This window comes from Chroicocephalus ridibundus, chromosome 15 (assembly GCF_963924245.1).
Source record: "Chroicocephalus ridibundus chromosome 15, bChrRid1.1, whole genome shotgun sequence".
Lineage (NCBI taxonomy): Eukaryota > Metazoa > Chordata > Aves > Charadriiformes > Laridae > Chroicocephalus > Chroicocephalus ridibundus.
In genome coordinates this window covers 12,691,378-12,828,159 of record NC_086298.1, presented here as the reverse complement: position 1 = coordinate 12,828,159, position 136,782 = coordinate 12,691,378, and the positions used below count along the sequence as shown (strand labels likewise).

Genomic DNA, 136,782 nt, shown 5'->3' with positions numbered 1-136,782 from the left:
AGCAGCAATGGGGCTGGGACAAGGACGGGGGTTGTACCCTGGTCAGGGGGGGATAATGGCGCGTTTTATAGAGGGTCCCGGCAGTGGTGATGTTGGCAGCAAGCGTGTCTGCGTCGGTCCTTGCTGGCTGGGACCACTGGCCACGCGTACAAGAATCCAGTGCCTATTTGATGCCGTCCCTTTGGGTGCCGGCTCGCACAACGGGCCGTGGTGCTGGTGCTCCAGGCAGGTTGCCCTGCCTTGTCTGTGTGGCCATGCCGAAATGAATCCGGCTCATTACGGTTCACCGTGTGGGTGGGCTCCGAGCTTTCCAGCTCTCAAAGGTGTTGGGTGTCTGGGTGTCCCTCCAGGAGCTGCCCCACAAAGGGACCTGGGAGGGGGCGTAGGTTCCCATGGGAGCTGGACGGGAGACACCATGTCCAGCGCACAGGGATGGGCTTCCCAGCCTCCTGGGGTTGCTGCTGGTGTGTTCCCCGCTCCTTCCTCCCAGACAACACCCCCAGACTCCAGGCAATTATTTTCCATTCACTTTTATCTCCTCCTCCCCCCTCCCAGCCTCAATCACCAAGGAGCAATAACGAAGAGCCTGGAGCGCTGCCTTTTCCCAAGCACATCAGCCGTTTTAATGCCTGCCGAGGGCTGCTCCCGGGGTGCCACGACCCCTTGCCTGCCCCATGCCGCAGCCCCTTTCCTCCCTGCGGGCGAGGAGGGTGATGGCATCGTCCCTGTGGCACAGAGCTGCCCATCAAGGAGCCCCCCAGGCACACCGGCTGAGCCCAGCTCTGTCCCACCCGCAGGTAAGCACTGTGGGAAGCGCTGGCTTTCACTTTTAAATAAGTTATACAAAGGGTTATTGCACTTCAATCAAAGCCTCGTTATACGTGGGGCTTTATCACGCTGCTCTGACCCTGTTCTTCTCCTGGACTTGAGAGCGGGAGCCCAGGCATCCCGCCGGCCCCAGCATCGCCCAGCAGGTTTCCTTTCCCTTCCCGCAGCAGACGGTGCCACTTCTCCCTGCAGCGATCCATCATGGCAAAGCCAGGGATTTACCGGCCCTCACTAACCCAGCCTTGCTCCGAAACTCCTTCCCCTTCCTCCCTCCCATCCCTCCCCCCGACTCCAGTGCAGGGTAAAATTGATCAGTGCATATTTATTGATGATTTGAACACTCAAAAGAAAGGGTGGGAAAAAAAAAAGAGACGTTGCCATAGAAACATTGATAAAGCTCCCGTGTCTGCTGGGTAATGCGAGCGCTGCGCCTGCGTCCCCCAAACTGGCGGCCTTCGGTGGGGTGGGAGTCGAGGGGGATCGAAGGTGGGTTTGGGGGTGCCTGGATGGGGGGGGCTGCGTGGGCTCAGCCCCCCCGAGTGCCACCGGGTTTGTTGGTCGCTGGCGTGGTCCCCGCAGCGTGAAATGGTTACGGCAGCAGAGACGCAGGGGAAGGGAGATGCCCTTCCTCTCCTTCGCCATCGCAGCTGGTGCCGTCCTCGTGCCAGGGCCAAATCCCGGCGTCATCTGTATCCCTGCAAATCCAGAGTCCCTCCCGTTCCACACCCATGGGGTTGTGACCCGCACGTAGCTCCCCCCCGGAGGAGCCTTCTCTTGTGCCCCCATCGCTCCTCCCTGGACCTGGCTGCTCCACGGCTGGCGTTCGCCTGCAGGTTCCTGCTCACCTCCGTCCAGCCTTCGCTTACGCACCGCTCCTGCTGCGAGAACAGCTCGCACCAGCCCTGGCAGCGCTGCATTCAGTGGTCTGTCTGCTTGATGGATATTACAATGCACCTCTTGGAGACTGATTTTGATTTCCCCCCCTCCCAACGAAGTACTGCCACGGTCTTTGATTTTGAGGGTGCAATTTAGCGCTTGCAAATAATTGCCCTGCTTCATTTTTGTGCCTGCAATGAAATATTAGCAGTCATTAGGCGCCTGACTTGCCGTTAGTGCCTGCAAGCCAGGTAGTTAGATCGCTGATTACTAATACCTCTGCCTGCAGCGGTAGGCACAAAGGCAAACGTTGTCGTTGGCATTGGCAGAGCTAAATGTGCCCAACGGAGGAGAAGGCAGTCGCTGCAGCAGGGCTTGTTCTTCACAGCCGTGGCTGTGCTGGGTTTCGGGGCTAGCGATTCCCCAAGCTGCACCCTTGGCAGCAGAGGGGACCAAAGAGCAGGACACCGAGCACCCATTGATGGCCCCGGGCAGGTGCCGGGGTCCTTGTTTCAGCCCCTCTGCACCCAAATTTCTGCAGCGGCTGCAGCTGGGAATAGGTGGCAATGGGGCCGGGAGGGGGTTAGGAAGGGCCAGGCTTTCAGGCCAGCGCTGGGGTGATGGGACAAGAATGCTGAAGGTCGGTCATCGCTTTCTCACCCTCGCAAGGACTCTGGTGGCACCTGAGGATGGGTCTCGGGGTCGGGGCGTGAGCGGGGCGGTGGGACTGCAGCAGGACTGGTGATGCCAGGGCAGGTTTCCGTGCTCACGCCAGGGATTTCTAAGGACAAGATTTTCTCGAACCCGGCTGCTCTGTCCTGGTTTGCACACAGGAGCCAACTCAAACTGTCCTGGTTTGCTTGCAGGAGCTGGCTCTTGTAAGTGGCATCTTGACACTAAGCAGAATTTGCTGCCAGAGGGTCTATTCCCTAATAGGCAGGAGAGCAGTGACTCCGCGGAGAGCTCTGAGGGACCTGCTCCTCCCGACAGCCCTGCTCTGGCAGCTACAGCAGCGCCCAGGGGACCGTCACCCCCGGGACTATCCTGCTGCAACCCTCCAGCCCTCCTCCCTCCGGCCTCGACGCTTGGCCCTGCCACCTCTGCCTGTCCTGGGGTGGCATCCCTGCCCTCTGCCAGCACCGTGCCACTGGAGACCCAGCACAGGGTCCTTGCCCCGTGCCCCAGCAAAGACCACATCTGATCGGGGAAGGGATGCGGTGGCTTCTTTTTAAGGCGCCCTCCTCTTCTTCCATTGCACTGGCTGGGAACAGGGATGGGAGACTTGGAGCAGGGCTGCAAGTGGAGCAGATGCGGTGTCCCCCCCTCCCCAAGGCAATGCCAGCAGCAAAACCCCGCAATACCCTTTTGTCTGAGCAAATCGAGGCGAGATGGAAAGGAAGGATGGGGCGGGGTGACCCGCAGGAGGTGTGGGGGGGTCCAGTCCAGGCCCTCATCTCCCAAAGCGGAAGGTGAAGCCCCCTTTTTTCCTGTTGTAGCCGTTGAGCTCCTCAGCCAGGTTGCCCAGCGTGCTGCTGCGCTTCTCCCCTCCCGCCGGCAGCAGCTCGGAGCCCCCCTGCCTGCCCAGCCGCTGCCCGTTGCCCTCCTTGCCGTAGCCCTGCAGCTCCCGGGCGATGCCCAGCAGCACGTTCAGCTCCTCGCTGCGCCTCCGCCTCCCTCCTGCCCTCCAGCAGCTACCCGGGTCCTCAGCCCCCGCCGGCCAGCTGGGCTTGAGCGGGGTCCCTTCCCCGGGGTCTCCGGGCTCCTGCCGCTCGCTGGGAGGGAAGCAGGCCCCCAGGCTCAGGAGGAAGAGGCAGGACAGCGAGTAGGGTGCTCTCATCTGGGGGAAGCAGAGGAAGGGAGAGACGTGTGGGTAAACGGCAGAGCATCCTTGGGCAGCGGGTAAAGCAGCGGCCAGGACGCGAGGCTGCAGAAGGGCTGCCCTTGGCGAGCACGCGTTCCCCATCCCTGCCGCAGCACCCGCAAACCAGCCCTGCCACCCCGCCACCCTGCGAGAAAACCCCTCCAGCACCCGCCGCTCCTCCCGCAGCCCCCACGCCAGCACCCGGCTGCAGTGGGGGTGCTGGGGGACCGGGGGCTCTGCCTCTGCCCTCTCGCCTTAGACCTGCTCCCCTTGCTCTTCAGCAGCTCCGTGCTCACAATTTACAGCCTTGCAGCTACTCCCCTTGTTCGCAGCCGAGAGCCGGGCTCTGCTGGGGTGGGGGTGGCTGAGTGGGCTATTAGCCAGGCTGATGGGCTCCGGAGCCGCCCGCTCCTCTTAGAGGCTCCGCGGGGAGGACTTAAGTGTGTTCGCCTGAGCCAGCCTCATCTTCCCCGTGCGCAGGTCCTGCCTGCGGTGCCCGGCTAATGCGGGTGTGGAGGAAGGTGCTGGACATCCCTCTGCTTCATGGGGCTCGGAGGTGCCCCCCCGGCAGCAGGGTTTGCTCAGCAGAGCGGGACGGAGCTTGGTCCGGGGCCACAGGCGGCCCCAGGAGTGACCTTGAGTGCAGGCAGGACTGCTCTGCCTCCCCTTCCTCCTCCTGAAAAGGCTCAGAAAGGGCAAATGGATTTTTTTATTTATTATTTATTATTATTATTATTATCATTATCACTATTATTATCATTATTATTATTATCATTATTATTATTTTGCTGGAGGTGTTGCCTTAAAAGTCACCGCTGGTGATGGTGGCCAGGGTGTCTGCCCTGGTGGGGGGCTGCTGTGGGTGCTCCTGCGCCCGACCCAGACGAGCCCAAGCCTTCCCCAGCACCCCCCTGGCCCGTGGGCTTCGCTTTGGGGTGCTCCCCCCCTCATTCGCACCTTGCCGTTCTTCTGTCCTCTCCCCTTTTGCACCCAGTTGCCCGTCATGGAGCCAAATTGCTGGGTGCAGCCAGAGCCAGGGGCACCTTCCCAGCACCAGCAATGGGGGCTGCTGAGACCCCTCCTGAGTGCCGGGGGGTGCCGGTGGGTGCCCTGCCTGGCTCTGCCTGTTACCCTCAGCTGCCTCCCACCATCCTTTCCCTCCCTGCCGGCTGTGCTGCCCATTGAGGCAAGGGCAGAAAGCAGGGGTGGGCAGACAGACAGACAGACAGACGGCCGGCCGATGGCCACTCACCTCTCCGTCTTGAGCGATGCCCCAGTGCCACCTGCCCTGGCCCTGCTCCGTGCCGCCCTGTGCCCAGACTGAGCCGGCCAGCCCGCCCTACCTGCCATTAAATACGCGCCGGCGCTAATTGCCGTGTCGCCCCCGGAGCGCGTGGCCGGCTGGCAGGGCTGTGGCCGCTCAGAGCAGAGGCTGGGATCCCGGCGGGGAGGGGGACAGGGGGGACGGCCGAGCCGCCACAATGGGAGCGCGCCACCACCGCTGATTAACGCGCCTCCTTCGTTTGCTGCCTCATTTGGAGGAGAGGCTGGGTGTGCGCCGTGCGGGAGCTGGCCTTGTCACCGGCGGCTGGTGGGGACAGGAGGGTCTCGTGTCCCCCACCCCCTCGGTGCGTGCGGCTGTCGGGGGTCCCAGCCATGCGTGGCAGTGTGGTGGGTGCGCAGGCCCCGGCAGAGACCACTGCACCCCCAGACCCACTCTGGGGCTGGCCCCGCATGGACAAGCCCGAGTGTGTCCCCCGTCCTTGGCCAGTGCACGCAGCCACCGGTGCCAAAGCGTGTCCCCCAACGCCTGGCGCTCGGCTGTCCCCTCCCAGGTCCCTCCTGCCCGGGGCAGAGCGGGGTGTGGGGTGGGCAGCACCCGCTGCGCAGCAGGAAGGGGCCGGGGGCTCCACTCAGCGCTCTGCCCATCGCCGCAGGCAGCGGGTCCCCTTGGCACCGAGGCCTGCCACCACCCTCTGTCCTGGCCCCAGGGCCACCCCTGGGTTTGGGCTGCAGCCCCTGGGGAGCCTCCACTGCCCCACCCCTGTCCCCCCTGGGTCTCCCCAGCAGTTTTGCAGAGCAGTTTGGGCAGGTGAAGCTAATGATGTGCCGGTTTCTGGGGAAGCTATGCCGTGAGCCTGGCACAGGGAAGGATCCGTCACCTGCAGCCCGTCAGGAGCTGCGATAATCCAGTGCATCCCTTTGCCATCACCATGGCAGGTTCCTCTGGGGATGTCCCTGCACCGCACGGTGGGCACAGCTGCCGACACGCTAGCTAACGATGAGTTCCTTTTATTAAGGAGTTTAGAAAGTCCACATGTACAGCGCGGGACACCACTCACACACGACCTAGACTTCACGGCACTGCTACACACCACCGCCCGCCCCAGGGCTTCGCCGAGAAGGTACGTGACCAGGTCCCAGGCCCCTGGCCCACCCCTCTCCAGGGAGGGGTCACCACGGGCGGGTTGAGCCTAATCCGGGGCCGCGGAGCAACGCGTGCACTCTTGGGAATAATCCTGGGAGATCCTGGGTCTCAGCGTGGATTAAATACCTCTCGCGCAAGTCAAAGCATAGTCATTAGGGGGCCCTGGGTGACACAGGCAGTTACACGGGGGTGTGCTACCCACAGACCGCACACACAACGTCCCCTCCCCGCCATGGAAAAACACCGGTGGAGGCATCCAGGGAGGGGACAAGCCTTCCCGGCAGGGCCCATGGCTCCCTGTGCCGCCTTGTCCTGAAGGCAAGCGCTAGAAAACCCGGCTACAGCTAATCACTGAAAGAAACGAACAGAAACTGTGCTCCCCGCCCGTGCGGGACCCTTTCCCGAGGGGTCCAGCGGGGTGCAGGGAGCCCCTCGGAAGCTGCCGGTGGCTCCTGCTCTCCTGCTGGCTGGGAAAAGCCAGCACTAAACTCCCCCAAATCCCATCGCTGGAGGAGGCCAGCGGCGGCTGCTCCGGGCAGGGCTGGTGGGGACGGAGCCGGGGGCTGTGCTCGGAGCTCGCCCTCACCCGAGGGACCTGAGGAATGTCTCTGGCAGAGAGGAAAGCTGCGATGATCCCTGTGCATCATTTGTCCCTATTTCCCGGCAGGATAGACAGACAGAGACATGCCCGGCACAGGATCTGAGGTGGGGAAGGCTTAAAAAAAAGGAGAAGCACGGAGGGAAATGCAAATCAGCCACAGCCGGGAAGATGAGCCTTTGATCTCCCAGGGCTTTAAGCCCCGCTGGAAACAGGGATGGCGGGAGCTTCCCTCCTCTCCTTGGGCTGTCTGTCCATCTGATGGTGTTCGTTGGGGCCAGGGCCCGGCGCGGGGGCTCTGCTCCCCATCGCTGCTGTAGCACCAGCACAAAATCACGTAAAGGGTGGCAGGGCCCCAGCTGTCCCCCTCCCCTCCTTTTTTTTGGACGTTAAACCCCCAATTAGAGTCCTTCCAGGGATCCAGAGGGAGAAGTCACCCCACACCCTGTGGCAGCCCCTCTTTGGGTCGGCCGGCACGAGGCATCGCCTGCCGCCCGGTTATCAGGGCCCTGCAGATGCTAAGCCCCACTCGGGGCTTCTTTTTGCAAAACCTTAATGGGATTTGAAGAAATGAAAGGCTTTGAATATCTGCAGGTGCCGAGCCAGAGCGCGGCTCATCCTGGGTGAAAACGAATGCACGTCCCCGGGCTCAGAGCGAGCGGAGGGGGCTGGCGCGGGGGCACGTGGGCATGCTGTCCAAAGTCCAGGGTTTCGGGAAAGGTCACCGCTTTGGGATGGTGAAAGTCCGACGTGAGTCCGAGCAGGTCTGGTTGGGAGGCAGGAGCTGTGAAACGCAGGCAGAGCCGTGCCCGGAAGCGAGCCTTCCTCGCCTCCTCTTCCTCCTCGCCATGCTCCCTCTTCCCCCAGCACTGGCAAAACAGCTCCGTGCCACGCTCGGGTGTGGGTGCGCGTCCTCGCAGCACCGTGCTGGCTTGCTTTGGGGTGCTCCAGGAGCCGGGACGGGGACGAAGGAGTTCATAGCTGTCCCTTTCCGTCTGCGTTGCTCTTGCAGGGGGAGAGGCGAGCGTTGTGCAGAACGGAGAAGGAATCACTGGCACGGTCCGGCTGCAACCTGGCCGAGCACCCCCCGTCCCCCGTAGCCCCACGGGGTGAGCCTTTGCCCCGGAGCAGCAGCCCCATCCCTGTCCCAGGGGCTCTGCAGGGCTCGGGGGCTCCCCAGGGCGAGTGTCTGCCAGTCCCTCGCCAGCTCGGCCAGGCCACGGCCAGGTGTCTGTGCCCAAAATGGAGATGAGCGGAGATGCCCAGCCTGCCCGGGCTGCTGCATCCCTCCCTCCCTCCCTCCCTCCCTCCCTCCAGGCAGCCCTTTCCCTTCCTTGCCAAATCCCTGCACGCCGCTGCCCTCTGTCGCAGCCGTGAGCACCGGCCGTGGGTCACGCTCTGGCCAGGAGACCTGTTTTGGCTGCAGGGGAGCCATGGCAGTAGGAAGCAACGGTCCAGTGATGTCCGTGGATGCCCGGGAGCTAAAGCCACCCTTGCTGGGGACAGGTGCTCCCCCGGGGCACCTTGAAGATGGGCCAGCCCTTGGTGAGGATGGGGAGGGTGGCAGCTGGGGGGACGGGGCTGTGGGGTGATGGGGAAGGGCAGGGGGCTGGGCACGGGGTGGGGGGGCTCATGCCATCCAGCTAATTCTCCTCCCGGACAGGCCGGATCTTCATCTCGGTGAACTTGAGGGAGTACTGCCAGCCGGTCCAGGAGGACCACTCGATGCCGTCGGCGTAGGAGCTGTGGTGGCCCTTGAGGTACTGCCCATTGAGGTTGGAGGTGTGGCAGTTGCGGTACCACCAGGCCCCATGGTAGAAAGACGCACAGTTGTTCTCCGAGTGATCGTTGTCCAGGTCCTTGGTGGTGAACTTCATCCCGTTGTGCTTCAGGAAGGAGTCGCCTGCCGTGGGGGAACGGGAGCCACGATGGGCCCTTCCTGCCCCTCACCCTGCCCTTGGGCTGTCTCCCCCCCACGGGGGGGTCCCCTGGGCACCCCGAAGGGGCACCTTCAGTGATGTACAGGGCACTCGGGGTCACCCACCCTGCAAACATCCAACCGCAGCCCCTCTCCTGCCTCCAGCTCCCTGTGGCTGCAGGGATGCAGCCAGGAGTGCAGGAGGAGACAGCCAAGACCCCAGTGAGGGGGTTTGGTGTCCGTGGGCTCCCCCTGCCCCATGGGACGATGTGTGCCCCCCAAGTTCTGCCACCCTACCTGCTGTCCCCGAGTAGTCGGCGATGGAGACAGGGTACCCGTCCTCCTCAGGGTCGACGGAGAAGAGCCCCACGCCGAAGCTGCCGTAATGGGCGAAGGCGGTGCCGTTGTCGAAGTCCTCCAGGTCGATGCGGAGCTCGTAGCTGCCCTGCACCGTCAGCACGTGGATCCGCTTCAGCCCTGCGGCGGAGGGACCGGGTGAGCGCGGGGACCCTGGCAGGGACGGGAGGGCTGGGGGTCCCTGGGGAGGGGGCCGGGGTGGGATGGGGAGCGGTTCCCCCCCCGGCTCTCGCTCTGTTATTGCAGCACGGCCACGGGCTTGTGCTCAGCTCGCGGGCAAACAGCCCCATTGCTTCCCTGTGCAGCCACCCCGTCCCCTCCCGCCTGCCCGGGCTGTCACTCCTAGGATGTGAGTGCTGGCCAGGGGGGTCCCGTGTCCCCAAGGAAACCCAGATCCCCTGGGAGGCCCCCAGGCTTTGCCAGCCCACTCAGGAGCAGGCACTGCCAGCCCCACGCACCTAACCAGTGCTCTCCCGTCAGCTTCCCGAAGCCGTCCCGGTAGGCTTCCCAGCCGCGGAAAAAGTTGACGGAGCCATCCTCCCGCCGCTGAAACACCTGGGGAGGGAGACACCTCAGTCGTGGGGCTGTCCCGAGCCCGTGCACCCCGAGCAGCCCCCCCTGCTCCTGCCCACAGTGCTGCCCACTCCTCCCCGCCGCCGGCTTAGTAGATGTGGGCGCAAATTAAACCCTTTCTAATCAGTAATTACATAGGGATGCTGGTGAGTAGGTCCCCAGGGAAAAGCCAGATCAGGCTCCTGGGGATGGATGAATTGGTTCAGATAAAACACTTCACTGGATCCTCTGCCTGGAAATGGGAGCGGAGCTCGGGAAACCCACAGTGTGTTCCTGCGGGAAGGGGGCGGATGCCCTGGGAGGGGTGGGCACCCTGCACCCGGCTGCGCGCAGGAAACCGCCTGGGCTCTGCCATTGCAGGCAGGAGCGGAGGGAGGGAGGGAGGGACAGACACACGGCTGTCCCCGCAGCATGTGCTGCCCAGGTCAGTCCAAGCCATCCTGCAAGTTATGGAATGGTTTGGGTGGGAAGGGACCTCAAAGATCATCTAGTTCCACCCCCTGCCCTGGGCAGGGACACCTCCCACCAGCCCAGGTTGCTCCAAGCCCCGTCCAACCTGGCCTTGAACCCCTCCAGGGATGGGGCAGCCACAGCTTCTCTGGGCACCCTGGGCCAGGGGCTCACCGCCCTCACAGCAAAGAATTTCTTCCTGATATCCAAACTAATCTGTGTCTAATCTAAACCTACCCTAACGGCAGGATGCTCAGTGCCCTGGAAAACTCCCAGGTCTCTGCTCTCTCCTGGGCAGCCACCCCGTTATCAGGCATCGTTCCCGTGACAGCCTCATTAGTTTCCCACAGAAATTAACTGTGGGGCACTGACCGCCCCGACTCCTGCAGAGCCCCCAGATCCCAGACAGATCCCCGGGGCTCAGCACGGCTTTTCTCCTTGGAGCCTTTCCCTTTTCCTCCCCCATCTGCTCATCGGCATGTCATGCCCTTGTGTGTTTCATCCCCTTTTATCCGTAGTTTCGGGTTTGATTTATTGACAACGATCCAGAAAACGCTGCTGCGCGTCTGACCATTTGAACTTAATTAAGCCTCCAGCCCTGGATTAATTGCATTAAACTTGGCTGAGCCAGCCTGCCCGTTTGCCACCAAGCACTGCGCTCCCGTGGCCATGGCGGGGGGGGACGAGGTGCTGGGTGATTTAGGACCAGCCGCCCCACGTGCCGGTAGCCAAGGGGTCAGAGCACCCTGTCCTTGGGGCTGTGCTGTGCCGACGAGCCCGTTCACCCACATCCAGCATCCCAGGCTCGGGCAATGCTGCCGTGCTGGCCGGGAAGCCGCCGTGCTTTGCTCCACTGCGGGGATGCTCCTTCGCAGCCTCCCCCTGGCTGCTCCTGCCCACGCAGGGTTTCATCCTGGCATGTGAGAAGACCCAGCTCATGAATTTCACACCCATTTCATCACCAGACGGGCACTTTTGGGGCCGGGGTTGCCCGGCGCAGGCTGCGGCGCGCTCCTTAGCACGGCACAGCTCTGATCCTGCTGTACTTACCTTCTAGAATTAGAGCCTTAATTTTTATCCCTGCGTTGAGCACTTGAGAAGCTGCGGTTAAGCCCGTTTAAAGGGGCTTTCTTCAGGCTTGCTGGGAGCGGGGGATGGCGTGGCTGGACAGGGGCCCGAAGCTGATTTTCCCTGGACAAAGTCGGCTCCGGCGCTGCCGGACGTGGAAGGCGGCAGAGGCAGCACCGATGCTTCCTCTTAATCAGCTTTGACCCACAGTTGTAAATAGGCCAATTGCCTGAGCGGTGCCCAGGGAAGCGTGTGGGGCATGTCTCCGTTGGCTGAGCCCCGGCACGGCTTGGCAACCACCCTGGGTGCCGGAGGAGCCCTCGGTGCCCTGCAGCCTGCCTGGCTTGCCCCAGGGGGCTGGAAACCAGGTTGAAAGGGCTGGAGGGCACTGGAGGTCCCGTGTCCTCCTGAGTCTCCTGCTCCATCCTCATCAGCTCTTGTGCACAGTCCCTCCTTGTGCTTCACTTACGGGAGCCTCCTCCTCACCCCCGCACCGTGATGCTGCGTGTACGGGGATGCTGCATGTACGGGGATGCTGCATGTACGGGGATGCTGCCTGCACCCGTGACCCACAGCCTCGCCATGCTCCCAGCCCTGCCTTGCTGCTCTTTTCCTCCTCATCAAATATGCATCACCCCCTCTTAAGCAAAAAGGATTTCCTTCCCTTCTTTAAAGGCAAGGCTGAAATATTTATCTCCCCCGCTCTCTGCCTCCCCCGGTCGTGCTGAGCTCGCAGGGCAGGGACGGGATGCTGCAAAAGCACCAACCCAGAAAAATGTGTTAAAACCAGAGAAAAGCGGGAGCGCCAGCCTGTGCTTGCCGTGGTGTTGTGGCGAGGGAGGGCTCTGCTCCCTCTGCCCGCAGCCCCCTGATGCCAGCCCCCACCAAACCCCCAGTGGGCTCAAAACCCCACCACAGCCACAGCCTGGGGAGATGCTCAGCCATCGTCTTGCTGCCACCGCTGTGCTCCAGCTCTCAGGTCATGTTTTCAGCAGCCACGGCACAGCCCCCACATCCCCGGCCCCACAGCATTCCTCTGAGCCCCGACACAGCAGGGAGACCATCTTCGGGTTCAGCCATGGAGAAGACAAACTGGGAGCAACGCAGGAGCCGGTCTCCGGGAAGTGCCGATCCCGTGTGACAGCCTGCACCCATCGCCGCCGGCAGCGCTGCCCATCCCGGGGACCCGGCGGCCTCTGCCTGTCCCCGCCAGCAGAAGTGTCTCGTCCCCCTTCGTGGCGACACATAAATCACATCTTTTGTAAACAGTACGCATTTCCCCGGGCTCGTCTCACCCGCTGCCTTTGGCTTACCCCTGCCCGTGTGTAAACGCATCAGTGTCTGCTCAACCCCCCCAGCCCGTGCCGGGACCCCTCCGGGGGGTGATGAGCAGCCTGGGCGAAGCCGTCCCCGTGAGCATCCCCAGCGCGGCAGGTGCCCGTGAAGCTGGAAGCTGTCACTTAACATCACCACAGCCCTCTTCCTGCCAGCACAGCGTTTTCTTCCACATCCTTTGGCTTTCCCACCACTTCCCACTACATGCTGTACATGGAAAATGATGCTGATGCAGCCGGAGCCATCATGGCACCATCGCTTACAGGATGGAGATGCTGATCCCAGGGAGGCTTTGCCCTGGCTGGGCAGTGATGGAGGCTCGGGGGCACTGGGAGGAACGTGGGGCATTTGCAAAGACTTCCCAAGACAGAAAAGGCAACTTTTCCAGGCCTCCCAGGATGCCGATCCTCCCCCACCCTCCATCACCCCATTATTACTTTAATAAAGTGCCGGAGGTGAGCGTCAAAGGGGGAGTCGGGGTCAGGCTGGGCAATTACACGGCTGCAGCCCGGCGCTGCCGTGAGGCTGGGGTCACCCGGGGCAGTCACTGCAATTAAAGCTGGCGCTGAGCACAAGGCGAGGATGCTGCCGGTGATGCCAGCGGGCACCGACCCGGACCCACGTCCCAGCCGGCTGCAAACATGGCCCCGCTGCTGGCAGGCAGGGCCAAGGGGGGCACAGAGCAGCCTGGGGGGGTGTGCTGGGGGCTCTCCAGCTCTTCCCTCCCACGTTTCTTCACTTCGTACCACCCTGCCCTGCATGGATGCGGCTGCTGGCTGCCTTCTCTGCCAGATTTCTGCTTTTTGACTATGCAAAACAGGCAGCAAATGGCCCCAGAGCTGCAATCGCTCGCTCAGCACAGGGGCCTTCAGCTGCCCGGGGCTGGATGCGGCCGTCGTGAGGACGAGAGCGGTGCCTTGCTCAGCCTGCCCGAGGAAGGGGACAGGGAACAACCAGGGACCCTGCCTCCGGCAAGGGGACAGGGTGACACCACAGATCACGCCATGGGGATGGGGAGGTGCTGAGCAGCCCCGGCCGGGCTTCCCCCCGACGGGGCATCGGGGAGGCTCTTCCCTCTGCCCCGCTGCCCGTGGTCTCTAAGCCATCCATGCAGGCTCAGGCTCAGCTCAGCAGCTCCCGAGTCAAAATTGATTCAGCTGCTGCTATCACTTCCACCCACCCACCCACATGCAAATAAGCCCAAATGTCAGGAGTAATTGCTCCAGAGGAGGAGGAGGGGAGGGAAACCTCCCGGGCTCTCCACCATGGTGCTATGGCTCACCTGGAGCCCCAGGGAGACCCCCCCAGCCCCATGGGAGATGGCTGAGACACCCTGAAGGACTGGAGGTATGTTTGGGAGCCGGTGCTGCAGAGCAGCCCCAAGGAATGGGAGCCTGGGGCGAGCACCCTCGGCCCTGCTCTGGACGCACCCGTCTCCAGACGCCGGGATTCGGCCAGTTCGGCCCCTCTGCCCGGGCCGAGGCAGGGCAGAACCGTGGAGCTGCGGGCAGCCCCGGGCCAGCCCTGCTGCCGGATCCCACCGTGCTGCCGGATCCCACCGTGCTGCCGGCTGTAAAATCATTTGCTTCGCCCCCTCCCCAGCCCAGCCTGAGCCCTCCCAGCTGCAGCAGCTTTAAATAAGCCCCTGCGTGTCTTGCTAATCACCTTGGGCTGCTCTTCAGGCAGCGCTGGAGCAGGGCTGGGGCTGGTGGAGGCTGTGCAGACTGTGCGCGGGGTTTGCAAGGACCCTCCTCGCCCTGGGGAGCAAGCGGGGTCCCTCCTTTTCCCTCTGTGAGCCCCCCCAGGAGCTGGGGTCCCCGGGACTGTGCTGTGCCTCAGTTTCCCCGCGGGGGCTGCTGGTACCAACCTGTGCATGACAGGTTGCTCCTGCCTGGGGTGGGCTCCGGGCAGCCCGAGGCCAAAGGCTCATCAGCCCCCCAAGGGCAGGGGGGCTAAGCTCCCTCCTGGCAGCGCTCAAAGCTGCTTAGGGGAATCAGATCGTGGGGATTTGTCTCCTGGAGCACCCAGCTGGAGGGGCACTGACCGTCTCGGCTCACCCAGCGTGTCCTCGGGGGGAGGCTGCCTGCCCCTCCCCGTCCCGACGAGCCCCCAACCACCTCCCCGGGGACACCCTCGCTGCCCTGCTGGCACCCTGAGCGATGCCCTCCTGGCTTGGGGCCACTTGCACCCAAGGAGCCCCTGAGGTTGGGGGGGGTCTCTGGGCTTGGGGCTGCCAGTGCTGTGTCCCCTCACTCCCCTGCTCCCTGCCCCCATTACTGTGATTACGGGCTGTTGCAGCCGCCACGGCAAAGCAAATCGGACAGGGCAGCCGGGGAGCGAGTGAATCAGCATGGCATCGGAGCCGCCCCGGGCACCCCTGCGTTAGATGAGGCGAAACACTCTGGGTTCAGGGTCCGTCCTGAGCCCCAGCCCCGGCTCATCGGGACCACGAGGACGGGGCAAAGCTCAGCCATTTGCCCCATGGCACAACTGCAGTTATGCCATGCCCCAGCCCGGCACCAGCCCTGCCGAGAAGGATGAACTCCAGCCATGGCATCCAGCTCCCGGCATGAAACCACCCTCCAGCTCCAGCCAAGCTTCCCGAACCCTGCTGGGCTCCGGCCGGCAGCGCCGGGCAGCTCTGCCGATGCTGCCAGCACGGGTAACACTGACAAGCCCGTTTGGCCGCTTCCCTGCAGGACCCGGCACCCTGTGCACCGCCAGACCCCATTGGCATTTATCCCCCATCCCGATGACACATCCAGGCGCCAAGAGTAATGTCTCCCGCCCCTGGCATCCCAGCGTGGGGACAGCCCGTGGCTGGCGGTGGCATCACCCAGTGGCCCCCAACACAGCAGCAGCTCACCGTCCAGCCGCCCCCGTCGGTTGTCATGTCACAGTAGACCTGGAAGCCAGAGGGATAGTGCGTGGGGAAGATGGAGTAAACCCCGTCTTCTTGCTGTCCGCTCATGTAGATGTCAAAGCAGTCTCGGGGCCGGGAGCCTGCAGCGGGGCATTGGGATGGGGTGGGACAAGAGGAAAGCTGGTTAATTAATGATCTAATTTAATGTCTTGCCATTTCTTTCAGGCTCTCAACCTTGCTGCCAGCTCTAGTTGGCGGCTCAGTGCTGCCTTGTTCTTTCCCTCCTTTCTCCTCCGATGCTCAGGGTGAGCGGTGCCCGGGGGCCTGGGCGGCCAGCGGGGACTGACCCCATGTCCCCGAGTGACGGTAAGGACAGGCTGGGACCCAGCTGGGGAGGAGGGAGCCCATGTCCAGAGGCAGCTGCAGGCAGAGTGCGGGCATGTGCTCGCAGCCCCAGGACAGTCTTACTCAGCTTCATCTTAACCAAATGATGATGGATGTGACTGTTTATTCCGAGTCCCGTGCAGCGCTGCCCTCTGCACCCGAATGAAGGCGAACGGTCACCTCTTGCTCTGCTTTTACCCCAGCCATGTCTGCGTGGGTCTGCAGGGGTGTGAGGTGGCTTTTGTGTTGGCTTTGCAGGCTGCTTTATGGACAACTAGGGGACACCCGGTGAGAAACACCCCTTCTAGGACACAACTATCCATCTCCCCCATCTTCTTGCCAGCCCCCCTCACTGTATTAAAGCCCTTTCCCCCATCTCAGGTGGTTTTCTCCCTCCCCTCCTCTTAGGCAGAGACCTGCCGAGAGCATCCCCAGGCATATCCCTCTCCCAGGGATGCCATCTCACCGTTGGAGCAGCCCCGTGGCCGCACTCCCCTGGCCGGCGCTCGCTGCAGGTCGGCCTTGGGCCGGGGCCGGGCACCACCACGGTCCTTCTGCAGCGTGTCGAGGACGTCGCTGACGGAGCTCACCAGCCGAGCCATGTTGGTCTGGCTCTCTGAGAGCAGCTGTGGGCAGGGGACACACAGAGGGGACAAGGTTAAACCCCTTCCAGCCACTTGACCACCCCGCCACGAGGATGCTCTGCCCATTCCCACAGCTCCCCAGGTGTTTGCCTGGGTATGGGCTGGTGGGGACCAGGTGGGGACATAAAAGCCACAGCAGATCCCATATGCATCCCTGGTGCTTTCTGACCCCGGGTCAGGGTCCAGATAGCACCTATTGCCACCGGGGCTGAGAAACCCCCCAACTTGGGTGCATCAGTGCCGCCACCCCGTGGGATAAAGAGCATCTCTGGGCAAGGGACAGGATTGCGGAGGCGGCAGGAATAGCTGTGTCCTGAGACAGCCGCCGGCTCTCCAATGTCCCCCGAGGTGACCCGGGCCCGGCAAGTGACATGGGGTGGCGGCGGCAGAGCAGCAGGATGGGGAGCGAAGCGCAGCAGTGGGGATGGAGCAGCTCCAGCTGGAGGGCGATGAGCACCAGGAGGGATGGGCACGGAGCTGAGCATCCAGCCATGCCCTGGGTCTTGGTACAACACTCGGCAGACCCCCGGCAGACCCAGGTGAGCACTTCAACACAGCTCATCGGCTGAGAAATTTTTGGGACTGTAAATAAGGGGGGGGGGGTTGGTTGCTGCATGAACCGCCCTTGGGATGGTCCTGTGCTGTGCTCGGCTCAGCTCGGAGCCCCCAGACTGGACCTGGCAACGGGAACCCCCCCATATGGGAGGCTGCACGGCCGGCTCGCTGGCACTGGGGCCATTTGGCATCGAGACGCAGACGGCTGATGAGCTGGAGCTGAAGTTTTGCTTCCTAACTTGCGATTCCCAGGCACCCGCCTTAAACCTCAGCTCCTTCTGCTGGAGGTCCCCCCTGGACACCGTGTGCAGGGGCTACGAGCAGCTATGCCCTTGGGGACGTGACAGGGGGGTTCTGTCCCCAGGGAGCCCCATGTGGCTCTCCCAGCCCTGTCTCACCTGGATGAGCCTGCCCTGCTCTCCCTGCAGGGCGCTGAGCTCCTGCCCCATGGCGCTGTGCCCCTTCTTGAGGCCGTCGCAGTCGGCGCGCAGCTGCACGGCATGTGTCAGCAGCTTGGCCACCTCGTCCGCCACCGTGACCAGCAGGGCCTTCTGCTGGTTCTTGGTGGCCTTGGCCTCGGCGTCGTGGTCGGTGATGGCGCGCAGCAGGGACGTCTGCAGCCCCTCCAGGCGCCCGAAGGTGCCTGCCGCGTCGGGGCAGTTGGGGTCGATGAAGATGTTGATGCGGGAGCTGTCGGCTTTCTCGATGGTGACCAGCGCGTTGGCTTCCTCGGGGTTGGTGCTGATGACGGGGGGCGACTCGGTGACGGGTGTGTGGTAGTGGTTCATGAAGAGGATGGCCCCTGTCACCGTCACCGCCAGGAGGACAGCCACCGAGAGCAGGACGGTGCACAGGATGTACCCGCAGCTCATCCTCTGCAGACAGAGACGGACACTGTTGGGACCCATTCGGACGGACCCATCCCGCTCCCCTTCATCCGAGAGGTGTGTTCAAACCCTCATGAGCTTTGGGGGGGTCCAGCAATGAGGGAGGCGATGTTGGACACGGGGGTGGTGGCAGAGGAGGGGATGCGGGGACTCCGGGAGCCCTGTGGTTCTGCCAGGGATGCAGAGGCCATGGGCGAGCGCTCAGCAAGCAAAGCAGCTAAACCCGCCTGGGAGCTGGAGGTATGAAATAATAAAGAGAGTGAACGCGCGGCGGCCGCCTGCTCCCGCTGGCATGTTTTATTTAAGGCGGTGATACTCAGGCGGAGCAGCCCCGGCTCCCTGGGAGGTGTGTGCGGGGCTCCCTGCTGCCCTGGGCTCAAATACGGGGAGAAAAAGGGAAAAAGGGACATCCCCTGTGTTCCCTGGAGCGGGGACCGTGGGGAAAGCAGGGAGGGGAGGGAAGGCAGGGGCTCTTCCCAGCAGCAAGGGGAGGCTGTGGATCAGTGCTGGGACCATGTCACCCTGAGCACCGTGGGGACCTGCCCCGCACAGGGCATCTCCCAGCTGCGGGGGGCCACACGTCCCCGTCCCCCTTGCGCCCTCGCTGCCTGCCGGAGGGGAGCAGAGCTGCTCCCAAAGCCCTCGGACCCGTCCCAGAGCCTTCCGGCGAGGGGGAGTTGCTGTGGGAAAGGTCTCTGACCCCCCTGAGCCCCTCCGGCAGCTCTGCCGCAAGAGGGACGCGTTGGCTCAGCCTGCAGGACCTGCTCCCTGCGCACCAGGAGCCTTTTCTCCTTGCAAAGCAAGAAGCGCCAGCGCCGTCAGCGTGGATGGAGCGAGCTGTCACCCAGCCCCATCAGCCCCCCGTCCCACCCCCCTCCTTCTCATTACACCTGCGGGACAGAGGCTGTGATTTTCCCCTGACCCCGTCCACGGCTGTCACAAGGAATTGCAGGGCTGCCAGAAAACTGCAGATTCGGAGAGACAAAGACTACTTTCCCCAGAAACGAGGGGAAAATTGCTGCATCTGCAAAGATTTCCCAGGCCCTGTCCCCTCCTGTGCACATCTATCTGGAGTGACACCTTCCTTCAAGCACCCTTCATTTCATTCACGCTCCCGCAACCATTTGCATTAAGGTGACCCCGGCTGCGGCAGGGCTGGCCGGCCGGGGGGCCACGGATGCCCCATCAGCCACGGGGGATGCTCCGGGTTTCTTCCCCAGCCCACAGAGCGAGGCTGGAGATGCAACGGCGCGGGGCTGAATGGGAAGCCACCCTGCGGGGACCTCCGTAATGAGGCAGCCCCAGGCCCAGCCCTGCGGTGTGCATTAACAGGAGACGTCCAAGGCAATAAGGGGAGCTTTCATCAAGCAGACGGTCGAGGACTTTACCCAGCATTTGTGGACACGGAGCCCCGGCTCGGGGGCACAAGCGGCACCCGGCAGCAGCAGGACAGTGGCAGATGGAGGTGGGAGATGCCCATCACTGACACCCTCATGCGGACACCCAGGACCTGCGCTCGACCCGGCCCCTCGGCACCCTGCGAGCGGAGAAGTGACAGGAGGGACGGCTGCTGACCGGAGGCCAGCCTCGAGTGGTTTGGGATGCGTGGGGTGAGCAGGGAGCGTGTCCCCGTGGCTGTCCTGGCTGTCGCAGCACCTTCGGCTCCCTGGCTCCACGTCCTCCCATCCCACACGCTGCTGCTCCCCACCACGCTGATGTCCCCAGCTCGAAACGTGCCTGATGGGACACACGGATGGGCTGCGATGGCCGAGGGACCCGTCTGAGCAGTAGTGGTCTCAGGAGCAGAGCTGTGCACGGCCGATGCTCCATTTCCCGCAGCCACACAAATCCCAAATGCACTTTAACACACCAAAAATCCCACAGCTCTGCCCAGGAGCTGCATCCAGCTGTTTTCCAGCCTTCGAGCCCCAGCATCGCTGCTCTCCTGCCGGCACCAGGAACTGTGGCAGGAACCCGGGGCCGAGCCCCTTCACAAGTGACCCCCACTGCTTGCGACCGCGAGATCCCGAGCGGTGGCAGCTTTACGAGTCCCACGGCATTTTGCTGGCAGGTTGTGTTACCTGGCAACCTGCAGTGGGGAGAGGAGGGAAACGCTCAGCCAGCGGCACCAGCAATGCTCCGAACTGGGGTGTGGGTCCCCCCAAACCCCCCAGCACAGCAGCACTGCCTCTGCTCGCCCAGCTCCCAGCATGGGGCCCTGCAGCCGCCTCTGCCACACGCTCCTGCCCCACCATGGCCACGGCCCTCGTGGCTCCGGGGGGTTTTGCCCTCCATTGCATGGTCTCGGGCTCCTGGATCTTCTTGCCAAGGCTTTCAGGCAGCCGCAGGACATCTCCCTGTTGACCATGTGGCAGCTGCCCCGGTTATTGATGTCCCCTTGGGAACCCCTCCATGGGATGTCCTGATGTCGCCACACCACTCCTTCCTAAGGAGGGAAGAAGCTGCAAGGCTGGGAGGTGCTCGGGATGAGTGGAGCTTCACTTGCAAACCTACTCCGGAGCTGGGGAGGGAGCCCCAGGCAGGAACTGAGGCACCGTCACATCCCGGGCGCAAAGCTGAGCCGGGCTCTCCGTGCCGTGTGCTGGCTCAGGCAGTAGCTCCATGCTTGGCCATCATGCCCCATGGTGGCCAGGTCCTTGGTGCCCCAGGTATGCCACATGAGCAGCCTGTGGGCCACTTTGCACCCCGGGGCTGTGGGTACCTGCAGCCCCTGTGCCCGTCATCCCCCCCAGGCGTCCCCAGCCTCCTCAGGCGAGCGGACAGGCGAGCGGCTGTGCTGGCCGTGGGAGACAGCAGCTCCAGCAGGTGCAGCCTGTGGGGAGGGAAGGATAAGAGCCAGCTTGTCCCTGAGGCAGCTGGAGCAGAGTCGGAGGTGGGCAGGCCCCCGGGGAGCATGGACAGAGCGTGGTGGTGGGAGAGGCTGAGCTCTGCCGTGGGAGATGCTCTTTGGGGAGGAGATGCCCTCTGCTCCTGCCGAAGCCGTGGCTCTTTGCCGGCTCACCAGGCAAGCTCTGCGCTGTTGGATGGTGGGCAGCAATCGTGGGCAGCCCTGGGTGCTCTGCCCCTGAGCCGTGCCCTCAGCCAGCTACAAACCAGGACCCAGGTGGTGCTTCTGAGGCAGGTGGACACCGTGGTTTGCATCGCCCAGGCTCAGCTGCTGGGGCAAACTTTAGTCCAGGTACCCCCTTCTTACTGATGGGGTCCATGCAGCCCCGAGAGAGCCTCAGGGAAGCAGGGGACAGTCCCATACCCCGCCTAAGCCATTGCTCGCTCCAGAGCTGCTCAAGCAGCTCATTTTTCATCCCCGCCACTCGCCCTGCGCTGCTCCGCTGCCCCTGTCCCTCTGCGCCCTCCCTGCCTGCCCAGCTCTGCTCAGCTTTGTGCAGGGCTGCAGCCCCCGTCCCTGCTCCCCCGGGGGCAGGGCTGTACCCCAGATGGCCCCCTGCATCCCGCCGCTCCCCGCGCCCTCCCAGAGCCTGACGCCGCACTTTGCTCACTCCCCGTAGGCACGGAGGCAGATGAACTGAATCCTGCTCCTGGTACCTGCTCTCCTCCGGCATCCAAAGCCTGCCTGCCGCCGCTCCTACAGCACGGCGCTTTGCGGCTCGGGGAGAGGAGGTGGCTGGGGAACGCACCGGAGCCAGGTCTGTGGGTGAGCAGGCACGCAGGCTGGGATGGGTTTCCACCGGAGCTTATGGGAGCCGGGAGCCCATCACCGGCTGCAGCACAAACTCTGTGCCCCCTTTGCAAACCATCGGTCGCCTGCGTGGAGGGGCTGCGCACCGGGGAGGCAGCGCTGCCGGCACCGGGAGAGGAGAGCGAGGTCTGTCTCTCGGGGGGGGGGGTCTGAGGCAGCCCCTCTCCAGCGAGGCGAGGGAGCTGAGCGGGCAGAAGAGGGCTCAGAGAAGGGTGTGCAGAAGGGAGAAGTCAGACAGAAGTCCCTTTCCCGCATCACTGCGGGTGGCAGGGTGACGGGGAAGTGGCAGACTTGGGGGCAAGTAAGTCTCATGGCTGCGGAGGGAGAGCTGGCACTGCCGGCTCCTTCCCTCGTCTCGCAGGCTCCGTCAGAGACTCGCTTTCCCCCCAGCTCTCCCCGGGCACGTTTGCCCACACTCCGCACCCCTTCCCGCCCTGCCCGCGCCCAGGGTGCACCACTGCGCGGCACACGGTGGCCCTGCCTGCGCGCTGGGTGCCGTGCCCAGTCCTGCCCGCTCTCTGGGTGCCATGCCCAGTGCGGCCCGCTCGCTGGGTGCCGTGCCCAGTCCAGCCCGCTCTCTGGGTGCCGTGCCCAGTCCAGCCCGCTCGCTGGGTGCCATGCCCAGTCCTGCCCGCTCGCTGGGTGCCGTGCCCAGTGCGGCCCACTCGCTGGGTGCCGTGCCCAGTCCTGCCCACTCTCTGGGTGCCGTGCCCAGTCCTGCCCGCTCTCTGGGTGCCATGCCCAGTCCGGCCCGCTCGCTGGGTGCCGTGCCTGCGCTCCCTCACCCGCTCCGGCACCCTGGCCGGCTGGAGGCCGGGGCTGGCGCACGTGTGGCGGGCTGTGCAAACAGGCTCCGGCACGTGCCGGGCCCCCCGCGCTTCGCCGCACCCCGCCGCAACGCCGGCCTCTCCCCAAAAAACCGGGGGGGCTCCTGGAGGTTGAGAGAGGGCCAGGCGGCCAGGAGCCCCCGAAACCAGGGGTGGCTCCGGCGGCAGCAGGGAGCCGAGGTGCAAAATCCCCTGTGCGGGGTTATTTAAGCAGTTTGGAACGTGCAGCCGCTCAGGGGAGGCGTGTGGGGCAGCCCCGGAGCATCGCCCGCTGCCCGGCCGAGGGGCAGCCCCGGCGCCGGGGGGTGAGGGGACATTGGCTGCAAATGAATAAACTCAATAACTGGGGGGGGGTGTCGGGCGGTGAGGGGAGGCAGCCCTGGGGGGAGAAGCAGCGGCTCACCCCGCCGAGCTGCACCGGGAGAAAAGCTCGCAAGCTCGCTGGGGGGGGAACGGTGGGGGCTCCGGGGACCCCCGGCCTGGCCCCTGTCCCTCTGCCCCCCGTTGCCCCCCCGCCCCGCGCCGTACCTGCGATTTCTCCTGCTGCCCGTCCTCAAGTTGCGAGGCTCCTCCCATGGTTTTCCAGCGCTCGTTCCCCATCGTGCCGCCAACTTCCAGCCCAAGTGCCCAGACCTTCCCCCCCCAAGCCCTTGCGGGACCCCCCCCACCCGGCAGCGCAGCCCCCGGCCCGCCCGCGCTGCCCGGCTGGCGGCGGCGGGAGCACGGGCGGCGGCGGCGGCGGCGGAGGAGGAGGAGGAGGGAGGAAGAGGAGGGAGGGAGGAAGGGAGGGAGGACACGGGCACGGACACGGGGGTGGATCTTCCCTCCCCGCCCGCCCCGCTCCCCCCGGGGCTCCCCCGGCCCCGCTCCGGGGACGCCGCCCGGCGACGCCCCGGGGGCTCTCCCTGCCCGCCCCCAGCACTGCCCCGAGCGCCCCCCGCGGCCGCCCCAGCGGCTCCGGAGGCATTTCGGATCCGCGCCCCCCCCACCGCTCCCGCCCCTGGGCTCCGCAGCTGCCCAGATGTGGCGGCACAGCTGGAGGAGCCGCAGCAGGTAAGGCGGGGGCTGGGGCCAGCGGGGCCAGGGGTGTTACAGGGGGCCGGGGGTCAGGTGGGGGGCTCGCCCCCTTTCCCACACTATGGTCCCCAGTTCCGCACCCCATGCTGACGGCGCTCAGTCCCACCAGTGGGCAGGGATGGGCAGAGAGGAGGGGGGGCATTGGCATCGTCCCCCTCGCCCCCCCCAAACCTGTGTGCCCAGGGGTAGCCAAAGTGCTGGGGGCCTCTTAGCAAAACCCAGTGCACGGTGGAAAGCTGGTGCTGGCTGGGGGGAGGCAGTGGCCGGGCCCCCCAGCACACAGGGTCACACCGATGCCCACTGGAGCACCACTTGCCCAAACCCCAGTGTTCTCAGCCCAAAGCAGCGGTGCTGGCCCTGCGTGCTGCCGGCTCCCGCGCAGGAGTCCCTCCCTGGCCTGATTTACCGCCACCTCTCCGGGCCGGGATGTGGTTTTCTTTACCGTACCTTTGCGGCACCTCACTTAAATCTTTTATTTGCCGGTTGTCTGACCTGCGGGCAGGAGCGTTGCTAAGGGGTTCGGAGGAGCATCGTGAGAGCAGCGACGGCTCAGCCCTGCGTTAATCCGGCTGGGGGGAGGCTGGTTTCTCTCTCGATGCCAAGAAGCCCCTGGGAAACCTCCTGGGGGGCGTCCTGCAGCCCCCCTGCACACTTCTCCTGCGGCGTGGGAGCTGTGCCCTGGACAGGAGGCACAACAGGGCTGGGGGTTGCTCTCTGAACCCCCCGAGTCTCTGTCCTTGGGGCTCAGCCCCAGTTGGGACCCCCCCAGCAGCTCCCGTGGGGCTTCACTGGGGTGGGGGCTGCCTCCCTGCGGTGGCAGACAAGGCGCAGGGGTGACAGGTTGTGTGTGCTGGGGGCCAGGGCTCCAAGCGGCTTCTCTGCAGGACATGCAGCCCTTTTTGGGAAGTGTGGTGCATGCTGGGCTGGCAAACGGTGCCGAAGGGCTCTGTGGGGCGGGGAGGGAAGCACAGCCATGTGCTCGAGCGGCCGGTACCCGCGTGTGTGTGTATGTGTGTGTGTTGTCTGCCAGCCAGGTGTAAATCCTGCCTTTGGCTGCGGCGATGTTGTGTGGGTTGAGCGGGCGATGCTCGTGGCTGGCAGCCCAGCTCCTTCCCCACAGACCGTTTTCAAGGACTTCCCCTCACAGCTGAGACCGTCCAACTCGTTGCAGCGGTGGGATGTTTGGCGTGCCCGCACCAGCTGGGCTCCGTCCCCACACCACTCAGCCGTTCTGGAAGCAGGAGGCCGCGGGCACCCGGAAAGCTGTTTTAGCTGAACTTCAAACAATAAAAACTTATCATTAAAAAGAAATGTATCTTGGCTTCATGTGGCCTGGCAGCGCAGGGAGGAGTGATTCAGTGGCTTGTCAGCCCTGGGTGTTAGGCACGCCGGGCTGCACAACTGGACACTCTCCAAGTCCAGCAACTAATTTTCTGCAGATGGAGCCGGGACCGCGCAGCGGGCTGACGTCTAATTTGCAATCCAACATACCTTGACATAACCCGCAGTGAGTCCTGGGGGCTGGTGCGGGATGGGATGCTCGGGAGCCGGCTGGGCAGGGGGGCGCGCGTGGGGCTGGGATGCCCCTGCTGTGCCCCGACACAGGGGTGCCCATGAGGGGGCGGGTGAAGGGTCTGGCTCGGTGGGTCCCAGCGCCATTCCTGATGTCCCGGCGGGTGCGTGGCTCTCTGAGCCATGGCAGGGTGCCTGCCTGGCGCAGGGGGGGCGTGTTTCTGGGAGCCCCAGCGATGCCCAGGGTGAGCCCTGCCCGTGCTCGCCACTCAGGCGGGCCAGGGGCCGGTGGGGATGCTGGCCCAGCTCATCACTGACTCACGCCGAGCCGTGTCACCTTGTGTTACCCATCACGGGGTCTGGCTGGAGCTGTGGTGCTGGGGACATGGGAAGGGGTGTCCCCGGACAGCTGAACCCCGTGGCTCCAGCCCCGCCACCCCCAGATCCATCCCCATGAGCTGTGCTGGGAGGGATGGGGTGCTCGGGGCGCAGCCGTGCACCCCCAGGACCTGCGCACACACTGAGGCCGGGCATCGTCAGACACGGGACTCCCTGTGGGCTGACGGCAGCTTGGCTGGTGGGGAGGGGGTTTCTGCCAGCAGCCTGGCCCAGATCGATAGGCAGGCGGAGGGGATGATTCATGTCTCAGGCTGTGGCCCGAGGGCAGAAACGGGAGAGATGTTTGATGTGGAGATGCCAGCAGGCCTCTGCGGCAGTTTCCCCTCCCTGAGCCAGCTCTGCCCATGCTGCCCGGGCGTCCCGGCTTGGCCTGGGGGCAGAAAACGACTGAAACAACATGGGATGAGACCCATGCACTAAAATGAGTCTTCTTTTTTTTTTAGTTTCAGGTGCTATTTTCTATTTTGTGGTCCAAGACAGTGGGCAGAGTTGCAGCGGTGGTGGCAGGCAGGGGGTGGGCACAGCTTGGCTCCGTGCCCCCTGCGGGATGGGACCCTCTGGGGAGTAGGACACCGTGAGACAGGTTTTGGTGGCACTTTACCCACCTCGTTCTGTTCAGCCAGCACTTGGCCGGCAACCCCAGGATATCACGGGGCCAGAGCTGGTGGGTGGACAGGTCTCCCATGGGTCCAACCCAGCGAGGGGCTGTGTGGGGCAGAACCGCTCCGTTCTTTACCATCCGAGATGTGGAGCGGTGCTGGGGACGGGGGAAAGGCTGATGGAGGAGGGGGGACACACCGACCCTTCCCGGAGGAGCGGCGTGTGCTTTTCTTGGCAGGGTGCCACCGGAGGCAGAGAGCCGTCGCTGCGCACACCCGGCGTCAGACATCATCATCATATTAATAATGAAAGGGCAGCTCCTTCAAAGCTCTTCGCCCCTGCGCCGGCAAGAGCACGGAATGCAGAGGAGGCGCGTGAGCCTCATCCCAAGCAGCCGCAGGGAGAGCGCTGCGATGCCCGGCCAGTCCTCCGCCAGGCCACTGGCCCAGGGTGACACAAAAACGTGCCGGGTCCCCTCTGGGTGCTCTCCCTGCTGTGAGTTTGGCTGTCGGGGGGTCCCTGCGTAGGAGAGGGGCAGCCCACGGTGCCCCCCGGCTCCTGTCGCCGTCACTGCTCTGAGCAGGCTCCCCTGTCCCCTCCATCCCACGGGGAAGGGCTGTCTCGGCTGCGGGGAGAGAGCTTCTCTCGGAAGGGCAGAGCGCTCTGTCCATCATCTGGCGACACCGCTGTGCCAGGGCCTTTTCTTTCCCCGGAGGAATCGATAGCTCAGACAATGAGACAAACTACCTGCAAAGAGGCCTTGGGCTGCAGCCAAAAGTGGTGGCACCAGGTCCCGGGGCATCTCTTCTGCTCAGCCCCAGGCAAGACCTTTGGGTCTCCAGGACGGACCAAGGGCTGAGCATCTCATCACCTCCCTTCTCTCCGCCAAACCCCCTGGGGCGGCCGGAGCCAGGAAGGTTTTGCTGCGGATGCCCTGATCCGGGGAGGAAGGAGTCAACCCCCCTGTGCCGGGTGGAGGTGGGGCACCCCATGCCCACCCCGTGCCCACCCCATGCCCACGTGCTCTCCCTGGCACCGCATGCGCATGTGTTTTGGAGGGTCCCACCCCGCAGTGGTGCCCCGGTTGGGGGGAGCTGCTGTGTCCCCCGCAGCCCCTCCTGCCCTGCCCTTTCTCAGGCTTTTTTTATCTCCCTCCAAACACAACAAAACCTCCAAATCCTCCACAACTGAGAAACCTCTTTTTGTTCCCCTTTTCCCTTTGCTTTCAGCCGCGGCAGAGTATCGATTGGAGCTGATGTGCTGTAATCCGCTGTTTCTGTGAAAAGTTGGCATCCCGGAGTCCCTGGAGGGGCCGGATCCTGCCCCTGCGTGGGTCTCGCTCCTCTGCCGGACTTGGGGCACAGCAGGGAGGCTGTGTGTCCCCCATCCCATCCCACCCATCCCATCCCATCCCAATCCATCCCTGTGAAGCCAGGAGCTAAACTCTTGGTGTGGGGGATGGTGCTGGGTGGGAAAAGGGGCCGGATCGGAGCAGAGCCAGATCAGATCCTGCTGGGATGGGTGTCCGGAGCACCGGGCACCTGAGGGAGCCCTCCTGCCCCCCCGGCGGGGCAGGGGACGGTGGCAGAGGGGGACACCGGGGCTGAGGAGAGGGTCTGGCGGCGGGGCTCGGCGGGGGCTCTGCAGAGAGGAGCAGTTCAGCTTCCCAGCAGCCAAGGAGGGCTGCGGAGAGCAGGGGCTGCCCCCCGCCTGAAAGGGGGTGCACGGCCACCTCTGCGGGGCAGGACCCCGGCTGGGGACCCCCACCGAGCCCCGCTCTGTGCCTGCAGCCCCCCCCGCACCCCCGCTCCACCGTGCTGCTGGCTCCATCTATACCTAATGATGGCAAATGGGCTGGAGCTCCGGAGAGAGACGGGAAGGGGGGGCGGGGGGGGAAACCAGCCAGAAAAACCTCCAAAAAAACCCAGGCAAGATTTTAATTTAAAACCTTTTCCCGCATGAAGAGCAGCAGCCCGGGCCATCTGGAGGAGCATATGCAGGTGAGCGGGAGGTGGTGGTGCCTCCCCCAGCTCCCTCGCCCGCGGCAGCCCCCCGAAAGGGCTTTCGGCTGGTAAAAACTAACACCGGTGGGCAGCTGGGCACCCCAGTCCTGGCAGCCTGGGGGAGCCCCAGTTTCCCCTCCCCAGCTACCGAGACCTCTCTGTTTAATTGTTATATTTGCAGGAAAAGTGATTATGAATCCCAATGCAAACTGCAACAGCGGCCAAGTTTATTGCAAGAGATTAATTCAGCGGTTTAATTGGAACTGCAGGAGCAGGATGGGAAAGCATCGGTCCGGGGCTGGGAGGAGGAGGGTCAGCCCTGCTCAGCCGTACCCACATCCACCCCTAACCCCCGGCAATCAATGAAACCCAAATTAGCGATTTACTCCTCAGAGGAGGACTCCATTGGCTGAGCATCACATCCAGCATCCCAAAGCCCCCAGTCTCCTAGCAACTCCCCAGCGCTGCCTCTGCCCACCCGTTAACCCCTTCCCCAGAGCCCCCCGCACCGCATGCTGCACCCGGTGCTTCGAAGGCGTCGCCACCACGCCGGGTGCGAGGAGGGGTTTTGTCCCACAAATAAATCTGCAGCCTGGAGATGTAGCCTGCGTACCTGGAGGACGCTCGTGGTGCTCAGCTGGGGAGGGTGAGCCGAGCCCGGTGGTTAGTCGAGTCTCAGAGTCTTTTATCGCACGTGGCACAGCGAAATCCTCAGGTTTATCTATTGATGGCAGAGGTTTGGTTTCTAAATGTCACGTTTGGAAGGTTTCATCCTCCTGATTTGTGGGGAGGCTGGGAAAAGGTTAGGGAAACCCCCAGTCATGGCCAGCACACACAGTGGCCGGCCAGCGTCGGGAGAGGCAGAGCACGAGTCTCCCAGCCCCATCCTCCAATTTCAATAGTAGATCAATTATACCGTTTCTTTGGGAAGTGGATGAAGAGTGATGAAGTCGCCCTCCCAACCTCCCTGCAAATGAAAATGTCCTTGAAAGTGTAAAATCGCAGCAGGGCACGGTGTGATGCCCCAGCCCGGGGCGGCTCCGTGATTGCTGTTATTTCGGTTCGGATGTGCAATACTTCCTCGTTTTGCCTTTAGAGACCAGAGGCTGGAAACAAGGGCTGGAAAAAATAGTGGTTTGTTGGTTGAAAAATAACAGTTGATGTGAAAAAGAAATAGTCTTTTTTTTAAAAAAAAAAAGTCTTAATATTTATGGGTTGGGAAATTTGTCCAAAGATCATGTGCCGCTGAAAAGGATAAATCACTCCTCTTACTTTAATGTGCTTTGTTGGGCTTTATCTGCAACGTAGTCATAAAATTATCAAATTGAAATTTTAAATGGGGGGGAGGGAGGGAATATCTGGAGGGTTTGTCGCTGCTTCTATTTTCTTATTGCCAAATAAAATACAATTAAAGCAACATTTTATATGCCAGCCAGCATAGCTAACATTGGTTTTCTGACGGCACTTTTTTCTGTCAGCCAATGAAAATAAATGATGCAGGATTACCAGCGAGCATCCAGCCTCCGTGGCTGGAGGGGGATTCGGAGCAGCAGGCATTCGAGTACGAAACAGAGGGATTTTCAGTCCCGCTGTAAGTGGAAATCTCCGGGGACATTACCCGCAGAGCTCTGCCACGGCCCGGAGCAATGCCTTGCTGCTTTCCCAGTGCTTCCAGTTCCCACCAGTGCTTCCCAGTCCACCCCAGCCCACGGCACAGCCTGGCTGGGGTGGCAAATTCGCTCCCAGCGCCTTTGGGGCGGCCCTGGCCAGACCAGCGTGGGTCCGGTCCCCCGTGGGGCTCGCTGCTGTGCCGGGGGCTGCCGGCGGCTCAGCTGCTGACTGCACCGAAATCCCCGTGGTAATTGGATGAGGGCACTGGTTTTCATGGGAATATCAAATCAGAGCCCCAGCCCCGATCCGGGGCGACACGCTTGGGAATATAAAGACACGGTAGATCACATTAGGGCGGGTGGGGGGGTGGTATTTCTACTGCTTTAAATTCAAAGGTATCACAACAACTTCTATTCGTCACGGAGTCTATTGGAGCATCACTTCCTGACGGGAGGGAGAGGAAGGAGGGGGGCTGCTGCTGCGGAGGGGCAGCCCCTGGCAGAGGGGACGAGCACTCCCCGCTCATCACAGGGGTGGGCTCTCACGGGGGGCTTTGGAAAAGCAGGCTCAGAAAGCACTTAAGCCTGCTTTAACAAAGCCCCCCTGAGAGCCCATCCCTGTGATGAGCGGGGAGTGCTCAGCACCTCTCAGGAAAGACCCCGGAGAGTGACTGCAACCACGGACTGTCGTGGCAACACCCGTGCAGGTGCCCTGGCATTGCAAACGATCCCGGGGGCTTTATGGGCAGGAGCTTGGTGCCACCATCCTGAGCTTGCTCCCGTCTCCCTGCGGGACCCGTACGGGGAGTCAGTTAGCAAATGAGGGGCCTCCAGCCCGCTCCCGGTTATCGGTTTAGCTGAGTCTCCGGTTGGGGTGACCATCTGGTGGCATCTGCTGCTGCTCAGCTGTCACCCACCCTCTTGGCGAAGGGGGTGCTCAGGGCACCTCGTGGATGGGGTACCGGGGGCACACGCCCGGGGGCGCAGCGCAGGGTTAGGAGCAGCTGTGCCGGGCACATCCCGTGGCTCCTGCCGTGGTGGGGACAGACGGATGGATGGAAGGATGGATGGAAGGATGGATGGATGGACAGACAGGCTTCTCCCCACTCAGAGCAGGGAGGTGGGGGGGGCGGGGGGGACAACAGACAGATGTGCTTCATTAGCCAATGAGGTGGCCTCAGCTGATGCTAACAAGCCCATTAAGGGGGTTTATCAAGGGAGGCCGAGGGCTTGCGGGAAGGCTGCCGGTTTTATCTGAGATGCTGCTTTTGGGCTGGGAGAGCCTAAGCTCCTGCTCGTTAATTAGAAAGGCTTCGAGGAGGTTTGTACTGGTTGGCCTCACTTGTGAGCAGCCCTAATGTGATGAGCGATGAGGGACTCTGAAGCTTTTCAGCGGGTATCATTAAGCTACTGATGAGCTCAGGAGCGGGGAAAGGGACTTTTTGGCTGTGCCTGAAACCGGCTGGTCCTATGCTGACCCGGCTCTTCCTCCTGTCGTGGTCCCCGACCTCCTGAGCCCCAATGAGATGGGTGAAGCGTGTGTCCGAGGGGCACCGATAGCTCAGCTGTCACCCCGTTGTCCTTGGGGTGGGTCAGGTCTGGTGTCCTTCAGCTCGTCTGTGAGATGATGAGCTTGTGGTCATGCATGAGTGAAGCTGCAATGTCCCTGTTCTCACTGTCTGCCAGGTACTGAGGAAATTTGGGTATGATTAGCTCTAAAAAGGTGGCTTCCAGGCTCCTTGTGTGTCAGGGGAGAGGATGGTGATGGCTGTCCTGGCAATTTCTCTGGGAGCATCTTGCCCCCAGAGAGCCCATCTCCCAGCTGTGGGGTTTCCTCACTTGTCTGGGTGCTGATGGTGAAGCCTTCTTGCTCAGGGGACAGTGTCCCTGTCCCATCCTCCTCTCGCCCCCCCCGAGGCCCCCAAGGGCTGGGGCAAGGCAGAGAGCAAAATCTGCCGTATTTTCTCTGTGCGCTCCCTCGTCTTCTCCTGTCTGCCTTGGCAAACCCTCACACAGCTTGGCAGCATCCTGCCCCGTCGTGGTCTGGTTGGCATCGCTAGCGCCGTATTTACGGCAATGTTAATTAAATACTTTCTGCAATCAGTGCTGCGCATGACCCCGCTCCCTGGGCCGGGGTTGGGCTGTAATGTGCCATCACCGAGCGAGAACATGACTGCCTGCCATCCGGGAGGAATTTCTAATAGAGATTTACTCATCCCGGGTCTCCCATTTCTCTGTTTCGTGACATTTTGCAAAGTTCACGTTTACAAAATAAGCCAGCGCGCAGAAGAGATGCTCCAGACGTTATTTACACTGCACGTGCCATTTCCCACTCCATGGGGTCTTCACCCAGGGGTGGGCAGAATCAAGGGGGGAGCTGCCGGCTGCCCTCTCCTGGGGTGGTCCCCTCTGCCCACAGGGACACAGCTTTAGCGAGGAGCATCCCGTGGCCCTGCTGCGAAGCCCTCGGGGCTGGAGATCTCTGCGCCTCACGTGCCAGGAGAGCGGCAGAGCGCCGTGGCTGTGCCCATTGAAATGCTCGTGGTGTCGAGAGGCTGAACCTGCCTCTAATCCCCACTCCAGGCAGGGCAGGAAGGTAGGGCTGCTGCGGTTTCGGGGGGGCAATTGGGATGCTCGGCTGCTCTGCTTTTAAAAAAAAGCCTGGGCTGAAAGCTGGCAGGGCGGTGGGGAGCAGGGGAGGCAGGAGGCTGCTAGCAGAGTCCTGTTAGCGTGCGACAGCGTCCCAGGGTCTCGGCTATGGGCAGAAAAGCCCCTTTCAGCAAATCACTCCCGGGAGGGCGAGGCAGCGCGTGTGCGGAAACCTGGGATGGGGACCAGGGGTCCATCCTGGTGGGCTGCAGCTGGCCCCGGAGACTTGCCCCTCCTGGCACGGGGATGCACAAAGTGGCACCAGGAGCCTTTAACCCATGCCCAGGCTTTGGCAGTGGGACATGGGGCAAACCGCTGAGCTGGGTGGCCAGACCTCCTTCTCCTCCTCCTCTTCCTCAGGTTGGAGTCGGCCAAGGGAGACGTCATCCCTGGGGAAGGACCCGCTGGAAACCAAGCGTGTGCCCGCCCAGGGTGCAGCTGGAGTCAGGGGCACCCACCCACGAGTAGCAGAGGCAGGTAAGCGGGTGGTGGCACCCATTCCCAAGCCCAAGCACCATGTTGAAACTTGGCCATGGTCCCAGGCCTGAGCTGGGCTGCGGGAGGCGGGGGCTGTGGGCTCTCGCTCACCTCGCTCCCGCCCCGTCCCTGCCTTGTCAGGTCTGATCAGAAGGAGGATCAGTCGGCCCTGCGCTCTCTCTCCAGATTTAATTAACGGGCCTTTCATCTCTACCCTGAAGGAATCTGCTATCTTCTGTCTCCTTAATTAACGTTCATTAAGCAAATCAGAAGAACGTTTTCTCCTCACCGCCTCCACGGCTCTTAACCCTTGCGGGGTGCCAGGTCCGTGCCAGGGCAGGAGAGGGCTCCTGGGCTGTGATGGCAGGTTAGGGTGCCATCACAGCCTTGGTCACCACGCTCACACCAAAGTTCTAGGGTAGTGGGTGAAGTCTCTCCAGGTACAGAAGACTTCAGCTGAGGTTGGGCCCTGCCTCCACCAGTGGTGCTAGGGGCAAATCCCAGCTCTGATCGCTCTTATGGGCACCCTTGTTCAAGCTTGTCCATGTCCCTGGAAGATAAGAGGTTTCCTGTAGGCAGCTTTAGCTCTTCATCCCGCCCAGTGGTGAAGCTCACCCATGGCAAGGTGACGCATCTGTGTGTGACGGTTTCTCTGTAAAAAGCCACCCTCCAGACCTGGTAGGCATCGCAGCGTCTTGTTCTTGGAGAAAAGGGGCTACCCCTGCCCTTCTCTTGTTAGATGTGATGGTTTCTTTTCCTCGCCCTTGGTGGACACTCGCAGGGAAAAGGGTCGGACCAAGACCCTTGGCTGATCTTCCTCCTCCTGCAAGCCACAGCAGGGTGGTTGCCAGTCACCAGAACTGGGGAAGGTATTTGCAGAGATGGGGTCTCCCACCTCCCCAGTTTGCCCTCAGAGATGATCCAAGGATTCCTGACTGGGGGAACTGCTGTTCTGTGCTCTGTGCATGGGAGAGGAGCTGACCTTTTCCAGCTGGCCTTCAGTCTGAGTCACCAGCAGTGGTCGCTCCTAGAGCTGTACCAGACCATGAGCTGGGGCCAGATCCTGCCCAGAGCACCCATCCCATGCTCAGCAAGCTTAGGACATCTCCTTAGGCAAGCAAGGGCTTGTACCCAGCAGGAGCCTGGCGAGGGGCTCAGCCAGCCCGGGATGCAGCTGAATCAATCTGGGGACCTGCTGCTCCCACACCAGCCCCAGCATCCCCACTGCTGGGCACAGTGGTGTCACCACCAATTCCCGCCAAGCTCTGGCCCCGTGGGATATCCCCCCATGCTGGGTAGGCTGTGCTGGAGGAGGGTTTGGGATACTCGTCAGCTTTGCCTGAATGCACTGTGTATCCCACGAGCAGCCACCGAGCCTTGGCTGCGTGGTCTCATCACTCCCTAACGCGGACCCCTCTGCAAGAGGGGCCGGGCCGGGAAATCGTCTCCTGGGTGTGTGTAACACCCCGAGGAGGAGGTGACAAACCCATGACACAAGAGACCCTCTCCTGCCCGGAGCTTGCAGCCTCAGTAGCAAGGGAAAGCAAACCACCTGGAAAACCTCATCCCTGCAGGATGCAAATCCCCTTAAAACTGGTGGCGGAGATGTGCAAAGCAATTATTGAGCTGAAAACCCTTCTCTTTCTCCCCGGAGGTTGACAGTGGGTTTGCCACTGGCCGCCCGCTCCCAGGCAGCTGATGCACATCTCCTCCGTGCTGGGAAATTCGCCCTTCCCAGCGGAGCTGGCTCCGGCTGTCAGAGCCCAGGTCAATATATGGTAATGGGGCTTTGAAACGGTGCTGCTGCGGGAGCCCCTGCCGAAGGCTCTGATTCACAGCTCCCCTCTGGTGCTTTCTCCCTGCAGTGTGCACGGAGAAGGAGAATAAAATAAATAAGAGTAGAAGGTAAGGGGGGGAAGGGAGCTTAAATTATAAATGAGGACTAAGTTTCCAGGGCTCCTGCGGGCAGCTCGGCTGAGCAGTGTGGGGGGCAGAGGCGGTGGTCCCTCGTGCACCCCATTTTTGCAGACTCCCCTCTGCAGAGCAGGGCTGGGGGGTGTCAGGGTCTGCTGGCCTGCCTGTCTCCCTGCTTGCTGTCCCCCTCCTGTCCCCATGGGTTAAATCCGGAGGGTGCCACAGTCCCGAGAGGGATCCCCTCTGGCACAGACTGCAATTAGCATTACCTGAGAAGCTGCTAATGAGGTCTGGTGACTGTCTGGTTTTGCTACCCCATGGAGATGCCTCCACAGGGATCTGCTCTCACCCCGGTCCAGGGGACTCGGCTGCGCCATGGCAGTAGTCAGGGGTGGGACCCCCAGCCCTGGGTGCTGCTGTGGAGGCACCGGGGGGGTGTCACAGACCCACGGCCCAGCTGGTGTGAGTGGGGGAGCGGTGGGCGGGAGAAGAGGGTGCTGGGGTGGTGCTGGGTCTGCCTTTCCTCCACCCCGTCTTGATTTTGGGGCTGTGAGAAAATTGGTGACCCCCATTGATTTAAGCAGAAAAACCCACATGTGGGGCATGAATCATCACGAGCTCGTCCCTGGGGCTGAGAAATGGAGGAGCTCAGCTCCATCTGTGCTGCCAAAGGTGCAACCTCCCTTTCCCAATTCCCGAAGCAACGGGACCGGCGTGCACCCCACTGCGGGGGTCCCGTCCTGCCCGACCAGGTGGCCTGGGGACCAGGGCGGCCCGAGGAAGCCCAGACCCCGCAGCCCGGGCTCACACACGAAGCTTTCGACATTCCCAGCAGCTTCCACAAGATGGACCTCGGAGCGAGAGGAGGTGCCGGGTAGGGGGACCCGTCCCATCCCGTCCCATCCCATTCCATCCCGTCCCGCCTGCTCCCGCCATGCCATCCGGAGGAGGCTCAGAGTCCGGCCAGGCGAGCCCCGGCATGGCACGGCCTCCCGGGCTCTGCCTGCTGGCCCTGCTGGGGCTGGGGCTGGGGACGGGGGGCTCACCCGCCTGCTGGGACCCCCGGGGCCAGCCTCGCCGCTGCATGCCTGTCTTTGAGAACGCCGCCTTCGGCCGGGCCGCCGAGGCCACCAACACGTGCGGTTCCCCCCCCGAGGACTACTGCCTGCAGATGGGCGCCCGCCACGCCAGCGCCCTGTGCCACCGCTGCGACGCCACCGACCCCCGGCTCCACCACAACGCCTCCTTCCTCACCGACTTCCACAGCCAGGAGGAGAGCACTTGGTGGCAGAGCCAGTCCATGGCCTTCGGCATCCAGTACCCCAACTCCGTCAACATCACCCTCCACCTGGGTAAGTGCCCCCGCGGTGCCGGCAGGGAAACGGGCAGCGAGTGCATCGAGACCCGGGTGCGTGGCGGGGGGGGTGGATGCATCTGCACCCCGCAGCTCTTGGTGCTGCTTTTGGTTTAAAGACAGGACTTTAAAAGCCCTCCCCGGGGCTTTTAGGGGGTGGGAGGAGGGGGATGCCCTCTGCGAAGGGCAGATCACTGGAAAGACCTGGGGAGGGTCTGCCCCGTCCATCAGCTGCACCCGGTCCCTTGCAGGGTGAGGATGCTGGTGTCTGCACCCGCCTGTGCCGCTTCCCAGCCAGCCGTGCCTGGGGGGCCTGCTCTCCTGCTCCCCCGGGGCTGCTTTTTACTGATTATGCAAGTTTTTGGAGCAGGAGGGAGGCAGGGGGAGGCACAGACCACCTCCCCCCGTGAAAGCCTTGCCACTGGGGTGAGCACCGTGGGTGCCAAGCCCGTGCCATTTTGCCCCTGTGCACTGCTGGGGGTGCCCGGTACGTCTCGGGGGGTGGTGGTGCGGGGGGGGGCAGAGCTCTGCACACACCGTGCAGCCCCAGGAGGCCTCCCCAGCTGGGATCCAACCTTCTACGTTTTCAATATTGTGCAAGGTGCCCGCTTGGAGAGTATTTAAACCCATGGGGCATGCCCGGCATTTTAAAAAGGATTTTTAACACTTTCCTGCCATCTAAACTATCCTGGCTATTGACCAGCGCTGTAAAATCTTCATTCTCTGACGTCTCCCGCCATCTGCATGCCGAAGGGGGGTTAGCGGAGGGGCTGCGGTTGGAGCTGGTTGGGGACAGCTGGGCGCTGGTGTGGCAGGGAGCCGTGCTGGTGGGACCCGGAGGCTGGCGTCGGGGTGACGGCGGAGGGTCTGTGCCTGCCCTGGCAGGGACGCAGAGCTGCCCGGGGGGATGGAGGTCACTGCTTTCCCAGCCCCCTGCGAGCGGGCGGACATCTGGTCCTCGTCCCCGGGCCGGGGCTGGGCTCCCCGCCGGGCATGAGAAGCGATGCCGGAGGAGCCTGCCATCCCTGCTCGCTGCTCCTGCCGGCCCTGCGGGAGGGGACCTGCGGCCCCTCACCCATCTAACACAGGCTGTCGTTTTGCCACAAATCAGTTTGTGTTTGACGTGGAGTGCAGGCAACCCGAATGCAACCTCCGTGACATTGCGCCAAGCTCGCCTCCACCCCAGGTCCCTGGGACCCTTCCTGAGCTGGAGCATCCCTCTGCAAACGTACCCTTGTTCCTGCATGGCTCATATATCTTGCCATGCTAAAAAGTGCCATTTTGGTGCCCAGCACACTGCTGTCTGACCTTTTGCGTAGCCGCCGGGCCCTGTTCTTGTCCCATCTGCAGACCTTTTTATTGCTACCTTAATGCTTTCTCTTGGGTTATGGAGGAAAAGCCCAACTGGACCCTGCAGGTCCCCAGGACGTGGCCCAGGATGAGTCCTTGAGTCCTCGTTCATGAGCTCCACCAAGTAACTGGGTTTTTAACCCATGTAGCACGTCCCTGCCAGCCTGCTCGTCCTCCTCCGTCCTGAGTCAGATGTCTTGTAGGTTCTCCAGTGTTGTCACCTGGGGAGCTTATTAAATAAGATATCGAATGAGTTGGACAAGACCTGTGTTTACCTGCATGGTGTTGATTGGCGTTAATTAGATTATCCTCCTTTAAATCTCCTCTGCGAGGTTTCAGCCATGCCGTTACAGTGCATCAGACTCGGAGCAGATCGATAATCCCGAGTGCCTGTGGCTGTTGCATTTACCCAGTCAGACGTCAGGGAGGAACCCAAAATATCCGTGGGCTTGCAAAGGCACCAGGCACCGGGGCTCCGCCGGCAGCTCTCCGAGTGCCATCGGCTCATGTCAGAGTGTCGAGATCAGGCAGTGTCTGCATCTGTGACTCCGACGCTGGTTTTCCTGTGGGATGCGAGCCTGTGGCAGGCTCCTGGAGCTGAGGTTCGGGGGAGCTGGAGGTGGCTGGGGACAAGTAGGTGACGTGACCGTCCCACATGCTCCTCGCTCCTCTCCAAACTCCTTCGCCTGGAGCCCTGGTGAGGTACGAGCTGCAGTCTGGGCTCTGTGGGAGGCGGGTGAACACGTTGTTCAGGGGACAGCACAGCTGGGAGAGCATCCAGGGGTCACCCTGGTACTGTCACCCTCAGACACCTGCGCACCCCCCTGGTGTCCCCATCCCATGGCACACCCGGCTTTGGCACATGTCACACCTTGCCGAGCGGGAAAAGGGAGACAGCCAGCCCGGGTTATTTTCTGGATTATTTTTTTTTTCCCTGAGCAGAATTTGGCTTATTAAAAGGCCTGTTTGGGGAAAAGCACGCGTTCCCTTGGGATGATTCCCCGGGGCAGCGAGTCTCCTCCACCCCAGCTGGAAGCACCACGATGGGGCTCCCCCAGCCCAGCACACCCCCCCCGGCATGGGGCCGCTTGGGGCAGGGGCTGTTTATTGACACAGTGCCGAGCTCCCTTCCTCTCCCAGAGGAAACTGCTCTGGGAGGTGACGGCCCCGACCTCGCTGTTTTGGTAGACATCCCACCGGGACCGTGCTGTCTGGGAACCGGCGCCCGCCGGGCGTTCCCCCTCCGCCGTGGGGTGCAGGGCAGGGACACCCCCACTCACCAGCCCGGAGGGGTCCCGGAGGGAGGTGAATTTGGGGGGAGCATGGTGGCGGTGGGACAGCCCGGTTGCAGCCCCTTCCCGGCCCTCGTCACCTCCGGGTGGGCTGCGAGAGGGTCCGTCCCCCTGCTCCGGGCGCTCCCTGTATCCCTGATGGGAGGCAGCTGCTTTTCCCAGTGCCGGTAGCCGGGCTGCCTCGGCTCCCCCGCAGCAAAGTTGCAGCACATATGCGACAGTATTCATATGGGCCCAATTAAAGGCTTGTTTTCCTAGTCCCGGAATAACCCCTCTAACATTCCCAACTCATTATCTTTTCAAATAAAGCCAAAACCTTGCAGCTAATTGTTTTGCGCTGTCAGGAGCGGTGTTGTTATGGAGCAATCCAGTCTTTGAGCTGGTCCTTCATCTCTGGCAATTAAGCGGTTTTGATGTTCACTTTGGTGTTTTCTTTCCCTCTTTTTGCTAATTCTTTCAAGCGCTTTCAGAGCTGCGCCATCTGCCCCGGGGATTGGTGGCCTCTCTTTGTCTTCATCCCGGCAAAGTCGGCAGCGATGCCGGGTCCTGGCACGCGGCTCCCCGGGAAGGGACCGGCCTTGACCCTTTCCACCTCCCCATGCCCATGGCACCGCTGCCCCGGGGATGCTGCTCCGTGCCATGGGCTGGTGGGTAGAGCCTGGCTTTGCGGCAGCTCCTTGCCCGTGCCACCCTCCCGGAGCACCCGTGCCGTGGGTGGGCGGCTGCTGTGGGGCTAGATTTGGGGCTGGATGGGGTTTGGGCTGCAGCGAGGAGGAGCTGGTTAAGGGCAGCTGGACGAGGATTCCTGCTTCGCACAAAACCACTCTGTTTTTAGCTGTGGCGGGGAGAGCGAGACAGTGCACCATGGGGATGCCGACGGCCACACAGGACAGGGCACCGGGATAATTTCAGCCCTGTGGTGGCGGCCAGGAGAGGGTGACAGCGTGGCGGGTCTGTCCCCAGGCAAAGCCTACGAGATCACCTACGTGCGGCTGAAGTTCCACACCAGCCGGCCCGAGAGTTTTGCCATCTACAAGCGCAGCCGCGCCGAGGGGCCCTGGGTGCCCTTCCAGTACTACAGCGCGTCCTGCGAGAAAACCTACGGGAAGCGGCAGCGGCACTACCTGCGGCCGGGGGAGGACGAGCAGGTGGCCTTCTGCACCGACGAATTCAGTGACATCTCCCCGCTGAGCGGGGGCAACGTCGCCTTCTCCACCCTCGAGGGACGGCCCAGCGCCTACAATTTTGACGGGAGCCCTGCGCTGCAGGTGCTGCTGGGGTGGGAGTGGGGCGGGTGCGTGGTCCCCCCGGGACCGGGTGCACTAATGCAGCCACCCGGGGTAAAAGCGCCGGTGATGCCCTGCACCCCCATAGGGAAAGGGCAGGATGCATTCCGGTTGGGGCGGGGAGCTGGTGGCCCGGACCCCTCGCCAAGGCGCCTTCCCCGTGTGCCCTGCAGGAGTGGGTGACGGTCACCGACCTGCTCATCTCCTTGAACCGGCTCAACACCTTCGGAGACGACATCTTCAAGGACCCCAAGGTGCTGCAGTCGTACTACTACGCCATCTCCGACTTCTCTGTGGGCGGCAGGTGAGGGGCAGCCACGCCGGGGTGCGGGCAGCAGGGGGGACCTTCCCGGGGCTGTGGGGCTGGGGCAGCCGCTCCCCTCCTCCGTCTTGTTTGAATTGTGGTTTTGGGGCAAACTGCTCAGGTGTGGCCTCCTCTGTGTGTAAACTGGAGCTGGCGGTGCAGAGATGGGTGATGAAACCTGGAGCCCTGCCAGTTGTGCAGGAAGGAGGTCTTTTCCCCCGCAAGCCCTCTCCATTAGCCACCAGCTGTATTTGCTTTGCCCCCTCCCAGCCCTGTGGCTTTTAATGGTGCTGGGGCTCGTGTTGCTGCTCCTGTGGCACTGCTTGGTCCCCAGGCACAGCGAAAGAGGTGTCCCGGCGTGCCAGTGGAGAGGTGCCCCGAAGCCACGGAGGCTGGTGGAGCTTGGAGTTGGCAAGAAGAGCCAGAGTGGCTGCCTGTGGGAGGGGGAAGCTGATGTGGAACAGAGATATTGGTGTCACCCAGTTGGTGCTGGCCGTGGGCTGTGCTGCATGTGCCCTTCCCCAGCTGGGGGGAGTGGGAAATCTCTCCATCCCTGTGGGGGCGGCTTTCCTCCTCCCAGTGGCTTTCCTCCTCCCAGCTGGCCGGCAGCCCCTGTCGCTGCCGTCTCCCCCCTGGGCCCAGCAGCTGGAGCTGGTTAGCATCTCCTGTGGGCCACCCTCAACGTGTGACCTCCAGCTGCCGGGACAGGAGCACCCTGGGGACATGGTGGGCGTCCTCAAGGCCGGCACAGCCCGAGCTGCTGCTTTCTACCCTGCTCCTCACCCCATGGCCACCCCAGGCGAGCCAGCCCGGCAGCCGGCTGCTGCCCACACTGGTGCTCAGAGCGGCTCATCCCCCCACGGGGGTCTCTCTGCAGGTGCAAATGCAATGGCCATGCCAGCGAGTGTGCGCCGGACGATGCCGGGCAGCTGGTGTGCGTGTGCCAGCACCACACGGCCGGCGCCGACTGCGAGCGCTGCCAGCCCTTCTACCAGGACCGGCCCTGGGCTCGCGGCACCGCCGAGGCCGCCAACGAGTGTCTCCGTGAGTATCACCCGGGCTGGCCCCGCGGTCCCGGTGTGCAGCCGGCCCCGACGGGCTGCGCTGGGGCTGCATTGGCTCCTCCGGCAGCTCCTGCCCTTCCTGCACGGAGAGAAAGCGCCTGCTCCACTTTGTGAAGCTGCTCTGGGCAGGGAGGGAGGATTTCCACCCCAGGGCCCCCTTCACAGCATCACCCTGAGGATTCCCTGACACTTCCTTATCCCATGGGTGCAGCCATCTGCTCCGTGCTGCATCCACCTCTGTTTCCAACGGCAGAGGCATTGCGGAAAGCCCCTCTGGCTCATCCAGCCCCCCCAGGAGGTTGTGGGGAGGTGAGCCCCGTGCCCCAAAGCTGCCGACCACCCCTCCTGCCTCCCCAACAGCTTGCAACTGCAGCGGCCGCTCGGAGGAGTGCTTCTACGACCGGGAGCTGTACCGCCGCAGCGGGCACGGGGGCCACTGCCGCAACTGCCGCGACAACACGGACGGTCCCCACTGCGAGCGCTGCCGGCAGAACCACTATCGCTGGGAGGAGCGGGCAGCCTGCCAGCCCTGCCACTGCCACCCTGCAGGTGCGTGGGGCTGCGCCGAGCCGGGCTCCGGCTCCCAAACCCCTGCCCAAGCCAGGGCTTGGCTGGGAGGGATGGTTTTCGTCGGCCCTCCCTTGCCCGGGGTCTCCCCATCTCCCCCCCTGTGTCTCTCCCTGCCTGGGGCAGGGTCTCAGGGCTGGCTGGGGTCCCCGCAGGCTCCCTGCAGCCCCAGTGTGACAGCTCGGGGACCTGCCTCTGCAAAGCCAACGTGACGGGCTGGAAGTGTGAGCGCTGCAAGGACGGCTACCACAGCCTCAGCGAAGGTGGTTGCAGGTGAGGAGGAGCCCGGCCCCAGGCAGGAGCAGCGGGATGGAACCGGGATTCACGTCATGCCTTTGTCTCGCCCCAACCAGACCCTGCGCCTGCGACCCCGCGGGCAGCGTGGGCATCTGTGACCCCAACACGGGGCATTGCACCTGCAAGGAGAAGGTGGAGGGGCACCTGTGCAACAGGTAAGCACCGCGGCCATGGGATGGGGATGGGACCGTGGGCCCTTTCCAGGATGGGATCAGCGCTGGGGCTCGATGGTCAGTGCAGGGCAGGCGTCTTTACTGCCACAGGGCATTGCTGCTCCCCAGCCCCTAGACACAACCCCTCGCAGGGCTCTGCAGTGGGAGTCCTGCAGGGTTGCTCCCTGCAGAGGCCATGGTAGGCTGGTGAGGTCAGGGGGACTGGGACAGACATCCCTCTGGACTGCTGGGACTGGGCTCGCTTGGAGCTGCCACCAGTGTCCCCCTCGGGCTGCTGCTGTGGTCCCTTGTAGCTCTGCCTACCCCTTGCCACCTGCTCCTGTTTCCTCCCCATGCCCAGGTGCCAGCCGGGCTGGTTTAACCTGCAGCCCCACAACCCTGTCGGCTGCACCAGCTGCTTCTGCTACGGCCACTCCACTGCCTGCACGGCAGCAGACGGCTACGAGGTGACCCACGTCCGCTCCGACTTCAGCCAAGGTACCAACCCCCCAGCCCCGGGTGAAACGGAGGGCACAGCTACACCAACTCCAGCCAAAAAACTCTGGCAGTTTGGGCAGGCTGGGGCTGAGCATCCTTCCCTGGGGCTGACTGGTGGAGACTGGAGGGTGATTTCTCTGGCTCACCCCTATTTTGCTGTTAAACCTCTGCTTTTGCCCCCAGCTCCATGGGGATGGGCTCTCCCTGTGGCATCCCTCCATGCCAACCTGCTCCTGGGGCTGTGCATGGCTTGGGGGGGGTGGCGGGGCCGGGCACAGCCATTCCGCCACACCAGGGACAGCAGGAGCGCTAAAAATCATCTCAGAAAGATAAAAACCCAAAAGGATGGAGCCTGCTGGGAACTTTCCCCCTTATTCCCTCCTCTCCCCCACCTCGGCTGGGACGGGGCAGGGCGGAGGGGGGCCGGGGGAGCGGGATGGGGTGCTCTTGCCCGGCTGCAGCCAGGGCTGTGCGTGGCAGGGCTGGATGTGTGAGGGATGTTCGGGGAAACCCTGCCATCTGCCGCACAGCCCGACGTGTGCAGCCCCGGCTGCGGGCACACCGCGGCCCCCGGCTCGCCGGGACCCCCGCCTGCGCCCCGGCAGGGTACGGGCACCCTTGGCGGGCAGCCGGCGCTCTGCCTCGCCTGTAGCCCGACAGCGAGCAGATGGAGGCGAACACGCCAGGCGCGGGTTTGTCCTGGCTGCCTTTAATCCACGCTGCCAATTGCTGTGCTGCCGTAATGTCTTCCACGGCCTTGAAACGCAGCCAGGCTCTAAACAGAGTCTTTTTTCCACCCTTCGTGCAGCCGGTCTGGGGCTGCTCCCTTGGGGACAGGTTTGGCAGAGCCAGGGCTGGGTCGTACGAGGCTCAGCACGGCCGGGCAGCGCGGGGCAGGGGGCAGCCCCCACCTCCTGAAGCCCCGCTCCCCAAAGCGCTCCCCAATCCACAGCTGAGCTGGATCAACTGGAAGTTTCCTGTGCTGGGTGGAAGGGTCCAAATTCGGGATGATTTGATAATCGAGCGCAGCCCACTTGAGAGCTGGGGAGGGATTTCCAAGTGTTTGTCCTGCGGGCACCCGGGGCTGGAAGAAATAACTAACCCTGGGGAGTGGGGGGGGAGTTTAACTGATTTCCGAAGGAAACCAACTTAATGCAATTACGCCCCGTCTCTCCCTGGGTTTCCTGCCCCTCCAGCCCACAGTAACGTTGGAACCGCAGCACAGGCAGGGGGACAAAAGTTTAAAGATAATAATTTCCTCCAAATCTAAGAAAATAAACGGATGGGGGGGCAGCTAGGGCCACTTTCTAGCATGTGAGAGCGCAGAGCCTGAGCGAAGGAGGGTGTTACAAAGCATCAGCCCCTTACAAGACCCTGGAGAGTCTCGGGAGGAGGGACAGAGCCCCCAAAAGCAGCACCCCGCTGATGCTGGGCTGGTTGCTGCTCCCCTTGCCCGTGCACCACCGCTGTGTGCCCTCACGCAGGGCTGGAGGGCTGGGCTGCTGCGGCTCCGGGCACCGCGGACCTGTCTCTGCGCTGGATTGACGGGGACATCGTCACCGAGTGGGATGGAGAGGAACCGGTGGATTTTCTTGCACCAGGTATCATGTGTGCCCGGTCCCTGGGGTCCTGCTCTGCCACGAGGACCCCCTGGTGCTCTCATGGGACATCCCACCTCCAAGCTGGTGCATGAATCGCTGTGCTCCATCCTGGTTTTGATAACTTGAGGCAGTGGGGGGGATCAGGGTGGTGGGCTGGGACCCTGGGAGGGCAGGTTGGAGCTGGCCCTGCTCTAGGAGGGTGACCATGGCTCTTGGTGATGCTGGTGGGAACAGGACCGTGCCGGGGTACATCCATGTCCTACAGACTTTGCTCCTCTCTCCTCTCACAGGGAAGTTTCTGCAGAACCAGCGTCTCAGTTACGGGCAGCTCCTGACCCTGCTGCTGGGAGCGGAAGGGAATGGGACAGGGATGGAGACTGGGGTGTCCCTGCTCCGGGTCCAGCTGGTGCTGGAGGGCGAGGGGATGGAGATCACCATGTCCAGCAGTGAGAGCCAGCCCCAGCACGGAAAGCGGGCTGTCACCTTCAGGTACCTGTCGTGGTGCTTTGGGGAACCTCAGCTGGGTTTGGGACACAGCGTGTCTGATCTTGCCTGGGCTGCCCTGTGCTGTGGGGTTCAGCCCCACTCCTTGCCCCCTTCAGGGATTTAATTGTGCCCCCGTCACTGTGCCCGGGTCTTGAGCTGGGCTGTCCTGCGGTGGGTGGCTGTCAGCTGGCCCTGTCCTTCCTCCCACGCTCCTCCTCCAACAGGCTGCACGAGGCAGAGGAGGGTGCGGAGCCTTTGCTGTCGGCCTTCAGCTTCCAGCGCCTGCTCTCCAACCTGACCGCCCTCCGCCTCCGCGTGAGCCGTGGCCCCGTGCAAGGTGGGTGGCTCCATGCAACGTCCCCATGGGGACCAAGCTGGGATGGGGCTGGGGACATCGGGGCAGCATCAGGCTCTTGGGGACGAGAGGTGTTGCAGGGGGTGCGTTGGGGCAGGGGCTGGCTCCTCTCTGTGAATGCCCCTGGGCTCGCCAGGAGGTATTTTGGGGTCTCCTATCCCTGTCTGGAGCATTTCCAGGCAGGATGGAGAGAGGGGGGCCGGGGGCCGTGCCATCCCGTGCTCACGCCGCGCTCCGCTCTCGCAGGCAGGCTGTCCCTGAGCGAGGTCCAGCTCACGTCCGCTCGCCCCGGGCCGGGGGCGCGGGCAGGCTGGGTGGAGGAGTGCACGTGTCCCCCGGGCTACGCCGGGCAGTTCTGCCAGTCCTGCGCACCCGGCTTCAAGCGGGAGATCCCCTTCGGCAGCCCCTTCGTCAGCTGCGTGCCCTGCTCCTGCAACCAGCACGGGGACTGCCACCCCCTCACAGGTGCGCACCCCCTGGCCCCCCGACTCACCCCACCACTGTGTGCACGGGTGACAAATCCAGGACTTGGCTTGTCTGTGAGGGATGCTGGAAACCGTCTGTGAGGTTGCGGTACCCAAAACCTGCACATTGAATCGCTTGGCTGGTTATAGGGACTGGGTTCATAACCACAGAGATAATTAATGAAGTTCAAAACCAGTGGTAATTTATAACAAAAGGGGCACCTTTCATGGTGCTTTGTGACCAGGAAGGAGGAGAAAGGAAAGGTGCTGGTCCTCAGAGGAGTGGGGAGGCAGGGGCGAGGGCAGGAGAGGGGCAGAGGGTTTTGCCAGGATGGGTCTTGCAGGCAGCATCGCTACCCAAGGAGCGGAGCACCTGCAAACTGGGGGTGAACCTGGGCAGAGGAACAAGTAAAAAAAGAAGGAAAATACAGCAGTGCCAGGCGTGCGGGAAGGCACCAGAGCAGCCAGCTCTTGTGCTGCCAGCCCAAGCCCTGCTCTGCCTCCGGTCTCAGCTCAGAGGTGCGTGACTGTAGCAGGGACTGTGGCTTTGAAGGGAGGAAAAATCAAAAGCAAAGTCCTCGGGGCAGCGTGGCTGTGTGTGGGGTGGTTGGCGGGGTGTTGGCTCTCCCGTCTCCTGCCAGGCAAAGTGTCTGGATGGCTTTGGTGAGGGAAGGGGGACAGGATTGCAAACCGCTGCCCTGGAGCTCGAGGTGGCTGCGTGACTCCAGCACCAGCCTCGCTGCTGCCAGCCCCGGCGAAAGGCACATCCCAGCCATGAGGGGCTTGTGAGACGCTGCCGTGCTCCCCGTCCACCCCTGCAGAAAGCAGCAGCTCCGATCGGTGGTAAGAGCTTGGAAATAAGAGGATGCTTTTGGTACCCGGACAGAGCCCCTGGGGCTCCTCGCTGGGTGGCTCCCCTCAGCGAGGAGCGACAATAGCGTAGGGCTGGGATGGAACGGGCTGGAAGAGGTGTTTGTGCCAGCAAGTGCCCCCATTCTGCCGGCGGAAACTCTGCAAACTCGCCCCTCGTCTCCCAGAACCGGGGCTGGCGCCGCCGACCGCACCATCCCCAGGGACGGGGCCAGGCTTTTGATGTCCCAGCCCTGGTGCTGCCAGCCCGAGCCAGCCCGCATGCTTCCTTTCATTTATTTTTCCCCTCCTTCCTGTCTTTTCCATCATCCGGCTCCGCCTAGATGTGGGGAAAACGGAAAAATATCCGTTCCCTCCTGCGCAACCCGTCTGGTATGACCTGACCCCACAAATCACGGGGAAAAATCCTCCCCCTGGCTCCTTCTCTGTCTCCAGTCAAGCAGAGCATCTGCCTGGAGGTGGAGGGGGTGCTTGAGCATCCTTCCTCCTCCTCCTCCTCCTCCTCCTCCTCCCTGCTGATTTCGGAAGGCCGTGACTCACCGGCTCGGCTCGCAAGGAGACGCTCGCTCCCCGCTGGGTGCCGGTCAGCTGCTTGTGTTTTCCATGACAGGCTGGAAACGATGTGCCTTGTCGCTCAGAAATGTGTTGTCGATTATCGCAGGCGCCGACAGACTCCGTGCACGGTGACGGTGCTGCTGTGTGCGCCAGCACCTCCTCGTCCCCACGCCGCGGGGGACTGTGGGGCTGGCGCTGGGGCCCCGGCATCCTCTCCAAAACCTCCCTCAAGCAAGGAAGGGACAGGGAGGGAAAATGTTACAAGTCCTGGTTGGTGATGTGCAATCCCAGCGTGATCCATTGGCTGGAATTGCACATCCCTCTCAGCATCCACGCTGTGCCACGCTCGGCACTTAGCTCTCCATCCCTCCCGCCATCCCCGCTCTTGTTTGGGGCTGGGTTTTTGCAGACCTTCAGCTCCGTTTTCCTCCTCGCAGGGCAATGCCGGTGCTTGCACAATACGGAAGGTCCCTCCTGCGAGCGCTGCAGCCCCGGGTTTTATGGCAACCCCTTCGTAGGGCACTCCGATGACTGCAAGCCATGTCCCTGCCCCGGCCGCTCACCCTGCACCGAGGTGCCCGGCAGTGGGGAGGTGGTCTGCACCCACTGCCCCCCGGGGCAGAGAGGTGAGGCTGGGGGTGGGCAGGTATGGTGGCCGCGGGCATTGCCGGCACAGGCGGACCCCTCCCCACCTTTTCGCCTTCCCCAGGAAAACGCTGTGAGCTCTGCGATGACGGGTTTTTCGGGGACCCCCTGGGGCAGAGGGGTCCCGTGCATCCCTGCGTCCCCTGCCAGTGTCACGGGAACGTGGATCTCAATGCCGTGGGGAATTGCGACCCCGTGTCCGGCCAGTGTCTGCGCTGCCTGTACAACACGACGGGCGAGCACTGCGAGAGGTGTCGGCCGGGCTTCTACGGGGACGCGCTGGCTCCCGACCCCACTGGGAAGTGTGCACGTACGTACGGCCCCAGGGGCTGGCGCTGCTCCCCTGGGATCCACTGCAGCCCAGATCCTCCTGGCAGAGGGTGGAAGGGGGATGCTCAGTGGGTTTAGATGGATCCATCAGATGGATGATCCAGAGTGGCCTGAAATGCTCAGGAACAGAGTTTGCTCCCTCTCTCCACTGCTGTCCTTCCCTGGAGATACCCTGATCTGCAGGGGCTCAGCCTCTCGGGGCCCTGTTTGATGGGGGGACACAGCCCTCCACGTTATGGGGTCTCAGCTGCAGTGCCCCATTCCCACAGTCCCATCTGCCAGCCCCGTGTTGGGATGCAAGTGGTATTTTGTCTCCCACAGCTTGTGATTGCAACCCCGATGGCTCAGCGCCGGGGCAGGAGGGCTGTGATCCCAGCACGGGCCAGTGCCGCTGCCTCCCGCATGTGATGGGCAGAGCCTGCGGGCGCTGCCAGCCCGGCTACTACGGCCTGCAGCCTGCCGTGGGGTGCAAGAGGTATGTGGGGCACAGCGTGGGGCTGCGGGGGGACAGCGGTGGCTCTGTCCCCAGCTCTGGTCTCTGCTCTCTGCATACGTTGCTTGCTCATCACCCTCCTCCACCTCTCGATGCCAGCTGCGAGTGCCACCCGACGGGGTCACGGGAGAGCAGGTGCCACGAGCTGACGGGGCAGTGCTCCTGCCAGCCGGGCGTCACGGGGAAGCAGTGCGACCGATGCCACCATGGCTTCTTCGGCTTCTCAGCCCGGGGCTGTCGAGGTAATGGGATGGGGACTGCACCTAGGTCCCACAATCGGGGCTGGCAGCCGTGGCGTGACACCTTTCTGCCACCGTTGCAGCCTGCAACTGCTCCCCGCTGGGCTCCGTCACCCCGCAGTGCCACGAGAACAGCACCTGCCTCTGCCGCCCTGGCTTCGTGGGCTACAAGTGTGACCGGTGCCAGGCCAACTTCTTCCCCGACCCGCCGAGCTCCCGCTGCCAGCAGTGCCCTGCCTGCTACGGGCTGGTGAAGGACGAGGTACAGCCCGTGCCCTGCCCAGGTGGGCACAGCACCTGGGCCCCCCTGCTGCCTCGCCGACCCCCTGTCCCCCCCGTATCTCACCCACAGGCCGAGCGGCTGAAGGCCAGGCTGCAGGAGATGGAGGAATGGCTGCAAAACCCAGGCTGCGACGCCCGCCCGGGCCAGTCCCCCATGCTGGGAGATGCGCCCCGGGGAGACGGGCTGCCCGGCCCTCACCTCCTGCAAGGTACAGGGGACAACCCTTCCCTCCACTGCGGGGGGAGTCCCACATCACCCCTTGGGGAACCCTCGGCTCCCTTAGGGTGCTGTGACATGCTGGGTAGGTGCAAGGAGGTGCCATGGGCTCAGCGTGGGTGATGGGGTGACCAAGAGGGGACCACCGGGGGACCATGTGTATCGGTATAGGACAGAGCACCGCAGGGATGCTTTTACTGGGAGGTTTTGGAGCAGCCGGTGATGGGCGTTACTGGGGGCTGAGCAACGGCACACGGGGTGCCTTTTGGGTGCTGCATCCCTGGTCCCTCCTGAGCACCCAGGGGGGACTCTCTTCCCCTTTCATTAGCAGGCAGAAGGGGGGGGTGCTCGGCCATGGGGCAGCCCCACAGGCAAGTGGGGAGCCCTGAGCACCTCTGTGGGCAACAAGCAGCTGCTTGTGCTGTCCGCAGGTGCCCGGGCTGCCCTCTTGGCACAGGTTGGGCGGCTGGCAGGGGCGCTGGGCGCCTCGCAAGGCCGGCTCAGCAATGCCAGCCGGGCCACTGGCTGCTCTGGCCATGGACTCCCCAAGACCTGCATCCTGCTGTCGGAGATCGGGGCCACGCTGCAGTCGGCGCAGCGGGAGGTCCTGCGTGCTGCCGACACCCTGGCTACTACGGTGAGGGCTCCTGCTGGCCCCAGGCTCCTGGGGAGGCTGGTGGCCATCCTGGGGGGCAGTGGGATGTGCAGGACTGGTGGGGTGGGATGTGACCAGCACTGCGGGTGAGTGGGAAAGCCTGGGGTCCATGTGGGTGTAGCCCTCCTTGCAGCTGAGTCAAGAGGAGCCACTTCCCTCGCTCGCTCCTGTTTGCAAAGGTCCTCCAGTCCTTTGGGAGGTTCTTGTTGGTGCTGGGCTGGTGGGGCCCAGGGGTCCTTGGTCCCCGCTGGGATCTCATTGCTGCCGTTTGCATTTCAAGGATATTCCCCAGGAAATCCCTCAGCAGCCCACGAACTGGAGCCACTGGGCGCTGGAGGCACGGGCACTGGCCGAGAGGTACGCTTGCAAGTGTGATCCCGGCATGCACAGGCTGCCTGCCCACTGGGGGCGCGCAGGACAGCCGCTCCTGTCCCAGGAGGCCAATCCTAATATCATCTCTCTGGGTGCCCTTGTCCCTGCAGCCACGAGGATGCCGTGGCGCAGGTGGAGGCGGTGGTCGGGAGAGCCCTGCGTGCCTCCAACGCCAGCTCCCAGCTCCTGCGGAGCCTGCTGGAGGGGAATGCGACGCGGGAGGCGCAGCGTGAGCTGGAGGCCGGGTGAGGTGATGGCAGCAAGGGCGGGGGAGAGGAGGGAACAGCAACCCCTTGTCTCTGGCCAGGTCCCTGTTACAGGACTTGATCACGGTGGTTTGGCACCTGCCCAACAGGGACATGACTGAGTCCCATCAAACTCATTGCACCACAGTGTTGTAAAGCGGCAAGCCAGGGTGCTCCATGCTGGGGATGTTTCAGGCCCTTTCCTCCATCTTTTCCCCCTACATCCGTGTCTGAGGCCAGTTCCCAAGCTGCCATCTCCATCCTTCGAGGGACCAGAGGGCCCTGGGTGACCGCAGCGTTCTGTCCACATAGGTACGAGGAAATCCAGCGGGCACGGGAGGAGCTGGGTGCTGGCATGGTGGAGGTGGCAGCGGAGGCCAGGAGAGCTTTCGCAGCCGTGCAGCAGGCAAACGCAGACATGGACGAGAAACTTCTGCAGGTGGCTGCACTGGGGCAGGTGAGCAGCGTCCCAGCTAAGGCTCCTGCTTGCACCCTACCCCTGCTTTGCCCCTTGGGCAGCACTGCCTCCTGGGCCGGGAGATGCTCTCATGGAGCCTTTGGCATCCCTGACCCCGCAGCAGGCACTGCCAGCGCGGGTGGGAGCCCTGGCACAGGACCTGGCAGCGCTGGAGCAGGCAGCAGAGGCGCAGGAGCCATCGGCTCAGCGGGCTGTCAAGATGTCCCGCGCTCTGGCAGCCGGATTGCGCCTGGAGCTGCAGAAGACTCGTGGCTTCGAGCAGGTAATTGCTGCTCACTTGCGTGGGGTGTCACTGCAAAATAAGTGATGGGGACCCCCCGTTGCAGCCGGAGCTGTGGGCATGCTGGGTGCATCCCTCTCCTGCCTCCCACCCAGGGCACAGGGCGGTGGGTGAGTCCCATCCCCGCTGCTCCAGTGACCGGAGGGACCATGCCTGCAGCCAGGGGGTCGGGAGCGGATGTTTTGGGACCCGTCTCCCCTCGGGGTCCCGGATCTCCCAAGGAGCTTGCCTGCCAAACGGGAGCGGGCTGGGTCCCACCTTTCCCAGCCGGGTGCAGCTCTTTGCCCCCTCCCCACCCTCACTCCTGCTCCCTTCTCCCCAGCTGCAGGACCGGGCTCGCTCTGCCCACAGCATGGCCACCTCAGCTGTCTCACATGGGAAAACCATGCTCTCCGATGCGGAGTCCCTCCTGGCCAGCTTGGAAGGTAAAAGGCACCAGCATCCCTGGCCACAGCTTGGATCTCACCACGCTGGCTCTGGGTGCCAAGGGGAGAAAGGGATGGCTCGGTGACAGCCGGGTTGTCCCCGCAGGCATGAGGAAGGTGCTGGGGCACCGGAAGGGCCAGGCTGCCCTGAGCAGGAGGATGACACTTGTGCAGGACAGGGCGATGGTGGAGGCCCAGAGAAGGATTAAACAGGCAGAGAAGACGCTGGGAAACTCCTTGTCCATCTCCACCGCAGCCCGGAGGACAGCTGGAGAGGCTGAGCAAGTCTCTCGGGAAAGCGCCAAGGTCTGAGCAGAGGGACATGGGGTCCGGGGAGCCCACGCTGGGCTGTGGGGCACAACCAGGCTGGCAGCCGTCACAGGCAGAGCCCAGGCTGTTGCACGCAGGGCTGCAGAGCTCCCAAACCAGCTTCTGCTGCCCCTCCAGCACAGCCCACCCCTGCCTGCCTGCAGACTAGGGGGATGCACCCAACCAGGGCTCCAGCCCTCCCGCGCTGTCCCCCCGCGTGTCCTCAGGTGACTGTCCCCATCTCCATCCCTTTGCAGAGGGCACAGGCTGTGCTGCAGGAGAGCAAGCAGGCCCAGAAGCGTGCCAGCCAGCTCGCCACACGTGCCAATGAGACCCAGCGGGAGCTCTCCCGGCAGGAGCACGTGGCTGAGAAGCTCAGGGGGCACCTGGAGGAAGCACACCAGGTGAGTCAGGTCCCCTTGGGCAGGTTTTGTCCTCCAGAGCCTGGAAGGGGCTTTGCCCACAGCCCAAAGCATAGGGACCATCCCAGCTTTTGGGCTTTACTGTATGGGGAATGCCCTGGGGATGTTTCTGGGATCCCCCTCCCTCTCCCGTCCAGCCCAAGGGTCAACGGTGTCCCTGATGTGGGTGTCTGTCTGTGTTGGAAGGTGGGGACAGAGGTGAGTGAGATGGCAAAAAGTCTCCAGGAAGCCCAGGGCTCGCTCATCTCGGACATCGAGACCCTGAACAACCTGCTGAGCAGCCTAGGTGAGACCCGGGCGGGAGTGGGGTGCGGGTCCCAGGGAAGGGCCAGGCTGTTGGGGCCTGAGGCTCTCCTGCTCACTGGCCATCTGGGCTGAGCTGGGTGCCCTTTGCCTGAGATCTCTCAGGGTCTTGGCAAAGCTTCTTGAGGGCTCATGTCTCGAGGAAAGCCCTCGTGCAGAATGAATTAGGGCTTGCTGAACGTGTGTGCTTATGCCTGGTGTGGGGACACTGTTCTCCCTTGGCATCTCCAGGAGGAGCACGGCTGGACCAAGGGCTCAGGCCCTTTGGAGCCAAGGGATGTGCTGGGCTGGGTTTGCTCATGGTTGCTGGTTGGTTTTGCTCCAGTTCCTCTTGCTTTGATCATCTGGGTGCATTTCTGAGGGCTACAGAACTCTCGCATCTGAGAAGTTTTGCAAAGGGGTAGAAATCATCACCCCTCTGTAAGAGAGATGTGCCCAGGCCCTGCCTGGAGCCACAGTCCTATTTGCTTATCTGTGATCGCCGGGAAGCTGCAATGCCTCTATGCCCCACTGCACCCACTCCCTAGAGTTTGCCTTGTGCCGAGGGTCTGAGCCCCTGGAGCATGTCCAGAACATCTCCTGCCTGGCACTCTGCCTCTCATCCATGTCCTCTCCCTCTTGCCCAGGTGACCTGGAGCAGTCCGTGCAGGCGGAAGCGGTGCTGAGCGCCGGGCAGCTGCAGCTGGAGCGGCTCTGGCTGCGCCTGGCCACGCCGGGCGCCCTGGCCGGCCAGCTCAGCCTGCTGCAGCAAGAGGCGGCATGGCAGCAGGAGAAGATCCAGGCGTTTGACAGCGACTTGGCTGAGATCCGGGCCGATAAGAAGAATCTGGAGGACATTTTGCGGAGCCTCCCTGAGGGCTGCTCAAAGTGACAGTGACAGGTCCCCGCCACTGCCCCATCACCTCCATGCCCCCCTGCACAGGGAACAGCAGAGCAAAGGACACCCTGCATTCACTGGCATCGATCCCTCCCACTGCTCTTCACACCGCCCACCATACAATATCACACCCCAGGTCCTTATCTGCACCAGTTTGGGCTCAGCATCCTGAGCACCCTGTGGCATGACTTCAGCCACCAGCTCCGTCCTCGGGGCAGGGGGAAAACCAGCTAGCAGGGACCGCTGATCAGGAGACGGAGCCACGACAGGCTCCATGGAGTGAACGAAGAACTGTCACAGATCTCCTCCATGCTAGATGTGTCCTTCCATCCCACCAGGGAGGGACAGCTTATCAAGTATGTAATGTACCAAAGCTGTAACACCCCGTGGTGCCTCCTGCCCCAGGAGATGAGAGAGGCTGTTTCACGCATGCTGGAAGCTGGTCGTGCTGCACAGCACCCTGCAGTGCCATGCTCACATGCTGTGGTCACAGAAGAGCAGAGATGAACCCCGGTGAAGCCAGGCAGAGAGCTGCTCACCGGAGGGCACGCAGCTTGCTTGCTTCCCAGGAGCAGGGAGCTCGCAGCAGGGAGGGCTTAAACTGGGGCCAAGCAGAAGCAAAGCTGGACTCTTCACCAGCTCCTGGCAGGCAGAGCAAGCATCCTTTGCCTGCTGCAGGGTAGGAGCAGCTCTGCTCCTGCTCTTCCCCTGCTCCAGGGTAGTGCAAGGTTGCCGCTGCCCATAGCTCTGGTCTTTGCGTCCTGTCCCATCCCTGCTTGGCTTGCTGGATGTCACCAGGTCTGGCTACAAACCAGCCCAATTGCTGGCAGTCCCAGGGGCTGGGTGGCATGGCAATGAACCAGGCAGGGAGGTGGGAGAGCTGGCACTGGGGCTCTCATCACCCGCAGCCCCACATTGGCACCCGCACATGTCCCCACTGGAGAGGAGCTGGCCGGTGGCACCAGGCTGTGCAGGCAGCGTGGGCTGGACGGGAGCAGCTGGACACAGCCAACTCCTGCCAGTGTCACTCCCTCGGGGTGGCAGAGGTCGGCAGCTGGATCGCCTTTAAAGGAAAGGCATGCGCGGTCACCCCCTGCTCCCATGCGGGCTGGTCCGTGAGGCCACACAGGCGGCTGAGCCAGGTCCTTGTTCAGCCCGCCCTGTGCTGGCTGTGCCGAGACACCAGGTAGCAGTTGAGGTCACTCCCATAAGACCAGAAACGAGTCCCCAGGCTGGAGCCCACTTCACTTTTTAACCTGTTTTACCTGTGCTCTTCTGCTCGCAGTGCTGGAAATCAGATTTGCTAAAGTCTTTTTTGTAATACTGTACGTAAAACTGTAGACTTTGGATCACCCCAGTGTGATCTCCAGTGGGTCCAGCAGTCTGGAAGTGACGCAGGACTTTTCTACCGTGAACAAACCCATCTCCCTCCCAGTTCTGCACAAAAGCTGCCCAAGGAGTGGGGTGCCAGAGCTGCAGTGCTGCAGGAGTGTAATGTCTTGCTGCCCAAGGACAGCTCAGCAATAGCAAAACCAAAACCATGTAGCAGCAAGAGCACAGTGTGATTCGGCTTGGCCGGGAGGCAGGGAGCCACGGCCACTCACCATCTCCCTGGGAAGACAATTATACGTCTCCAATCAACACACAAATTTGCTGCTGTTACAGAAATGTCAAGCTTCTGCCTTGTGCCTGCTGCTGAAGATGTGGTTCATCCTCCCTCCTGCTCTCCCTGGAACTCTGCTTTTTTAGCTGGTGACACCTGCCTAGAGCTGTATCCATTAAAAATTCTTAATATAATACATAGCTGCCCATCCGCCTGAGTGCATGGCAGCAGGAGGGGCACACGCTGTACCGGCACTTGCTGCTTTCTCAAAGAGCAGGAGGAGCTGCACCTGGGGTTGAAACGCAGCCGGCTCTGCGGTGGTGTGGGGAACTGCCTGACGCTTCCCACCAAAATCCACTTTTAGGACAGCTCTTTAAAAAACAGTGTTTCGCTGAGATTGTAGGGGGAGCGAGGGCGCTGAGTGCAACCGCCTGCATTAGATCCTGGCCAGGACACACATCAGCTTGGTCCTGTCCATCCTGCGGTAGATGCTTTGTCCTGCTGCTCATGCTCCAGGGCTCACCCAGCACCGATTTAGTTTGGAGAAAAGGAGGCGGAGGGGAGACCTTATCGCTCCCCACAGCTACCTGAAGGGAGGTTGTAGCGAGGTGGGGGTCAGTCTCTTCTCCCAAGTAACGGGCAATGGGAGAAGAGAAGATAGCCCCAAGTTGTGCCAGGGGAGGTTTAGATTGGGTATTAGGAAAAAAACTTCACTGAAATGACTGTCAAGCACTGGAACAGGCTGCCCAGGGAAGTGGTTGAGTCACCATCCCTGGAGGGATTTAAAAGACGGGTAGACGTGGTGCTGAGGGACACGGGGTAGTAGAAACCTGGCGGTGCCGGGTTAACGGTTGGACTTGATGATCTTAAAGGCCTCTTCCAGCCATAACGACTTGCAAGCGGCTGTGCTTTTGTCACACCACGGAGTTGCTCCCAAATAGCACCTTGCAAACCCGCCACCGCAACCGGGGCCGGGGACTCGAGCGGGGACCCCCGGGGCGGCGGTGCCGGGGGGGTGCCCCTGCCCGAGCTGGCTGCAGAGCGGCTCCCGCCGGTGCCCCGCAGCCGCTGCGCGCTAGGGGGAGACTGTCCCCTCCCGTCCCTCCCGTCGCGGGGAGCGGGGGGACTCGGCGGCTGGAAGCGGGGCCGCCCCGCTGCTTCCCCGCCTTGCTCTGGACTTCGCAGCTCCCCAGCAAGAGCCCGCCGAGCGGCTGCACCCCGGGGGCACCGGGCTGTGCCGCCCCCCCCAGCCTTCCCACCCCCGGCAGGAGCATCCCGGGGCGGGGAAGGGGTTAACGGCGGGGGCGGAGGGCGCGCACCGCCCGCCCGGCCCGGCCCGGCCCGGCCCTGCCCGCCCCTACTTAAGGCGGCGGCGGCGGCGGGGCGGCTCCGTGCGATGGCGGCTCCGCGCCGGCCGAGCGGCGGGGGGCTGCGGCGGGCCCCGCAGGACGGGCGGCTGGAGGAGATCAACAAGGTGGGGCTGGGGCCGACACCCCCCCCCCCTTTCTTCCTGACCGGACCCGACCTTTGCGGGGGCGGCCCCGCGGGGGGCGGGCGGGCGGAGGGCTCCGGGATGGGGATGGGGATGGGGATGGGGATGCGGGCGGGGGCGGCCGCGCCGGCGCTGACCCGACGCCCGGTGGGGACGGGGGCTGGGGCAGGGGAGAAAGGGGAGAAGGCAGGGGCAGGTGGAGCTGCCCCCCCGTTTGTCTGTGCCCCCTTCGGAGGGGAATCCGGGTGGAGGAGGCAGGCGGTGGCTCTGCGCGGGGCTGCTCTCCATCCCCTCCGCCCTGGGGCTGCCCCCGCAGGCGGCTCTCTTCCCCCTCCAGCGTCCGGGGGCTGTGGATGCTTGGTGGCCGGCTGCAACGACAGGCCCCTGGGGAACGTGCTCCAGCAAGAAAAGGAGCTATTGTTCTCTTGGAGGGGTTCAACCTCCCCTCCACTGTACCGGCTGCTTCGATCTCCTCTTCCAGGAGTGAGGAGTGCCTGCTGCTCAGGAGAGCTGACTCTAGCCTTTCTAGTTTTTTAATTGTAGTGGGTGAATGGGACACCCAGGACGGTTGGATGTCTCGCAAGCCTTGGGCAGGGGGAATGGCAGCTCCTGGATTAGTGCAAAGTACGCTGGGCTTTGTGCCCTTCATGCTGAGGTCAGGCAAGGTCCTCTCCCCAGAGCTTCTGGCTTGCCCCGTCCCTTGCTTGGCATGGCCTGTGGGGGCAGCTCTGTTGGCATCCTGCCCGGCCAAGGGTGGTTCTGAGGGTGGAAAGAAGGTTTTAACCTTGAAACAATCAACGATGGGATTTCTGGGTGGGTTCAGTGGTCACTTGCTGATACAGCCAGCGACACCTTGGTGTTACGGGTGGGGAAATCAAAGAGCTGCACAAGATGAGAGCCTGCAGGAGACGAGGGGTGGGCTTGCCCTCGCATTGACTGAGCAGTGAAAAGTGCCAGTATGTTCCTCTAGGCAGGGGTGAGGCAGTGGAGGTGAAGTTTATGTGGGTCACTGGAGAGGGAATTACGTGATTAGAAACCAGGAGGTGCTGTGCAAAAAGAGGTGCTGTGGAGTAAGGTGAAGAATAAGAGGATGTGGCTAAAAGGGAGCCTTTGAAACTTGCTGTTGGAAGGCAGGCACGACTCCCTGTGCCAAGGAGGTGCGTAGGTGGGTCTAAAGTGTCCCCTATAGCCAAGGTGGTGTTGACCCTTGGGCTGGGGAGGAAGGCAGTGTGTTGTACCTATTGCTGCAGTTCTTGCTGCTGCAGAGCCGTCCTCCAGCATCGCTCGGGCACGGGGTGGATACTTCAGCTGGTAGGAGCTGTAGAGACACGGCTCTGATGTGCCACTGCTGTGCCCCAGGGCTGGGTCTCTTCTTCCGCCCACGCAGGGGACAGGCTCCTATCTCTCCTCTAAGTAGCCATCACTTCAGGCAAGCTTTTTCTCTGGGTGAGGTTTGGATGATAAAAAATGAAACAAGCTACATCCTGCTGATGGAGGTGGGAGCTGCTTGTTCACATCCTTGCAGCCCATGTGTTGGCTCAGTGCTAGGAGAAGGGATTTGAGCAGCTAGAAATCAAGCTGCAGATAGCACGGGTGGTGGCTGCCCACGGATCCTGAGCAGCCATCGAGCTGTAGCAGCTCTGGGCAGCAAACCCAGTGCTGCTGTGCTTCGCTTGCTCTGCATGGTGATGATGGGGGAGTTTGCTGTGAGCAGGCATGCAGGGAAGCGGCTCACGCTTCCCTCTGACACGCAGCTGATACTTAAACCCAGGCTGATACTGTGGCTGGAGCCAGGGAGGGGGTTTCCCAAGCCCTGAAGAGTCCCATCGCTGCAAAGCAGTAAAGTGCTGCTGATAAAACCTATCCGGCCAAATTCCTATCAGGCTTAATCTCATTGTCTCATCCTAACAATTAGGTCCCTCCCAGCCCTGTTTTCCTGGCTGGTTTCTACCCCAGAGCTCTCGATGGGATAAGGGTCTTTGGCAGGCAGTGTCCTAAGTGCACACATGCTGCTGAAGGACAGCTGAGTCCTGCTATTGAATTCTCTCTTCCAGCCTGAAACGCTCCTCTGGGATCCCCTCTTGGCTGTTCCCCTCTTTCTGGGGAACGGTGATCACATTGTTCAGCCTCGTGCATCAAGGTGGCGAGTCTAATCCAGCACAGATTAGTTTCAACCTAGTTTTACCCTGTAATGCGCTGGGCTGCGGGGAAGGAATTCAGCCTGCCCCAGAGCAGGTGCTGCTTCTCCCATCCAGGGCAGGCATGAGCATCCCTCAGCCCCTTCCCAGCCCCTCCACGCAGGGTGGCTGGTGTCAGGGGCTTAAACAGCCATGTGAGAGCTTGGCCTGTTGGCTGGAGCTGCCTTTTTGGGGAGGAAGGAAGGATTTGGCTTTGCTCATGTTGTCTTGCAGGTAGCTGGGACTTGCGTGGCTGAATTTATTGGCTTAGAAAAGTCTCTCTGCCCAAGAATGGCTGTTCAGGGCAGGAGCGGGGGAGAGGCTGGGGCTTATTAAGCAGTTCTTATTAATAGAACATGCCCCTTAAAAAGGGAGCTTTAGCAAAGGGCTCTAAAGAGGAACTTCAGCCATTCGGGCTGAGTCTGAGTCACTGGCCCTGGGGACTGAATTCCTGTGCCTATTATGAGTGTTTGCCTTATCGCAGTCACAGCCCGGCTTGCATACAATGTGGAGGGTGGAATGCCTTTGAAATACACTCCTCTGTTGCTTCCTTCAGTCTGGAGCAGAGCTGTGACGCTGGCAGGCTGTCCAGTTCCCCTCCAGTTGAAATGCAAGGGGACTGGATGCTGGGTGTGTGCAGTGTCACCCATCCTGCTCTCCTACTGCGCTGCCAGGGGCTGTTGCACCCCAGGCACAGGTCCATCAGCCATCCTGTATGGATGTAGCATTCCCTTTGGTCTTCTCCATTTCTGTGCTGCTACTTGCTCCCAGAGAAATACAGTGCTCTGCTTTCACATCCCCTGTCCTGCTGGTAGGAGGAAGCTGTCTGCTGTTCCTGCAGGGCAGAACGAAGCTGTGACCTGGTGGCAGGAGATGCTCTGGCCCTGTTTTGGTTCTCGGTAATGTTTGGCAAGTTCCTTCTCCAGCGGCTCTTCAGTGGCAGTAGGTAACACTACTCCCCTCTCTGGTGACTTCTGCTGCTGGCTGAGCCCAGGTCTCAAAGCTGAATTGGGCCCTTTGTGTCGGGCTGGCAAACGATACCCCTGGGTAGAAATAGCTGAGATAAATGAAATTGAGTTGGCAAAGGAGAGCGAAAGGAGGAACTGGGAACATTGCTTTTCACCACAGTTCTCAATTTGAGTTGGTGTCCATGGTGATAAAGGAAGTCCGTGTCACGCTGGTTTAGTGGGCATGGTCTCTGGTGTCCCATCTGGAGTTTGTGAGATGGGAGGAGGGGATGACAGTCACTTCTGTCCTAGTGGGCTTCCTACAAAACCTTAGTTCAGCTGCACAGAAAGGACTTGCCCAAGTGGTGTCTAACTGGCAGTGAAGGTTTGAGGCATTTGGACTCCTTGGGCAGGTCCAGGCTCCCCTGTCCTGGTGAGGAAGGAGGGAGCCACTCCAGGCGTGTGGGCTGGAGGGGACCGGAGCACGTGCTGCAGGGTCAGGGTGGCAGGCGGTGACTGAGCGGGAAAGGCAGGGGCTGCCCAGCAGGAACCAGGCGTTGGCTTGGGGCTGCAGTGATGCTGGAGCTGGCCCAGCAGCTGGACTGGCACAGCTCATCACGCCTGGGGACAGCTGGTTTCAGTCTTCCTTCTGGAAGAAATGAGAACATGCTCTGGAGGCTGACGGTCATTTGGGTTACTGGTGGCTGTGTGGACCTCCTGCAGCCGTGATGCCCTAGTGCCTGGAGACGGGGCTTCTCTGGGGGATGTGGTCTCAATCACAAGTGTTGCTGCCCCAGTACTACCAGTTCCAGAGATCCTAGTCTCTTGGCGACCCGCTCCTGCCTGCCTTCTGAGCATGGAGAACAGTGGTGAGGAACGCATGCCTCAGCCCTTTATCCACTGTAGCCCCTGGAGGGGTTTTTATCCTGGACAGGCCATGCATAAGCCGTGCAGATGTTAATGATTTCTATGCTGAAGAATGTGGTGTTGTTGCTGAACACAGATCGAGCCATTAAGCCGTGCTGGGCTCGCTGGAGCTGGGCGGAGTGGGAGGGCAGAGACGGGAGTGAGACCCCGTTGCTCACAGCTGCGGGGGGGGTGTTATTGGCAGGGCATAGTGGTGGAGCTGGCTGAGCAAGTTGTGGTCTGTTCTCTCCGGTACCTGAGGGTTTTTGAGGTGGCGCTAGGGACGAGTGACCAGAACTGACCCAGGATTTCCTCTCCAGCCTGAGTAGGGTAGCGGGGGAAAATATATAGAGAGTTCGAGAGAGTGGGAGCCCTGTTCCTTCCCCCCGCCATCCTCTCTTGGGTGCATGATGTTCTGCAAACATTGCCTGTTCTGTTTGCCAGCCCTGAGAGTTATCCAAGAGTTCGAAATCCCTGAGATCAGAGTGCTTTCTGCAAGGAATGGGAGCCCTTGCTGGGAATAGGTGCCTGATCCATGTGCTGTGAGTGCTTAAGCAGAGATGAGAGGAGCTGAAACCTTGGGTGAGCAAGAAGAGAGGGTTTCATGCAGTTATTCCAAAGGCACGTGGGGTCCAGTCCTCCCTCAAGCTGTTGATGGTGAATGTGAGACACCAGAGGCATTCCCCTTGCACTGGAACGTTAGTGACAAGGTGTGGAGGGATTCAACCCATTTTCAAGTCTCCTGGCACTGTTGCTCAGATGTGGCTCTCTGGGAATTGCATACGTCTTCTGGGTAATGTTCCATTTGTACATGCCCTATAGGGTGTTTTCCTTGATATCTTTAACCTTGGGATACTTTTTTTTTTTTTTTTTCTTATGTTTTAGGAATTTCTCTGTGACCCAAAGTTCAGTGATGAAGAAGATCTAGAGACGAAGTTGGCAGTGTTCAAAGGTGAGAACTGGAGGGTTTCCCTGTCCTTTCAGACACTCTTTGCTCTGAACGGATTCTTTTCCTCGGCACTTGGATCTTACCAGCCTGAGACTCCCTGCCAAATACAAGTGCCTGAGCTGGGATGGATGCCTCCCCCTTGCCTGTGGGACTCAGTGAAACTCCCTGGAGAGCTGGTTTTCCCACGCGAGCCTTTGTGCTTCCCCCACTTGCGGGGCAGGGACATGTCACCCTGCAGACATTCTGTCTGGAGGCTGCTATTACCGCAAAACCTGCTGCGTGGGCAAAACCCAGGGGAGCAGCAAAGGAGGATAGTTTCTGTCTAGATACCTAGACAAGCTAGCTGGTGCAATGGACGATGCAGTAGCTGAACTCTTTTTTTACAGTGAGGAGGAGGACAAATTCCCACAGAGCAGAGGTCTTGGCTGCTTCCTGAAGGACTTGGGGACTTTCTCTCCCCAAAAGTTTCTTCAGTCTGACCTGGTCCTTCCTAAGGCCCTCGGTACCAGAAGCAGTAATGTGTCTCTAGTCCTGGCCAAAGCCTAACTCCCGTGGGTCAGCAGATCTGGGGCTTAGGTTTGGCCCATTTGCTGGGAATGGGGGATAGAGGAAAAAGCCTAGGGTCCTCTGCAGCTTGTCCCCAAAGTGGTTACAGGACAAGATTTGGCAGGGCTGGTCTGGGTGCATCCGCTTGCTTTCCAAGCAGTGGCTGAAGGCAGTTGAGAAAACACCTTCTGCATCACAGTGCCCTCAAGGTTTGTCCTCAGCCTGGCTCTAACCAAATAAAGCCTGACCTTGCTTCCATTTCAGACATTGTCTGCTATGTCCCTTTTGAATTTTGGCTTTGCAATCCAGCGTGGAAGAAGCTGGCTGGGGTTTTATGGTCCCTTACCCTGCTGGGCACAGAGGAGCCTCCTGTGCTCCCCGTCCTTTTTCTGTTGCCTTTTGTATGGCTTTGGCTTTTGGCTGCAGCCCCGCATTATTTTTCCCATCACAATTGGGGCTCTTCAAACATTGCAACTGTAGGTCACAGGCGCAGAATTCCCTGTAACGAGAGCCTTTGGCATCTCCTCCCGCTGCCTCGTGAGCTTGCCTCCGTGGCCTGTCCCACTCTCCAACGCCTCCTCCGGCTCCTCCAACAATCGGCTCATTGTGTGATGATGGGGGAGCGTTTCTTCTCTGCCGTCCTTCCCTCTGCCCTCCCCATCCGGGCCGGGGGAGCCCCCGTGCAGTGTTTGTGTAAACGCGTTTGTGAGGGGAGGGACCACGCGTGGTTTTGCCCCACCAAATCCCTGCAGCTGGGATGGGAGGGAAGGATGAATGTGCGAGCTGAGGCTCAGAGTGCGATGATGTAAAGCTGCCTCTGTTCTCTGCGCGCTTGGCTAAGTGTCAGCTGAGAAGAAAAGAAAACATGTGCTGGGCACGGACACGGCAGAGCAGGGTTTGTGTCCCCGAGCACATGCCGAGGTGCCTGACCCCTGCCCAAGGAGGTGGCAGTTCATTTGCACAAGGTCGTTATGGTGGGGCAGAGCGTGGGGAGAGCCAGTTCCACATCAAGCATCGCTTTGGCCCCTAAGCTCATGTGTGACAGCCCCAATTTCGTCTAGGATTGGTTGCTTAACACTTGAAGGAAGACACTTATTCCTGCCTGAAGCATGAACAGCTTTGGCTTGTACCTGCTACGTCCGTAGGTCTGTCCTGGTCAGCTCGTGACAGTCCTAATCCACCAGCTGAGACCCAGGTGAAGACATGCCAAGCCACTCCTCTGCCTCCTGCCTGGAGCTGCCCATCAGTCCAGTTAACCCAGCACTTTCCTGCAAAAGCACAGGTCCCGGGAAGGCTCCGATGTGTGAAATAGCACCTCTTCCCTTTGGCTCCTTAAATTTGCCTGCCACTCCTCTGTTCACGTTCGTCTGCTTGCTGCTGTCCCTGGAGCACAGGCAAAAGGTCTTTTCCTTGGGGGAAAGGAGCAGCTTGGGAGCTCTCACTTAATTTGAGCCCTCCGAGGCTGTTCCGGGGAGTGAGTGCTAACTGCAGGGCAAGTGGAGATTTCTCCAGCTCAGCGTGGATGGACGGTGGCAGCAGGCATCTTGCTTTTCTCAGTTAGCAGAACTTGAGATGATGGGGGGCCCCCTGCGGCGCTAGGAGCTGTATTGTCTGTAAGACAGACAAATCCTTGCCTGAAGACCTTAAAGTCTAAATGGGGAACAGCCAGCAAGGGGGGGTGGGGGGTAGGAAGCACACAGGTGTGCCATTTCAAAGGTCAGAAGCAGCACAGGACTGAAATCCTGATTTTTCTAACTCAAATCAGTGCTGTCTGTTACAGCATGTGAGTTTTTGTCCTCAAAGCTAACCAGACCTTCTTGAGCAGGCTCTGCCTTTCTCTGCGGATGCTGGACTTGCCTGATTCAGCAGTGTTTGACAGCAGGCTGGAAGGGCAAACGACCCGCTCCAGCGTAACTGCTCGTAGGCATGTTCTTGGCTTTGCCCTCCTGATGTGGCCCTTGAGCATCTCTGCTGGCAGGCGCCGCTCTGGGAGCGCAGCACAGCATTGGGAGGACTGTAGAGTCTGTCCCTTGCTGTTGGAGGCAACTACATCATTTAATCCCCCTCCTAATCCGATCAAGCTTCATCTTGGGAGTGCTCAGGGGTTTGTTTTCCTTGCTACTCCTTCTGGGAGGCTGTTCCAGAGCTTTGTTTTTCTGGCTGGAAACCTTTTAACGCTACTCACGGCTAGTTGATACCTTGTTCTCATGCCAGTGTTTTCCTTCAGCTTAAATGAAAAGCAGCCACAATTAAAGAGCACTTAACTCTAGAGCCCTGGAATTGAGATAAGGGCACTAAAACAAAGGTCTTGAGATGGTCTCCCTGGCTGAACTGTTTGCGTCTAGCAATATAGCGATCTGATTCCCCAATCTTATTTTTTTTTTTCATTGCTCTAAGCAGGCAGCACTCCAAAGCCCTGCATACACCCTGCTCTAGCGTCCTGCTAACTTGCTTCTCGGTCTCTTCCAGAGAAGTACATGGAGTTTGACCTGAACAACCAAGGCGAGATCGGTGAGTGACTTGGGGATGCTGGAAAAGCAACAGCCTGCGGTGGCTGCTGCTATATCTGCTGCTTCCCTCAGCACTCGTGTTGCTGAGGCAGAAAACCCATGGGCTGCTCCTGTCTCCAGCCTCGCTCGGCTCTTGATCCCCAGCCAGGGGCTTCCTTGGCTCTCCATCCCCTGCCTCTCAGCTTTCTCAGTCTCTCCTCACCTGCTTCAAGATCTAAGCTCTTCTCAGTTCTGTTCTCCTCCTGAGTCTGCTTAGCTCCTCCACTTCTTTCTGCTCTAAATGCCTTTTATAAAAATTCATTTATTGATTTATTTTCTCCCTGTTTCTCCACTGAGGCCGCCTTCTCAATCCTCAGTGTTTCCAGGGCTGGGAAGCTGCAGGGCTTGGACAATCCTGGGTTTTGCCTGGCTTGAGGCAGAAACTGTATAAACCCACGAGCACTTCTAGTGCAAAGAAGCTCTTTGCTTTGCTGGGAGGGGAGCGGAGGGAAGCAGGGGACCTGGGTGTGAGTCTGTCTCAGCGGAGCAGCCCTGGTTTGAGTCCAGAAAACACCGGTTACACAAAGATCCAGCCTTCTCCAGGCCTGAAGTGTAATCGCTGTACGCTGTACCCTTCCAGGAGGCTGCTGCCTCGCTGCCCTCCTCCGTCAGTCCTTGCGCTGAAGTAAAGCCTGTGGGGAGCGGGAGGGGGCCTGACTCAGGGCTGCGCTGCCTTTTCCGGGAGGGAAGGGGCCGCAGGTCTCAGCAGGCAGCAGAGCAATGGAAGGAAATGGCCTGTGGCGATGGGCAGGGGCACCCGCTCCCCACAGCCTGTTTGTCTCCAGCTTTAACCCCGGCGTTGCTTCCCTCCTCCCAATCTTTGTGATTCTTGGCACCACGCTCTGAGCTAGAGAGCAGTGTGTCTGGAGCACTTGGAGAGCTGTCCTTCTTCTGTGTGTCTGGTGCTTTTATCTTGAGCTGCAAAAATGGGAAGTGATGCTCTGTGCTGGGCAGCACAGCAGCGGGCTGTACTGGAAGGCTTCTCTTGGCTTTCAGCAACAGCTTAGTGCTGTCAGCCTCGGGATCTGCAGGTGAGTTGGTCTAAGATGGGAACCCATGCCTGTGTCCCTGGGCTTGGTCTGTACTCAGTGTGGTCACCTCTCGACAGCACCGATTGCCTTGCTCTTGCAGATTTGATGTCTGTCAAAAGGATGATGGAGAAGATGGGGGCCCCAAAGACCCACCTAGAACTGAAGAAGATGATCTCTGAGGTGACTGGAGGGGTTAGCGAGACCATCTCGTACCAGGACTTTGTCAACGTGATGCTTGGGAAACGTTCTGCTGTGCTTAAACTGTGAGTGTCCCTGGGAGGGAGCTGGGGAGACATGGGACCTGAGCTGGCGTGTTGGGGGAGCAGAAGCTGTTCTGGCTGGTGGAGGTGGAGCTGTGCATGCCTGGTGTTCCTGGAGGGGAGACGAGGGCCTTTGTGAAGTGGGAGTTTGCAGAGAGACGTGCGGGGGTGTATAAGCCCATGCCTGGGCTGAGCAGTGTGAGTGCTGACAGCGGAGCTGCCTGCTGTGTGTTAGCACAGGCTTCCTCCCACGTGCTCCGATTCTCCCCTTTCCTGAGGGTGTGCAGGCACTCAGCACAGCGGGGCTTCTTCCCGTCTCTTCCCTGTGGCTTCTGCTGCCTTTGGGGACACAGGCTCCCTCCGAATGGTGGCAGAACTTGAGCAGTAAATGGTGGTCCTGCCAACAGCAGTTGGCTGGCTCCTGTTTCCCGCAGGATGCTCCCTCACTGCCTGATTTTGGAGAGACGGGCAGTAGATGGAGACGGGACACATGCTTGAAACAGCTGGCTTGTGCTGGGAGAGGTTTTCTGCGGTACAGGCTGCCAGCACTAGCCTCCCACGGCCCCCTCTGCCCTCTCGACAGGGCTCTGAAAGTCCTGCTGTAACAAATGGCTTCCGAACACTTGCTTGGCTCCATCTCCACCCCATTGAAGCCTGGCTTTTCCTTTCACAGCCACAGAGGCTGGCCCTGCTTTTCTGTCTGTAACCACCATGAATAGGAGCGGCTCCTCTCCATCCCCCGTACCCCTTTCTGAAGGCAGCTTTAGAAGCACAGCCAGCTTTCAGGGCAGGTTGGGAGGAAGGATCTTGCCTTCCACCTCTCATGTGGTCCCTCTCAGCTGGTACGTGCTTGCTGGTGATGAGTCTCACCTCTCCCCACTGAGTGCCCTGTGTCTGCGTGTTGGGATGCTCCTCTTCCAAGCACACACAGACTTCTGGCATCCCTGCTCCTCCTTTCTTTCCCCACAGAAGCAGGCTGAGCCTGCAGCCTGTCCCGTATCTTCCATCCTTCCTCCCAACTGCAGCAGCTTTCACAGATGGGTCCCTTCTCTTGCTAACTGATGCCCCATTGTCTGCTGGATTCTTTAGAGCAGGAGCAGAAATGTAAAACTCGTGCCGAGAGCAGCGCAGTCCTTTGATCTAGCGTGGCAGCTGGCATTCCCAGCGTAGCTGCCGTCCTCAGGGAGGAAGACAGTGCTGGTGGTTGCAAAATGCTTGGGATTCTTCTAGCCAGTGCCTTGCGCCTTGTCTCTGCCCTCTTCCCTGGCTGTAATTGCTGTCGCTTGCTTGATGTTGGCTTTTGAATGTTCTGCTCTGTGGTTATGTACAAGGTGGGCCAGGGATGCTATTTGTTTTTACGCATCAGGAGCACTTGGCGTGCAGTGTGTTCCCAGGGGATTTCGGAAGTGGCTGTGTAAATAAAACGTGCTAATCCTCTGGGCTCTGAGACGAAAACCAGCAGAGGCTTTGGGAACCCACTCCTGGAAGCTGCTGGGAAGCAGAGCTGCCTGCCAGGCTGGCAGCACTGCCCTCTCTTGGCTTTCCCTTCTCTTAACTATTGGGTGCCCCTTGCATAGAAGGGAGATGCTGTTTTTCAGCAGATAAAATAATCCCATTCCCGATGATGAGTAAAGGTGCACCTGCTTTTCTCATTGGTATTACCTGTTGTGTTTTGCAGGGTCATGATGTTTGAAGGAAAAGCCAATGAAAGCAACCCAAAACCTTCTGGTCCCCCTCCAGAGAGAGACATAGCCAGCCTGCCTTGAAGAGGACAGGCTGAAACATTGGCACCGTTTGCTTTGCTGGTCTGTAACAGAGATTACCTGTGCTTTGTTACTCTTTACTGTGGACAGTCCTAGTTCTCAACTAACCTGCCTTAGAGGAACAGCAAGGGAAGCTGGAGGCGCCCAGCTCGTGTCTTTCTGCTGCACCCCTTAGCCAATGTGATCTGTTAGACAGAAGCTGTAGTACCATGTGTAATGTGAGACCAAAAAAAAAAAAATCTTGTGATTTTACTTTCCTCTGCCCTTCCCGCGTTTCTCAGATGAGGAGCTACTTTTCTCCCAGCGTATGGATTCAGAGCTGTGCTTGTCACCACAGGTTCCTAAAAGGCTTTGCTGCCAGACATTGAGTGCTTCTCTGGCAAAGCCCCTGAGAGTGGCTTCATGGGTGCAAAGAAATAAGTGCCTTCTCTGCTCCATCCTATGCCTTCTGACTTTGGACTAGTCCTTCCCCTCCTGACCTCACGAAAACAGGAGACAGGCTCCCACCTCTGTGGCCTTGTCGCATGCTAGGTGGCCGTGGGAAGGTGCACGGACACCAGACGTGTGCACGGACACCAGAGGTCTGCCTGCAGGGCCTGTGAGCTTGGAGGTGGGCATGGCTGACTGCGGGTTCAGCTTCTGTCTGCTCCGTGGGTTCATCCTGCAGTCAGATCTCAGTGGGTCCAACACCAGCCACTGCAGATGAGGATGATTAAAGCTGCCTTAGGGGCCACCTTCCTGAGAAATCTCTACTTGGATCCGATCGGGAGCCTGACCTCTGAAGGGGTTGTTGTCTGTCCTGACCATCGAGCGTAGGAACGAGCCCGCTGTTATGCCTGCACAGCCCCTCGGGAAGGTCTAGGGGAAATTAAACCTTCAGGTGAAAGGAAGCTGGGTGACTCAACTGTGAGCCCTGCCAGACCAGTTGCAGACGACGATCTGTCCTTGCGCAGCTGCTCTGTCCCTCTGATTTTTGCAGACCTCCCTGTATGTGTTTCAGCTTGGTCCCCTGGGCCACTGGGTGCGTTTCCCTGAGGGATAAGCCCTTAAGTCTGCAAAATAAGAATGGCTGCAAGTGTGGAGTATGAGCTGGGATCCAGATGTAGCTGGGCCTGTGCTATCCGCACTCTGCCTACTGCGGGGATTCTTGCTCTATACACAATTTCTGGGATCCAGATGTTTGCTCTTTGCCCTTCCCTACTCTTTTCTTAAATGTTCTTGGCAGCTTTTAACTTTTTTTAAATCATGGTTTAATAAATAAACTTTTTAAAGGAAATACAGATGATTAACTCTACTAGGCTGATTGTTCCTGCCAAAGGCTGCACTTTTAAATAAAAAAACCAAAACATTCTTACTACTGTTTGCATGAAAACCAAAACTGTAATGGAGAGGAAAAAATTATAAGCAAAAGCAGCACTAGTCTGCTTTAAGGACTGAAAATAAATCTTCTGAAGCTACACTGTGTGCCAGTGTATTTAGTTTAGCCCCTCCGAAGCTCGGTCCATATGATTGGTTGCAGATTAAGTGAGCTGGTTTCCAAGTCTGTTAATATAAACCCTTAAAGAGATCCTGGAGATAGGTTTGGACTGCCCTGATCTGATCTTTATCTGTAATAACTGACCGAATGCCATGGAGTTGGTGTTAGGAAATGCAGAGGCCACCTCCTGAAAGCTTTTTTTCCTGACTTACTGAAAGAAAGCAGGTGGCTGTGCTTGTTTTAAGGAATAACTTGTTTATCAAGAGCAGGCACTGGTAATGCCTCTCTTCAAAGAGTTGGGTTTTTTTTTTTCTTTAACCTCTCTGCTCTTGAAGCAATTGCCTGAGGTTGTTGTCTGATGTATCAAAATGGAGACCAGGCTTCCTCGGGGAATGACTGGGTACGCTTTTTCCATGTGTTCCTCAAAAGGACAGAATTGCCCTTAGATCAGAGCCCTGTGTCTGCTTTCTGCTGCCTGTTAGCCCCCGGGAACACACCTGCTTTTCTGGGCTATGTGTGTTAAAGCTGCTGTTCGGTTAGAAAATAAAGGGAGCATATTACACGAGGGAAACTTGGATGTGATTTGCCACAGTTCAGGTCACTGCCCAAAGCCATCACTGCTTTTGTGTCTGTGGAAATCTTTGTCCTTCTGGTCCTGGAAAAGAGAAGCGTAACGTGCTAGAGCTAAGAACAGCCTTTTTCAACGTGTCCTTGTCCCCACAGGGATAAGTGTTCAGGTGATGCACCCCCAGTGCTGGCACTCTGAGTGGGGGCTGAACCCCCTGAACAAGGGTAGGAGGGAACAAGGGAAGAAACGCAGGTCCTGCTGGAACGGAGAAAACACAGGCTGCTTTTGCATGGCCCTGGAGTACAGTAAGGCTGTCCCTGCCCACAGAGCTTCCTTGTTTCAGCTCACTCACGCGTAACTGTGTGCTCCCACTGCAGCCCATGCTAAGGGAGTGGGGTTTTGCTTAGAGCTGCGGTGACACTAGACCTCTGCTGTGGAGAAAGCATTGAAGCGCCTTACCAGGGTGGAGCAGGGACCCGACATGCTCCACCATGGCACAGCTGGGAGAGCTGACCTGCTGGCAGCCACGGCCCGTCCCCTCAGGGTCTCCGGGGGCAGACCCATCGGGCTGGGGCTCCTCAGGGCTGAGACAGTGCAGCCTGCAGCACCCACCGGCTCAGGCCCCACCTCAGAACGTAAGAAAAAAAGGGTTTATTAAACACAGCCGGTTGCTCAGCCTTGCCGTGAGGAGCTGGCGTTTATCCTCCGTTCCTTTAGCCCCCTGGCGCCGCCGGAGCCGAGCGCCGACCAGGCGGGGCCCGCTGGAGGACTCCCGCCGCCTCAGGCCGCCGCGGAGCATCGAGAGCTGGGGCTAGAGCGGCCCCGCCGGAAGCGGAAGTGAGCGCACTGGCGGGCGCGCGGGGGTTTCCCGGCTGTGCGCAGGGCGGCGGGGGCCGCAGGCCTCGGGGCTGCCGGCGCCGCCATGGGGGACGATATGGACGTGATCCCGGAGCGGGAGATGAAGGTGAGCGGCGAGGGGAGAGCAGGCGGACTGTGAGGGGGCAGCCCGCGGTGGTGGGGGGTGGGCTCGGGCGGTGGGGCAGTTGACAGGCGGTTTGGCTCGGGCCGGGGGTGTTGGTTTGGGCCTGGAGGGGGGCGGCAGGCCGTGGTAGGGGCTTGACTCGGGCCGTGAGGGGAATGGGGCTTGGGAACGGCTAGGCCTGGGCTGTGGGGGGTGGTAGTCTATGTAGGGGGTTTTGGTTTGGGCAGTGGGGCTGACAGGCCAGTGGGGGTGCTGGTGTTGGCGGGGGCCTTCTGAGGGATCCGTGCAGGGCTTGTGAAGCACCTGAGGACTTTTTAGTAGAGTCTGGGGCAAGCCCGTGGAGTGGAAGTGGGAGAGGCTGGCACGTTCTGTGATGGAGGGGGGTCTTGGTAACACCTGGGGGAGGAGAGGTAGAATGTGTCAGTTGGAGGAACCTTATTTTTGGGAGAGGAGTGATGTGTTTCTTAGTTCTCCCGGCAGCATGCCTTGTGCTAGGAATCTCCTGGTTTTGGGAACAGCGTGTGTGGTTGTCTGCTGTGGGACAGTGTAAATTGGAGTGTCGCTGTGTGGTGCCAGCCGAGCCCATTGCTGTGTCTCCTGGGGTGTTACTGTGAGGCTGTATAAGCAGGGACACGGAGGGATGGATTCCTGAAGCCCATGTGGATCTTTGTGCACCTGCTTTCTGCTCAGGCACCTTCAAAACCAAGGCAGTTGAGCTATTTGTTTTATAAAAGTGTCTGAGTTTCTACAGCCTCCTGAGGCTGCAGGAACATACTTACTCAGTGCTTTGGCAATAATTTGGAAATAAAATTCAGATGGCTGATTTGAGTTACTGGCATTAGATCCAGTGCTCCGCTCAACAGTTGTCACCTTGGGAAGAGAGACTCATTCCTAAGGGGAACCTCAAGTTTTGCAGGTAATAGTGCAACTGCTGTTTCTTAATTCAGTTTGGTTTTTACAGTTTTTATCTCTCATGCTATTTTTGTTTTCCTCCTTTTACAAAAGGACAATGTAAATTTTGAGAGAAACTTTTCCTCTTTTCTTTCTTTTTTCTTCTGTATCTGTTGGCTAGTTTTGGTATATTTCTGAGAAGGTTAGATGTCTCGGACAGATTCAGCCCCTACGGGTTTTCTGAACATAGGCACTGGGTAGAGGGAGATTCAGCCAATGGAAAAAATGTGTTGTGATCTCAGTCTTTCTTAGATGAGACAGAAAATGTGATGGGATGGCCAGTGACAGCGTGGGTGTGAACTCTGCCATGGCAGGTGTTTTGCAGCTCTCGTTGGAGAGGCTTTTCAACTTACTGTCTTAGAGAAACTGGAGTAAACTATTCCCCTTTGCCAGCATATGTATAGCTACCTCCCAACTCTCTTACAACAGGATTTTCAGTTCAGAGCACTGAAGAAGGTCCGCATCTTTGATGCTCCGGATGATCTTCCCAAAGAGCGCTCCAGTCTCCTTGCAGTCTCTAACAAATATGGGCTGGTCTTTGCTGGTGGAGGAACCAGCCTGCAGATCTTTCACACTAGAAATCTTCTCATGCAAAACCAGCTGGGAGAAGATCCCAATAAAATCGGTAAGGCACACTTACAGCTTGTGGTCTTTGCAGAGACAGCTTTGTATGGGTTTTTATGATATGGAGCTCTTGGCTTCTGATACAGTCCTTGTCATGCTCTTTCATGCGTTTTGAAATTACCAAGTTTTCTTGCATGAGAAGGCAGGAACAATATTTGCTGTACCTTTAGCTGAAATGAAGTTGGGAGCACGTCACCAGGATGCTCTGTGCTAGCTTTTGTTCAAGCGTCATTCAGGTTTGGTCACTTGTGTTCACTGCCATATGGTGAGGTTGACTTTTCCTGCCCCTCTCCTTGCAGCCGTGTACTGTCTTGGTAGCCAGTCTTTGAGCTGTGATCCTGTGCATCAGGGATGCATTTGAGTGGAGGGAGAGAGTTCTTGCACTGAGTCATCCACTCTGGCTAAAAAACTGTCCTGCAAGGGAGAAGGCAATTGCTGTTCCACCACACAAGTGCAAAATAACACCAAAGTGCAAAAGGGTTTTTATTTTCCCGTTGTGCTTAGTAACGTACCTGAGGTATTCATGTGCATACGTAAGTAAAACCAAAAATCTGTCCACTTATTTTTCCTCCAGGTTACTGAGGAAGGAAAGCGGAATTTACTTTTCTTAGGAATTTGGCAACTTTTGAGACTGTATTGATAGAGATGAAGGGGTTTGCTGTCACTTAGTTTTTCTGTCAGCTTTGACAGCTGCTGTTAATAGGACTGGTGATTTTTGCATAAACTCGTTCTAATGGTATTGTTTTACAAGAACAGTTCTTGCTATTTAAATTTTTCCCATCTATTCTGTCTTCCTTTCCTTTTGTGTTTTAAGTGGAGAATGTTCAGAGTACCTTAGTTCCCATGAAGTTTCCTGTGCAGCACCTGGCTCTGAGCTGTGATAATCTCACGCTGTCCGTCTGTATGATGTCCAGTGAGATTGGTTCCTTCATTGGCTTCTTTGATGTCCGCACATTCTTAAATCAGGTAAAGCATATGCAAAGTGGTTTTTAATTTTTTTTCGAGTTACAACAGGAGGAGAGGCATGCCTTGGGTGGGATTTTGTCTCTATGGGAAATAACTTGTAAAAGATTTGTTCAGTAAATTCAAAATCTGCTTCCTATTTTTATCAGTCATAATTTATAGGAAGGTCAAAACCGCTTTGGATTATGACTTTGGGAGAACTTTGTTTTGTGCTCAGCTTCAAATGTCTCATGTATTTGTCTTTCCTAAAAGGCAAAACAGCAGAAACGTGCATTTGCTTATCACAAACTGGCCAAGGACTCGGGAAGTACAGCAATGGTTAATGACCTGAAGTGGAACCCCACTAGTCCCGCCATGGTGGCCATCTGCCTGTCCGATGGCAGCATCTCTGTCCTGCAGGTCACAGACTCTGTGAAAGTGTATGCCACGCTGCCTTCCTCTGTAGCTGTTACATCTGGTGAGTGGCAGCCTCGGATAGCGTACAGAATGTCGGACACTGAAAAATAGAAGCAGATTGATTGGTGTAAAAAATTGACAGGCTATTTGTTGGGGGAGGTGGTTTCTTAAAAAAAAAAAAATCTTCACAAAAAGGAAGGACTTAAACTCCCTAAGACTTGGAAAACGTGTTGTAACGTAACTACTCTTTCCCAGTTGATTGGAGGGGCTGCATCTTCTGAATTAGTCAAATATGCCCACCTGTGGTTTGTGCTGTCTTAGGCTTTACTGTTATTTCTAAGGAAGCATGCAAATAAGAGTCATCATCTGTTGGATTTTCATCTGTACAGTCTTGCTTTGTCAGTGACTGAATGACCCCCTGTTTGTTTAATTCAGATTCATGTTTCTTTGCCAGGCAAAAATAAGGGGGTTTTAATTTATTGGTCCTGTGTTTGTGGGGCCTTGTAACTCTCCCGTTTTTTAGTGCTAATGAAATTATTTTTTTTGCTTAGTTTGTTGGAGCCCAAAGGGAAAGCAACTGGCTGTAGGGAGGCAAAATGGCACCGTGGTTCAATATCTTCCTGTAAGTATTGTTGCTAGTAAGGCCTTATGTCTGTTCACTAGTTTGTAATATGCTTTATTTTCTTTGCATCGCAAGCTAAAGAATTTGGTCAAGTGGCACATGGTGTGAGCCATAGGAAGTTGTCCAAGTGCTGCAGTAATATTAAAATGTCTTAGACCAGTGCTGGGTTTAGTTTAAGGTTTGCACCTGCCACTTAAATGTCATGATTTGAGTGGCACATGATGAGTATTAAAGAGTGGGTGAGTTGCTCTAAACCACTTCTCTGGGCTTTCTGCAGAACTTGCAATTGGCTTGCTTTGGTGTCTTTTTCTTTGTACTTAAGAGTGGTTTTATTTGCAGAGTCTGCAGGAGAAGAAGGTAATCCCTTGTCCTCCCTTTTATGACTCTGACAATCCTGTTAAAGGTACCTCTTTTTATTTCTTTTTAACTTGTTTACTCTTGTAAAATATTTTTACTCATTCCTCCTCATGTTATATTTAGTTATAGCAGCCCTATACTGCATTTGGTTACATAATTGCAGTGTGATTTTAATTATTTGGAAAAAAATAGTTACATGCTTTAGCTGTGGGCTGTGTAGAAAAAATACCAGTTGGCCAGAGTCCTTGTCTATTTGTAGAATATTTTGAGTATGAATTTTAAAAGCCGTTTTTCGCTCACTGGTGTGCTAGGCAGTACTGTCACAAGTAGTCTCCCTTTAGCATGAAGATTTCTGGATATAAATTCCATTCTTACATTCGGTGTGAGCTTCATCTCATCATTTTAACTCTTCAATAAAATGTCAAAGAAGTAAGTTTAGAAAAGCAGAAGCACTTCATTTGGATATGCCAGAACATCATCCACGTTTGGAAACACTGGCATTGTCTTGCCTGTGAAATCGTCAAGCCAATCAATACATTCTTTTGGTTTGTGTTTGAAATTTCTGGGATCAAATGGCTTTCTCCCTAATAAGACTGATGTTCTGCAGACAGATCATTGAAATTCGTTATCTTGATAGTTTAGAAGTTAGTGACTCTTTGTTTGTTTGTTCATCATTTACTTTTGTGTGCTGTGCACAGTTAAAATCAAGATACAAGGAAGTATAATTCTGAAGTGTTTCTGGCTGAGGTATTTGTTTCTTTCTCTTTCAGTTTTGGATGTACTGTGGATTGGCACCTATGTCTTTACTATCGTATATGCAGCAGCTGATGGGACACTGGAAACGCCTCCAGAAGTGGTCATAGCCATATTGCCTGTAAGTGCCAGCAAGTCATGATGACAGAAATGTTTGTTGCTTATTTTTGACTGGTTTCTTACAATGGCAAGTTGCTTTTGTTATTCACATTGGCATCATGTAGAATTCGAGTTTGGTGCTACTGTAAATCATAGTTTTAGGGTTGGGGGGACTGAGTGGAGGAGGTGGTATCCACTTGAAAACCAATCAATAGCCTGTTCTCTGCTGAGATCAAATTATGATGTGAAGACTTTCAGCCTCTGAAGTAAACACTTGGGAAGAAAACCTTACTTGATGTAGGGTTCTGATGGCCTTTTTCTGTTTAGGTTAGGGAAATTTTTAGGCCTGATGATATGCCCTTATTTAGTATCAGATTATTTATTGCTAGGGGGATTGTGATACCTCAACTCCCTGGTATCTTCTTTCTTGTCCCTTTATCTTTTAGAGGAGGAGTCTGGTTTGTTTGCTTTGTTCTTTGTTTTTCAAGTGGTCTCATGACGCCTGTTCTCTCTTGAAGTATGTGGCAATTGTTGCTGTACCATGATGCAGTCATATTTATGGGAGATTACTTGATTTCTGCATTGGAAGGTGAATTAGCAATCTTGGTCTTGCAGAAAAAGGAAGAGAAGCGACCAGAGAAGTTTGTGAATTTCATGGAGCCTTGCTATGGGAGCTGCACAGAGAGACAGCATCATTACTTCCTCAACTATGTTGAGGAATGGTGAGTGGCAGGAATCACGGCAAAGTCTTTTCCTTGTTAAGCATGTCTGAGTGGTCTGTGCTTCTCAGGGTGTTGTGTTCCTGCCTTTTGTAAACTATATAATACCTGAATATGAGACAAATGAAATCGTCATTTTAAAAATGCTATGTGTAAGTACAGCTAATTTCTCCTGCATGCTTTATCACCATGCCAACATACTCATTTGTCTGGTGACAATACATATTATTGTTTAAAATCTATTATAACAATCTCCCTTGAGATTGTAAGTCAGAGGTTGGGTAAAGCATGACCTTTTGTTTTACTTGATTGTATATCTGTGTGAAGAAGCTGCTCCTAACTTTCCAACTACCTGACTTGGACCGTCGTTATTTATGATGTTACAGTGGCTGTCAAATCATTGGTTGTCAAAGGGTTTCAGGCCCTGGTGACTAGTTTTAAAGAAAAAAAAAATGTTCTACAGTGATGTAGCAAATCGTGTTTCCCTCATCTTGGGAGGAAAAGTCAGTTCCATATTGTTATAACTGTATTGCTAGTTACCAGTTTGTGTAGATATTAATGAATTGTGGAGCTGGGGACTTTGCTGTGGATCCTCATGTTGGTTGTAACCAATTTGCATCCATGCTTACAGGGATCTAGTTCTGGCAGCTTCAGCAGCTTCCACAGAAGTCAGCATTCTTGCCAGGCAAGGGGATCAGGTAATATTTTTGTTCCTGTTGCATTTGTGCATATGTGTCTCCTCTTTCTTGAAAATCTAAGCGAGCACAACCAGTGTAAGACCTGGAGTAAAATGAGATGGTGTATTTTTAAAAGAACACCCGAAAACAAAACAAAAAGCCTCTCTTTTTACATGAGTTCTGCAGAATCTTAGGATAAACGTAATTCTTAAATGAACAAGAGATCCAAATGACACACAAGAGAATGGGTAAACAGAAACGCAGCATGTTGTGAACCAAATACCGGAAGTCTGTTTTTCATGATTCACTTGTCAGTCTCAAAATTTGGTCAAGCTCACTGTAATAGTGATTCATATGAGGTCATCAGTTCAAGTTAAACATTAAAACTGTCTGACCTTAACTCGGACGTGCAACGATGTGTGGGAAGTCGCACACAAATCTGTGAAGGACCCTGATAATTCTGGCATTTGTTAATCTGGCAAATCTAAGTAGATGCTATCTAGCTTTTTTGTAATCTTATCTTTCAACTGTAGTAGGCTAGAGTTCTGAAAAAGACTGATCACAGGAAAGCTGGAGTAAAAAAAAATAATCTTACTTTTTGCAGAACTGGGAATCGTGGGTTTTGGAGGACTCCAGCAGAGCAGAACTTCCTGTGACAGATAAAAGCGACGACACTTTGCCTGTTGGCGTTGCTGTGGACTACACCAGTAACATGCCTATCCCTATCAGTAAGTCTTGTTAGTCTTTCACGTGGAATAGTCCGATAATAGCAATATGTGAGATATTTTTGAGGGGCAGCCTGGTTCTTGGGGCTCTATGAGATCGCTCTGAAAGGGAGACCGACACAGGGAATCTGTCCTGCCTTCTTGTACCAAGCGCACTGCACATGTGGGCTTACTTCTGTGTAAGGATTCTAATGGCAAAGTGTTAAATACGGTTCTTCCTCAAAGCTCTCGGCAGGCTGGGTTGCCACACTAACAGACATGGCAAACAAAGTACCTGAGTTACGTCTGTGTTTCACAGGGCTGGGATGATAGTGAGTTTAAAGGAGTCATATTCTAGCACTGGGGATTTCAGGCTGCCTGTGAGGTTTTCTTTATTCTTGTAGCTTATGTCATTTTGCAGAACTGTTGTGTACGAAGTACATTTGCACTGATCTAAAGGAAAAGTGGGTTAGTTTCGAAGCCAGAAAAAGCGAAGATCATTGAGGTGAATGCGTAGGTTTTAATTCTGCATTAAAGCACAGGGCCTGTACTGACTGAACCCTGCTGTGCTCTACATCTAGCCAGTTGCATTATTGCTGTACCTTCTGTGCTGCCTGAAGGCTCTTCAAAGCACCTTGTCAGAGGTGGAAGCTGAGGATGCATCTGAGCTATTGTGTTGTACCTTAGTGAATTCTGAAAACTCTCCCTTGAAACCCAGAGACAGATTGAAAGAGAGATGCCTTCAGGCAGAGTGGAAGGTACTGCAGTCAAGGGTTACTGAAGAGCACAGGAGGGTGCCGATTAACTGAGAACTTTACCTGAATGAAAACCTACAGAAGGGAATTGAGGTCAAACTTCATACTTGAATGCAGAATTGAATTTGAAGCATTTTCTGTGTTAATCTGTACGGTTATTGGATTAAGGAATCTGTCAGGACAGCTTTTTTTAAGCGGAGGTTGTGCTGCCTTAGAGTTTTTAGAAAAGTTTTTGGAGCTTTTTGCTAACAGATTCTCTGTATTCTCACAGAGTGCAATCAGCTTGGTTTTGGCTGTGCATTAATTGGCTTTGCAGTTCACAGCAAATTTGGATTGCAGAGAAACCTCATTTGTCCTGGAGCTTGTTCCCATGTGGAAACTGCCCTTACCTAGCATGGTTTTCTCAAAGAACGAAACACAGCCATCCACTGCATTGCCCAACAAACAAAGCACCATGATTATAGCAGATTTTTCATGCAGCCTGGATTTGTTTTCGGGTTTTTTTTCTTGTTTAATTAAGCATGGTTAAACCATTATAGAAATTTTTTTTAGAAATATAAGGAGTGATTTGGGGCCTTTAACTCTGCTGAGAATATTTGAATGAAGCAGGCTCTAGGTTCAAAGCTGCAGCTGCACAAAACTCAGGTATTTTATATCAGAGGTTCAGATCATCAGGATGTTTGTTTGATGTTGGCTCTCTTCAAAGTTAAAAAGCTTCCTATCTAGCCATTCTCTTTTGTACTGTATGTATATGAATGTTAATGATGTGACAGGACCCAATGGAATGTGGGGATTGCTGAAAGGCATAGCGGATTGAAGGAGAGAGCAGCGTACAGGTGAATAAAAATGTGAAAAAGCTTGGCAGTGGAATTCACAGGTGAAAGTTGAGCCTTGTCATTCAGGAGATGGCATTTGATTGTCAAAATGACCCTTCATCTATGAATTTATGAAACATGAAGTCAGGAATAAAGAAGGGAAAAAAGAGAACAGGGCATTCATGGAGAAGCAAGGGAATAAAGATGCAAATGAAAGCAAGGAGGAAGAAATGTAAGAAATATTGTGCTAAGCAAGTCACATGAAGTTGCAAGTGCCAGCAGGAGCTGAACTGGAAGCTTTGGCTGCAGGACTTACATATGTGGTCTCTGACAGGTGACGAGAAGACCCTTGCTCCAGCTCCAGTTCTGATCTTGCTCTCTACGGATGGTGTGCTCTGCCCGTTTTACATGATCAACCAAAACCCGGGCGTCAGATCGCTTATTGTGACCCCAGAGCCGTTGCTGTTAGTAGGGGAGAGAGTTCCAAAATCAGCAGGTAAGTACTCCAGTGGATTAGGGAAACACTTGCATTTGTGGACTTTGTCATCTTCATCTGTGAGTTTGGTATTCAGATATGTATGTGGTCATAGAAAATAATTTTTTTTCTTTATAATGATTAAAGGGGAGCAGTTCTGAAGTGTTTTGTGCTCCCAGGGCTGTTCTCTTGTCTTTTGCACATCAGTGTGAAATTATCTAGTTCTATTCGATATGTGGGATCTCAAGCACTTTGTAGACTTTGTGCTTAGACTCTACTGTGCAATCAGCCTTTAGGGAACAGGGCCAAAGCAATTCTGGGAGGCCCTTTGCCCAGGTTCGGGGTATACGACTGGAACTGCAGCAGGGACTGCAGGTTCTGTTTGGGGACAAGGATCAAGTATGGTGCAGACCCAGAGCGTGGTCTCCATGCTGCAGAGAGGTGATGCTTTTCCTTCATATATTTTGCCGCAGGAGGCCATGATACAAACTAAGGTGTTTGGCTGCAGCAAAAGCTTATTTAAACAACAGCTTTCTGCAGCCCTATGCAAATTACATTAGCAGGTGAAGAGTAGTAGTTTTATCTGAGGTATATATGTGTTCCTGTATGGGGTGTGAAGTAGGCAGGTTCCTATGCTGGAGTAGGCAGGCAAGCTGATTGTTTTGCTTGTCTGCATGCATGCAATAATAACGGGAAACCCACCATTTTATTCCCTAACCCCAAATTTGCTTCTCCTTCTCCAAGCAGAATGCTTCTGTTTGGCAGCCTGCCTCTCTGCAGCACTGGCTGACTTGCATGCTGGCAGCCTGTTTTATATGAGATGGCAGGAACCTCATCAAAATCAATGGAGAAAGGTGAAGCCTTTTCACAGGAAATTCCAGACACCATTAATCTAGACTATAGCATTGATTGTGGCTTGGACTTTGTGCGGTTTCTCTATCACTTACTGGGTTTGAGGACTGGAAGCCTGGCTCTGCCATTTCTCTTCCTCACCGTACTGTCTGTCCAGTGAGAGAGATAGTGCTGAACTGTCCACATGAAATAACATTTGGCCTTGCAATACCTTCTGCCATTAGTCAATGCAGCCAAATGACTCTCTCCCTTCCCCGTTTGTCTTTCTGCAGGAAGTACTGCCACAACTCCAACCACTCCTCCAACTTCTTCAAAGCCTGACACAGGACCAGGTGTTGCTCCTGCCACACCTGCCTCAAGTCAGCCTCCTGCAGGGGGTGGAGCTGCTGCTTTTTCCTTTATGTCTTCAACTGTGAAGATGCCTGGCTCTGTGGGCAGTGATCCTCCGCCTTACCCCTTTGCCACTGATGCCTCCAAGCAATCCCTGGCTCCCAGTCTGACTGGAGCAGCAACGTTCTCTTTCTCCTCTGCTTCTCCTAAGGCATCCGTGACTCCTGCTCCTTCTGTAGGCACCAGTACAGCTACTACCACCTCCTTTTCGTCTGCATCCATGAACTTTAAACCAGCTGCAGACAGCTCACCTGGGCCACTGCTTTCCACAACACCTGTTGCACAGAAGTCGTCTTTCGCCTCTTCAGCTTCTTCAGTCAAAGTGAACCTCAATGAGAAGTAAATAGATACAGTAGTTAATGCAGTGACTGGATACTTGTTAAATTGCTCTGGGCATGCGCAATGTATGGTAGTTCTGAAGATGGTTTCTGGCTTTTTGCCCTGACAGCTGTTCCCCATGCTCCCAAGAAAACACTGAGGAAGTCTCTTTTTATCCAAGACGCAGCTGTTTTAACTGTGAAAACCCTCAGTGCTTCCCGTACTACAGGTTATGTTCATGGGCAAAATATAAGTCAAGTGACGATGCCAAAAATTAGACTGATAATCCGCAAAATTGCCAGAGGCCTGGTTTTTTTTGTACCTTTCCTTCACAGGCATTAAACAGTAATTCCATGCCTTGGTTAGATGCAAATCATGGTTAAAGACTCTTGGGGAACACTGGGATTTTAAAGCCTTTATGTCTGGGACTGGTTTCGTGTGGTGGTGATAGCACAAATTTCTTTGTTTGTTGAAGGTTCCTTACCTCCAACCTAAAGAGTAACTCGCAGAGCCAAGAGGAAGCAGTGTCCATAGCTGCTGGATTTTTTTCCCCTCCTGTGTTCAGTGGAGAAGGTGCCAGACCTTTTGGGTTTGTTCTTAAATGGATGCTTGGTCACTGAACACAGGATCTGAAATCTTCAAAGCTTGTTCATGCAAGCTGAAAGAAAACTAATATTAATTAGAAACTATGTAAAATGGATTTGAGTGATGAACGTTCTCAGATTTCATATACCCACTCTTCCCTCCAACTCCTGAGACTTACTCTCTGTTTTTAGAAAGAATGGTTTAAAAACAGAGCTGTGTTAATTGGAGCTGCTCTCTATGGAGAGCAACTTTCATGTAAATGCATCATAAGAAATTTCTGGTGGTTCAAATGATTATTTTTTAATTAGAAAAATCTTTACTACACCAGGATCTGATGGTAGCTCTTATGGCTTTTTAAATTTTATGTTTTGTATATAAAGCAAATGGTACGCTTGTGAATTGGCTGAATATTTAAATCGGCTGCCTTGAGGAGCTGAGTTTGCAGATGAATAGAAATTCATATTTTCTTGCAGAATTTCTGTTTAAGCCTTGCTGCAAGGATGAAACTGAAAGGCAGCTCAGATTTGCTACAGTTGGTCCTTTGGTGCAAAATGATGAGGTACATCATGAAGCAGGGTAGTACTTTTCGCTGATGTTTGGTTTTGCTCAGTGGCTGGGTCTATGATAGCAGTCTTTGTGGTTCCGTATATTCAGAAATGATCCTGAATGGCTCCTTCTCACTATCTCCAGAAGCTACACTTGTAATTTTGTGAGTGGAGCTTGAGTTGTTGCTGATCCCAGAGATGCTGATTTGTTAGAACTTAGTGCTTCATTTTGGATGGAGGGAAACAGCCAGGACCAGTTCAAAGCTGAAAGATGTTCTGCTTTCTGTTGCAGGTTCTCTGCTGTAGACACCTCTTCTCCCACTAGCAGTAGTGGTCAATGCACTTCCACAATGTTTTCATTCTCAACCACTTCAAAAACTGCTTCTGGAGGTCCTCTGAGCCAGTCCGTGCCCCTTGCAGCCTCTCCTACCACACCACTGAAGACTTCGACCCCTGTGCCTGCTGCAGGTAGGAGTCTGATGCATATTGTTGGGAATAACGCATTATAAACAATGTTCTAGAAGTTGTAGGACATAGTGAGCTTCATTTGGCTTATTTCTTCCTTGTTTTTCCTGCTTCTTTTACTGATGCAGTGGACCTCCTGGTTTGCACACCATAATGATGTGATGGACTTGGAAAAACTTTTCAGTTTCAGTACTGTTTGTGCACTTTGTTCCCCAGAGAGTCGTATGTGAACTGAATACATTCAGCTTATGAAATTCATCCAGAAGCTCTGGCATTTTCAGTGCTCTGTAATACAGCTCCGATTATGAATGTTTCTGGGCAGTCACACAAATCGGTACCTTTATCTTGCATCTGGAGTGACTAGAGTTCAAAAAAGTTTAAATTAGATAGCGCACGTTTGTTAGCAGAATAATATTCCATGTCTCAAATGATTATGTGACGGGGAGTCTTGAGGCCCTTCAGGAGTGATACAGCCTGATACTAGAGAGTGACAGTTGTTGCTGTTAGCAGAGAGAAGACATTTGAGAGCGACGGTTATTGGCTTTAGCAGAGAAGATGGATGGGAGTTAAACAGCACCTAAAGAAAGTGTGTTCTTGCACTGGCCCCTATACCACTATTGCATTTGGATGTGCCAGCAGTGATTATGGTTGTGTTTGATCGCAACCTGTTCTCTCAAGCTTTGTGTAAGTTCATAAATTACTGTTCCTCTTTTTAAATTCCAGTGGCACGTCCTGCCCAAAATATGCCTTCAGCTTCTTTACTACAGAAGACAGCCAAAATCACCCCATCTGCAGCAAAGCCAAGCTCTACTCAGGTAATGGGAACTTGAGTGGATTCTTTAAAGGGTGAATGTTTCACATGGCCCATGAATTGCTTAGAATTCAATGGACTGAATGACTGTTCTCAGGTCGAAGAATTAGCTAGATTTTGACATTAAAATAGTAGCAAATCTGTGGGACTAAAACTACGTTCTTTGCCTGTCTTTAGAGAGCTGTGTTTTGATGTATGTTGTCATAATCAGAGATGTAGAAACTAATTCTTCCTGTTGTTATGGAAATGAGGTTTTACAGCTTTCCTAGCTAGTAAGCAATCAAGAGATGCCTTGACTGTGTATTAATAAGAGAGACGCCAAGTTTGCTGGATATTAAAATCAAAGCAGTAATATAGAGGAAGACACAAAAATTTCCTTTGCTTTCATAAAGCTTTAGCCACATATCTCCAGGTAGTTCACAGTCCTTCTTCAAACGTTCACGTACCTGTCTTAGTTTACTGTGGAACCAGTATTTATGCTTATGACAGTTGTCTCCCTGGTGATTGGTCTTAATGGAGTTTCTAACAGCAGGCCTTTTTTGATATTTTAAGTTCGCTGTTGCTAAGGATATATCCTTTTTTTGGGCTTGTTTTTCAGGGCAAATCAGCACTCCCCAGCACAGCTTTAGAGAAACAGGCCCACCAGTGGAAGGATTCGGACCCTGTCATAGCAGGAATCAGAGAGGAGGTGAGATTTTTCAAGCAGTTTTCTTCATTTTAGAAGCTATGAGACAACTGTATAGGTACACAGACACTTATTTTCAATTCACGTATGTTCTGTTGGGGTCTGTCCATGGTTTAGGAATCAGAATTAAAATTTTTCCCAAGATAATCAGCCTGGTTTGTAATTGTTGTTTGTGTGCCTGTTCAGTCACTTTTCATTCACTGTGCTGGAAAAATTGGGTATTCTTTCCTGTTAATGTTCAAGAAAAATTTCCTGCTTTGGCTGCAAAGTGACAGGTGTTTATGGTGTATTAGAAACATTATCCAAGAGCCGAGACATTTGTTGCAGACCCTGCTATGTTTCAGTGGCTGCACTTTCTTCCGCTTGACTTTGTAGATTGCGCATTTTCAAAAGGAGATGGAGGAACTGAAGGCCCGGACTTCCAAAGCCTGTTTTCAGGTTGGTACTCCAGAGGAAATGAAGATGTTGCGAACTGAGTCAGATGATCTTCACACCTTCCTCTTGGAAATTAAAGAGACAACAGAGGTGAGCAGAGTATCTTCAAACTGTTTAGCTCCTCAGCAATGGCTGTTCCTCATCTGATATTCCTACTTAACCTGCTAAAGCTGAACTGATGTAGATGGAACATCTGACTATGCTGCTTTAATGGGGGGATGACATTTGTATTTGTGCTTTCAGGCAGACACTTGCGGAAGCCCCTGTGCTCGAGATGGCAATGAAAAAAATGTTACTTTGAACTTTGTTCCATCTGTTCTATTTCTATTTGCAGTCACTTCACGGAGATATTAGTATTCTGAAGACAACCTTGCTGGAGGGATTTGCAGGGGTAGAAGAGGCTAGAGAACAGAACGAACGGAATCATAGCTCGGGGTATTTACACTTGCTCTATAAGAAACCTTTGGATCCCAAGAGTGAAGCACAGCTTCAGGTATGAAGCGTGTCAGCCAACTTTTAATCTAGAGTTTTAAATAAAATAAAACTGAGGCTTGCATGTGCAGGTGCCCAGCACTTGTGTTCTGCCCTAGGTATTTGCTCTTTTAACATAGTCCAGTAGAAGTGTGATGAGCTTTGTTTTCCATGAATTTGCAAGACATGCTGAAAATCCTCTCCCAAAGCTCCTCTGTGTTGTTGCCATTTGCAGTGATGATTCAAAACCCCTGCTAAAGGGAAGTAGTTCACCTGAGATCCAAGTCTATTCTAAGCTTAGAATGTGACTCTTGACATCCTGTTCCTTCTCAGCCTGTAGTGTTTGTTCAGGGATTTCAGTTAAAAGAATTTTTTTTCCAACACTTTGTAGAAGAGTTCTTGGAATTATTTTTATCTTCAGCAAGTGCCTTATGGAACAATTTGATGATTTATTATGACTTACAGAATTGTGTGGTTAATTTCATGGATGGCGGAGCATAAAGCTAAATGATGTTCTGAAAGCGGGGGCACAAAGGCAAATAACTGGCAGTACATAAAGAGGCTTTCAAAGACATGAAAGAAACTAGGGGTGAAGTGCTCTTTTTGCTACAGCTCTGGTGACGAGAGGGCTATTTAACCCTAAGCAAAATAGAGCAAATGTGCCCTACAAATGATACTTGGTCTTCTGTACACTGATAAGTTCCCCTCAAGAAGTTTGGCTAACAGGCTGAGACATAATTGAATGTTGTCTTTGTTACAGTAGGTATCAAGACTGTGCACACGGTTTCTAGAAATCAGCTGACATGAAGTAACTTCTTTTGGTCTGATCTCTTAATCTTCGCCCGGCTTCTGTAGATTGATTCACAGTCTTAATTGTATGCCTGATTTGATGGCCAGTATGTCTCCATGATATTTCAAGCTTATGTTTGTGACTTCAGAAAGATGATAATCTTGAAATGCTTGTTTCACTGACCTAGAGCGAGGATCGTGAGGAAAGAATAACAGAGTGGGAGAGAAGTGGAAGTGGACTGGAACATAAGGAGAGAGCTTTCAGGTCAACTTTCTGAAAGTTTACAAGACAGCTCTAGTCTGACTCTTAAATTTTGTTCAGTCTATGTCATCCCCGTTCTCCTGAATGAGAAAAGCTCACTTAGTCAACTTCATGGATTAGTTTTCAATGAAATTTTAAAGATCCTGATCCTGAGGCTTTTCTGATGTCCAGCCATATTGATTTGCTCTCCAGAGAGTTGCTGCTGTATAATGCTCTTAGTTGCTGGAGAGAGGAAACCTGTGCTTGGTGTGTAACAGTAAGCCCACAGTAGGACTGGATTTGGTTTCAGGTTGGGTATGACACGTTAGAATTTCATGCTGTATCTTGAAAACAGTTGCAGTGGAATTTTTCCTAATCTGTGTTACTTGAGTGCTTCATCATTGTATTTAAGTGAGCATTCTGTTAACATGAGCTGAAACCAGCTGCAGTTTCCATTTCCATTTTACGAGATTGGAGTTCAAGGTGTGTTCGTGCCATGACAGGCTGGAGGGATGATGATAATGAGACTGAACGCTGGTTTTGTTTAGGGAGCAGGGCTTGTAGCCAGAGGTCTCTGGCTTAGTTATGCCAGTTGTGCAACTATGTGGTCATGGATAAGTCACTTTACTCTCTCTGCTTTTTTTTTTTTCCTACCTATAAAAATGAAGTTAATTCCTTGCCTTAAAGTGGGAGTTGTGAGCATTTGTGAATGCTTTCATAAATCATAGTCTGTGAACGCAGGTCTCCTAGAGCCACGTGAATAGCCTGCAAAGCTTTGATCACCTATAATTGTTAGAAGTTTCAACATTGTAAAATGGGAGCAAATTACTCACTTTCTGGAGATGAGATTTGAAATAAGGTTTGTTTCGTATAATGCCTAATGTTTGTAAAACCCTTTCAGTAAAGACCTGGCAATGTTTTGCAAACATTATGGGAAGTATTGTTTCTACTTGAGAGCTGGGATAAAATGCCCAAGCCAAGCCCTGTGGGTACCCCACTGATTGATAAGTAGATTTTCACTGTGTTGGGTTCTGTTGTGCTGATAAAACTTTCCAGACAGAAATGTGGGAAAGTGCTGCATGGCTTGGACTGAATGAGCCCAAAGTGTCTTCAGCTTCTTCACCCGAGACTGAGCTTTCTGAAGTGAATTAAAAGCTGACTTTACTTTGCATGGTAGGAAATTCGACGCTTGCACCAGTACGTGAAGTTTGCTGTTCAGGATGTGAATGACGTTCTGGATTTGGAGTGGGATCGGCACCTGGAACAGAAGAGAAAGCAGAAGTAAGTAACTGAAATTAGAACACAGAACAACTGAGAGGAGCATGTCAATGAATTGTGCATTAGTCTCTAATCAACAGACAAAAGCCTTTTTCCATTTAACAGTATGATCTTTTTCAAGGGAGTCTAGGAATAAAGCTTGACTAAGACACCTAACGGGAGCCATAGGTTCAGACTATTTGGCTTCATATGTGTTACAAGCTTGTTGCATCTCTGTGTACAGTGTAAATAGTGCTTATAGAAAAACCTGTAAAATAAGCTTTGTAGAAACCAAATGCATCCATTGGTAGTAGCTAGTGAAACCTTTCTAATAAAGAAAACATCTTGAAGTAAATGAATAAACTTGCAGCATATTCAAAGGAGAAGTAAGCATTTGAGATGAACTGAACTGCTTTGGTGTTCAAACCAAACCATGTTTGACCTCACGGAGTTTAAGTAGCTAGAACCGCTAGACTGCTTCGTGTGTGCATGCCTGCTTGTGGCCAGATATATAGAATGGTCCTTATTCCTGTCTCTTGATCTGTCGTCTTAAGGCGTCTGATAGTCCCCGAGCGAGAGACTTTGTTTAACACCCTGGCTAATAACCGGGAAATAATCAATCAGCAGAGAAAGAGACTAAATCAGCTCGTGAACAGCTTGCAGCAGCTCCGACTGTATAATCAGACATCTCAGTGGAGTGTTCCCAGTGATACATCTTCTCTTAGCAGTGCTCAAAGGTATGTGAAACAAAGAGTTCCTAAGTGGTGTTGACACTCCTTCTCTCTTGCCCCCAGCAATGTGCAAGGGTGCATCCTCCAAAGAATGATGTTTTGTGGACGTGGTATTAGGAGAACAGGATGTCCTAGAAATGATGCTAAACTATGCCCGGGTAACACAGAAGCTCATTGCTTATATTCGGTGAAACGCTGTTTGATGTTACTAGAGATTTCCCCTAGAAGTTATGGTTTTTTTATAATAAACAGGATAATAGAGCTGCCAGGCTGAGGTACTGCTGGTTGTCTGTCTGAATACAAGGGAAGAAGTGAATGGCTCTTAGAGTTTCCAAATCAGTTAAAGATGCATGTGTTTAAATAGCACGGTATCTAGAAAAGTCAATTGTTCCTCCAGATAAGCTGAAGGTACTAGTGGCTTCTTTGGCCCCCTTTTTTCCTGATTTGCTTGGTTTCTCACTGCTGATCATGGTTTTTCACTGCTCTGCCTTGTCCTAGTTTTGACAGTGACCTTGAAAGCCTGCGCAATGCCTTGATGAAAACTACCTTGGAATCACATGCCAAACCTCTGCCCAAAGTACCCGGTAATTTATTCTTTCTTCCTGGCATTCACACCATAAATGTGAATTACTTTTTTTGACTTGCAGTTTGATTATAGACTAATAACTCTCTCTCCTGTTTTCCAGCTAAATTATCCCCCGTGAAACAGGCACAGTTGAGGAATTTCCTAGCCAAGAGGAAAACTCCACCAATTAGGTCTACAGCTCCAGGTAAACCTTTACTTACTGTAGAAGTCTAAAATGCTTTCCAGGAGGGTGACTTACCTGCTGTGAAAATCAGTCCTGAAGTTAGCTTTTTGGCTTGTAACTTCTCAGCCCCTACTTCTGATTTCCTGTTCCCCCATCTGCTCTCAGTAAGAATTTCATTCAGTTACTGTCTTGTTGAAGGCTGCCTTTCCTGGCGGTTAAGTCAAATCCTATCGATGCAGGATTAAAACAAGGCAGTAGAAGAGCATCCTAAAACAGAGTGTCTCTGCCTTGGCTGTTAGGCTGGATGGTTCCCTCAACTTAATACACACACACAAGATTTTGTTTCTGTTATTGCAGCAAGTTTGTCCCGATCTGCCTTCTTGTCCACGAGATATTACGAAGATTTGGATGAAGTCAGTTCAACATCCTCAGTTTCCCAGTCACTGGAGAATGAGGATTCACAGGCAGTGGATCAGGAAGAAGAGGCTGCTCCAGTCCAAGTCCCTCGTCATGCTCCTGTGGTCCGTACTCCCTCCATCCAGCCTGGTTTGATGGCTCAGTCTCCGTCCTTTGGGAAACAGCCCCTCTCCCTGGGTACTTTGTGTGAGTTGTTTTTCCAATGTCTCTCTTATTCTGCACGTGTTCTTGTCGGTATCTTTAACCACTTCATCCACTGCCAGTGCTTCAGATCCTGGAGAAATGAGATTGCAGCATGCGGGTTTACACTGCCAAGTTGCCAGAAGCAGTTAGCAGAGTGGTGTTGTGACCTCATGAACTTGAGCTAAAAGTGTTAAAATATCTTGACTCATTGACTGTCGTTTTTGGATAGCCTGTTTCTTTCAGATAGTACTGTGCATAGGTAGCATTGTCTTCCTTTAGTAATTTACCTTAAGTGTATGACGTTACTTCTTAAAATAATGCCCAAAGACCAGTAAACTGAAGTACTACTGCATTTGGTTGGTCTGGCCAAGGTTAAGACTCACCTTCTCACAAGGTCACCTAACTCACAAGGTTAGACCTGTCTTCTGAGCCCAGTGAGTCACAGTAAGAACTATATTTGCATACACTCAGTTTTCCTTGTGTGAGAGAGGGATTTTTTTAATCTCTGTAGCCAGAGAGAAAAATAAGGTGTCAGCAGAAGCGTCTGTAACAGCAAACTGAAAGTCATCTAATGCATTGAAATGACAGCTATTGAGACTTACTTGCTAAATTCATTGGGATATACAGAAACTGCCAGGGACAGATTGTGTTGATTGTTTAAAAGGCCTGCGTGTCAGTCTTGTCAGAAGGAAGCCGTGTACTTAGGGGAACTAGTTCAGCAAAGGCTTTCAAGTCTCCCTGATTTGTAGAGATCCAGTGGTCTGTAGTATTTTTTTCATTTGTTTTTTAGCGCCTGCACCTTCAAGCAGAATCATACCGCAAGGGGCTGACAGTACAATGCTTGCAACAAAGACTGTGAAACATGGGGCCCCTGCTCCCTCTGTCACTGTTCCAGCACCACAAGCAGCTGCTGCTGCAGCTCTGCGGAGGCAGATGGCTAACCAGTCCCCAGGTAAAAGGATGGCTAATTGCCCAAGTGACCTCTGAGCAGTTGAATGTGACTTTCACAGGAATTTAGTGCTCTCAAAGGAGAAGATCATCAAACAAAATGTGACGCCGATCTGTATTTGTTGCACCTCTGAGCTATCCAGTGTTTCGTTGTCTTCCTTTTTCCTGTAAGCTACTAGTGCAAAATGTCTGAGAAATTCCCACCTCAGGTTTCTTTGTGCCCCTCTCATCTCTGTAGTGGCAGAAATGTCAATACCTCTTAGGAGATCCTGGCATGGCAATTGATCTGTGTGCAGGAAACTGCTGGAGAGCAGAGAAAGGCTGTCACTAGCCGTTGTTAATAACTCTTCGTTATTAGCTATGCAATTAAAGATCTGAAGTGTAAAACAATTTTAATATTGAAATGTTAAAGGTGAACTGTTGAGTTAAGCCTTAGATTGGCTTGTAGAGAAGGTTTTGAGTTGACAGGAGAAAGGTTCCCCAATTTAAGCTTTTCTTGCTTGGTTTTAGACGTTTCTTGGTGCTTCCCCAGTACTGCAGTGTCAGTGCAGAAAAGAAACAAAATTCAGTTACTGGTACAGAAATTGGATTAGTTTATTTCCCTAGCTTAAAGAGAGCATAAGTGCAGAAAGTGGACTGCTGAATTCTGGCAGAGGCCGGGGTGTAACTAGGAAGGTTGTTTCCGTTAACCTAAGATGTTACAATGTGGGTAAGGGAAAGTTTGTAAGAACGGTTAGATTTGGTCAGCTAACAATGAAAAATGTACCAGCTATATAGAAAGCTATCCATGTGTTTGTTGTCCTTATTGAAGGCTAGGATGCCAAACATTTTGGGCCAGTTACACCACATACCTTCTAGAAATTTGGGTGGATTTCTTCTGGAGTTATGCATAGGCACCATATTGAATAAAATGCTTAATATGGAGATCATCTATACCTCTTTTTTTTTTTTTCCCCTTTTTTTTTTTCTTAAAGCTGTAAGCACCTCCTTGACTGAATCAACTCTGAAGAATGTTCCTCAGGTGGTGAATGTGCGAGAACTCAAGACTGGTGCGTTGACCCCAGCTGTCTCTGCAGTAATAGGGTGAGTGGATGCTCCCCTTCTTTCTGGTAGCCTTCAGGAGCACTTGCAATAGAGCACATCTGCCGATGGGGAGCAGTAGGAGTATTTTACATAGTCCGACTACGTAAGACCTGAAGTGGATGCATTTAGAGAAGAGTATTAGGTTTGTGCAGTGAAAGGAAGAAATATTTTCTTTCCAGGTCATTCAAGGATTTGCTAATGGCTTGTCCTGAACAAACGATGAGATCCGTATTAACCTCTTTCTCCATTAGTGTGTGAAATGCATTTTAGTGCATCCTTTCCTTTTGGGATCCAGTGGTTTTACTGCTGATATGTACTTTGGATCTGGTATCTCTCCAGTCACTACCTCTGTTCTGCCTCTTTCCGTGAGGGAAGTGCACCCCTCTGCCGCTGAGTGTGGTCTGTGGCCTTGAGCTGTCCAGATGTTGTTCCTTCTATTTTGTCATCCGTTACAGAGAAGACCTTCTCTGGAGTTATGCCTCTTCTGTCTGTTCCCAGATTAGGGTGGGAGAACTGTGCTCTGGCTTTTCTGGAAACTTGTCTCAAATTTTTTGACATCAGAATTTTGACTGAAGGGTTGGGTGTCAGTAGGATCCAGTCACTTTGGAATAATACAGAGCTGCGAGGCTGTCTTCCTTATGAGTAAATTATGAATGTTATCTTCTGGTATTTAACCTTGAATGTGTTAACATTTCTTGTGAATTAGCTGTAACGCTCGGCTTTCCTACTTCTCTGCCTCCTACAAACAGCCAGCTCAGCTCATTCCAGAGATCTCTGTCTTATCACCAGGCTCTGTCACCAGCCAGAGAACTAGTCCTTTCCCTGTCATCGTAACAACCTTGAAACTGTCTTTGCTCGATGTTCCTACCGTTGCTGAAGACCAAGATAACGCATGGCCATTTCTGGGCTGGGGAGGCAAGGTCACTACTGAAAAGTGAGCAAAGTTGGGCTTACTGCATAAAGCAGGATAAACTCGCCACATACCTCTGATCATAAGTCCACGTGGAGTTACAAATGCTTTATCCATATGACCAGGGGCTATATGTGCAGCTCCTGGAACGATTTCTGTTGTTGCATCCCTTCTGTTTTTCGTAGATGTGTGTATACTTTTCACTGTCGAAGAAAAAAGGTAAAATTCCTTTGCAGCTTTTCAAAAAGGGAACAGCGTCTTACGGTGGTGGTACTCAGCTGCTGACCTTGAAAATTACATCATGGTTTCTTCTGCGTTTTAATTGGGAAACAGTTTGGGAGCTTTTTACTACTTTATTTTCTCCTAAAAGTGATAAACTGAGGTGGGGAAAAGGCAGTGCTACATCCTTTGAAAGTAATATTTGCAAACAGCTCTGCTTGGGAAATTTTGCTAAAAGCAGTGTTACGACTGGGAAGAGTTCTCCACCCTTTGTTTCATCAAAATTGTGTTTGAAAAAAATAGAGTACTGTCTGTACACAGACAAGGACATGAGTGAGCAATACATATCCGAGATTGGTTTTCACTTGAACTGTAGTTAAAGACCTGTCTTACTTTCACATCGTTTCAGACTGGCAGTATTGATTGATCTCTCTAATTTATAGAGCACCATCTAGTCTGAGATCTTGAAGGCTTTTTACAGTCTTATTTTATAACTGACCTCGTAAAAGTGTACTCTCTAAAAATTCTACCCAAATGAACCTGTGCCTGCCAGTCGGATTCAGCACTAAAATAAAGGGCATTCACCCAGCAAAGTTAATTCGTCAGTTTTTGCTACTTCAGACATCCTGCCTCTCTTTTGCTGCCACAGCACACACTCTTCGGGTTGTTAAGCAGTAATGATTTTTCAGTTGTTACCAGTTGTTCAATGGCCTGTAGCTAGGTGTGTTGGTGGTCCCAGTCCAGTTACTCGTACGTGGTTTTCGGTGCAAAAAAACCCCTCTCTCCATAGTTGAAATCAAACCCAGCATTTTCAAAGCCTTGTCCGAGAAGCTGTGGGTCAAGTTAATCTTAGACTTTTCTGGGAAAGAGGTCCTACCCTATCATGAATTTCACAGATTTTTCCATTGTTTTCTTCTTTGTTCAGTGTTTGTATGAGTCTGAATTTTACAGCTGCACCTTCCCAACATGAACTCTTTCCAGTGCGAATCTGAAGTTTTCCTTGTTTGCTTTACTTTTGCTCTGGGCAGAGGGCAAATCCAGGCCATGCAACATAGCGAGAGCGCACATTGCTGGAAGGAAGGACTTAACTAGTAACGCAAAGCTGTTCAAGGCATAAAACTCTATCCAAGACCAAATGGCTGTACAGAATTACTGTTTCATGCACGTGTCCCCTTCCTTTGGAATATAGTAGGACATTTCTGTGAGTTGGGCTGTAGCTGACCAAATAGTAAATACAGTTAGAGATTCTTTACGCTTTAGGAGATATACAACTTTTGATGCCCAGGTTTAGTTGCTGCCTGGGATTTGCAGCCTCAGCCCTTTCTATAGTGTAGAGATTGCTTATTGCTTTAGGGAACTACCTGGCCTGAGTCAAGATGGAAAGAGCCTGCTAGGGTAAGAGAAAGCTGGCCTTTGGCACCAAGAGAATGCTATCCGTGTTGATTTTAAGCTTCTGAAAGCTTCTAGTATTGGCCATTTAAACTGCGGAACCTGGTGAGCTACAGACTTGAGGAGATGCTAAAACTGAATGGCCATTCCCAAGTTAGATTTGGTGTGTTAATGGCCCGCAGCCTGTAAGTAGGAAGCTTCACCCCAGAAGTAGCTGCTTTTCTGCAGCAATTGTCTGTGGGCTCTGATGGACAATTTATTTCGTGGTGAAAATTCCCAAGCCTATAATGTAGAATATAGTTTAATTTTATTGGTTCTTGCCATGACTGTGTTAATGTTTATACATGAAGTGCTTCCTCCCATCCCCCAGCTTTGTCTCCTTGCTCAGCATTTCTGAGAGTTGCATGTACTTGTCTGGCTCCACACTATAAAGGAAGCTTCTTAAATTTGTTATCCACTAGGCATAAAATTGTAATCCCTTTACCTGCTGATTTTTCGTCAACTCCCTGTAAAATAGAAAGGCCGGACTCTCTTCAGAGACAAGAGTGTGTGAAGAAGACTTGATCGTTTAAGTCTAGAGCTTTAAACACATTTGCAGACTTCCTTTGTTAAATGTGGCTGATTCATTTAAGAGGTTTATTCCCTAATCAGATTTGTTCGTTTGGAGTTGTGTGTGGAATCTTTAATAGCGGTGGTTGTTCAAGATTTCTGGAAGCTGTGTTTTTGAGGGGTGAGGAAGTCCTCTTTTAGGCTAGTCATTCATTGTAACCTTTCAATTTTTCCTTTTAAGATCATCTGTACCTCACTCTGCAGCCCAGGCAGTCCACCAAGTTTTGGCAGCTGTTGCTACAAATCAAGCTAAACAGGTATCTTGATGTAGAACCCTTTCCCTGTGGAATGCTGTGCCAGGGCATGCTCAGCACAGTTTGGGGGTATAATTGTTGGTGAACAGGTCATCTGAAAATATCTTTTCACAGCTTGCCCTGCGTTCTTGGCAAACCATTTATTTATCTGTGACCTCCACGGTGTGATGCCAGGCATATCTTTGTTATGTCTTGCATTTTCTTTCTTTCGAAGATTTGCAGCTTTCTAACGGCCACAGCCTTGCAGCTGTAAGGGTTGCAACTAGCAACAAAGGAAACTGTGTTACGTAGATAAACCTAAATTTCACCAAAAAGAAAACTCCTGGGCAATCAAGGGAGAGAGTAGTTTACCTATCCTGTTATTCTACTGAAAATATTTCTTCTTGGTCAACAAGGTGCTAGGTTTTCTGTCCACACATCAAAAAAACATGCAGCACACTCTGTCCCCCGGGATCATTGAGCTGTTGCCCACGAGGCTTACCAGCCTCTGCAAGAGACGTTGAAAAAGTTGAGTATTGACCCTTTATTTAAGTGCCAAGACATAACGTGCCCAAGACTGAAGGGCACTTCTAAGTGCTTTGACCACCTTTCTGTAGTTTGCTCTTAAGTCATTGCATGACTTTCATCATACCAGACCAGGGTCAGAAGGACCTTTGTTAACGGACAGACTGCACTGACCTGAAGTGGTGTTGTGTTTTTAGACACCTCTAACAAGCTCGCTTAAGGGACAGACTCCACCTTCCTCTGTGTGTGCACCCTGTCCTGTGGCATCTACATCTGGTCCAACGTCATCTGGCAACAAAGTCTCGGGTAAGTTGTCTTTAGTGGAGATGGAAATAAGGCCTGGATGTCTCTTGCCACCTGTCGGGGTGCACGATCCAGAAAACGAAGACACTGAGGAAAAAAGATCTGCCTCAACCAAGAGGCTGCTGTGCCAGTCTTGAGGGAGAGAATTTGAAAAACCAAAGCACAGAAGAGCAAGAGAGTGGTTTTGTACACAGCCCTGTGTTTTGTCTCTGTGCCTGCATCTAGAATTCAGTGATACAATTCCTCATTCAAAGTGGATTTGGAATGTATAACACTTAACAAGAAATGTTGAAAGTCCATCTACCAAAGGCTTCTGTGGTTTGACAGCAAATCAAGAGCAGATGTCTTTGCTATTTTGTTTTTTAAACATGAAAAGTTGTTGCATTTGTGCAGGAAAGTGATTACGTCCTGAAGTAACAGGAATAGTTTTTCCATACATTAATGTCTGACTGAAGTATTTCCGTACTGTAGGCTGCAGCACCGTAGCAGTACCTGAACTAACTTGAAATGAGCTAATTCAGGTACTGGGTCTGTTGAGCACTGGGCGCTGTGACTAATTTCAAAGCCAGTTCAGATACTGTGGTCTGTTGCGCACAGCTTAGAAGCCTCTGAGGAAAGGAATGCTCAGTTTACATCATTTGGTGCAAATGGAGTAAGAGTAAACTCCTAGGGGAGGAAGGAATTGATTTTTAATGTGTACTAGATAATAATGCTTGCATCGGACACGGTTTTGTAAGCCTCTTGCATAAATGTCTGAAATCCATCTCTGTTGGTCTTCTGCCTTTAATCCATGGATGTAGGTTGTGTCTTAGCCAGGGGTAAGAAGCAGTAAAAATAGCTAGGAATCATGTTTGACTTGGCAAATGCTTCTTAAATTTTGGTTTATTGAAAATGTCAGCTCCTGAATTTGATAGCTCTTCCTTTTTTATTTGAAATGTGTTTTGATACATTGAGGAGAGGATTTACCAAGGATTTAATTTTTATTGTTTAATTTTTATTGTCAAGGTGATGACACCTATCTTTGCTCTAATCTGCTATATGTTTTGCCTTAAGTCTTTGAAATAATTCATGTGTTCTCTGGTGTTGTAGCAGGAATGTTTCTGGGTACAAATATAAGACTTCGTATAAGTGGCAAAGAGGCTTTGTTTCCAATGGATAAAATCGCAGACTGTGTGTGCAAACTATTCCTTCCTCTTCTGATAGTTGGATGACAAGGTGCTTTTTTCGTTTTTGTAATGCTTGTTCTTGTAACTTACAGGACAAGGGACAGTGAAGACAGTTACAGCTGTGACATCCTCTACAGTGACATCAGTACAAACAACAACTGCGCAGCTTAACAAAGCATTCTCGTTTTCTTCTGTGGGGTCTGTATGAACGTTAACATTTCTTTGTAGTTGATGTTAAATACGAGTATCAGCTGTTACAGCCAGTGTTACCTACAAGCTGCATAATACTGTAAAATGGCACCTGCAAATGTTAGATTGGGAGGGCAGGGCTTGCACCAGAGTTCTTGGAAGACCACCTTGTTGTGGAAGCCTACCTGAGTGAGGTCTGGAGGTCTGTGAGAATTTGACGCAGTATCGTGTTGCTTTGAGATTTTTCAGTCTGTGACTAATCAAGAGTAAGTAATGACTGGTTGTCTTTTGGGTTTGTCTGTAGTGGCCTGTTGAACAAACCGTACACTGTGTGTACCGGTATTTCTCATCAGGTGATGATCTGAGATTAGGGCAGTATGACTGTAGTTAAAGCACCCAGTTAGGGTCTGATGCACTGGGTTCACTGGCTGTCCTTGAGCGCACATCACCACTTGTCATAAGAGTCAGAGAAGAACATTTATGCTGTGTCTTGTATGTTGGGGTTAAGGAAGAGGAAACAGAGGCAGACCATAGCTAGTTTAAAACTTGTTCTTTACTTAGGGAACAAAGAGCAGTAGCAGGAAAATCATCCCTAGCAAGTTGCGCAGAGGCGTGTGTGAATGAACTTTGGCTTTACAACAGCAGTAAAGAGGTTGAACACTGGAAGCTGCTGCTCCCAGAGAAGAAGAATGAACCCGAACACGGTCATATTAACACTTGTCACCTCTGAGGATGGATTCCCAAGAGAATGGTGTTGGGTTTTCTGGGCATACATAGGTGTTTCAAATGCTGGCAGGGGTTTGAGAGGCAGAAGTGCTGTAATCTCTGATTAGGACTTGAAATTTGTGCTGATGGTCAAACTCAGCAAATCAGTTATTTATTTTAGTACAACAGAACAAATTCCGTGCTTTGGCTTGAAATGTAGTCTGTTCGTGAAGGTGACAAGAGAGTCCCAGTGCAATCTGGGGATTTCTGTTGCATAACAGTAACACAAAGCAAGGAGCGTGTTGTGAACGTATAGTTACTCTGAAATCTCTCTTATGGAGTGGTGTTGGTTTGTTTGTTTTCAGGGATGACAAATATTTCTTTGATCATATCTTATGTTTGGGGGACAGGGACAACTCCTTAGACTGTTTGAAATTCTGCATGTTTACCTATGTAATACTCAAGTGAATTTTTCTTTATGAAGTGGGTAACATTAAGTATTTCATACTTCCAAATGGCTGCTTTCTTTCAGTCTTAACCATTTCTCTGCAAGTTTGTCAAGTAGATGTTACCCCAACGCCTTGTGCTCTTGAAAGTGCTAAAATAGGCCTTTTGAGAGATGGAAATACAGATTCAAAAAGCGAACAAACCCTGCCTTTGTCCCAGGCTGCAGTGCCTCAGTCTGTAAACCGTATGCTAAATACAGTGCCGTTGTCAGTGATGTCCTAGTTGCACGGCCTGACTTCTATATCAGCAGCTGGTCTTTGAGAATCAGAGAAAGCTTAAAAAGCCTCAGGGAATTAAGGTTTCTGGAGGACCCCAGTGCTCATTATGAAAGATCTCAGTATTTTTGCAAGACCAAATATTTTTAGTGTGAAATAGTCGTGGAAACTTTTGATTTCTGTCTTGCTATGAGTGGTAGTATCCCGTTATTCCCTTCTGCACATGCGTTGTCTCTTAGCTCTTTTAGATAAACTCTAGTTGCTGCTGTGGCTTCTGCTCTTGCTAGTCTGCCGAAAGCTATCGGCATTTGGTGCATGGTGTTCAGCTGCTGAGCTGGATGGGGAAGAAATATACCGCAGAAAGGAGAGAACATGGGAGGATGAGGGGTGGTCAAAAGAACGTCAACTCTGACTCTCTTTAACTTTCTAGAAGCCTTGTCAGAAGGGAAACAAATGGAGCCCAGTCTGCGTGCATGCTTCTCTCTGCCTGTTCAGTTGTTGGAGAAGCTGTTCTTGGGCCTGACTTTGTGCAAGTCTGTACTGGAAATCTGAGCCTCAAAGTTGTGTTAATCATGGGGTTGGAAGTTTCAACGCTTTGAGCAAAGTGTCATTCTTTCCTTTTCTCCTCTTTCCTCCTAGGTCTGGATTTAATTTTGGTGTCACATCAGCTGCTTCCTTACCAACGCTGTCCGGCCTTGCTTCCTCACAAGGTCAGTTTGGCAGAGCATGCAAACATCTCTTCCCTGCTAAGAGAACGCTTACTCTTCCTAATTCCTGTGGTTCTTGTTTTTTGTTGCCATTCTATTATTAAAAGTCTAGTAGCTGCAATAACTTTATATATGTATGGTGGATTATGCCCTGTAATGCACAGAAATCTAGGCCACCTGCCTTTCAATTAAGAGCAAGCAAAACATTTGCTGCCAAGAACATCTAGGAGGGTACTAGTTTACGAAAAGGGTAACATCTGTAGTCATTTCCTCTGCTGCCTTTAATCTGTAGATTTAAAGTTGCCGAGGTGGTCTGACACAGAAAGCTGTCATTAAATGGAATGAGCATTTAGTAATGGGAGGGGAATGCTTGGGATGGCTTTGCGCTGCTTCTAAAACGGAGTTGACAATATATAGGCTGCCTTTCTGTTTCATAGGTAGACCACATTTGCCCAGTCTGCAAAAGGGGGACTGATACATTTGCTTTATAATATTCTTCAAGTGTTATCCTTCCAGTTTTAGTCTTGCAAAAGAGGTTGTATGGTGAGAAACTATTTCCAATGTTACTGATTGCTCTAATCAAAGATACCACCTCTTCTTAAAAATCTTGGCTTGCTTATGTCCTTAGGCCGTTGCAGCCACAGCAATGCTACTAGTACTCTGTTGACATTAAGCAGAGAGAACTAACTTGGCTTAAAACTTGAAGATTCAGTTAACGTAAAAGCTTAGGTAAATAACACTGATTAAGGGAGGCGTGGGAGGCGCAGGAGATGGACTTGTGAACCACAGCATTGTGGGAGGGCAGTTACCTCGTGCCGCTCCATGAAACGGTAGGAGTACCTTTGCCTCTGTTAGCTGGTGATGGAAGAAAAAAAGAAGGAATTTCAGTGCCTCTGGAGGAAACAAATGCTATGTTATTCAGTGTCAGTTGCTAATATACTTAAATATACTTAATATACTTAACAGGGTAAAACACAAGGATAATACCAGCTGTGCTAAGAAGCTTTTGCTCTTTGTTATTTGATCTCCATGCAGATTTCCTGTACTTTGTCCAAATCAACCCATAGTCCAAATACCAATGCAGGGTTTTCAAGTCAGAATTCGTGTGTGCTTGGTGCTCAGAAATGAAATGACAGCATATCAAATAAGTGAGACTGGACTGGTTTTACAACTTCAGCAGTTTCACGCTGTTGGACAGCAGTATATCCTACGAGTGGAGCTGCTTTGGTACTTACACTTGAGAGCTTGTCTCTAGTCTTTCAAAGCTGAAAACAGGCTGCATAGAAACTGGTTGGTGGTCAAGTAGTTGAATTTGTGAGGAAAGATTTGATTCTGCAGAAGACTTTCCAAGTGCCGGAAAGTATTTTTATGACTCAAACTCTGTTCTGAGCCATTGATTTAAACAGAGTTCTGTAGTGAATGTCAGGAATTGTTTAGCTGAACCAAGTAAGAAGGGGTGAAAATGGTATTAACAGCAAATGGCTTGTATTAACCATCAAATTGTTGAAAAAGAGATCGGAGACAAAGGCTGAAATTGTCTGCACTCAAAGAGAAGGGTGGTTAAGTGGAGGCTATGACATGAAAGTTTTTGTCACTGCAGCCTTGTCCATAAAGGCTTCAGATGTCACTGTTGTCTCCTGAATGCACATGGAAGTGGCAGTTACCTGATGGTCAGAGGCTTTACAAGTTTGAGGCGAGAGCGCTGTCTAACAATCTGTGAAACACTAAAGCATGCTATTATTGTAAGAATGATAAATGAGCTTTGCATACTCAATTTGTAACTTAATCCGTAACTTCTGTCTCTCTCCCTGACAGCCCCTGCTAAAGAGTCCACCCAGACGGATACATTTTCGCTTGCTGGGGGTTCCAAATTTGCAGTAGTCCCCGAAAGCTCCTTTGCTTTTGGGTCCCTCAGGCCAGCAAGTGCTCCAGGTGCCTCAGCAGATGGCACCCAGTCAAACAAACCTGCTGCAACAACATCTTCTGCTCCCTCCACAGCCTCTGGCAAGTTGGACTTTCCTCCATCTAAACCAGATCACTTGTTTCAGAGCAATCTAGCCGGGGAAACTCTTGGGAGCTTCTCAGGACTACGGGTTGGTCAAGCAGATGATAGTGCCAAGACCACCACTAAAGCACCATCTACCAGTGTTGCAGGAGCACAGTCAACCAAAGTATCTACAATACCCGCTGGGTTTACTTTTGGTGCTCCCCTGTCACTAGGAAAGGCTGGAGAAGCTGCTTCAACGTCAGTCACGTCGGCTGGCACAGCATCCCCGTCCACCAGCACTAGTGCCACAGGCAGTCTGTTTGGCAATGTGCAGATAACCAACACAGGGTCTTCTGGGGTATTTAATCTTGGAGCCTCTAGTGGCAATAAACCCACCTTCTCATTTGGTGTTCAGCAAGCAAGTAGTATGAGCACGTCCACCTCTACCCCTTCTACTCTCTCTGCTTCAACGTCCCTCTCATTTGGAAGTTTCTTAAGCTCATCACAAACTGCTGTCCCTGCTGCAACTTCTAATAAGGTTGCAGGGGATGCCAAATTACCGACTGGGTCAGAAAAGCCGTCTGAAAATGAAGCTGTAGCAGCTGGCTCTTCACCTCCAGTGACGCAGTCACCACAGCCACAGATACAGCTTTCAGAGTCCATTAAAGAACCAGCTTTACCCCAGGCCACAGCCGGGGACACCGTCTCTGCGGGCTCTGTCACCACATCGGCAGCACCTCCCCCTGATGCCGTTGCTACTCCTGCCTCCACAAGTGATTTGAAGGCACCGGTGCCTCCTGCTGTCTCTGCATCTGCCCCACCAGATCAGAATGTCTCAGCGACAACCTCTACAACAAATATTGCCTCTCCTGCAGAAGCCACAAGTGCGTTGGTTGCTACCTCTGATGTCACTACGTGCGTTCAGAGCCCAGCTGTTGGGGCCTCTGTGTTTGCCCCCACTTCTGCAGGCTCCTCGGTGTTCTCTCAGCCTCCGACTTCCAGCTCTTCTGGCTCAGCATTTAGCCAGCCTGCTGGTGATACAGCTGCCACTCCTTCCACACCACCTGTTTTTGGACAACTACCAGCAGGTACCACAGCATCCTCTCCATTTGGGCAACTCACCACCAGTACCTTGTCCACTACCACCGCTACCACGCAGGCTGCCAGCTCAGGTTTTGGTACTTCTGCCTTCGGCACCACCACTACCGGGGGCTTTGGTCAGCCAGCCTTTGGACAAGCACCGACCTTTGGGCAACCAGCGAGCAGTTCTTCAAGTGGTTTTACCTTTAGCCAGTCCGGGTTTGGGACAATGCCAGCCTTTGGCCAGCCAGCAGCTTCCACAGCAGCCTCGAGCAGTGGCAGTGTTTTTGGAGCATCGGCTAGCACCAACAACGCCAGCTCCTTTTCCTTTGGACAGCCATCTGCCAGCACTGGAGGTGGGTTGTTTGGACAAAGCAGCCCTCCAGTCTTTGGGCAGAGCACCGGCTTTGGGCAGGCGGGATCCGTCTTTGGTAGCGCTGCCGCCGTTACTACTACAACATCATCTGCTGGGTTCAGCTTCTGCCAAGCTTCAGGTGAGAACAAACTGCAGGGAGATGTGATTTCCCAGTGGTGCCGTCTGGCTGAAGTACAAAGAGCAGTATATCCCTGGGGAAAATGCCTTTTTTTTTTTTTTTTTTTTTTTTTTTCCCTCCCTATGGCACTTGATGGGTTTTGGTTTGGTTTTTTTGGGTGTTTTTTTTTTTCCCCACCATTAGTAAGAATAGGAACTGCAGTGTGTGTGAAGGAGAGCTAATGTTGGAGACCAAAGAAGCTTTTGCTCTGCTTCGCTATTCATCAGTAGGCCTCTGAATGTAGCCTTTGCAATCCAATCTTGCGTTCATTTTATACTTACAAGTGTACCTTGACTTAATTTTGAAGTATGTATTGTCCTGCCTATTGTACAATAAGTGGGTTGGATTCAGCATAGTGTAAAAGATCTTAAACTACTGTGTTGGTGTAAATTGTCGCACTGAAGTGGCAAGGCAGCTCTGAGACCTTAATCAAGGCAATGAATACAGATGCAGCACGTCCTTCAGCGGGCTGCACTGAGTACGTGCAAGAGTGGATGTATAGCCAGGTGTAGTACCGTATCATCTGGGATGGCAAAAAAATGTTAAGCCCTCAAAGGGATGAGTTACTAAGGAACTAATCTGTTAAATCCGCTTTTGCATTTGGAAACATCTCAAAATTAAATACAGCAGTAACATGACCATCAGCTACCTGTCTGTACGGTTAAATTGAATACTTGCACAGACCAAACCTTGTCAGTCTCCTTTTGTTCTCTGCATCGCTACAATATATTGTTGGGTTTTTTCCAAAGCTTTCTCTTTATAATCTTCAGAGAGCTCCCAGGGAAAAGTGAAAAGTACATAGTAATAATAGAGGACATGTATTTCCAAGGAAGAAAAACTAATTAGGCTCGTTTAATTAAAAATGATGGCACTGTAGGCAAACTGCTTGCTCATTTTAACTACAGTAACAGAGAACAGTTAAATTGGGGGAAGTGAACTCTGCTTGAGAAAGGTGTTCCTAATTATAGAAATGCAAGTTTTATTACAAAATGCACATTTAAGCGAACTGGGAAATGGAATGGGGAGTTCTTTTTTTAATCAAAACATTTCATTATCTATAACAGGAATCTTTAGGTAACAAAGCTCAGATCCTCCCTGCACAAGGGAAATCAGAATGCTACAGTGCTTGTTCATGACTTGCAGCATTATTATAGCAATGTTAGCAGAAATACAATTCTTTACATTGTTAGCAACAATCCCACAGGTGAAAAGGCCTTTTATTTTCTATTTGGTTTTTTAGTTGGCCAAAGAGAAAAGGAGAATGACTTTCAAATAAACTTCAATGGAATTTATTATTTGTTTGCTGGCATATACTTTAAATTTGTCCAACCTAAACATACTTGGTAACATCATTTGTATTCCAGTTTTGGCATGTGAGACCTGTCCTTTCCCTGTTCTGGACTGGTGTCACCTCCCTTAATTGTCTTATACCCTAGTAATAGTTCTGGTGGTTTATTTTCCCATCTTTTCTTAGCAGGTTTTGGTTCTAGTAACACAGGCTCTGTGTTTGGGCAAGCAGCTAATACTGGAGGGACTGTCTTTGGTCAGGTAAGTATTTATTGCTTTTGTGGAAACAAGGGACTGTAATGTATAGAGAAGTTGTTCAGGGTTCCCTACCTATTTCTGATATATTAAGAAAAAAAAAAAAGATTCAATTTGATGCACTCAGTAGAAAGTGTCCCAGTCTGTACCGAAGATATTTGCTATTGTAGTGGGCACCAAAGCAGCATCTGTGTGAATGTTTTCCAAGGGATATGGAGAGACAAATGTTTTATCATGTGCAAGATAATGTAGAAATGCGGTAAGTCACCTGCCTTTGTTCCATGCTAAGTGGGAAGTGGACAGTGTAGGACAAGTTTCAAAGGTGTTACTCCGTACCATAGACAAGGTTTAAGACAGACTTAAATAAGATTTCATTGCATTATGTGTTGAAAAGTGATTGTTTGCTGGTTCATCAGCCCCTTCGTCCATCAGGAGGAATAGGCCAGGTGGGAAAATCAGCCTTGGGGGCACGTGCTGCTTTGAACTTCGCTTACCTCCCTTTTTTGTCCTTTTCGTTCTAGCAGCCATCTTCTTCCAGTGGGGGCTTGTTTGGAACTGGAAGTGGTGGGAGAGGTGGAGGCTTCTTCAGTGGTTTGGGAGGGAAGCCAAGTCAGGATGCAGCCAATAAGAATCCCTTCAGTTCCTCCAGTGGAGGATTTGGATCTGCAGCTTCCCAGAGTAAGTGAACAAAACAAGAAGACAGAATGTGCTGTGATTTCCATCTGCTTTTGGGGTCCCATCTGCTTTTCTGCCATTAGTCGGCTTTGAGGAAATTCTGTGTTAACATGAAAGGCTTCTAAGGGGGGTAATGGAGACAGAGTGTGCATGATGTGCAATCCGGAATTTTTTTTAGGTGTATGGAAAACAAGTAGGGAAGCCATTGAAACAAACAAGCGGATGCAAGGAGTGTGAAGAATATACATATTCTGTAGGGAATTCTTGGCCCAATGCTGCTTTACAATTGAATAATCTAAATTCTTGTCACAGAATTTCTGCTTCCAACTTGGTGGGAAGTTAGAAATCTTTCATTATTTCCCATCTGCCCTAACACTGTAAAACTTGTTAAGAATCCCATCCTCAAGAGAAACCAAATAAACAAGTGTGTGATGGCTAGTAGTTTCCTCAGCTTTGTCCTAAAAATGGCTACCATTATGCAGCACATGCAAGGTATTTTATCAAAATTTGAGAGTTCCTTTTATCAGTTTTTATCCAGGTTTGGTAGACGGGGTGAGGGTCTCACAGATAAACTCTTGCAAGCATTGTGAAAGATGGGTAGATGAGAGCAATTGTGTTAAAACCCTCTTTGGGAGGAGGGACTCAGCACTTGCCCTTTCCGTTGCTCCAGTTGTCAGCTAAAAGGCGTCAGTCTGCGCGTGTGTTTTAGCTAAATCAATCTGCGTGTGAGGTGTTCCACCAGCCCTCCCACATGTTGCTTCTTGCCCAGCCAACCAACCTAACAAAAAGAGGCATGAGAAGTAGTTAAGAATACATTAAAGCTACCTGCAGGTTCCTTTGCACCAGGGACTTTAAGGGACTATTAGATTTTTATTTTTTTTTCTAGCTGCTATAAAAGAGTAACTGTAAAGGCAAGAATCACTCACTATCAGTGTAAATGTATGTTTGTTTGGTTTTGTTGTTTGTTTTTTTTTAATGCCAGGGTCAAGTTAAGAACACATTAGTCTTGAGTTTTCTGGGCTAGTGGGTCTCGCTAATACTGTCAGATTTGAGCGGAGACGCATGTATGCCATTGTCTGGTATTGCAATTCGTTTGAAATACTCGCAGGCTCTCTCGTCCCTTTCGTGCGCAGCTATCGCAGCTCTGCGCTTGTTACATACATTTGTATGTCACAAAAGCTCTACGTGATGATTTCTTAACTATGGCTTTTATTAAATGACTACCCAGCTTCATTATTTCATCACTTGTGACTTGGGTTTGGCAGAAAGGGAAAGCAGAAAGGTGGAGTCCAGCAGGTAGAAAGCACAAAGGAAGGGAAGCAGTGGCTAAGACGTAAAAGTAGAGGAACAAAGGAAAGCTGTAGAATGGGCTGCAAGTGGCTAGAAGTAGCACTTCAAGTCTTGGGAGAGCAAATCCATTTATTTTATTACATCTTTAATGATCCATTGGGATTAATGGTTGAGGTCAGTTCTCTAACCTTGCTAATTTAGTCCTCCTTTATTGCTGGGGTTTGTGATGAAATAAAACAGATGGTTCACCGGAAAAAAGCTTTGGTTATTCTGTGTCCTGCCACTAGATGCTAAAAATCTGAGTGGCCTAGTGAGAGGTGAAAACTTGAGTCCTTTCTCAGTAAGGCTGGAAAAGTTTGGCTCCTACTTTAAGGTCCCATCACATAGTCATGTTAAGTAATACTGGCCGTTGCCAAAATAGCTGAGAATCTTTGATTTGTGGTGGACTGATATTTGTGTTGTCAAGAGACTGATTCTAGCTGCTGTGATTTCTCACTTGAGGGACAGTCTGTTAGTAACTGCGGTGCAGGATGCAACTAAACAAATCATCCATCACTGTGATTTGCTAGATTGCAGCAATAAAGGGTTGTTAGTGGTGCATAAGATCCAGAATGAACTTGGTGGAACTACAAAGGCCTGTGGGAATAGGGGATAACTCGGCTTCTCTCTGCAGAGTGCTGTTTTCAGTGTGTTCATTTTGTGCTTGGGGGTTGGGGAAGTAAACGGGGGTTCCCTTTCCCCTGATCCAGTTAATGAAGTGTAACATAGAATATTATCTGTTATGAGCTTCATGAGTATTCTTCATCTTCCCAGATTCTTCTAGCTTATTTGGAAACAGCGGAGCAAAGACCTTTGGATTTGGCAGCTCATCTTTTGGAGAGCAGAAGCCTACAGGCACGTTCAGCTCTGGTGGTGGAAGTGTGGCATCTCAAGGCTTTGGGTTCTCCAGCCCAACCAAAGCAGGTACTTTATTGACCCGCCCACTACGAACACCCACGCTTATCTGTGAGAAATTTAGTAGAGTATTCTACCATTCAGATGTCTACAGCCTGGACTCAGTCCATGCACAGGAATGGTCTCTGAACAATAAATAAAAAATAACTAATGGCTTAGTGAATGAAACTGGTAAATTCAAAGCAGAGGTTTACAGTCTCTTGTGCAGAAAAGCATCCATTAAACTACGCTATCGGGTGTTCATTCCAGAAATTCCCATTGAAGTTTAGGAGCAGAGAGCTGTGTGAATTAGTTCTGGTTTTATGTACAATACAACGAAGAGGACAGAACATGGAACTGAATATTCCTATTTTAGTTGCTTCCTTGGAATATTATCTTCCAAACTTCACTCCGGGTTTTGTAACCCAGACCCTTTTTGTCCCCGTTTCTTCATGTGAATGGATGCACAGGTGCCTACGATGGGAAAGCTTCCTCATAGAATTCCTATCAGACATGCTTCAGGTCTTTCTCTTTTGAAATCAGTCTGACCCGTCATCATCAGTTTCTTCTGTGGCTGAGCTGCTGCTCTCTCTGTCAGTTGAGTTAATTGAATCAAATATTGGAAATTTCACAAAAACTCTTTTATTTTTACTGTCATCTGCCCAAAGAAAGAGCCATAAAAGTAATGGTGACTGTCATATGTTCATTAGAAATAAATGGCAAAATGTTCCTTTTGTTAATTACCAGGCAAAAGTGGAGGCCCAAAGGGTGAGGTAGAGCAAAGCTTTTCTCCTCTATCCTCAGACCGTTCTTATAGTGAACATTGAAGACAACAGGTATTCTTCTCCAAGTGTGTCTTTTGAAGCTTCATCCCTGGGGGAAGGCTTGGTCATCCTTGAAGTTGTCTTGAGACGATGGTGCTCAAGAGCTACCTTTGGAGAAGCAGCGCTGTGAGAGGAAGCACTCCCTGCTTTGTCAGGAGCTGTGCTCTCGTCTAGTGAAGTGGCAGAGAGCATAATGATGATGCTGTCGGATCCAGCAGCCGTTTGTAAGGTGTCTCTCAAGTATTGCATGCCGCTTGGTAGCGGACTGAGCTTTTTGTCTCAGCTGTATCTCCCATCTGTTATTTTTGCTAGAGGAGAAAGGCATTTCTGAAGGAAGTTGTTCTTTCATTCACCCAGTGACTCTTTCCTTGCTTTTGGTTGTCTTGGTTTGAAAATTCTTCTTGAGATAGGATTTTCAAGAGGTTTTTGCAGAAGGCACATTCACTCACACAGAGCCCCTCAGATCCTTCCCTCCTCTGGTTATTTTTGCTAAGTATTAAAATGAATGATGTGTCTTCCTCTCCCAGCTGAATTGGAAGGGTTTACTTGATTTGAATCCCCCTTTGTCCTGGTTTTGCTACTTAAATGTTGCACTTTCCTTTCTCCACTATTTGCTAGCATGCAATGCAAAAGGGAGTGTATGCCAAGCAGAGGTTCAGCCCCTTCTAGAGGGGGCTAACTTCCTAGAGACAGAGGTAATGAGACATCTGATCTGTGTTTAAATAATTCAAGCCTAGCATTTGTTTTTTCCAGACCTTTTGTGTTTACAGCCAAACAGTATCCATTACCTTGACATGGACTGGAATTTCACCCAGGGTATTAAAATGCGTGGTGGTATCCCAGTCCTCAGCCCTAGTCAAACAAAAGAGCAGGTGTCCTTCACGTTCCAGTGTCAATTAGAAACGGGCCAATAATATCAGCAGATGAACATAGAATAAAATAATCTGGGTAGAAGTCCATTCAGAGCTCCAGAAGGCAGCTAAAACCCAAACAGAAAGTGCCAAGAGCAGAGGTCAGTTCCTGATTCCCTGCAGGAATCACGCAGTTCCACTGACCTGGCATTTAATCATTGCATTTTATTTTCCACCAGGATTAGATAATACCCTGCCTCCTGAATCTTTTTGCATCACTGGAGCACCTAAAAACCAAGCTTGCTGTCTGCTCTCTGATCTTAAGAGGTCGGGGAGACAACCATTGCACTGGGGAGTTCTTCCAGTTCAAGCACTTGCATGCGTGACGTCCTGTCCACAGGACACTTGGATGACCTTCCAGAGCTTGAGACTAGAAGTCAGGGTAAAACGCTGCCACCAAACCACAGCAGCAAACGTTCACGAAGCTGGCCTTTACAGGAGGCTTTCCATTTTGCGTTGTTATATGCACTTCCTTTGGATAGTAACTTGTTTAAATGGTGATGAGCAGAGCTTTAAAACTGACTGCATAAGCGAAGCTTTTATGCTGGTAAGGAGTGCTAGTTTTATGATGGATGGATTTATTTTTTTTATAATAAAAAAAGCATCAGTCTAGCACCTGTTTGATGTACTTTTACTAGAACTTGGTTATTGTGCGTGCCTGCTATCTCACAATTAAGATACTGGTCTCTTCTATATAAAGCAAGCAGAGATTCCTTCGCAGTGGGCGAGCACGTACGATATATATTACCGCCTTTTAGTACAGCTCTGGGGATTGAGTTGATCTTGTGCTCAAACATTCAAGAGACCCAGAATGTGGTTTTCTTCTGGACAGTCTCTTAATTCAGTTGCAGGTTTTTCTGCATGCGTTCAGGGACTCTTCTTATCCATGTCTTTTGTAACAAAATGCCCTGCAGTTTGGAAGCTTTGTGGCCATTAGTTTTATAAATAACGCTGTGTTCATGTGGTAAGATGAACAACTCTGTTATGGAAATTATCTACTTGGAAATCTAATTTTTGTTTTCCCTTTCTGCGTTATTGTTTACGTGATGTTCTTGTCCCTTTTTTGCCTCTGTTTTGCTCAGGTGGCTTCGGTGCTGCTCCAGTGTTTGGCAGCCCTCCCACTTTTGGGGGATCCCCTGGGTTCGGAGGGGTGCCAGCATTCGGTTCAGCCCCAACCTTTTCAAGCCCTCTGGGCTCAACGGGAGGCAAAGTGTTCGGCGAGGGTACAGCAGCGGCCAGCGCTGGAGGATTTGGGTAAGCCAACCAGGGTCCAGGGTTTGGGAAAGCAGTGTTCTTGCATGACAAAAAAACTATTATGCTTAGTTACCTCTGCTTTAACATAAAGAATGTATTCAGTGATCGATTGCTAAACTCAAAGTGTCCTTGGTTTGTTTGGTTGGTTGGTTCTTTAAAAAAAAATAAAATAAAAAAGGCATAAAACAAAGACTTTACCCCCCCAAAGGAAATAATGTGTATGATCTCATTTTAATGCTGAAACTACTGTGTTGAATCTTTAGCGATGGGGGGAAAATGTGAGTCATCTTGCGAGTGTCTAAGGGAATGCAGGAGTATTTTCTGTGTGCACACTGAATGAGTTCAAATCTAGGCCTACAAACCATGCCTAGCAAAGACAACAACAAATATCATGATCGGTGATTCTGTCTAGCCACCTTATCCACTTGTGAGATTTGGGCTAGAGATTTTAATGAGAATTCAGTCTGTTTTCTCACCTGTGGGGGTGGGAGGAAGCACTTGTAACAGCCTGTGCTCCCAGAGCGATTTGTGTTTATCCCACGCTGATTGTTTTAACCTGTTTCTTTACCCCTTCAGCTTGTGCTTGGCACCAGAGCAGACAGCACTTGATTCCTTGTTTTGTTCAGCAAATGCAGAATTTCAAACCCTGCAAAGCAGCTTCTGCAATAGGCAGCAAATGTACTTCTTCAACGTTGCACTACCAGCAAGCAACTCTCTGTCGTGCCCTACCATTATAGTCAGACCAAATAGACCCAATTAAAAAAAATAAAAACTTCCAGTGAAAAGAGGAAACTGGGTGTCTTCCCAATCTTAGTGTTTACATATTTCGCAAGTGTTTGTCTTCAGTTTCAGGGGGAACTGCCTTTACATAAAGCACATTAGAACATCCAGAAGTGTAATTTGTTCATTCCCCCTGAGGTCCGGCAGATACTCATCTGCCGGGGCACCCCTGAGCTGTGGGAGGCTTCAACTAAGTTCTACTGCTGTGGCCTGACGTCTGGGGCGGCAAATTGGTGAGGCCCTTTGGAAAGGGTAAAAATAGAGGCAGCTTAATTAAATCCCCACAAAGAAGGAAGTGCTTGTAGGGATGACTTAGCTTCAACTCAGCTGATGTTTTGGTCACTTCCAACTTTTAGCCATTGTGCTGCTGGGTTTTGTACTGAAACTGGATGCGCTCAGTGACAATGCTGGAAGCTTAAAGATAAAACGGGATTCAGAATGAGCAGCAAACGGAGGTCTTGCATAAGCAGCCTGCAGACTCAAGAAGGATAATTCAGTGCCTTAACTTGTGGGAAGTTTTGGGAATTTAGAAAGGTGCAGACTCAGTCCGGTGTTTTCAGAGTCGCCTGAGGAATTTGATTTTGAGTTTAAAACTTGAAAAGAGTGCGCAAAATTCCCAGGCAGCTTTGCAAAAACCCAAATCTCACCACAAAATTTTGAGCAATAGTTTAGTTCTGCGGTATAATGTAGCTCCTTTGCAGGACTTCCTTTCTGCCAAATCCAGAGAAGTTCCTTGCCAGTTACATTGCGCGGCATTAACTCCAAGTTCCTGAGAACGCTGCTAACTTAAATGCGTGTGATTCGTTGCTGCTTCAGTTCTGAAAAATCTGCATCACTTGTTAAATGACTAAAGTATCAAAAATAGAAACCGCTATACTTCTCCCAAGTCTGCAGTTCAGACTGTTTGTGAGCAAATAATGTTTTGCTTTCATAAACTAACCTCGAGTGCCCCTCAATTCTGGTTTGTATAGGAGCTTTACAAAAGACCTGAAAATCTGGGCAAGATAGGTTTGATTAAATTGTTACTAGGCAATGACTGTATCTCGTGTCTTTTGTCCGTAGCTTAAGCTGTTCCTACTGTGCTTAGTATTTTTCAGCAGGCAGGTACTTCTAGTTGTAACTGAAAGAAGCCGTTTGAACCACAAGTTTCCTTGTCGCTATTTTCACCTCCACTTCCTTTCGCCGGGTACATTTGTGTGTTTAGTGGCATAGGCCTGAGATGGAGCTCTGTAAAAATCTCCTCTTCTTGAATACATCGCCCCATCTTGCTTCTTTTTTAAAAGAACTACAAAACCTGGTCTGCCCGTGCTGAGAAAACCACATTTGTGGTTCTGAGCTGAAGTTGTCTGCGAGGTACCTGGGTCAGGAGCCAAACCAGAGGCACTGGGGATGGTTAGCAGGGCCAAAGAGGCAAAGTCACTGCCCTGCCCTTGTATCTAACGCTGGACGTGGAAGCAGTGCGTATGGTTGACAGTGTCGGGGATAGGAGAGGCGATGCCCTTTAGCAGGTGAATTGTTTGTCACACTGCTACAAGGGTTGTCTTTTATCTGAGCGATGTGTTTTGATGTGGTGTTTTGTTTGTTGGGTTTTTTTAAAGTTGTCTCGATCGGGATGGATGGAGCGGTGGGTTAATGTGCTGTCAGTTCATATTTTAAGTCAGAAATGACAGGAGCTAGCGTGAGGCACAGCCTTGCAAAGCTGCCACGCTGTTTGACGTGGCCCGTTCAGGGAAGGGCTGGCACCGGGTTAGTACCAGTAGCATCGTGCACCTGCAGAGCTTTAGCAGAGCTTGTCATTTGAAAACTTTGTGTCTGCATTTTTGCCCAGTTTAAGTTAGAGAAACTCTTGAAGCTCGTTTTTTGAGTGCACCACTTGTGCTCAGAATTGGGGGAGGGCAGCAGAGAACCATAGTGCATATCGTGGTCTCATTAGTGTGTCATGCTGGTAGCTCTACAATGCCTGGTTGGACAGAGTGGGTGGAGAAAGGAGACCAATTTCCATATATAAAAGTATTTCTTTGTTTCTTCCCCAAAGCAATTAGGGAAGTAATCCAAAGGTGGTGGGGAGAAGTGCCAGGTAGGTGCAGATCTTCAGGAAGGCACTGGAACTGTGTGTGGTTCAAAATGAGCTGGGGAGAGAAAGGAATTGAGAAATCTGCAAACGGTTTACATGGGCCCATCTGAAGGGTAAGGTCCCATCTGAAAGTTGGGAGTCTGAGTTCTGTATCTGGGCTCTGCTTTGTGCTCTGGCCACGAGCAGCTCATACCAATTCTGTGTTCGTTATCCTTTTTGTGACACGAGACGATGCTGTACTTTTGAGCTTAAAGGGCAAAAACTACACACAGGGGTAAATTAATATATTCCACTTCATGGCTGGAGTCGGTATGTCCAAGCGCATGAAGATGTGTGTAAGCATGAACGTATTTGCCTTTCTGCCTGGTTTACATTAAGAATGGGAGCTGAACAGATGTGTGTGTGTGTGTGTGTGTACAATAGTCTTTCCCAAACCAGAAAATGAGTTTCCAAAATGAACAATTATTATTCATATCAGGTGGTCTCAGACTTTTGATGTATCCTTGTTTAAGGAGTGCACTGTTATCATTGTGGGTATGGGGACAAGCTTCCAGTGTAAGTAAGAAGATGCTTGCAAACACAAATTTTCTCTTTAAACTGCAGGTTTGGTGGTACCAGTAACAATACAGCATCGTTTGGCACGCTAGCAAATCAGAATACCCCGACGTTTGGATCACTGTCACAACAGGGTACCGGTTTCGGCACACAAAGCAGTGGATTCTCAGCTTTTGGGACAGGTGGAGGAGGTAGGAGAAATCAAAATATAGTAAAGCTAACGGGTCCCATGTCTCTAGTTTTTCCTGGAACTTGGGTGTGACTCCTTAGCGTCCTGTCAGAAATCGTCCCGGTCCTGCTGTAGGGAAGGCACCATGACCTGGAGAGTTGAAAGTCTCAGAAAAGAGATAAAGTCTCAGACTTTATCTCATAATTTCTTCACTGATTTGCGGTGTGGCATGTCAGTAAATCCCTCTTCTTCTGCACACCTCATCAGATGATTGCTTTTCACCCCTATTTGTGGGGTTGTTCTTTCTTCTCAAAGGGAAATATTGAGAAATAATGAATATCTCTTCAGTACCATATGCTTGCGTATCTGTAAGTACTTAGTGTCAAAAGACTATGCACTGCAAAATTGAGCCAGAACACCAATAGCCCACCAATAGCCAAATCTTTATCTGATGTAATTCCGTGAAGCTGCAGTGATGTACGCAGGGCTGAGAAGAGAGCCTTTGAGGCGTTGTATGCACTTGCTACTAATGAGTGGACCTGGCTGATTAGCAGTGAAAGCAAAGCCCTCTAAAGAACCAAGGCAAGTCACTTTTCTTCTAGGTGGAGATTTGACTTTCATTGTTTGCCCATCGCTCTTTCCTGGCCTAAGGCAGGAAGGACATGTTTTTCAGTCTCTGTGTGGGAGGGGACTTTGCTACAAATTTTATGCATTCATTTTACCTTTTAACAATTGTTTTTTCTAATCTTGCGTTTCTTTCAGGGTTTGGTTTTGGATCATCTAACACGTAAGTACCATTTTGTGTCTAATTCTTCATTAAAAATCCAAATAGAATCAGAATAGAAGAGTTGACTGGTTTACAAGAGCAAGCTTTGGAAGTAGCAGTAACAAAGTAGTTCTGATTCCCTTTGTACTGGCACTGCGTAGAGCTTAAAGTCCAGGCTCTGAATATGTGCTTTCCAGTGAGGTTACTCTTTCGTATAAGAGAGAGTTTTCAGTTACATTGTGCTCTTTCTCCACCTCTCGGGCACATGTTGTGTGTGCTGAAGCTGTGCGTGTGAATCTAATATCTACTCCATTTGCCAGGTTGAAACTGGGAATGAAATAAGTTGATACCTTTCTGGCTGAATTGGGATGCGGATTTTACAGTTAAAGAACGGGACTAAGAGTTGAGGTTAACTCTGTCACCCACTCTGCCACCAGCTTGGGGGATTACTTCTAGCAAGTTTCTTTTACTTTGTTTCCCTGTCAAATAGAGAAAGCGTGAGCATAATTATATCTCGTTAGTATGTGTTGATGCAGTCTCAGGTAGAAGATGCTGGAAATACTAGTGCTTTTCCCAGTTCTCTAGGGAGACTGGAGGTTTGTTTGAGCTCTGCTGAATTAATGCTGCCTGAGGGAGACTCTGGCACTCATTGCTGTGCTGGTTGTTTTTCTTGCTCCACAGATCTTCCTCTGGATTTAGTGGATGGAGAAGTTAAGAACATCCTGAACTCTCCTGTAGAACTGTGCCGAAGCTCCTGCGTTCATGAGTCACCTCCATGATCAATATCCAAATGGCTTTTCTTTTAAATACAAATTCTCAGACCAGACTTTTTTTTTTTTTTAAGAAAAAGATTTTGCTTATTTTTATGCAACACTTGTTCTCGCTCTATATTAAACTATTTTATCTGCCTTGATGTTATTTGTGTTGGAAGGGTTTATCTCCCTGGATCTAGAAGAAATAGAAGGATGCTGTGGTTACCAGCCCCGTACTGGACTTAGCTTTCTGTTGGTCATCCCTTGCCTGGGCAAGGGAGTAGCTCAAGTTAGTTCCTGATATAAACCAGCACATTTTTCATTGAAGAGAATGACTGATTATCCCAGGCTCTTAAGAAGGGGCTGAAGTTTGTGCCCTGATAATTTTAAGTAGAGGATGGGGCGCATGCTTATCTCACCGAAGTGCTAAAACTGAGTCATGTGTGAGCCAGAGGCTTAGTGGAGAAATAGGAAATTAGAAGAAAGTGGCAGCGTGCAGAACATGTTCCCATGGCAGTAACATTCAGCAAAGAGGTGGGAAGTAAAAGCTCTTCTATTTTTACCTTTCTGTAAATTTTACAGAACTCAGAAAATGGAACTCAGGTTATAGGGAAAACTTCTGGCCCTTGAATTAGAAGTGTGACCTCCGTCCGGAGGCATTAGTGATTTTGCAGCTTGTGGCTCTGGCTGTTGGATTCTGCTGTCGGCTGCGTTTTTTCTAACGTGTGTGAGATTGTACTTTTTCCCTGTAGCTCTTAGCTCTGGTCAATAACGTTTGTGAAATTCTCATATGTTTATACTTGAGCATACTGAGCAAATGTTTTAAAGAATGCCCTGAAGGCATTCTGGACAAACACTTTTTCTATTTGATGCCTCTGACCTCTATGAAACCTCTAAATGATGTAACGGCGTTTTGTTGCTCTGTGAAAAATGCAGTTGAAATAACGGCTTGTGTAGTAGCTGAATACATGCAGATTGGATGGCTTTATCTTGTTGGTCCTATTAGGACATTTTGGGGTACTTCTGCTTTTTCTCGTTTGAGCAGAAATGTTCTAACGTATCTTTTTTTTTTTTTTTCTTTTTACCACACAGTATGATGACAAATGTCATTTTCTGTTTTGGTGGGCAGGTGGTCGCTTTTTGCCATTGTAAATAGTTGATAACTGCTTGTTTTCATGTCTGGTGTTATAAACTAAATACTTACATCTAGCAACAGTTCCTGAAGAAATCGCTTTTTTCTAGTCAACCTAAAAAGTTAGCGTTTGTCCTAACTCCTGTCCTAGTTGTGGAAGATGTCCTTCCTCTCTCTGCTCCAGGCAATGCCTAAGGTAGGTTCCCTTTAAAACGGAAGACCGCTGAAATGGGGGATACAGTGCACAAGGAGGGCTTATTTTTAGATACGGAGAGGCTTTGCGGGGCTGTAGGCTCTAAGGCTTTTACATGTGGGCTGGATTTGAGAACCCCGGGCCGCCGCGTGTCGGGTTGGAGATACCGCCGTTGTCAGGGGCTTGTTTGTAACCTCCCTTTCCCTCTAATGGAAGAGGGCGAGCGCCCGCGGTCCTGCGACCACAGCGCTAGAATGCAGGAGGAGATTTCCTGAAATGTGCTTGTTTGGAGGTGGGTTGAAGTGTGTGCGCCCTCCCAGTACGTTCTCCGGGACTATACAACGTTTCTGAAGGCCTAGAGGTGATACTGCTGTTCTGCTTTCCTTCCTCTTTATAAATAGCAGCTGGCCCAAACCATTGACCTTAAATTCTTTGCATTAATCTCCCCTGGCTGTGGCATGCGACACCTCCTAGCGAGGCCGTATCAGCTGTGCTCCCCCAGATAGCTAATAAACCTCTTGCTATGGAGAAGATTGGCTTGGTAAGAATGTGCTGTTGGCACGCTGAGCCATTTCAAGTTTCTTTTTCGGAATGATGGGAGCAGTTGGGGGTTGTCCCTGCTGTGCTGCTTGGTACCTGTTTAACTCCTTTACCCTCTGCAAGTGAAGGACCATTAGAATTACTCCAGATCCTGATTAAACACGCGTTTTCTTGCTGTGCTTCCAAATTCATGGCAGAAACAACCCAACCCCCTGAACTATCTGCCCTTGAGAAACGGGTGCCGCTCCTGGTTTCCATAGTAGCTGCCGGAGGAGCTGAGCAGTGTAGAGAGGCTGATCGTGACCACAAGCCTACAGGAATATGCACAAAACGTAGCAAAGTCGAACTTCGAAAAATCTGCATTTTTATTAGATGACTCAAGGACTTGGCAAGTGCGTGTGGTGCTGGGTCGGTGGTTGCCAGAAGCTGTTACAGTCTGTCATCGGTGTTAGGTGGCCTGTGATCTCGTGGCCTCTGTCCAGTTTTTTGTGGACAGATGTCCACCAAAGAATAAGGCTACTGACACAGAAAGCCCCCGTCTTGGCAGAGCTGGTAAAAAAGCTGAGGACTGCCTGGGCTTGGAGCCCTCGTTCCATTAGTTGTGTTGTCCAGGCTGGTTAGTCCTCGAATAACTAATAGCAAGTGTTCCACGACTACTCTGGAGGAGCTGATCTTTTGTCTGTGCTAATGTGGTTGTGGCCTTTTTTTTTCCTGCCGTTTCAGTATGGGAAGAAATCTTCCGAGGCTTTTATCAAAGGTGGATTCTTAATTATTCCTAATGAAAGAAATAATATAATTTCCCCCCTCCTCCTGAGACTGGGCCATGGCCTCGAGGCACGGGAAAGCCAAGTGCTGGTGGTGCTCCGCTACGGCCGAGCTCCTGTGGTGGTGTTACGGACCTGGGGGGAGCCTGAGGCGTAGAGAGGATCTCCCAAAATCCATGGAGAGACCGCACCAGGGATTGCTGCTTCCTCAAAGGCTAAAGAGCAAGAAAGAAAAGTGCCTTTTTTCTGGAAAAGGGGCAAAAGGTAGCTTTGTCACAAAGAGGCACAAAAAGAGAAAAATTATTTAATCTGTTTTAGAGGGGTTTTATTGTATAATACTCGGTGTTCCAGAATACAGAGTACCAGCGGCCATCCCGCTTGGTCCAGATCTGTCTCCTGGGAGGGAAGAACATCATTTCTTGGGCCCTTCTGTGCCGCAGCAGTGGGGCGGGGAGAGGCAACCAGAGGACAAATGCCGGCGGCGTCCTTCTGCTGTCGAACCGAGGAGTGATGGCAGGGCTGAAGTTCATCCCGTGCTGCTGACCAAAACCCTGGTGATGCTCGGTGGGAGAAACCAGACGCGGTTCTGACGTGACCATCTGCTCAGGACGGGTTTATCAGCCTCAACAACGAGCTGCCACTGTGCATTTGTGTGTGGTGAGTCTCGGGGGTGAGCAGGATCCTTCTTAGAGATGGTGGAGGTCAGAAAAGCGCCGCTGGACATCTCGGACCATGCTCCGGCTGCTGGGAGCAGGGAGTGAGGCAGTGGAGAGGCAAAGGCAGGCGGTAGCAGCACCTCCCCTCCCACCATTTGCCCAGGATGTGGGGCACAGCCTCGTCGGCGCTGGGCTCTGCCCCTCACCAGCCGTCCTGCGCAGAGGTGCCTCCCTTCGCCCCCTCAGCCCGTGTGCGCGTCCCTGCCGCCGCAGGCCAGCCGCCCGGAGGAAGTGACATTTTATTTCTCCCTTAGTTTTCATGTGTCCTGCCCTTGTGCATTGCTTTCAGCCTTGCTTAAATAATCCTGCCTGAGCACGTGTGGTAGCGCCCAGGGAGTTTTTGTTCCTAGACAAACGTTGTGTTGAGCCCCGGGGTTTGGGAAGAGGCGGCTGCAGCTCGGTGGGGGTCACAGAATGGCCTGGGTTGGAAGGGAACTTAAAGACCATCCATGGGCAGGGACACCTCCCACCAGCCCAGGTTGCTCCAAGCCCCGTCCAACCTGGCCTTGAACCCCTCCAGGGATGGAGCAGCCACAGCTTCTCTGGGCAACCTGGGCCAGGGGCTCACCCCCCTCACAGCAGAGGATTTCTTCCCAACTTCCCTCGGTCGGCAGCAAGACCGGCCCCGTCCTCCCTCCCTCTCACGCAGCGAGGCCCCAGGGTCTTGCAGCCATCAAGAAAACACCGACTCTTCCTCACCGAGGGATGAGCTGGGACATGTTGGCACGTTCTTGAGCTCTGCACACCTACGTGTGCCCGTGGGCTTCTATCTCTGCTCCCCAGGGCCCCGCTGCTCCGCTCAGCGCCCTCCCTGCCTTGCGCTGCCCCCACCTCGGTTTTCTGCAACTTTCAGTAGATCACAAAGCTCCTTCTCTGCAAACATCTCCCTGGCCCCCGCCGCAGAGCCGGGACTTCTCCATACGTGCCTTTATCGCCCCCGGGCACGCTTTGTGCCGCCAGCGCCCTGTCTGCGCCGCGGCCGTTCCCCCAGCGCGAGATAAAATGAAGTGCTCTGGCACCGTTCCTGGGCGCTCGCAGCCGCGGGGGGTGCTCTGGCCTCGGGCTGCCGTCCTGCCTCGTCACAGCACCCCATCCCAGCGCTGGGAGGGACGGTCACCCCCCGTCACCCCCTCGCTGGGCGCAGGGTGCTGGGCTCAGTGCTCCTGGCAGCACCTCTCTGCAGGCGCCGGGAGCTTCGGCGCTTCAAATGCCCTGGGCCTAAATGGTGCCCGAATGGCTTCTGCATCAAAGGTGACGTACGCTCTTGCCCTGTTTTGAGGGGGAAACGTGGGACAGCCCCGAGGTTACGGACGGTGGTGGGGTCAGACCCGGCTCTCCAGGGCGGCTCTCCCGCGTTTGGGCTGTTTGCCAGGACGCTGTACCCAGCAAAGGTGTCACTGGAGGCAGCCTTGGAAATGCGGATGGTTTGAGGAGCTCTGTCGTAATTACGTGCAAGCAACACGTGAACAGTATTTTTTATTTTTTTTTTAATAGGTACTTCGAGACTCTTCAGCGCATTGCTAAAAATATTTTGCTTTAAAACTCGAAAACATGAAGGAATAAAATGAGTGTTTGCAGCTGAGCAGCTTAACAAGATGAGAGATAAAGGAAATGGGAAACAAAACCTGATTTGCATCAGCAGAGGGAAGTCCCTGCAAAAAGTTTTGAGCAAGGACCGTGGAGGCCAGGGGGCGTTTCTTCAAACGAAGGAGCCGTTTCCTCAGTCTGCTTAAAACTGAGGTTAGAAAATCGTGAAGCCAAGCAACAGAACCTCTGGAAAGGTGAAGTTTGATGCGTGGGCTCAGCGTTCACAAATGCTCCGCAATAAAGGCGGAACGTTGGCGGTACCTGAAGCCCCAGAACTGGGCTCCGCTCTGGCCCCGGCTCTGCTGGGCTCGGCAGCCGCCGTCCTCCCCACCTCCCCTCTGCCTCCTCGGGGCTTTTCCAGCCGCTCTGCGCTGACAGTAAGCGACCGGGTGCTTTCGGCTTTTTCAGGGTGTCACCCAAAACAGCTGTGAGTTGGCTGGTGTCCCCTCTCCCTCCCTCTCCAGAACTAGGACATCTAAATTTAACCTGCTATCAACAGATGAAGCCGGAGAGTTTCCACTGGGGAAAGGAATCCCGCCCAGAACCTGTCCTCTCCTCTCCTCGGCCTCCATCCCTGCACATTCCTGTCCTCGAGCCGTGACCTCCCGTACGTTTTGTTCCTCCCCTTCCCCTGCAACGTTTAGGTTTGTGTTGCTGCTGGTGGAGCTTCTCAGCCATGGGGCTGTTGGGTCTCACGTGGCCTGTGGTGGCCTCGGTGGCCTGTGGATGGTGGTGCCCGCTCTCCCCGCTGCCCGTGCCGAGGGTTGGCTACAACCGTTCAGGGCCATAACGGGCTTGGGAGAGGCTCTTGTTCGCTGCGGGCAGGACCCAGGGAGATGCGGCGAAGGGGGGACAGCGGTGTGGGATGCCCCTTGTTGGGGGTGGGAAGGCCCCGAGCGCGGTGTGGCCGCTGCAGCCCCAGCGGGGTCCGGGGGTGCTGGGCGGGAGCCGGTGCGGCAGAATTGTCCTGCAGCAGGACGAGCGAGACGTCGCTGCTCCTGGGAGGCGCCTTCACGCTTCTCTGCGGGTTGGATGTGAGAGCAGCAGAACTACTGAAAAACCAGCCGGGCCACCCCTGCCCACCCAAAATAATTCTGAGTTTCCTTTACTGGAAAACAACCAACACCTAAATCCGAATTTTTATTTTTTTTGTGGGGGGGAATGAATAATGAAATGAATGCAGCGTGGTATTTGAAAACCAGATGTACACTGCAGCAGCTTTTAACCTCTCGTTTGCCCAGGTGGGAAAGGACGGGGCTGCGCTGAGAGCCCGCCGCTCCCCAGCCGTTTCGGCTTTTTCAGCAGTGTTTACAGCAAGCATCTGACCAGGCTTTTGCTAAACAAGCAAACAGCGTCGGGAAACCCAACCGTGCGGAAGTTCGGCTGCTGCCTGCGCCGACAGGCTCGGCTCTGTCCTGCCGCCACACGACACGCGGCAGCCGGGTAATGAAAAATGCAGGATGTCGGCTGGTACGTTTAACCAGAAACCTCCGCGCTCTATCTGATGCTGACATGGAGAGAGAAGGCACTCGTGGTAAATAGGGTGTTCATCGCCGCCTTGAAACGCGAGCGCAGAGGTGGTGGAGCCATTTGTTTAAAAACAGCCACCGCCCAAACGACTCCAGGCAGACGCATTTGAAAACTTCACTTTATTTCTCTGTCCGTTATAAAAGCAGGGTTTTGTTTTTTACATCTCTGTTAAGTGTCCAGACTCGGTACATCTTGGTTTTGTTTTCACAGTATCTCTGCAAGACCAAGGACGATTCTTATTGCTGCGCCGGGAGCCGGGGCAGGGGGGGACAGCGGTGCCGGGGCTGGGGCAGCCCCCGCCGTACCCCCCCGTACCCCCGTGCTGGACCCAGCCTTCTCTCCGCTGCGCCCGCTCAACAGGTCTGCTCCCCCCCAACGCTGCTTAATACCTTTATTGACTCCCCGAGGGGCCGTCCCTCTCTCGCCACGCTCGTCAAGGGTAGGAAAGGAGAACCAAAGGGCCCGTGATGTTCTTGCCGTGTTGGCCAAGCTCCATGGCGTCTCCCAGCCCCTGCCCCGCGGCTGCCGGGGCGGGGAGAGGGCGCAGGTGAGGGTCTTGGCCAGGGCTCGCCCTGCTGCCTCCCACCCTGGACCACTGTGGGGTTTCGACAGGGACGGTCCGGCTCCCGTGCCATGCGGGGCCGTAAAGAGCTGAGCATCGTTGATGAGAGAGGTGAGGCAGAGACAAGCTCACGTACGTCATTATCCCGCGTTGGTGCCCCATCACCTCCCCAGCGCCTCCTTTGTGCATTCCCGGTTCTGCAAAAAGCTGCCAGAGAAGGAGCTTTATTTACCTCTGCTGATTTACCACCTTACTCGCCGCAGGGTGCCCCAGCTCCCCAGACATTTAAGTCCCCGTTGGGACCCCATCAATCCCTGTTCTAACCACATGGCTACTAACCAGCCGTGCCAGTAGTGATGTCTGTAGCACCTGTTACCTCCAACCACCCTTCCTTTTACACTCAGTCTGTCCCCATCAGTTTTCTAATGAAGCAGCATTGGGAAAACATCATTTTTAATCACAACGCGTCAAATCTCGAAAGCGGCAGCATCGCTATTCTGCGCCGTGTCTGGTGATGTGAATGGAGGTGGAGGGGCACGTCTCAACCTAGGCACGGGATAAAGGCATTCTTTGGGAAGGAAGAAGTCCATGCAAAGCTGACCCCAAAGTGAAATTTGAATTTCGTATTTTACTGCTCAGCTGGGTCTGTTCAGTGCAACAGGACGAATTAGCCAGGAGGTTACTACCAAATTGCATGGATGCATCCAGTCCGCCAGGTAGAGGGAGTAGGAGGGACCAGATTTACTTAATGCACTGGAGACTAAGTCCAACACGCAGCTAAGTGGAAAAGGACGTAGGTGTTCCCTGAATGTGGTTTTTGGTGACTGAGAAGAAATCTTTCCTTGGAATTCCTTTGTGCAGCTAATTAAGACAACTGGGTCTGATTTCTTCAACCTGTGCTGACATCGGTGAGAACTGTAAGTACTCAGCACCTGGAGACAAAGTGAATACCAGACAAGAATACCCCTTCTGCTCCCACCTGCGGGACTGCCCGGAAGCGCACCTACGCGGCTGCCGAGACGCGTGTAAGCGCTATCGGCTATTCACCCACAGCTCACGTCTTGTCCTCTTCTGCATGTATTGCCTAGGAGAAAATACAGGCCAGTCCCAAAGGGCTGTGCCGGTAGAGCCGTAGTTAGGGTTTGAATCCACGTAAGAAAATGGAGTTTAATACAGAGAGTGACTGTGCAAGTCAAAGTCTCCCTAGCTTCATCCTTTATAGTCCCAAAGCCTAGATTTAGGCAACCTTTGGCTCGTGGATTTGGGTTTGATCCAGTCCATTCGTTTGCAAGCTTCTTGTTGTGCTGGACCTCAAAGATCTGCCCGCTGGAGAGAGCAGCTCCATGGCCGAGCACCTCCGAAAAATGGGGGGTTGGTGCAGGGACCCAGGATCCTTGTTTGCTGGTTTGCGGCTGGGGGGAAGGGGGTGGGCGTATCTTCTGGGCATCCCTTCCCCAGGCAGGTGGTGATGTCGGACCTGTTGCCGAAGTAGATGGCGTGGCTTTGGAGAAGTGAGGAAGGAGAACTTCTTGCTGGTAATGTCCACGTGGAAGGTGAAGATGGCAATAGCAGCGAGTCGGTGCCTCTCGGAGGGGAGAGCCTTTGGAGCAGCGTGTGTGTGGCCGTGAGACCTGTTCGGAGCAGCTCAGCAGGGCCAGGCTGGAGTCTGGCACGCCGGGTGCTCTTCAGTCCCAGCTCTTGAGGCGAATTTTTAGTAAGAGGAAGAAGCGTTCTATCTAGGGGAAGGAGCTGCCGAGGGAAGGGGAAGTGATCTGCCTTAGGCCATGTGCTGGAGCAAGAGAGCGGATCCTCTGCTCCCCGTCCCGTGCCCTGTCCTCCAGATGCCACCTCTGCTGCAGAACTTCCTCCGCCTGCAAACCCTGCCCCTCCCGCTCCCACAGCCTCCCCCGCAGAAGTGCATCTGGTTATCTCTGAAGCCATCTGGCCCTTACTGAAACCTAGAGGTTCCACCCCCTGCCCCCAATGCACCTTTCTCACCGGAGGATCTACCCCCGAGGGCCGGGGGCTGCCCTGCTGGCACCTTCTCGTGCATTACACAGATGGTTGTGCCGTGACAGTACCATGGTCCTGTCTGTACCCCATTCCTGACAGTCACGGACATCGTGAGGCCATTTGGAAGAAAATTACCTACTGGCCCCAGTGTGATTTGTTATTGGGGGAAGAGCAGCTTTCCATAGCTTTTGCTTGTAGTGTTTGCTAGGAATGGGTGCCTGGTATTCTCAGACGTGGCTGTTCCTGAATTATGGCTATTGCCGAGTAGACTTGGTAGATAAAGATCTGCCCTCACTTACACCCGTGCGTCTCCAATGACTTCAGAAGGATCCTTTTTATATCCTGCTCTTCTTACAGCACCATCATCTGAATTTCATGGGAAAACAGGGCAACAGAGCTTCACCAACAGCAGCCGGCGCGCGAGCCGTTGGCTCTCGGGCCACGAGAAGGTGAGACCGTGGGCTAGCTGGGCAAACACCTGCGTGTCCTAAAGACAAACCCGGTGGGAAATCCCCCTGCCCTCTCGATCCTTGTTGACTCCCAGGGCCACAGCTCCAGCTGTGAGATTATCCGGTATTACAATGCTAACGGGAGGCTGCGATCACCACGTGTGAGCAGTGCAAGTCTGCCTGCTGCCCCTCCGGCGAAGCAGGGAGATGGCCTAGCAGCTCCCACTCAAGAGACATCCCACAGCAGGTTTGTTATTTGCATTGCTTTGAAACTGAGATTATTTCCATGCTTCCTTCTTCCAGGTTTCAAAACCAGGAAGACTTTCTTTTTATCACGCTTCTTCCGATTTCATGCCCTTTTCATCCATCGGCCCATGACACGCTGGCAATCTATTCCTTATTCCAAAGCTTTCTCCCAGAAAATCTGTAGAAAGGACATTCTGCCTGGTGGTGGTTTTGTTGGTTTTTTTCAAACATAGCTTTAAGGCAAAAGTTTGGCAATGCAAAGCAAAGTCTACATAAGGCCGCATGACTTGGATTTGCAACTCAGAACCTTACAGCTTGGAAAAAAAAAAATAATCCTTATCTTAAATAGTCAACTTTTTGCTCCAGGAAATTGTTTCGTTCTCAACCAAAAAGGAAAAAAAAAAAAAAAAGATTCTTTAAATCCCAAATAAAATGTTCTTATTGTTCTGGGCAGTCTGGACAAGCTAATGAGACTGAAGTTCAAAAAGTAACTAAAGTAGGGAAGAAAAAGACAAAAGCTCTACGGGTAGACATCAGTGTTAGTTTCTTCCCTTAGGAATCCAGTGATGAGACAGACCCCGGTCAAAGGTCTCCTCTTTAGCTTTAGCACAGTGAAATCCGTCCCAATGGGAGAAGGTAGAATGGTTGCATTTGTTGAATGACTAAAAAGTGCATTTTGATTTTGCTCAGATTATACGTGTGTATTCTAATACCTAAGTGATTGTTTTGCTTCAGGTTGTTTTTGTTTTTTATTCTCCCTTTTAGTGCCGGGACGCCAGGTGTATATTACCGATGTTTTGGAGGTATCACCACAAGTGGTGGTCCATCCTTTGGCCTCCACATGAGTACCTGAGCATCATTGGCATTGGGTTTGACAAGGGCACTGGGTGGTATTGGCTCATTCTTGCTAAGGACCTGGGGCTGCTCTTGAGCAGAGGGCTCCTGCAGCTTGGCACGCTGCCCCAGGGGTCTGCTGGGATTCACCTCGATGCCCAGCCTCATGCGCCATTTGATAGTCTGCAAGGTCACCATTTCGTTGGTAGCCGTGTTGGTTGCAACCAGCCAGGTGGTGAAGCTTTGATCCCGGTGAATGCTTGTGAGTTTGGCCACATTGCTCTCGCTGACGGGCACGGCCCACGTCACGCTCGGGTAAAAGTTGTCGTTCATACTGATGTTGAACTTGGACTCCTTCTTTGTGGGACCCACGATGGTGCAGGTTTCTGTCGTGTTTCCATACCAGGGATAGTTCACTCCGTCTGAGTCGCTGATGGCCTGGATTTTACCATCCAGTAGATCTGGAAGCTCCCAACTTGACCTGCAATAAGCAACAACAAATTAAGGATAATGCATTAATTAACTAGTTTAGAAACATGCCGAACTTTGAGGAAGGAGTTGTGAACGCATCCCCCCTTTAGCTTTTACTGGAATTTGTGCCTTTCACACCATCCTGCCGAAAAAGCTCATCCCTGCCATTAATAGTGTCTGCAGATTTCCAGGACTGGTCACCAAAGTCCATCCTGCTGTTCAACGCCACTGAGGAACCACCACCCAGCAGGGCCAGGGCTTTCCTTGCAGGGACCGGTGGCTACCTGGAGCGGTTCAAAATATGTGGGTGTTTAAGTGATGCTGCAAAGGGCAGGTGCTCAGCAAACTCCGGTGTTGGAGAAAATCCAGCACTGGAGGTCTCCTCTTGCAGCTCCCTGGCTGCCGGAGCACGGCTGAACACAAGGACTCGCTCCAGCACCGCGTGGGGGATCTCCTGCCTCTTGGGCTGGTGAGCGCAGGGCTCGGGGCTGAGGTTCCTCCTCTCAACAGCATAAAAATCTCCCGCGTGGGCAGAAGAATGGGCAAGTTCAGAGCTGGCCCTGGGGGTGAGGTGACAAAGCCCTAAGGAGTGGAAGATCAAGGACTCAGCCGGACCATAAAGCTTCCCTGTTGACTGCAACCTCCTGAACCAAAGGTTCCCACTGCCTTACGCTGTTCTTTCTTTTCAGCCCCTACCAGCAAACACTCATTTTCTCTCTGGATGAGCCGACGTCCCTCCCCGCTGGCTGCCTGGCGCTGGCAGTGTAACCCATCCTGCTCCAGCCCTAGGACGGACCCAGTTCCAGGGGCTGGGGATGGTGTTACGGTAACCAGAGACAGCGGGGCCGGCCAGCTTGTACAACTGCCTGCGCCCGCCGCCTCTGCGCTGTGCCGGCCAGACGGGCGGAAAGGTCAGCCTCTCTGGCGAGACAGTAAGTGAAAACAGTCCTCTGTCACCTTGTAATGCTGATGCAAAACGTGGAATTATTTTTTTTTTATTACTTCCAATTCAATTTTTAAGATTAGATTTGCCAATAGAAACGAGCTACTGTAAACATCTCAGAAAACGGGTTAGATATTTGCAGAGTAAAGGCACTAAGATGGCACGGCCACAGACCACGTGCTCAGAGCCGGTATTTTAAGGACATTCTTTTCAAAACCAGGCGGCTCTAATGCACCTTCTCCTTCCTGCTTACAACTCGGCCCTCCCCGCCACCCCGAGATGACGTCCCCGCTGCCCAAGTGGCAGAAGGGGCATGTGCCAGCGTGACCAGCTCGCTCCCGCTGTGGCACCTGTGGTCGTCCCCGTGGGGGGGCCGGGACGCTGGGCTGGGGACTGGCCCCCCAAGCCCTGCGGCTGCGGGCTGGGCCGGGGCACCCGGCTTATCTTGGGAGGGAGAGAGAGGGGACACGCTGGGGCTCGTCGGGGGAACTCCCCAAGCCTTTAATAAGTCCAGTGCTGCGGCTCACGATAGCTCCCTGAGCGAGGGGGGGACACACACGCGTCGGGCTCTGACGCAGCTTTGGGACAATCTGCTCCTCTCCACTGGCCAGGACTAATGTGATCGTCTCACAAGGCTGTTCTGATTGTTAATTAGTTAATGACCGTGAAGTGCCTCCATGTTTGTAACCGCTGGATCGTTCAGCAGTTAGCTGTAAATGTCTGGCTGTAGCTAGAAGATGCCATGGGGGATTTAAAGATCTCGTTTATCTTTTCTCAAGCGAGTGGGGAGTCCTGGCAAAAAATCTGCCCTGTGCAGGCGTTGGCAAGGGGCTGCGTGGCGCGGGGGACGGCTGGTTTGCAGGTTGGACGGCCTGGCTGGACCACAGAAGGTGAAGGGCAAGGCAGGACGTGGGCTGCTCTGCGGGATGCAGGGATGCTCTGCGGGATGCTCCGAGCAGCAGGACGGGGGGGCAGCAGCAGCCGGGGGTTATGCAAGGGTGACGTCTCCCCGCACAGATTTACGGGCTGCTGTCAGCTCCGGCGGCTGCAGCAATCCTCTCCTTGAGCTCACAGCCAGCAGGCAGAGGGAGTCCTTTCCCTGGAAGAAAATTTTCAGCGAAGGCAGCCAAAAGGAGATCCCTGAGCAATCCTGCCAGGACCCCCATCCACCAGAGAGATGTTCCTACGCTCTGCTCTCTAAACCCGAGTCATCCTGGCTCGCCGCCCCCCGCGCTCGTCAGAGAGAGCTGAGAAGGGAAAGGCTCCGGGGACGCTGGATGAACTCAGCCCTCGGCGGGCGGATGAGCGGAGGTCGTGCTCTGCAGCCCCCCACCTCCTCCCCAGCGCTGAAACACCATCTGGGGGCTCTTTCTCTCCCTTCCAGCAGATGGTTTAGGATTACTCTCCATTCAGACCGTGTCCAGCGCTCAGTTCAGCTGTCACCGGGGGATGAGATGTGACAATTTCCTGGAGGTTTGCTCTGTGACAGACGTGGTGCTAAGGTGCAGCCACAGCATCTCCGTGGGTGCGGAGGTGCCAAACCAGGACTGGAGATGCTACGAGGGAGGCTGATAACCCCCCTGGGCTGCTCCAGCCTACTCAGGTCAGAGTCTGGGGGGCAAATGGCAGGAGAACCAGATAGAGGATGCTCAGGAACCGCAGTTCAACTAGGATCTATTTGCCCCTGTGTTCCTTCCCAGCAGCGGTATCTGACCCCAGACAGCTCCCTACAGAATGACAGGACCTTCTCGGGACTTGCCCAGGGTTTAAATGAGAACAAAAAGGTGGAGTTGTGTCGCTGAAGGCAGGATGCTGCCTGCAGAGCCTGCGAAACCCCACCACAAAGCCCAGCGTGTCGGTGAGCAGGGTGTGTGTTGGTGAGCAGCATGGCTGCGCCCAGGGTGGCTCTGAAGAGCGCCCCGCTTAAGAGAAGGCATGGGCAGAAGCGGGGAAGAAGAAACTGTCCCGTGTTTCTTTGTGGAGCACGCTGCGCCTAATTCTAGCGAGTGTGGTTAAACCTGGGATTTCAAAACCGTCACGCTTATCTGCACAGCTTGGTAACGAGAAGAGAAACGAGGCCTTACAACGGTCCCGTGACCCGAGTGAGAGTGGAGGCTGCGCGGTGGCTGCTGGTGGAGCTGGCTGCCCCTCGCCCGCTGCCAGAGCAGAGGCTGCGTGCCAGCCAGGTGAGCAGCCTTTGCTTGCACAGCGTGTCCGTGTCAAATAACACGCCAACAACTGCCCTTTTGGATGGTTTTGGAAAGAACGCTGTGGAATGATCTTTGGCTGCATCAGCATCTTTCTGCGGTGGTGTTGAGCCAAGAAAAGATCAGAAAGTGCCCAGCAAACACTTTGCTGACAATAGCAGGGAAGAGGCGTGAAAAGAAACCAACCTATCTGGTTTCCTGGGTTCACTATAGCTGATCACCTCCAAAATCAGTGGGTTCTGGCGTGTAACAGTGCCAAGCTTGTTTCTGCCGCTTCTGAAACCTTCAGAGTCAGTATGGGCATCACCAAAGACTGCAGCTGCCAACAACCCTCTCTTAACAAATGTTGTCGTGCACCAGGAGGAAGAACTTTGAGCTATTTCTCGTGGCACAACTGTAGCCCTGCTGCTGACAGCCAAGCAGCTTTATGTAGGTTTTAGCCTCCCAGATCTCATTCAGATATGTTTCTTCCTGTTCTGCCGCACGAAATGAAGCCCCCAGCTTATCCCTGGCCCTCCAGATGGCCGCCCCACAGCACGAACCCAAGCAATCCCTGCAGCAGCCTGGGCAGGGACGGCAAATCCAGGCACGGCAGCCTCCAGCCCCGAGCACCCAGCGGTGACATGTCTACGTTCAGTTAACCTTTTCAGACAGGCATCGGGCACTATCGCATCCTCGGCCCCCATTCCTTAAAGCTCCTAATTAGTCACGGGCCAGATGGACTTGCGTAACCTCCTACTTTCCGGCACCCTTCCTCTCCACCAGCTCCCTGGAGAAGACAAACCCTGCTCAGACCCAGCCCGTGCTCCCAGCAGGTACCAGGGCAAGGGGCGGGTGCAGCGAGAAGCCACCTTGGCTATCCCACATCGCTGCCTCTGCCTGCCTCCCTGCGCTGGCGACTTCCTTTCCAGCAAGAAAACCTCAGATTCAGAGCTGCTTAAGTCTAAATTATCCTTTCGAGCGTCTCTCTCACCTACTCTGGCACGTCAAGCAATTCAAGTCAGGGTTGTAGGGAAGAGGAGGAAGGAAATGAAAGATGTTCCCCAGCTGTGGGAGCCACGCTGCTGTGGTCCCTCTTCCCCCCGTCCTCCAGCTGCAGGGTCCTGCCTCGGCGCTCGAACCGGTGGCTGGTTCAGGGGGGTAAAACTAGCAGAAAACTGGCATTGAGCAAAAGGGACGCGTTTCTGCTGGTTTAGCTGCGCAGGCTCAAGTCAGACCGGAGAGCCTGTTTAACCGGGCTACAGTGCGTGCTTACAGCCCAGGTAAGGGCCAGGGGCCGGCACGGGCAGCGAAGCCTTTTCCTCTAAACCCCTGGAGTAAATTCCCATGGTGAACTGACCTCCCTTCACTTCCCACGGAAAGCATAACCTTTTTTTCTTCGGTGAAATCTGGTTTTGATTGTGTTTTCCCTCCCGAGTGCTGGGGGTTTGTTCTCTTGACAAGCCGATTTCTCGAGTTCATCCTGTCTCTGCTGCAGGGCACCGAAGATTTAATCTTGCAAGAGCGAGATGCCCGGTAAGGCAAAGCAATGATGTGACGCTGCCCAGCTGCCCCACCGGGTCCTCCAGGGGAGAAATAGCTACCTGAAACTTCTCCAGATCCTTGGCTGATCGTATGCAAACTCCGATGTATTTATCTCTCTGTTTTGCATATCTCCATCTGCACTGCTTCTTGCACATCTCCATGGAGATGAAGAAACAAGGCTGGATAATGCCATTCCGGCGGTGCCCAGCCCCCGACACGGGTCCCACCGGGTTCTGCACGACCCGGTGCGGAAACCAGCGCCCGCCGCAGGAGATCCCAGCGGGGACCTGGTCCAGCTGCTCCTGCCCAGGCCAGAGCTCCATGGCCTGATCCTGCCGCCTCCCGCTGCACAGCAGCATCCTTCCCTAGGGGCACAGGGGAAAACCCGGCTCGGGGGAGCACTAACACCAGCCAAGGGGCCAAACGGGAGTTTGCCCCAGTTCCGCACGGAGGGGGGGGTCAGGGAGCACAGCCGCATCCTCACGCTGGGGGCTGTCACGTTCCCAGCAGCATCTGCTGACTCGCACGGAAAATAATGCCAGCTTTTCCATGTTATCTGAGCTTTATTTTTCCTTTATGTTTAAAAATACTGCATTTAGCCCCAAAATTTGTCAGCACCACTTTAAACGTGTGTGTCTAAATTATCCCCTCTGCAGCTACCATCCCTATAGGAGCGTTACGCACAGCTCCATCTGCTCCAGTATTTCTCAGCTGTTTCTGTCCTCGATGTAATGGCCAGCTTAGACACAGCTAACAACTTCGACGCATAAAAGTGAAAAATTAATCCAAAGCCTGCTCTAAGTATTAGCGCTCTGGTTGACTGACTGATATTTTTTTTTTATTATTATTATTATTATGTTCTGTTTGCCTGTCACCACAGTGGGTAAAAAATATGTATGTTCCAATAGTCCCTTCATCATGGAAAGTTGGGGCAAATACTCAGTTGGCATAAATCAATGCAGCTCCGCGGAGGTCAGTGGGATTACAATGAGTTACACCAGCTAAAGGCTTGGCCCCTCCTTTCAGATGGGTTTGTGTCCTGTCTCTCTATAACGGTCTTCCAAGAGCATGTTTCAATGGCATTAAAAGAGGCTTTTTCTCCCAAACGCCTTTATTTATAGCTTTCAGATGGCGATGGGTCTACAGAAAGAGAGCGGAGGAACAGACCAGCTCCTGCTTATGTTTGGGTAACTCTTATTTTTATATCAGTTAAATGTCATTAAGCCTCTTAAGGAAAAAAAAAAAATCTTTGTTTCCATGATTTTCTGGCTAATAGCTCTCCTACGTAGCTGCAGTGTTAAATTCTGACTACCTGTTTACAGCACTTAGCTTGTAGGTACAACTTTTTTTTGTCTCAAAGCATTCCAGCAAGGGAAGACCGCACCAAATCCTCATTTTAAACACAGGGAAACTCAGGTGCAGAGAAATAAAAGGACACGCTGAGGTTGGCAGCCCACGGCAGCCCTGGCAGAACAGCTCTCTGCCCCGTCCTTGTTATTTCGGTGGATGTGAGCTGTATTTATATACAGTGGACTTTTCTGTTTTCCTTTGCAGCTGGTCGCCAAAGACAGGATTTCTAAATGAGCCCGAGAATTACACATGCAAATCCCAAACGCCTGGAATTGGGAACATCTGAGCAACAAATTGTCCTTGCTGAAGATGGTGTCGGAGCCAAAAAGCCTACAGATTTCGGGCCTGTTGTAAGTACTCTTAAACTCAAGATAAGCCGCTCTGCTCCCTCGCTCCCGGTGTTTGCCAGGTGCCAGTTTGCTTCTCGAGGCACTTCCCGTTTGAGCAGGGAGGGGACGTGGGGACAGATGCGGGGGGTGGGACAGGCCGTCGCTTGCGGCTGCCCCTCGGCGTGCCCTTCCCTCTGCTCCACACCTTACAGCGCGGATTTGCCTTACATCCGCGATGCTGAACCCGTGTCCTCACCCCGGCTTACAGGCAGGGAAGAAGGGCCGGGGTGTGCATGCAGATGTTCAGGCCTCGAGGAGGGCACCGCACCGAGTCAGTGTGTCCTGTTCTCCAGCCCCACTCCATATTCCCATCCTCCTTCAGCCCTCCTCACCCACTTTTTTTTTTTTTAAGCCACCCAAAATGACCCTCGAGGGGCTGAGCTGGCATCTCCCCAACCCAGGGCACCTGGGATGAGCAGCCGGGAGGGTTTGCTTAGACCTGACCTCCCCTTTCTGCCTTGTCCCCAGCGCCAGGGCAGCATCAGCACCTCCAGCCACCACCCCATCTGCCAGCAGCAGGCTCAGCGTTTGTCCCCGTGGCTGGGCAGAGAGAGTCCTGCTGCACCAGTGCTGCCCCGCACCGAGAGCTGCAGGACTGGTCTGTGCAGGCAGCGGGAGATCAGGTGCCGCTGCTGATCCAATCGCGGGCCAAAGCCTGCGACAAGGGTTGGGGAACAAACTGCTGGGGGACCGGGGAGAGGTGACTTCTCACAGCAGGGAGGTGGCATTTTAATTTGACTCATTCCTGTCTCGCTATGACTGTCTGACCAGTAACACGGGGCTTTTGGTGAGCAAACAGCCCCCACGTTCCTCCTACCTTACATATATACCTATATGTTCCCACTCTTACGTTACCCAAAAGGAGGGTTAATGTGACATTTCCACCCTGCTCCAAGGTGATGCAAAAGGGTTTCATTATCAGTGGGTTAAATCCATCTTGTGCTTTCCCTGTGGGCTGCCTGCTCCCGTGGGCAAAGCAAGCAGGATTCCTCCTCTGACGTTAAAGTGCGTTCCCGAAGCCGGTGGGCTACCGCGCTCACAGCCATGGCACACTGCAGCAGCAGCACCGCACGCTGGGGACGGCACCGTGCCACAAGTGTCAGCCCTCGCCTGTCCCTGGGGCTTGTCAAGGCGGAGTTTTACCCCGTAAGGGATGGGGGGGGACAAGGAAGAGAGGAGCTGGCTGTCAGGGGAACCCCTCACCTAAAACGCGTACCAAACCAGGGGTGCCCGTCGCAGCAGGGCTGACCTGGGATTTCAGGATCTCCAGCGCTGCTCAAAAGCTGTTGTCAAATACAGTATTGCTTTTGGGTCCCTGACAGAGCAAGTGGGTTTGGGTTAGGGCTTGGGCACATTCCCAGTAGAAGAGAAGAACACCCACCCCTTTAAAAGGGCAGGGACAAGCTCTCCGGTATTTTAAACATACGAGAAAGTCCTGATAAGTTTCAGAAGGGCCGGGTTTTAAAATCAAACCAACCAGGCTATAATTTTCAGCTCAATCCATTATTTCCCAGCCAGGCCATGGTTCTCCCACTCTTTCTTCCCGCTAGGCAAATGCACCCGCACGCGCTCTTGGAAATACTTACATTCCCTGTTCCCCGTAGTGATTGTAAAATTCCATGTGGCTGCAAGCCTGGATCCAGCCCACGATCCAGGTCTCCTTCTTGGGAATAGGGGGCACCAACACTTGGGCAGAGGCTCGGAAGTGAGGGGTCCGGTAGCGCAGGACCACGCTGGAGGACTCGTCGATGCTGGTGGGAATGGGATCGATGGAGGCTTTGACTTCAATCACTGAAATACTTTCCCGGAAAACTTTGGATTTGCAGCTAATACTCTGAATACAGCCCATGGCATACCCCGAGTACAGTCCGACGCAGCTCCTGGGGTACTCCAGCAATCCTGGGGAATATTAGGCATTGAAATTATCTGGTGCTAGATCAATTACAGATCTTCTTGGTTTGTAATCTCAAAACTGATATCCATAGGATAGAAAATTCATCATGTAAAGCCTTAATTTGAGTATCCGTCTTACAAGTACTGCTCGTATTTTTGAGGTTAGCTGCACTTCAGAAGCAAAGGGCCTTTAAGATTTATTTTTTCCCCTTTTAACGACCTATTAAGTCTCTTGCTCAAAGTCTTTGGGTTAAAAAAAGGTCTCTTGAGTTCAATAAATAACGGTGGTGTTCTTAGCTGATATATTTAGTCCTTCCTTTCTTCAGATGCGGTCTGTCATTCACCGTCAAACATAGGACTAGCCGGTATTTCCCTTTATTCTTTGGATGAAAAGCAGAATGTTGATAGACACATCTATATAAATAATGAAATAGTTTTTAGCCCCAGCTTGTCACAACCGGTGTGGATTTCCACTTCCTGACTTGCAGTTGTTCATAACTTCCTTTCGCACAAAATTACAATAATAACAGAAAGAAACGACGGGTGGAAAATGCAAAAAAAAAAAAAAAAAAAAAAAAAGTAGCAAATCTCCGATTTTGGAGGCTCCTCCGCCAGCGCTGTCAGGGCTTTGGGTTTGGGGATTTATTATATTTTTTTAAGTCTTTCCCTTAGAAATAGCCGAAACCATGAAGAACGAGCCGGAGGTCCCGGTGGCGCAGGCGGGGGCTGAGCCTCCCCCGCTCCGCGCCCGCTCAGCGCCGCGGAACCGCCGCCCCTGACATCCCGCCGCCACGCACCGGCCCGGGGGGCGCCGGCCCCGCGACTGCCCTTCCTCCGCCTCCTCCTCCTCCTCCTCCTCGGCGAGCGCTCCTCCGCAGGCTTGTCCGACCTTCCTCCTCCTCCTCCTCCCGCTGCCGCCGCTCCCGGGCGAGCCGGCTGTGGCTCAACCGGCGGGGCTCATGGAGGGGGCGGCGGGGGCTGCCCCGCACACGCGTGGGTCCTCCGGGGGGTCGGGGGGATGTCACAGCATCCCGCGGCGGCGGGGACCAGCGCCGAGCACCGGCGGCCGCCGCGCACCGCGCCGGGCTCCCCTGCGCTGCGCGGGGGCGAGGTGCGGCGGGGGGGGATGGACCGGGGGGGGAGGCTCCTTCTCTCGCTTCTCTCGCTCTTTTTTTTCTCTTCCTTCGCCTCTTTGCTAGATGCCCGGGGAGGTGAGAGGAGCAGGATCGGTGCCTCCGCCTCCTGGCTGCCGCAAGCTTCCTCTCTCGCAATACATTCATGCATACGGGGACGGCGCCGGCCCCCCCGCCCCCCCGGGGCTCAGCCTCGCCGGTGGAGCAGGGGGGTGCGGGGGGGTTCCCGCTCCGGCCGCCGTCGCAGCATCAAAAAAAAAAAAAATTAATAAAATAATAAAATGAAGGCAAGCGGGTCAAACTTTGCAGAAAGTCGTTGGTAGCCTCTCCCTGCCGCCGGCTGCCCGGGCAGGGACCGCCGCATGACAGCGGCTCCGCCAGCCCGGCGGGGGGGGGACGACACCGGCGACAGGGCTCAGCACACCCCCCCCTCCCTGTCCTCCCTCCTTCGCCCAGTCCCATCCCTCCCCCTGTATTTCGCTTTTCAACTGCAGCTGTTGAAGCTAAACCTCCTTTGCAAACCCAGCATTTCCTCCCACGCCTCCGCGAATTGTGGGTAATGTAGTTTTGGGTTTTTTTTAAGAAACGTCTTTTTTACTTTTTTTTTTTTTTTGATTTAACTGCAGTGTATTTTCTCTTGGTTTTTCAGATTAGGATTTTCTTCTCCCAGCTGGAGCTCGGTTGGTAGATTCGGTAAAGGGACGGTCTCCTTATTTGCAAAACCTGTAGCCCTGGGCTGGATGGGCTGTGATTCAAGCGACTGGAAATGCAAAGCTCTCCATAGCAGCAAAGGGACTCGACTCAGGAGTAGCTGGAATAGAGAGGGAGAAGCGTCTGAGGCAGCAGTGGCCTGTGGGAAAGTTGTAAACTTCTGTTACAGCCCGTTTTAGGCGTAACGTCGCTGCCTGGTC

General features: G+C 54.1%; 6 protein-coding genes and 1 long non-coding RNA gene across 12 annotated transcripts; 4 read left to right on the top strand and 3 right to left on the bottom strand.

Moving 5' to 3' along the window:
• Positions 1-3,154: 3,154 nt before the first annotated feature.
• On the bottom strand, positions 3,155-3,541 carry QRFP (pyroglutamylated RFamide peptide). Its single transcript, XM_063353494.1, has one exon. The coding sequence runs from the start codon at positions 3,539-3,541 to the stop codon at positions 3,155-3,157; it is 387 nt and encodes a 128-aa protein (XP_063209564.1).
• Positions 3,542-7,899: 4,358 nt separating this feature from the next.
• On the bottom strand, positions 7,900-22,994 carry FIBCD1 (fibrinogen C domain containing 1). Its single transcript, XM_063353326.1, has 7 exons — positions 22,699-22,994; positions 17,137-17,613; positions 16,006-16,165; positions 15,159-15,295; positions 9,325-9,421; positions 8,807-8,986; positions 7,900-8,494 (listed from the first exon to the last, which is right to left on the bottom strand). Exons 1-7 carry the CDS (start codon positions 22,768-22,770, stop codon positions 8,235-8,237), a joined length of 1,383 nt encoding a protein of 460 aa, XP_063209396.1. The 5' UTR covers positions 22,771-22,994; the 3' UTR covers positions 7,900-8,234.
• Positions 22,995-35,337: 12,343 nt separating this feature from the next.
• On the top strand, positions 35,338-55,308 carry LAMC3 (laminin subunit gamma 3). Of its 2 annotated transcripts, none has more exons than XM_063353272.1 (28): positions 35,338-35,763; positions 39,371-39,675; positions 39,867-39,997; positions 40,875-41,041; positions 41,422-41,610; positions 41,784-41,901; positions 41,982-42,080; positions 42,439-42,575; positions 44,060-44,176; positions 44,467-44,665; positions 44,887-44,999; positions 45,264-45,482; positions 47,344-47,532; positions 47,616-47,861; positions 48,203-48,356; positions 48,474-48,616; positions 48,697-48,875; positions 48,966-49,104; positions 49,544-49,749; positions 50,048-50,124; positions 50,250-50,384; positions 50,697-50,841; positions 50,966-51,124; positions 51,465-51,567; positions 51,674-51,873; positions 52,134-52,280; positions 52,485-52,584; positions 53,228-55,308. In XM_063353272.1, the coding sequence occupies exons 1-28, from the start codon at positions 35,346-35,348 to the stop codon at positions 53,470-53,472; spliced, it is 4,779 nt and encodes a 1,592-aa protein (XP_063209342.1). In that variant the 5' UTR covers positions 35,338-35,345; the 3' UTR covers positions 53,473-55,308. The 2 variants fall into 2 exon arrangements, with proteins under 2 accessions (XP_063209342.1, XP_063209341.1); XM_063353271.1 differs by having other exon boundaries at positions 50,963-51,124.
• Positions 55,309-56,401: 1,093 nt separating this feature from the next.
• Positions 56,402-69,160, top strand: AIF1L (allograft inflammatory factor 1 like). The gene is made up of 5 exons (XM_063353267.1): positions 56,402-56,555; positions 61,489-61,555; positions 64,568-64,609; positions 65,779-65,941; positions 67,617-69,160. Exons 1-5 carry the CDS (start codon positions 56,478-56,480, stop codon positions 67,702-67,704), a joined length of 438 nt encoding a protein of 145 aa, XP_063209337.1. The 5' UTR covers positions 56,402-56,477; the 3' UTR covers positions 67,705-69,160.
• Positions 69,161-70,577: 1,417 nt separating this feature from the next.
• On the top strand, positions 70,578-115,556 carry NUP214 (nucleoporin 214). Of its 5 annotated transcripts, none has more exons than XM_063353276.1 (36): positions 70,578-70,710; positions 72,109-72,304; positions 73,118-73,269; positions 73,519-73,723; positions 74,214-74,284; positions 74,624-74,687; positions 75,412-75,515; positions 76,109-76,215; positions 76,844-76,910; positions 77,494-77,617; positions 79,498-79,659; positions 80,763-81,219; positions 82,621-82,796; positions 83,517-83,608; positions 84,203-84,292; positions 84,665-84,814; positions 85,059-85,217; positions 87,403-87,506; positions 88,037-88,219; positions 88,712-88,797; positions 88,900-88,983; positions 89,320-89,565; positions 90,353-90,514; positions 91,485-91,593; positions 94,902-94,977; positions 95,676-95,784; positions 97,040-97,145; positions 99,203-99,273; positions 101,086-102,831; positions 104,348-104,418; positions 104,937-105,090; positions 107,191-107,340; positions 110,128-110,299; positions 113,757-113,899; positions 114,640-114,664; positions 115,325-115,556. In XM_063353276.1, the coding sequence occupies exons 1-36, from the start codon at positions 70,669-70,671 to the stop codon at positions 115,356-115,358; spliced, it is 6,249 nt and encodes a 2,082-aa protein (XP_063209346.1). In that variant the 5' UTR covers positions 70,578-70,668; the 3' UTR covers positions 115,359-115,556. The 5 variants fall into 5 exon arrangements, with proteins under 5 accessions (XP_063209346.1, XP_063209344.1, XP_063209345.1 ...); XM_063353274.1 differs by having other exon boundaries at positions 104,934-105,090; XM_063353275.1 differs by having other exon boundaries at positions 104,345-104,418.
• Positions 115,557-119,856: 4,300 nt separating this feature from the next.
• On the top strand, positions 119,857-121,704 carry LOC134523852 (uncharacterized). The gene is made up of 4 exons (XR_010073424.1): positions 119,857-119,991; positions 120,235-120,521; positions 120,736-120,934; positions 121,569-121,704. It is a non-coding gene; the product is annotated as an uncharacterized LOC134523852 (long non-coding RNA).
• On the bottom strand, positions 121,590-136,415 carry FAM78A (family with sequence similarity 78 member A). The gene is made up of 2 exons (XM_063353285.1): positions 134,432-136,415; positions 121,590-126,442 (listed from the first exon to the last, which is right to left on the bottom strand). The coding sequence occupies exons 1-2, from the start codon at positions 134,692-134,694 to the stop codon at positions 125,914-125,916; spliced, it is 792 nt and encodes a 263-aa protein (XP_063209355.1). The 5' UTR covers positions 134,695-136,415; the 3' UTR covers positions 121,590-125,913.
• Between the last annotated feature and the right edge of the window lie 367 nt (positions 136,416-136,782).

Coding starts and splice junctions, on each gene's coding strand:
- QRFP (XM_063353494.1), bottom strand. CDS start 3,541: ATGAGAGCACCCTACTCGCTGTCCTGCCTCTTCCTCCTGAGCCTGGGG.
- AIF1L (XM_063353267.1), top strand. CDS start 56,478: ATGGCGGCTCCGCGCCGGCCGAGCGGCGGGGGGCTGCGGCGGGCCCCG. Junction 61,556..64,567: donor GAAGTTGGCAGTGTTCAAAG/GTGAGAACTGGA, acceptor GGTCTCTTCCAG/AGAAGTACATGGAGTTTGAC. Junction 64,610..65,778: donor GAACAACCAAGGCGAGATCG/GTGAGTGACTTG, acceptor TTGCTCTTGCAG/ATTTGATGTCTGTCAAAAGG.
- FAM78A (XM_063353285.1), bottom strand. CDS start 134,694: ATGGGCTGTATTCAGAGTATTAGCTGCAAATCCAAAGTTTTCCGGGAA. Junction 126,443..134,431: donor CACTACGGGGAACAGGGAAT/GTAAGTATTTCC, acceptor TGCTTATTGCAG/GTCAAGTTGGGAGCTTCCAG.
- NUP214 (XM_063353273.1), top strand. CDS start 70,669: ATGGGGGACGATATGGACGTGATCCCGGAGCGGGAGATGAAG. Junction 73,724..74,213: donor CTCTGTAGCTGTTACATCTG/GTGAGTGGCAGC, acceptor TTTTTTGCTTAG/TTTGTTGGAGCCCAAAGGGA. Junction 85,218..87,402: donor AGAGTGAAGCACAGCTTCAG/GTATGAAGCGTG, acceptor TTTGCATGGTAG/GAAATTCGACGCTTGCACCA.
- LAMC3 (XM_063353271.1), top strand. CDS start 35,346: ATGCCATCCGGAGGAGGCTCAGAGTCCGGCCAGGCGAGCCCCGGCATG. Junction 49,750..50,047: donor CCGACACCCTGGCTACTACG/GTGAGGGCTCCT, acceptor TTGCATTTCAAG/GATATTCCCCAGGAAATCCC. Junction 51,874..52,133: donor TCTCTCGGGAAAGCGCCAAG/GTCTGAGCAGAG, acceptor ATCCCTTTGCAG/AGGGCACAGGCTGTGCTGCA.
- FIBCD1 (XM_063353326.1), bottom strand. CDS start 22,770: ATGGGGAACGAGCGCTGGAAAACCATGGGAGGAGCCTCGCAACTTGAG. Junction 9,422..15,158: donor CCGACGGGGGCGGCTGGACG/GTGAGCTGCTGC, acceptor CTCCCTCCCCAG/GTGTTTCAGCGGCGGGAGGA. Junction 8,987..9,324: donor GACGGGAGAGCACTGGTTAG/GTGCGTGGGGCT, acceptor CCTCCGCCGCAG/GGCTGAAGCGGATCCACGTG.